The sequence below is a fragment of the Oryctolagus cuniculus genome, chromosome 6 (genome assembly GCF_964237555.1).
Source record: "Oryctolagus cuniculus chromosome 6, mOryCun1.1, whole genome shotgun sequence".
Taxonomy (NCBI): Eukaryota; Metazoa; Chordata; class Mammalia; order Lagomorpha; family Leporidae; genus Oryctolagus; species Oryctolagus cuniculus.
Genome location: NC_091437.1, coordinates 85,886,317 through 86,030,495, shown reverse-complemented (window position 1 = coordinate 86,030,495; position 144,179 = coordinate 85,886,317). Strand labels below are relative to the sequence as shown.

General features: G+C 41.9%; 1 protein-coding gene and 1 long non-coding RNA gene across 6 annotated transcripts; both read right to left on the bottom strand.

Annotated features, from left to right (window-relative positions):
• Positions 1–26,708: 26,708 nt before the first annotated feature.
• Positions 26,709–39,246, bottom strand: LOC138849915 (uncharacterized). The gene is made up of 3 exons (XR_011389107.1): positions 39,182–39,246; positions 27,204–27,267; positions 26,709–27,039 (listed from the first exon to the last, which is right to left on the bottom strand). It is a non-coding gene; the product is annotated as an uncharacterized lncRNA (long non-coding RNA).
• Positions 39,247–46,612: 7,366 nt separating this feature from the next.
• RAB2A (RAB2A, member RAS oncogene family) lies at positions 46,613–142,171 on the bottom strand. Of its 5 annotated transcripts, XM_051843285.2 has the most exons (9): positions 141,757–142,035; positions 124,430–124,540; positions 103,645–103,716; positions 87,624–87,691; positions 78,056–78,138; positions 77,569–77,661; positions 72,107–72,218; positions 49,910–49,978; positions 46,613–47,938 (listed from the first exon to the last, which is right to left on the bottom strand). In XM_051843285.2, the coding sequence occupies exons 2-9, from the start codon at positions 124,446–124,448 to the stop codon at positions 47,843–47,845; spliced, it is 612 nt and encodes a 203-aa protein (XP_051699245.1). In that variant the 5' UTR covers positions 124,449–124,540; positions 141,757–142,035; the 3' UTR covers positions 46,613–47,842.
• Between the last annotated feature and the right edge of the window lie 2,008 nt (positions 142,172–144,179).

The window sequence follows — 144,179 nt, the reverse complement described above, 5'->3', positions numbered from 1 at the left end:
AATGGGTTAAGCTGAGTATCCCATATGAGCCCCATTTCCAGTCCCAGTTTTGCTTCATTTCTGATGCAGCTCCCTGCTAATGTGCCAGGAAAAGTGGCAGAAGATAACCCAAGTACTTGGGCCCCTGCCACCCACATGGGAGATCTGGATGGAGTTCCAGGTTCCTGGCTTTGGCCTGGCCTAGTTCTGGCTGTTACAGCCATTTGGAGAATGAACTAGAGGATGGAAGATCTCTCTCTCTGCAACTCTGCTTTTCAAATACATAAAATAATTCTAAAACAACACCACCAAATTATAAGAAAAAAAAGGGAAAAGAGAATATAGAGATTCAGAGACTTCCAGAACCGCATCAACCAAGTGTGATTAATGGACCTTATTAAATCCTGATCTGTACAAACCAACTAAAAGAATTTGTGAGACAACTGAAGAAAGTTAATTTAGCCATGCATTTATTGGTATCAAGGATTTACTTTTCATTTTTAAGTATATGAATGTTTTTGTGACTAAGACTTTTGAAGTGAGTCCTAATATTTTTAAGATTTGCCAATTCAGTCATGTGACTTCTGGGCTTTGCTTCAAAATATCCTATTGCGTGGAGGAGGAGACTAGTGAGTGAAACAAGAGTGGCCATACACGGATTACTGTTGGGTTTGGGTGATGACCCTTGGAAAGGAGGGATCGTCACTATAGAATTCCTTCCACTTTTGTGTATTGTTTAAATTTCCAAAAAATATAAAAGTTTGAAAAAAGAAATAAAGGGGTTCATCCCCCACAGAAGTCAAACACATCCCTTTGAAAGTAAATGGAGCAGGTAGCCCAGAAGTGAGTCCTGGCGTGTCTAATTTAAAGTGAAATCAGGAAACAAAGAACAGCAGGTTTTCGGAACAGAAGCAGATTTTGTACTGGAAAACAAAAGCCACCGCTTTGGCATTCAGTGAGCCTGGGTTTTAGTCCAGCTTGAACTCTGGCTTCGTTATCTCAGACACATCACTTACCTCTGCAGGCCTCCAATATCAGTTTCCTGATCTGCAAAGTGGGAAGAATTGCATACACCTCAGAGAGTTGTTGGGAGGGTTAGAAGAAGCAATGCATGTAAAGCACCTTGTATTTCTCCCCCGACACAAAATAAGCAGCCATTAAGCACTAACTATTGGTATCGCTGTTTTGTGACTGAAAAAGAATGGTGACTAGGGGTAAGGAACGATCCCAGGTTTGTAGTGGGACAGACAGCAAGAAAAAAAATTTTGATGAAAGAGCAACGGTGTCATTTTATAATCAAAGGATCTAATGCCTTCATCAGATGAGGTAATGTGGAGGATTAGGTCATTTGGAGGTCACTGGTGACGTCATCACGCGAGTTTCATAAAGATGTGGTGAATGCTCCCAGATGACAGGGCATTAGGCTGGGAGCAGCGGTGAGGCAATGGCAGCGGAGGATACTGTAGATCTCCTTATTTGGTGATGAAGGGAGGGAAAGGGATAGGGCAGCAAAGACAAGGGAGCCCTTTTGCAAAGTCGGGGAGGTCCTGCAAGCCTGCAGGCAGAAAAGCAGCAGCCTATAGAGCCCTGGAAGACGCTGAGCTGGGGGCAGTGTATCCTCAGGAAGCCAGATGCTGGCTCTCGCAAGTGACACCCGGGATGTGGGTTTACCCTGGGTTCGTCCCGTGAATAAAAACTGGACCAGGCCACGAGAGGAACTGGGATTTCCGAGGACACTGCGGACGGGCGTGTGAAGGAAGGGGAACCGATCAGATGGGGCAGTGAGAAGCCCAGAGAGGAAGCATGGGAAGGAAAGGAAAGGAGAACAGGTGAGCTCAGGGCCTGGCAAGCCGGCCAGGGGCTGAGCAGGGCCAAGATGACAAGGCCGCATGTAATGAGCCAGAGCAGGTCCCACGGAGCCAGGCAGCGCTGCGGGGGCACAGTCAGGGAAGTGAGCAGGTGGCGGCCCGCGCCCGGTCAGGCCGTGGAGGTGGTTCTGTGGCCCGCGAGGACGCCTCCCCGCCGGTGATTGGCGAGGCGCGGCCAAAGACACCGGGTAATAAACCCACGTCCAGAGTGGCCCGCGGTGGGACAGAGCCCTCCAGCTGCCTGGAGTGGAACTGCAGGCTCTGGCAGGGCGCCGACGTGGGGCACAAACCCGGAGACAAACCCGACAAAGCAACGCCAGCCAGAGGGACTCAGAGGTCCTAACACCAAGTTTAAAATAGAAAATCTGTCCTTAGAAAGTGCCAGGTCCTTGCGTCTAGTGCTTCTCTTTCCCCACTTGCCCTCGTCTCTGAGCCTCATTCTAATGACAAGGTCATGGCGCTGGTCACCTAGATGAGGAAAAAACCTGAAAATGTAGTGACTTGCGTCGTGTGAAAACGTCTCGGACTAAATGCCGTGGCCTTCCAACAAAGGACAGTCAGAGTTGGGAAGAAACATTTGAAATCCAGATTCGTCTGGATTGGGACGTTGTCATATTTATATTTCTTTTGAAATGGAGTACGGAGGCATCCCATATGGGAGCCCTGCTTGAGTCCCAGCTGCTCTGCTTCCAATGGTGCTTCCTGTTAATGCACCTGGGAGAAGCAGCAGGTGATGGCTCAAGTGTTTGGGCCCCAGGTACCCATGTTGGAGACCCAGACTGAGTTCTGGGCTCCTAGTTTCTGCCTGGCCCCAGTCCCAGTGACCCCCCAGCAGATGGAAGATATTCTCTCTCTCTCTCTCTCTTTCTCTCCCCCCCACCCCGCCACTCTGCCTTTCAAATAAATAAATATGTCTATAAAATGTAGACATGGCCATCCCTTTGTTCCCCAATATTCTTTGTTTCTCTTCTTTTGCATTAATAGACTTTTTGCTGGGCACGTGTCTTTCCAAAACAAAGATGGAATATCTCATCCTCCCTCACAGTTAGGTGTGGTTAAGTTGGCCCAATAGAAAATAAGCAGACATAGTGGTTGCTGGCTTCTGGGAAACTTCCTACAAAGAGAACTGGTGAACACCCTCTGTTTCTTTTTTATTCCTTCCTCCATCCTACTGTCTGGAGCTTGGGTTGCACCTCCGTCTTGGGCCACAAACACAATGGTATGACCTTAGGATGGAAACCTGACCTGAGAGAATTGATCCTTAAAGTTGGAGTAGAGACACACATCAGACCAGCACTGTCTGTCCTTGAACTTGTCCAGGAGTGGGATAAAACATAATCAAGTTTGTTCATGCTCACGCTATTTGAGGATTTTCTTTTTTATTTTTTTATTTATTATTATTTTTTTTTTGACAGGCAGAGTAGACAGTGAGAGAGAGAGACAGAGAGAAAGGACTTCCTTTTGCCTTTGGTTCACCCTCCAATGGCTGCCATGGCCGGCACACTGAGGCCAGCGCACCACACTGATCTGACGGCAGGAGCCAGGTACTCATCCTGGTCTCCCATGGGGTGCAGGGCCCAAGCACTTGGGCCATCCTCCATTGCACTCCCTGGCCACAGCAGAGAGCTGGCCTGGAAGAGGGGCAACCGGGACAGAATCCGGCGCCCCAACCAGGACTAGAACCCGGTGTGCCGGTGCCACAAGGCAGAGGATTAGCCTAGTGAGCTGTGGCGCTGGTGAGGATTTTCTGTTACCAGCAGCCAAACCTAATTCTAGTTGATATGCTCAGTATTAAAATTAACTAATCATTGGGGAAACAATCCTATAAAATTTGGTAATGACTTGATATTTATAAAAACATAATAGAATGACAGAAGTAAAATACAAGCCAAATGATTGTCAGTTAGATCAAACCTATGACAACAGGGGTTAAGCCACTGCTTGTGACATGGGCATTCTATATCAGAGTGCTAGTTTCAGTCCTATCTTCTCCACTTCTGATCCCACTCCCTGCTAATGCTTCTGGGAAGGCAGCAGAAGATGGCCCACATACTTGGGCCCCTGCCACCCACGTTGGGGCTCTGGATGGAGTTCCTGGCTCCTGGCTTCAGCCTGGACCAACTCTGGCCCTTGCAGCCATTTGAACCAGCAGAGGGATGCCCCCTCCCCCCATCACTCTGCCTCTCAAATAAATATTTTTTAAAAAATAATATCCACTGACAACCAATTTGTATTGGCTCAAGCCCCATATCAGACTCTAGTGATGCCCTAATCCTCATGATTGTGTCTGGAGCAGGTGTAATACAATTATGAGAGTGAGAACAAGCAGAGGGGACTCAGACATACCTGTCTTCCTACAGCCAGAGATGGGGAGCATGGGATAGTTTCTCAGTGTTGAAGTCTGTGATGAGACGGGTGAAAAATGGGAGGCTGTGTGACAAAAACGAGAAAAACAGCCTTCCCTGGGCAGTTGGATTAATGAGCACAGGAACATGGAACAGACAGCACATAGCAGTTTTTGGTTCATGCAGAACCAGGCTAGTACACGGTGAAACAGTGCTCTCTTCTGCAGCCTATACAAAGGATGATTAAAGAGAGTGAAGTTTTAGGGTAGGAGAGGAAGTCTTCAATGGACTTGTAGAAAGGACTGATAAACTTCCCTTTAGGAAGCAGTATGCAGTGGGATCATGCAGGCAGTGACAATGTGATTCTCCAGCAAGGTTCCAGGGCTTTTGTAGAAGAAAAGACAAATGCAGGAGGGAGGAGCAAACACAGCTACACCAGGATGGATCAGGTACGGGAGAAGAAGCTGAGTGAATAGAAGCTCCGTGACAGTTGAGAGCAGGTGTAGTAAAATCACTGTTACATGGGGAGGGCTGGAAGCTGTGGCTACAGCTACATATAGACACTCTACAGAAACAGCGCAGTTTCAGGCGATGGCCCCAGTGAACATGGGGGAATGAGACTTGGGGTTGGAAGGACAGCTCCAGGATGGGGGCAGAGTTTTGTTTGAGGAGAGCTAGGGGAATGCAACTGCCATGCCAGGCCCAAGAGCGTGAGTTGGAGGAGAATGAATGAGGAGCATGCCCTGGAGAGGGCTGCAGAGCAGGTCCTGTCTTCCAGCAAGAGACTAAGGCTGGGTCAAAATTCAAACAGCTACGCAGACAAGTCAGGTGCAGAACATCAGACAGACTGCATAGAGCAGGTTTTCAGCCAGGGTTCCCAGTGTGGCCTTGTGGGTGAGTTTGTTTGGTACACAATCCCACACTTACCACTTCCACCATTTTTAAGCGTATCATTTAGTGGCATTAAGTACATTCATATTGTTGTTCAACTATTGCCACCTTCTCCAGAACTTCTTCATTCCAAACTGAAAACCTGTACTCATTGAACAATGACTCCCCATTTCTTCCTCCTAATAACCTTTGTTCTATTCCTGTCTCTATGGATTTCACCCATACTAAGTACCTCCTATAAGTGGAATCACGCAATATTTGTCCTTTTGTGTCTGATTTGTTGCACTTAACAGAATGTCCTCAAGGTTCATTCATGTTGTAGCATGTATTGGAATATCCTTCCTTTTTAAAGGCTGAATAATATTCCACTGTATGTAAATACCACATTTTGTTTATCCCCTCCTCCATCAATGGACATGTGAACCATTCTCATGTTCAAATGAATTGCTAGGTTTTAGACCCCCTGTGGAGACATTTAACTATCATGAAATGAGTGGATGGGAGTGATTAGAGGGAAAAGAGAGAAACCCAGAGCCGAAGAGGGAGATCATCTGTTCCCCTCCTCATACAATGTCATGGAAACTGAAGTCTATGCAAGGCATGAATGGCTCAACATTGCGAAGGACTCATCTTTGGATCTTTGGACTGCTTCTCCTTCTAGTAGCCACGTTTGCCATCAAGTAGCCTGAATTCAGCTGACAGGCAAAGAAACAGATCCCAGAAGCCTGAGAGCCCAGGCTGGACCCCCATGGCACCATGTCAGAGAGACACAAGGCAGAGCCAGAGACTATCCCCAGGCAAGATGGTCAAAGCGTCTCTGGGCTACCTCACTCACTCCTTGAGCCCTCCTGTATCCCTCCCTCTGCTGTTCACGTTCCCTTCTCCTACAAATCGAGCCAAGCAACAAATGAGACTAACGCTGAAAGGGCAGAGCGTGAGGGTGAGGTGCTCAGATGAGAGTCCCTCTCCTCTGCTTGCTGCTCAGGCTTCCTGGAAGGCTGCAAGGAGAAGCAACTGGGGGAACTCTCCACACAGCTCTCATTCCCTGCAAGGAGCAGAGACCCACTCACAAACGTTTCAGGACTAACGTTTTGCTTTCTTATTGGAATTCAATGTCAGCTCCCTTGAGAAAAACTGCATCTTCCACTTAGGTTTCCAATCATACAGGGTGCACTAGAACCTCTGCATACAGTATTCAGTGAAATCTGTTAGGACGGCTAACCTCTGGCCAAAGATTTCAAACTTGGATGAAGACATGTCCATGGGGAATATTTTGCATTCTTAACCTTTGACAGTGAGCATTGAACAAGATACACTTCATTAACTATTTACTTTTTGTTTATTTTTATTAGTTTCCTTCCCACATATAAATATCACGTTACTTATGTATAATGCTTTGAGCATAATAAAAACCTAGATAGCATTGGAATCCCCTTTAAATGTACTTTCATAATGATTTTTTAATATAGGATGCCCCACTCTAATATCAACTATTACCTATAAGCAAATGCAAGTGTATATGAATTCCCCTTAAGAGAATCAAATTTGGTGAAAAGGTAATTTATTTCCTTCTTAGATTTCTCTCTCACTTGTACTATCACGATAAATGTATGTGTATGTTATTTATGTAATTTCCATGAAAACTCAATTATCTCCAAATCTAAAGTAGAATATTATTAGAAACTGCCACTCACCCAAAGCTTTTAAGTTTATGTTATATTTGATTCTCATTTGGTGCTCACATCAGCACTGTTGGTGGTTGTAAGTGATCGCCCTATTCATAAATGTGGAAGTTAAGTACAGGACGTAACTTGGCATAGGAATAAACCTGGCTGACTTGGACCTGAGACTTCAGCTCATGTCCTACCCTGACCACTCTCCCTTGCTCTAGCCATCTCTGTCTACATATCTGCACCAGGTTGCTGGTTTATTTTCAATGCCCAATTAACTCTAAATCTCTGCTAAAATCAACAAATGTAACAAATGGCAATCTTAGATCTCATCTTAAACATGTGTTTCTTTCAAGTGGTCACTTAAACAGGTTTGGCAGGCTTCAATAAAGCTGAAAGGTATTTCCACTATATATGTAATCTTAGAATTAGCTATTAAAAAAAGTTTGATCTTAAACATTTTAAATAAGTCTTTTTGCCACTGTTAATTTGGAACTAACAATTTAAAAAATATTTTCCAAGTAAGCAAGTATATTTGTAGCATGGTTATTAAATCAGAGTCTCTAAAATGTTTTCTAAACTTAAAACCATTCAAGTCTACATACAAAAGAGAAATCACTTCTGTGCACTTATTTTTCTATCATTTGTTTATAACAGTCATTTGGCATGTGCTGTAAACAGATTAGATACATATTTGGAGAATATTTTTCTGTAGAAACAGGAATAATTATAATGCATATTTCCTCTGCTTTAAGTATTGTTTTCATTAAATAAATGGGATACTATTAACTCATATTAATTATAGCAAAAAGCATATGAACAATTTCTTTTTATCTTTTTCTATCAGTACATTATTACTTTACTTTCATAGCTTATTTATTTTTTGCTTATTTTATTAAAGAAACTCTCACCCCTTCTTCTTCTATTTTCCCCCCCACTAAATCCTACTCCCTCCCAGCAAAGTGTAACCAAGCCAGCAGAGGCTGGTTGTACAGTAATGAGAAAACCAACAAGGATCTCCTTCAGAGCAAGGCTGCAGGGAAACAATTTGCAGTAGTTAAGATTTATTCCCCTATCCTCCCCTCTAAATATTACATCGCTCAACAAAGAATTCTTGTTTAACTTTATTGGAAAGTGTGTAGCAGAGCTGTTTAGAAATACTACAGATCTAAAGGTACATATGTTAGCACTGCTGGCTGGGAGTGAGCACAGAAAAACGAGAATTTAAATTTGTTACAATGACATCTCATACAAACAAATGAAAAAATGTTAAAAATACTGGAATTTTTTCCTAAAAAAAGCTAGAATCAGAGTAATTTCTTAATCTATTGATAATTGCTGTCCTTAAAATTAATAATCACAAAGAACTAGAATTCATATCTTTATACCCTTTCTTTCCACTCCTTTCCTCAATCATTATTGGGGCATTAACTTCAGCTCAGTTTTAAAGTTTCGGTGTCTGATCTTGAACACTTCTGCCCATTTGCACTACACAGCGAATCACTGTTCTAGAATTTCATTTCACAACCCACGTATGCTATTTATTTAAAAAGAGGTTTGTAGCGGATTGTGACAAAAACTGTGTCATCTTTCAAAAAAGTTATTCTTACAGAGAAACTTGAAACTACGAAAGCTGAGAACATCAGCAACATAAAACGAATATACCACCTGATGCCTAAAGCACTGCTTATTTTCAGTTCTTGGCGCTTATCACTGTGTATTCTAAAAGGGTTCCTGGGCTCCGACCAGCTCCTGTCAGGGCCATCGTAGGCACTGGGACAACCAGAGTACGATGCAGCCGCTGCCACCGCCAGGCAGGATGGCAGGGGTCGCGGGGCTGGGGGTGCACGGGAGAGGCAGGCGTGTGGTGGGCGCCCCTCACCCTTGCTCTGGGGGAGGGGAGGAAGCCGCTTCCCAAGGCACGGAGCAGACAGGCAAGGGCTGCGGCGGCTGCAAGGGACTTGGCACGTCGGGAGAACCGAAAGCAACTCAGGTGGCCTGGAATCGAGGCCTGGAATCGGGAGGAGTGGCCCGAGGTGAACGGTCCAGCCCCGGACGAAAGCGGAAACAGGATACGCAGGGCCTTAGAGAGCGAAGGTAAGGAGACAGGGCTGAGGGCCACAGGGAGCCCTTCAAAGATCTGAAAAGACAGCAACACGATCGCACGTACACAAAGCACCTGCAGGCTGCACTGTCGAGGAGGGGGAGGGCAGAGCCGACGGTGCGTGACCGGCTAAGCGCGGTCGTCCAGGTGGGACACGCTGGTGGCGCACGGGGTCAGCCGCAGCGTGGTGGGGGCGGCAACCAGACGCCTAGAGGTCTGGGTGTAAGACGGTTCCCAGAGCGGCCGGGACCGGGGTGAGGGTCGGCGGGTGCTGAAGACCAGGCCGTGGGGCCGCTGTCGCCGAGACGGGCAACGCCGCAGGGTCGGCGGGAAGGTGAGCAGCCGTGGCGTATAGAACGCGTAGAATTCGGAGACTTCTGGGGCACCCGAGTTAGACGTGCCTGGGCTTCTGGACAGCGGTGGTGTGGGGGCGGGAGGACGCCCCGGGGGTGGAGGAGCCCGCGGGGCGCGCACACGGTGCAGACAGCTGGCGGGGAAGCCCGCCCGCGGCCCGGCCTGGGGTGGGGGGGTGCTCTGCTCCTCGGCGCTGCACACACGCGCGGAGCTCTGAGACAGGGAAAAGGAGAATTTGGGCTAGGGGCTCGTTCGTGGTCGTCAGGCAGCAGAGCGTGCAGAGTAACGCCCCAGTCAGAACACCCGCAGCGCTCCCCTATTAACTCCATGCACCCGACTGTTCAAACTCAGATGCGTTCCCAAAACTTTGGCTCACACGGACGGATCGTACTTTTCAAATGCTTTTTGTTCTTCCTTCTCCCAACCCCTCCTGATAAAATGTGAACAACGTTTAATTTTTAATAACCAGCATCAGCCATTAAATATATTATTTAAAAAAATAGAGCAGAGGAAAACGTCTTGGAACGTCTCTCTCCCCAGTGAGCGCACCACGTCTCTGAAGTTCTCTGTCCTGCATAAATAAACGCTGACAGCTCCTGGCTGCACGGGTATTAACTCAGCACATCCACGCCGGTGTTCCTATCCCCGGGACGTGCCCGCTCCCCCTGGGCCCTCCCTCGGCCCGCTCCCTGCCCTCCTCCGGCCGCACCACCTGCTCCGGGCACCTCCCCCTTCGCCCGCCCGCCCGCGCCGGTTCTCACGCGCGGCCCACACCCCTCCCCGCCGCTCCCGCCCCTTGCACTTCCGCAGGTCCTCCGAGTCAGCGCCCCCCGGCTCCGCGCCCGGCTCCCCAGCTCCGCCGGCCCGGCGGCGCTTCCCCACCCGCCTCCGGCCGCTGCGCCCCCCACGAAGTTCTCCCGGCAGCTCGGACTTCGAGGGCGGGCCTGGCCTCCGAACTCTGATTGGCTGCCTCTGCGTCGCCCCGCCCCCCGAGCACGCGCAGGAGGTGGGGCGGGGCCCAGGCGGGCGCGCGCTGCGCGGCCCCGCGGGCGGAGCGTCCGTGACCCGCGTGCCGGCCCCGGGGGCCCTGCCCGGGACTCTCTGAGGCTGTGGCGGCGGCGGGGAAGCCCCAGGCTAGGCGGTTGTGTTCCCCGAAGGTACCCCCGTCTTGCCCGGCGGCGTTCCTCAGCCGCAGCGAGGCGGGCGTCCCCCGGCGGGACTGGGAACTGCCCGAGGGGCCGTCGCTGTTGCCAACTCGGTAGCCCGGATGTCGCTGCCCCCCGCGGCGGGGCCGCCGACGCGCGTCTGGGCCCCGGGAGGAGGATCGTCTTAAAGGGACAGCGCCGTGTTCGAAGCGGAGAGGGCTACGCGTCCTGCCCTCTGTGCACGACCCCTACCCCTAGGGGACGCCGCAACGCCCGTCGCCCCTAGCCCTTCCTCCGGGCCCCGCGCAGTTGGAGGACGGCGCGCCCTGCCCCGGAATGGCTGCGGACGGCCTCGCCGAGAGCAAGCTCGTCTCCGGCCGGAGCCCTAGCCGGTGGCGCCGGCGGGGCCGGAAGGCGCCGGCCTGTGATTGGCCGAGGCCGCCGTGAATGCAGGACATTGTCTGGTGGCGGCCGTCTCTGTCCTTCCCCCGCCGCCCTCCTCCGATCAAAATGGGTGCGGAGCGAGGGTCCCTCACGGCGCCGAGCCCACCGACCCAGGGCTCCTTGCGGTGTTGGGAACGCCGCGGTGGGAAAATGCTAACTTTTCTGATACCACCGGTTCCGAGTGTGGCGTTGAAGGTGATGTTTCAAAATGCAAAATCGTCCTCTGCAAGGAAATAAAACCATTGTTTGACATGAAGGGTTCGTTGCTCAAATAAGTGAAAAGGGGCAACTGTCACAAACAGCTTGCCTCGGTCTTCAGGCTTCCTTTAATCGTGACCCTTGTGTAAATTTAAGCAAAATTACGTATTTCCTTGTCCTAGACAGTACAGCCTTTCCAGATGTTAGTTTCCATATATATGAAGGGAGGGCGCTACTCTGCATAGCTTTCAAAGTTTGCGCCCGTTTTTAAAATAATTGACTCTAGGCTATCTTGATAAAGCCTGTGTATTGGATTACATCTCCAGGCTTTGGAACCCATGAGAGCTTGATATCATAGGTTTCCTCATGTGGGACAGTTACTTACGTGGGGCTTCAGTCTTCCAGAGTGTGATCGAAGGAAAATTAGTGGAGAAATGTGTGGAGATCCATCAGTTGTTTGTGTGAAGAGGAGGCTTATGGTTCATCCTATGGAAGTTTTCTAGGTAATGGAACATGATAATAAAGAAGAGCCATCGTCCTATTTGGTTCCCATTATCAAAGGGGTAGAAAGATGGCGAGGTATAGGAGACTTTAGGTAACAGCAGCAGAAATGGAAAATGTTCACAGAATTCTAAAGAAAAGAAACTTGCTATTTGTTTTTTCAAAAAGCTGGATAGGAAAAAATTATTGTTAAGACATATGCTGATAGAGATGTTTTTAGCTTCACTTCTGTGCCTTCTTCAAAAATTAAATTGAGTAATCAAGAATTAAAGACTTGGAAATGACAAACAAATGAAGGAAGGAACGCTTCCAGAAAGAGATAAATTTAATGACATGATTCATTGCAAGACACATGACCTCATTTCTTACTAGAGGGATTTCCACTAAATCAGATTTGGTGTTAAATAAATTTACAGACTGTCCTTAAAATTTATACTAATGTGATATGTCTTTTTTTCCCTTAAGTGTAGAAAACAGAAGAGCTGCAAGGAAAATCTAAAACATTGTTGCAGCTCCCTCAAATGCCACTTCTGAACTCCACCCTCACTAGTTATCATACAGGAATTTTCAAAAAAGCAGAAATAATCATCATAATGATTCTAGCATTCCCTTGAAGTCAGAAATAAGCAGCTGTGTGAGGGTAACAAATTTGTTTTTATTTACACTTCTAGCATTTATTATTATGAGTAAACATTTGTTATTGAATGCATCATTACATTTAGAGATTAAGCTGAGTAAAAATTGTTTTTAATAGACACAGCAGGTAAGTCTTCGAATAGTACATTGGGCATACATATTATAAAAAATTATGTGTGGATTTCAAAATTCTTTTGAACCTAAAATATTTTTTAAAGATTGATTTATTTATTTGAAAGGCGGAGTTACAGAGAGGCATAGGCAGAGGCGGAGAGAGAGCTTCCTTCTGGTGGTTCACTCCCCAAATGACTGCATGGCTGGAGCAGGGCTGATCTGAAGCCAGGAGTCAGGAGCTTCTCCCAGGTCTCTTAGGTAGGTGCAGGGGCCCAAAGCACTTGAGGCATTTTTTTTTTTTTTTTAAACAGGCAGAGTGGACAATGAGCGAGAGAGCCAGAGAGAAAGGTCTTCCTTTTCTGTTGGTTCACCCTCTAATGGCCGCTGCGGCCGGCGCATTGCACTGATCTGAAGCCAGGAGCCAGGTGCTTCTCCTGGTCTCCCATGGGGTGCAGGGCCCCAACACTTGGGCCATCCTCCACTGCACTCCCAGGCCACAGCAGAGAGCTGGACTGGAAGAGGAGCAACTGGGACAGAATATGGCGCCCCGACCGGGACTAGAACCCAGTGTGCCAGTGCCACAGGCAGAGGATTAGCCTATTGAGCCGTGGTGCTGGCCTTGAGGCATCTTCTACTGCTTTCCTAGACCATAGCAGAGTCTGGATCGGAGGTGGAGCAGCCAGGTCTTGAACTGGTGGCCATATGGGATGCTAGTACTGCAGGAGGTGGCTTTACCCTCCACACCATTGCGCTGGCCCTGAACCTAAAAAAAGTTAAATTTCATTCCCCACAAACTTTTAGGAAAACCCTCAGATAACATCAATTATAATTTATAAAATGCCAGGGCCAGCGCTGTGGCGTAGCAGGCTAATGCCCTGGCCTGAAGTGCTGGCCTCCCATATGGGCGCCGGTTCTGGTCCCGGCTGCTCCTCTTCCAATCTAGCTCTCTGCTATGGCCTGGGAACGCAGTAGAAGATGGCCCAATCCTTGGGCCCCTGCATGCATGTGGGAGACCCGGAAGAAGCTCCTGGCTCCTGGCTTTGGATCAGCACAGCTATGGCCATTGCAGCCAATTGGGGAGTGAACCAGCAGATGGAAGACCTCTCTCTCTCTCTGCCTCTCCTCTCTCTGTGTAACTCTGACGACTTTCAAATAAATAAATCTTTAAGAAAAAAAAAGATACAAAATGCCTCACAAAATCAATTTGACACTTTTCCAGCAACTCTTTTACTTAGGATTTTTGTTTTGGTATTTGATATGACCATAATCTATATACAGTGATAATATTTATGGAATGCTTGGCATATGGTAAACACTCTTCTTCTTCTTCTTCTTCTTCTTCTTCTTCTTCTTCTTCTTCTTCTTCTTCTTCTCCTTCTCCTCCTCCTCCTCCTCCTCCTCCTCCTCCTCCTCCTTCTCCTCCTTCTCCTCCTTCTCCTCCTTCTCCTCCTTCTCCTCCTTCTCCTCCTTCTCCTCCTTCTCCTTCTTCTTCTTCTCAGGCAGAGTTAGACAGTGAGAGAGAGACAGTGAGAAGTGAGAGAGACAGAGAGGTCTTCTTTCCATTGGTTCACCCACCAAATGGCCGCTACAGCTGGCACGCTGTGCAAGGAGCCAGGTGCTTCCTCCTGGTCTTCCATGTGGGTGCAGGGCCCAAGGACCTGGACCATCTCCACTGCACTCCTGGGCCACAGCAGAGAGCTGGACTGGAAGAGGAGCAACCGGGACAGAATCCAGCCCCCCAACCGGGACCAGAACCCGGGGTGTCAGCAACGCAGGCAGAGGATTAGCCCAGTGAGCCGTGGCACAAGCCCAAACACTGTTCTTCTTAATCTTCACACAATTATAGAGAGCAGGTATAATTATTATCACCATTTTCTTTTTTTAAGATTTATTTATTTGAAGGGCGAGGGGGTGGGGGGGGAGAGAGAGACAGACAGACAGACAGACAGACAGAGAGATCTTCCATCCTCTTGTTTTCCCAAATGGCTGCAAAGGTTGGGCAAAGCCAAGAGCCGGGAGCCAGGAACTCCGTGCTGGTCTCTCATGTGGGTGGCAGAGCCTTAAGCACTTGGGCCGTCTTCTGCCCAGGAGCGGGATCAGAAGCAGAGCAGCTGGGACTCAACCCGTGTTCCAACATGGGACTGCAGCACAATGCTTGTCCTTATTGTTTCCAATTTAAAGAAGTGGAAACTGAAGCTCTAGCTGGTAGGTAGCTTGTTTAAGGTGAGACAGTTGGGTATAGAGCTGAGATTCCAGCCTAACACCCTGCGTTACTGCTCAAAGCCCTGTGCTGATGCATTTTCCACTGCTTGTTAAGCACACGCATTTCTATAGATATTAGGATTTCTTATTTGAACTTATTAATCTGTAATCAGAATTTTTGGACAGTTTAATCATTTAAACACTTTCCATTAGCCTTTTTTTTTTTTCTCCAGAAACCTTTTATTCAAGGAATACAAACTTCATACATTTCCTAATTAGAACTTTAGGAACATGGTGATCCTTCCCACTGTACCCATCTGGCCACCCACACTCCCATCCCCCTTCCTCCTCCCTCTCCTATTCTCATCCTTATTTTTTTAAACTAAGCTCTATTTTCAATAACTTTATACACATATGATTAGCTGTATGTTAAGTAAAGAGTTTAGCCTTCCATTTATTTCTATTTCAGACCATATGAATATAAGGCTCCTGTCTTGTATTTATTTTGCTACAGAAATTCAAGCATCCCTGTAATACTTAAGAGAAACTCTCTCTGATCTGCCTCTTCTGAGAGCTTTGAAGCAGACATTTGGTGTGGGTAAGTCTTCCCACCCTCTGTTCTCTCTTCCTTTCTCTCCCCACCCACACCTCTTATCCTTCTTTCTAGACACATGGCATTGGAAAACCCTATTGGCTGTGTTGGTGGCATTAATGTGTCAGTCCCCGAAGGGGTACTGGTGTTTTCAGTCATTCAGCTGTTGGCTAAATGCTTAGAGTCGCCCAGGTCTTCAGAAGATGGCCAAGGGAAGAGGAACCAAGAACACAAGACAGGGATTTGAGGTTTGACAAGAGACTGTGTCTTAAAGATTTTTTTACCTTCCTTCTTTTTTCCACTCTGCACCTTTGGCTGAGAAGTGGCACATCCCTAATGACAACCAAGGCTAGTGGGCTGCCAGCCCTCACATTCACCTTGGTCTATTTAGGCACCAGCTCTCTATACTGTGGCCATTATAGTGCTCATCTGTAGCTCTGCCAAAGAAAGGAAGAAAAAGAGGGTAGGCAGTCTCAAATTATTCCCATTTCTATTTACTTGCAAAGCTATAAAAGGAGGGTTAAGAAATTAGAAATAAAATTATCCTTGAGGAGATCATTTGCGACTCATTAATCCATGTGATTTCTGATGCTCATTAGCGCTGAAAATTGAGTTGGCTAAGTCTGTTTAAGTATTGTGATTAAGGATCAGTGTTAGGATTTGATGTTCTGGGTGCTGTGGGAGACAAAAGGATTGTCCCCACCCATCCTCCCACTCCCACCTGCACCCGGAGCTAGCACTGATTCTTGGGCAACAAGGCGTTTGTCATCTCTTGTGAAATGCTGGCAGGGAAGCCCCTGGGGCAGCATGGAGGAAGGTCAGTCGCCGGCCAGCCTGACCCACTGAGTCTCCCTGCTGTTAGTGGGTGACCAACATGGCTGTTCTCAGGGTCTTAACACCTAAGGTGCCCCAAGTGGCAGCAGAGACACCCCTGCAGGCCCACTAAAGAGAACCACCTGGCCTCTAGTGCTTGTGTCTTTTTCTGTTCTGTTTTTAACCCATTTCCATCAGTAAGCTTTTAACATCTGGTCTTTCTTAAATTCAGATATAAATGCTTCTCCATTTAGGACGGGGGTATATCCTGATAAACCTTTCTAAGATAAAACAGAGCATGCGATACACCTAACCTACTTTGACATGGTGACAGCCCAACTTAACCTTCAGTGTGCTCGGCACACTTACATCAGCCTACAGTTGGGCAACAGCATCTGACACAAAGCCTATTTTATAGTAAAGCATTGGCTACCTCCCGTCATTTACTGAATACTACACTGAAAGTGGAAGACAGCATGGGTGCAGGGCATTACTTTTGCATTATCCTAAAGCTGAAAAATCTAAAGTAGGCCTGCTATTCGGGGTAGCAGTAAAGACACCACTTGCAACACCTGCTTTCCATATCACAGTACCTGGTTTTGAGTCCTGGCTGTACTCCCAATTCCAGTTTCCTGCTAATCAAACCCTGGGAGGCAACAGGTTATGGCTCCCCTTGTACTTGGGCCCCTGCCACCAGTGCGGGAGATCTGGATTGAGCTTTGTCTTGGTCTAGCCCCAGCTGTTGTGGCATTTGGGAGGTGAACCAGTACAGATGTGAACCCTCTCCCTGTTTCTCTCTCTCTCTCTCTCTTTCCTTCCCTTTCAAGTACACAAAAGTAAATTCTAAAAATTATTAAAAAGAGGGGCCAGCGCTGTGGCACAGTGGGTTAAAGTTCTGGCCTGAAGCGCTGGCATCCCATATGGGCACTGGTTCTAGTCCTGGCTGCTCCTTTTCCGATCCAGCTCTCTGTTATAGCCTGGGAAAGCAGTAGAAAATGGCCCAAGTCCTTGGGCCCCTGCACCTACGTGGGAGACCTGGAAGAAGCTCCTGGCTCCTGGCTTTGAATCAGCTCAGCTCCAGCCATTGCGGCCATCTGGGGAGTGAACCAGCGGATGGAAGACCTCTCTCTCTGATTCTACCTCTCTCTGTAACTCTGTCTTTCAAATAAATAAAAATAAATCTTTAAAAAATTATTAAAAAGAAAAATCATAGGTTAAACCATAAGTCTGTATTAAAACATCTTATAAATATAATAAAATTGTTTTAAATCTAGTAACAAGCACTTAGTCTTATTTGCCTTTGTTTTGGTATTTCTAGTGCTCAACAGTAGGCTACTCTCCTGTGGGTCTAGCACACAACCAGGTTCTGTAATACCACCTTCTCTTTAACCCCTCAGGCTCGGGTGGGGTGATCTCTACTGTTGCAGGTCCTAGGAGTTCCTCACCTTGTGGATTCCTGTAACTGCCTACACTTCTTAAAACTCTTCTAAAAATCCCAAATGAATGTGCTTTATGTTTCTTCTCTGCTGGTGCCTAACTTGGATGTCCCTTATCATCTGGGCCCTGCCTATCCCTCCAGTGTGGTCTGTGGCCCTTCCGTTCTGCACCCTTGTTCTCTAACACATCACACTATCCCCTAGCTTCCTGCCCCCACACATTTTCAACCGTGCATATGCTGTTCTTCCTAAGAAGAACACTCTATGCTAAGTCATCTTTGGCCTAGTGGTTAACTCATTCACATCCCACGCTGGAGTACCTGGGCTCAGTTTCTGGCTCCAGCTCCAGATACCAGCTTCATGCTAATGCCAATCTTGAAAGGTAACAGTGATGGCTTAAATAATTGGGTTCCTCCACCTACATGGGAGACTTGGATTGAGTTCCCAGCTCCCATCTTTGTCTTGGCCCAGCCTCAGGCTTTGTGGGTAACTGGGGAGTAACCCAGTGATGAGAGTTCAGATGGGAGTGTGCGCTTGCTCTCTCGCTCGCTCGCTCTCTTAATCTCACTCTCAAATAATAATTAATTTTAAAAAGAATGCTCTGTGAATATTTTCCTGAGCTCCTTCCACGTGGGCTGCCTCTACGATTGCGTTCACCGAATTGCATTTTAATTGCTGCTTTGCTTTTACAGAACTGAAAATTACCCGACTCCCTGGCATGCTTTTGCGCTTTAGAGCATGGTGTCTCATGTGTGGTAGATGACCATAAAGGTTTAACTGAATGGTTACTGAAAGCAAGTTTTGTTTCCATTGTTAATTCATTTTCTAGATCAACTTTCTAGTTTTGAAAATTTGATCAATTCAACATTGGCATTTCCTTTATTTCAATCATATCATTATCAAAGTACATAGAATTATGGTGTTTTTTTTTTTTAAAGATTTTATTTATTTATTTGAGAGTCAGAGTTACAGACAGAGAGGAAGAGACAGAGAGAAAGGTCTTCCATCTGTTCGTTCACCAAATATCTGCAATGGCCAGAGCTGGGTTGATCCACAGCCAGAAGCCAGGAGCTTCTTCCAGGTCTCTCAGGTGGGTACAGGGGCCCAAGCACTTGGACCATTTTCTACTGCTTTCCCAGACCATAGCAGAGAGCTGGATGGCAAGAAGAGCAGCTGGGACTAGAACTGTGCCCATTTGGGATGCCAGCACTGCAGGCAGAGACCTAGCCTGTTATGCCACAATGCTGGCCCCTAAAATTATGTTTTTAATCAATAGTTACATAATAGGCAATACACTTCTGAAAGTTTAATAAATTAGTATTTATAACTCACATACTTTAAAATTTAATATAATTTGATTTCTTTACTCATGGTGAAGTGTTTTTAATTTTAGTATAGCAAATAGTAATTTTCTAAGTGCTTAATTTTGGAAATAGTACATTTTCCTGTATCTGAATTACTTTTTTTTTTTTTTTTTTACGATTTTATTTACTGGGGCCAGTGCTATGGCATAGTGGGTAAAGCTGCTACCTGCAGTGCCGGCATTCCATATGGATGCTGGTTCGAGTCTCAGCTGCTCCACTTCTGATCCAGCTTTCTGATATTGCCAGGGAAAGCAGTTGGAGATGGTACAAATGCTTGGGCCCCTGCACTTTTTTTTTTTTTTTTTTTTTTTTGACAGGCAGAGTTAGACAGTGAGAGAAAGAGAGACAGAAAGGTCTTCCTTCCGTTGGTTCACCCCCCAAATGGCCGCTACGGCCAGCGTGCTGCAGCCGGCGTACTGCGCCGATCCGAAGCCAGGAGCCAGGTGCTTCCTCCTGGTCTCCCATGCGGGTGCAGGGCCCAAGGACTTGGGCCAACCTCCACTGTCCTCCCAGGCCACAGCAGAGAGTTGGACTGGAAGAGGAGCAACCGGGACAGAATCCGGCGCCCCAACTGGGACTAGAACCCCAGGTGCCGGCGCCTCAGGCGGAGGATTAGCCAAGTGAGCCGCGGCACTGGCCTGGGCCCCTGCACTTGTATGAGAGACCTGGAAGAAGCTCCTGGTTCCTGGTTCAGATTGGCGCAGCTTATTTGTTTGAAAGGCAGGGTTACAGAGAGGAAGAGGCAGAGAGAGGTCTTCCATCCACAGGTTCACTCCCCAGATGGCTGCAATGGCCGGAGCTGCACTGATCTGAAGCCAGGAGCTGGGAGCTTCTTCCAGGCCTCTCATGTGGGAGCAGGGACCCAAGGACTTAGGGAATCTTCTACTGCTTTCCCAGATCATAGTAGAGAGCTGAATTGGAAGTGGAGCAGCCAAGACTAGAACCAGCACCCATATGGCATGCCAGCACTGCAGGTGGTGGCTTTTACCTGCTACGCCACAGTACCTATCCCCAGATTTGCTTTAATAAAAGTAGTGGTTAAGCATAGTGGGTTGAGTCCACATCTGCAGTGCCACCATCCCACTCCACTTCTGATCCAGCTGCCTGCTAATGTACCTGGGGAGGCAGTGGAAGATGGCCCAATGGGGAGGTAGTGGAGGATGACCCAAGTGCTTGGGCCCCTGCCACCCAAGTGGGAGGGCCAGAGGAAGCTCCTGGCTTCAGCCTGGCCTGGCCCTGGCTGTTGCAGCCATTTGGAGAGTGAACCAGCAGATGGAAGACCTCTCTTTGTCTCCCCTCTCTCTGTAACTCTGCCTTTCATATATATAGTTAGGTCAAGTCCCACATCGAAGTATCTTGAGTTTGATGCTTGGTTCTAGTTCTTGACTCCAGCTTTTTGCTAATGTAGTCCTGGGAGGCAGCATTGATAGTTTAAGTAGTTGGGTTCCTTCTACCCGAGGGGGAAACCTGGACTGAGTTTCTGGCTCCCAGCTTTAGCCCTGTCCTAAGCCACTGGGAAAACTCGAGGAGCAAACCAGCAGATGAGCATTCTCTATTTCTCTCAAAAAAAATTTCTATGTTGTATTCCAGTACACTGTAAGTAGACTACACTGAGAAGGATCATTTTACTGCCTTTTGTCTGTAAATAGAAAAATAGAGTGATGAACAGTCATATTTTTCTGCTGGGATCCCCCCTTCTGTTTTTCAGCAGTGGGAGCAGGAGAGGGCAAACTGCTCAGTCTCTCCCTCCTGTTATTCTAGCCCTAGCAGAGACGTTTGCTGTAATTGGTTTTCCACATTTGCCAAGAGTCTGTTTCCTCTTAGCATTCAACATGTTTAACAGAAGTCTTGTAATAGTTCCAAAAATAATAAAACTGGTCCCCAGAATAAAAATGATACATACACAACACATTGGATTTTCTGTCATGGCTTTGGTTTTGTTCTTTTAAATAGTTTTTAGTGTCAAATCATGTGGTAGAAATAAAAAGGTTTTCTTCACAGTAATAAAACCCATAAAACCCACAAAATAAATGCAATAAATGACTTGTGTATGTGCGTGTGTGTTGGGGGAGGTGTTGTCTGTACTCACGGGACCATGTTAGAGAAACTCCCAGGACCGTGTGGCCAACTCCGTGTCTAGCCCTTCTCTTCAGTGGTATGAGTGGAAGCTTATGTGACATTTCCTGCTGTATCCTACAGTGCAGAACAGCTTATGCTTCAGATGTCGCGTGACAGCTACTCTTCATCTGATGAATTTTTTTTTCTTTAAGATTTGTCTTATTTCTTTGAAAGGCAGAGTGAGAGAGAGGAAGGGAGGGACACTCTCCAAGGGGCCACAGCAGCCAGAGGTTGGCCAGGCTGAAACCAGGAGCCTGAAATTCCGGCTGGGTCTTCCACTTGGATGGCAGGGACCCAAGGACTTGGGCCATCTTTTGCTGCCTTCCCAGGTATATTGGCAAGGAGCTGGATCACAAGTGGAACAGCTAGGACTCGAACAAGTGTTTACACTGTAACCTGAAATCCACTTTTTTTTTAAAAAAAGATTTTATTTATTTATTTGAAAGATAGTTACAGAGAGAGACAGAGAGAGAGAGAGAGATCTTCCATCCGCTGGCTTACTCCCCAGATGGCCACAACAGCCGGAACTGCGCCGATTCAAAGCCAGGAGCCAGGAGCTTCTTCCTGGTCTCCCACATGGGTGCAGGGGCCCAAGAGCTTGGGCCATCTTCTACTGCTTTTCCAGGCCATAGCAGAGAGCTGGATCAGAAGAGGAGCAGCCGGGATTGGAAACCTCACGCATACGGGATGCAGGCACCGCTGGCAGAGGCCTAGCCTGCTACGCCACAGAACCAGGCCCAAAATTCATTCTTACATTGTCAAATATTAACAGAAAAAAGCAATCTTCAGTTATGTCTTATCTGACTGCTCACTGTTCCTTATGAGGTGATTTAAGTGTCCCAACAACAAATTTCCCCACTTGAATAATTAAATGTTTGACAAGTAAAAAATAATAGACTTCCTTGGGGCAAGTGTTGTGGCACAGTGGGTTAAGCCACCACTTGGGATGTCCGCATATATCACAGAGGCTGGTTTGAGTCCGAGCCACTCTGCATTTCAGAGTGAGATCCCAGTGGAAAGAACGGGTCATCAAAGAAGGAGGTACCTTTCTCTGAAGGGAGGAGAGAACTTCCACTTTGACCATGGCCTTGTCTAAAAATTATCAGTCAGTGAACTCAGGGGGCTTCTATAGCCTTGGCAGCTCATGACAAGAGCCTAGGTTGATTACTGAGGCCATAAACAAGAGTGTCAATTTGTTAAGTCAACAACAGGAGTCACTGTGCACTGATTCCTCATGTAGGATTTTTGTCCTTAGTGTGCTATACATTGAGATTTAATGCTATAACTAGTACTCAAACAGTATTTTTCACTTTATGTTTCTGTGTGGGAGCAAACTGTTGAAATCTTTACTTAATGTATGCTAAACTGATCTTCTGTATATAAAGAGAAATGAAAATGAATCTTGATGTGAATGGAAGGGGAGAGGGAGTGGGAAAGGGGAGGGTTGCGGGTGGGAGGGATGTTATGGGGGGGAAGCCATTGTAATCCATAAGCTGTACTTTGGAAATTTATATTCATTAAATAAAAGTTAAAAAAAAAGCTAATGAAAATTTAAATGCAGGCTAATTATTTGTTTTTCTCAAACCCCAGTTTAGCCTTTGTCGTCTGCACCCACCTCATGCTATAATGGGGATTCAAGGAGAGAAGCACCTGGCCTCTGGTCCCCAGAAAGTCCAGGTCAGGGATAGAGGGTGCAGGAGCGGAGAGAGCTGCAGCAACTGTCGAGGGTCTCCCAGAGTGTCTTTACATCCAGACTGGGGTGGCCTCACTCCCATCTGGATTCTGTGGCCTTGGAACCTGTGTCATAATAAGTCTCGAGCAGCTCTTACACAGGGAGGCACACCTCACTTGCACCCTGCCAGCTGGGCATCAGGATGCCGGTGAGGTCTCCCACACCCACACCTGCCCAGAGCAATCTCAGGTGTGTGTGTAGACAAGTAGTTGATGTGAGGCTGGATCAGAGTTGGAGAACCCCGGTTGCAGGGAGAGCAATGAGGAGTTTGTTGTTAGAGGACAGTGACAGGAGACAAAGGCCTTTAACAGCCCCGTGGCTGCCAGGCTTGCAAACTCTGGGTGGTTCCTTCACTTACCAAATATTTGAGTGCTGGGTTGGCATTCAGCAAAGTGGTTAAGACCTGGGACACATCCATTCCGTATCAGAGTGCCTGGATTGAGTCCCAGTGATGCCCCTGATTCCAGTTTCATGCTAACATACATCTCAAGAAGCAATAGATGATGGTTCTAGTAGTTAGGTCCCTGTCATCCATGTGGGAGACATGGACTGAGTTCCAGCCTCCTGGCTTCAGCCTGTTCCAGCCTCTATACTGTCTGGCCCAGTGTTCTCTCCGTCCCCTTTCACCCTTGTGGGCATTTGGGAAGTGAACTAGCAGATGGAAGTTCTATCTTTGTCTCCAAGTGTCTCTGCCTCTCTGCCTTTCAAATAAACATTTTTAAAAAATTGAATACTGCATAGGTACAAGGCACTGTTTTCAGTGCTTTGGAACTTGGAAATTTTGCTGTTAAAAAAGCCCTTGCAGTGCCAGCACTCCATATGGAGGCTGGTTTGAGTCCCGGCTGCTCCACTTCCCATCCAGTTCCCTGCTAATGTGCCTGGGAAAGCAATAGAGAATGGACAAAGTCCTTGGGCCCCTGCACACATGTGGGCTACCTGGAAGAAGCTTCTGGCTCTTGGCTTCAGCCTGGCCCAAGCCTGGCCATTTCAACCATTTGGGCAGTGGACCAACAGATGGAAGGCCTCTCTCTCTGTCTCTCTTGCTCTCTCCATGGTTCTACCTTTCAAGTAAATAAAATAAATCTTTTTAAAAAATCCCCACAAATTAAACAAATTTATAAAACTAATATAGGATCACAAACTTCTAATTTTTATTTTGTCAATTATTGACATTTAATAATGGCTATCATAAATAAAATAATTGAATATTTTATTTTCAATTTGTATTTATTCCTTTTTGAATAGGTAAAATCCAGAGGCACATAGGATGAGAGAGGAAAGTAAATGTCCCTCCCACAGAGGCAAACACTGTTTCTAGAGTAAAGCCACTAAAATATCATTTATTTTCAACTTATTTGTGTTTTTTTTTTTGTTGTTTTTTTTTATTTTTTTATTTTTTTTTTATTTTTGACAGGCAGAGTGGACAGTGAGAGAGAGAGACAGAGAGAGAAAGGTCTTCCTTTGCCGTTGGTTCACCCTCCAATGGCCGCCGCTGCAGCCGGCGCAACGCGCTGATCCGATGGCAGGAGCCAGGATCCAGGTGCTTTTCCTGGTCTCCCATGGGGTGCAGGGCCCAAGCACCTGGGCCATCCTCCACTGCACTCCCTGGCCATAGCAGAGAGCTGGCCTGGAAGAGGGGCAACCGGGACAGAATCCGGCGCCCCGACCGGGACTAGAACCCGGTGTGCTGGCGCCGCAAGGTGGAGGATTAGCCTATTGAGCCACGGCGCCGGCCCTATTTTCAACTTATTTGAAAGGCATAGAGACAGAGACAGAGAAAGACAGAGGGATAGAGAGAGAGAGAGACAGAGAGAGAGAGAGAGAGAGAGAGAACCTTCCATACACTGGTTCTCTCCCCAAATGCCCACAGCAGCTCACAGGGGCTGGGCCAGGCCAAAATGGGGAATCAGGAACTCAGTTCAGGTCTCACAAGTGGGTGGCAGGAACCCGGGTACTTGAATCATCCCCTGCTGCTGCCTTCTATGCTGTGCGTCAGCAAGAAGCTGGATTTGGGACCATGCAGTCATTCCAATGGTGATGCAGGAGTTACAAGTAGCATCTGCTCCCTCCCCCCACAGAAACCTTTTACTTAAGGACTACAAACTTCATGCATTTCATAAACACAGCTGTGGGAACATAGTGATTCTTTCCACCCTTCCCACTCTCCCACCTGCACTCCCACTTTTCTTCCTCCTCCTTCTCCTATTCTCATTCTTATTTTTTATTAAGATCTATTTTCTTTTTTAAATATTTTCTTATTTATTTATTTGAAAAGCAGAGTTACAAAGAGGCAGAGGCAGAGAGAGAGAGAGAGAGAGAGAGAGAGAGAGAGAAGTCTTCTATCCACTGATGCACTTCCCAAATAGTCACAATGGTCGGAGGTGGGCGAATCGAAATCCAAGGAGCCGGGAGCTTCTTCTGGGTCACCCATGCGGGTGCAGGGGCCCAACGACTTAGGCCATCTTCCACTGCTTTCCCAGGCCATAGCAGAGAATTGGATTGCTGCACTTTGGGCAGAGGTGGCTTTACCTGCTATGCCACAGTGCTGGTCCCACTAAGATCTATTTTCAATTAACTTTATACACATAAGATTAACTCTATACTAAGTAAAGAGTTCAACAAATAGTGTATAAAAAATGTTCCTGAACAGTCAAGACAAGGGCTGTTCAAAGTCATTGTCTCTTGAAGTGTTAATTTCATTTCCATAGATTACTTTTTAGGTGCTCTATTAGTTATTATAGATCAGGGAGAACATATGATATTTGTCCTTTTGGGAATGGCTCATTTCACTAAATATGATGTTTTCCAGTTTCATCCATTTTGTTGCGAATGACAGGATTTCATTTTTTACTGCTGTGTAGTATTCCATGGTGTATGTATCTCATAATATCTTTATCCAGTCTTCAGTTGATAGGCATTTGAGTTGATTCTGTATCTTAGCTATTGTGAATTGAGCTGCAATAAACATGGGGGTACAGGTAACTCTTTCATATGTTCATTTCATTTCCCTTCGGCAAATTCCCAGGAGTGGGATGACTGGATCATATGGTAGGTCTATATTCAGATTTTTGAGGTATCCTCATACTGTCTTCCACAGTGGCTGTGTTCATGTTCCCACCAACAATGGATTAGGGTATGTTTTTCCCACATCTTCACCAGCATTTGTTGTTTGTTGATTTCTGTGTGAGAGCCATTCTAATGGGGGTGAGGTAAAAGCTCATTATGGTTTTGATTTGCATTTCCCTGACAGCTAGTGACTCTGAGCATTTTTTCATGTGTTTGTTGGCCATTTGGGTTTCCTCTTTAGTAAAATGCGTGTTTAATACCTTTGCCCATTTCTTAAATGGGCTGTTTGTTTCTTTGTTCTTGAGTTTCTTGAGTTCTTTACATATATTATGGTTATTAATCCTTTATCAGTTGCATAATTTGCAAATAATTTCTCCCATTCTGTTGGTTGCCTCTTCACTTTGCTGAGTGTTTCTTTTGCAGTGCAGAAGCTTCTCAACTTGATATAATCCCATTTGTCAGTTTTGGCTTTGATTGCCTGTGCCTCTAGGATCTTTTCCAAGAACTCTTTGCCTGTGCCAATGTCTGCAAGTAGTATCTTAATTGCTGCACCAAATGCCCCTCACCCTCCAAAATGTTTGTTCCCTCCAAAAGAACAACTTGGAACAATTTGTGTATTTTTTCCTTTCTGCCAAGTATTTTGACACTCCTCTGAATGAGGCATTGTCTCAGGTGCAGGAATTAGGGGCTGGCTGCATCAGTGACAATCCCTTAGGCTGCCATCTCAGAGTTTAAATATTATGGGAACTGTATCGGAACTGGGCCACTTCATAGAGATCTAAGTGAATGAATTAGGAACCCCAACAGGGGCTGAAGGAAGAGGACCCCAGTGGGCCAAGGGTTATACAGGTTTACACCAGGCATGCAGAGTACAAAAATGAGCACGAGTTTAGAAGCAGAGCACCTGCCCTGTCCAGGACTGGTCACAGAATCGGCTAGTAGGTGAAGGTCTTCTTGCATAGGTCTGAACAGGATGGAGAAACAGATTGACAATAGGGCTTGGTCCACATATGAGTAAAAATGCAAGGGAGTCTGGGTGCAGGGAATATCAAAGAGCTGAGAGACCGCTTTCTTGATGGGGTTTCTGTTTATGCAAAGACACCAGCTAAATCTGTCTACATGCTTCCTTCTTCATCTTTTTTTTTTTTAAAGATTTATTTATTTACTTGAAAGTCAGAGTTACACACAGAGAAAAGGAGAGGCAGAGAGAGAGAGAAAGAGAGAGAGAGAGAGAGAGAGAGAGAGAGAGAGAGAGAGAGGTCTTCCATCCGCTGGTTCACTTCCCAATTGGCCGCAACAGCTGGAGTTGTGCCAATCCGAAGCCAGGAGCCAGGAGCCAGGAGCCAGGAGCCAGGAGCCAGGAGCCAGGAGCCAGGAGCCAGGAGCCTCCTCTGGGTTTCCCATGTGGGTGCAGGGGCCCAAGGACTTGGGTCATCTTCTACTGCTTTCCCAGGCCATAACAGAGAGCTGGATCAGAAGTGGAGTAGCTGGGACACGAACTGGCACCCATCTGGGATGCTGGCACTGGCAGGCTGCAGCTTTACCTACTACACCAGAGTGCCAGCCCCTCCTGCTTCATCTTTCAAACATCTGGGTGCATCTCTGAACCAAACCGAGCTGTCATAACTCACCAGGGCTCTGCCCATGCTCTCCAGTCAGGAGATCTATTGTAAAGGATGAACTTCAAGCTTTGCACTGTAAGAAATTAACAGATTGACTCGTTATTTTTCTAACAGGCTTTATCAGTTTTTCATCAAGTTTAGGTTTATAGAGAAATTTCCTCTCTCCTCCTCATTACTTCCTGTTACTCTGCCTAGTAGCATCTTGCATCAGTGTGGTAGTCTGTTAGGACTGATGAATACATATTATCCATTATTACCAACTACACTGGGTGGTTGCCTTTACAGCCCAGTCTTGGTGCTGTACATTCTATGGGTTTGGACAAATGCATGACATGCAGATGGGGCTCCAGACTTCTGGCTTCAGTCTGGCCCAGGCATGGCTATTGTGGCCATCTGGGGAATGAACCAACAGATGGAAGATTTCTCTCTCTCTCTCTCTAATTCTGCATTACAAATAAATAAATAAATCCCCCCCAAAGAAAACATTTATCTTTTCTGCCAATTTGGCAAAAATTGTTATTTCATGGTTCCAGTTTACATTTTATAGATCTTGAGCATATTTTTAAATGTTGGGAGCCATTTGAATTTCTTATGTCAGGGATTTTCTGTTCATTTCCTTGGCTTATTTTTCTTCCATAATAATTTTTCACTTATACAAGTAATATATTATGTAATGTTATCATAAAAAGTCAAACAGTATAGAAGTACATGGAATTAAAAATTCTATCTCCTGAAATTCATTACTATAGCACCAACAGTTTAGGGCATAGTCTTCCATATAGTTTTCTCTGTGTACATACATGTGTGTGTATATATATATATATATGTACACACACATATGTGCATGTATATAACCATATATATTATTCCAAATCACACACACACACATCTATGACATGTTAAGTTTAAAGTATATCTGTACATATATATGGTTTAAGTTCAAGATATGTATTTTTTTAAAGACAGAGTTACAGAGAGGCAGAGACAGAGAGAGAGAGAGAGAAGTCTTCCATCTGTTGGTTCACTCCCCAGATGGCTGCAATGGCTGGAGCTGCACCAACCTGAAGCCAGGAGCCAGCAGCTTCTTCTGGGTCTCCCATGAGGGTGCAGGGGCCCAAGTGCTTGGACCATCTTCTGTTGTTTTCCCAGGCCATAGCAGAAAGCTGGATTGGAAATAGAGCATCCAGGACTTGAACTGGTCCCATATAGGATGCCAGAACCGCAGGCGGTGGCTTTGCTCACTACGCCACAACGCTGGCCCCAAAAATATGTATTTTTTTTACATAATAGTATATCTTACATGTATAGAACTCTGATTCCCCCCCCACTTTTTAGTATTCCATGTATTATGGAGTACATGTTTGTGTCTCCCTCCCCCCCCAGACTCATGTGTTGAGACTCCAAACCCAAAGGGATAGTACTAGGAAATGGGGCTGTTGGGATAATTAGATTTGGATGGAGTCCTGGCGACAGACCCATGATGGGACTAGTGTCCTTCTTTTTTTTTTTTTTTGACAGGCAGAGTGGATAGTGAGAGAGAGAGACAGAGAGAAAGTGTCGCTCCCCGTCTTCATGGAGGAACGACACAGGACCCTGCGTTGTTCTTTCGTCTGCTCGGCCCTCCCCGGGTTTGCTGCTGGTTCTTCCCGGGTTGGCTACCGTCCCTTCCACCTCCGTGGAAGGGCGGTTCCCCCTAGCCACATTCCCCACTTCTGCGGGGGAGCGGCACACCGCCGGCCGGCTCTCTCGGGGGCTGCACAGGTGTTCCCTCAGATGTTCCCCTTAGATGTTCCTGGTGCATGTTGTCTCTCTCCTCCTTTATAGTCCTCTTCCGCCAATCCCAACTCTGCTACCCACATGCCGAGTACGCTGCTCTCCTCCAATCAGGAGCAAGTCCTACAGTTTATTGGTTGAACTGGAGGCAGCTGTGTAGAAGCTGTTTCCTCCTCTCCCAGCGCCATATTGTGGGAGAGCAGATGCATAGAATAAGTCTTAATTCCAGTAACTCAGTCCAGTCCGGGTTGCTCCCCACAAGAAAGGTCTTCTTTTGCCGTTGGTTCACCCTCCAATGGCCGCCATGGCCGGCATGCTGCGGCCAGCGCACCGTGCTGATCTGAAGCCAGGAGTCAGGTGCTTCTCCTGGTCTCCCATGGGGTGCAGGGCCCAAGCACTTGGGCCATCCTCCACTGCACTCCTGGGCCACAGCAGAGAGCTGGCCTGGAAGAGGAGCAACCAGGACAGAATCCGGCGCCCCGACTGGGACTAGAACCTGGTGTGCTGGTGCCGCAGGCAGAGGATTAGCCTATTGAGCTGCGGTGCCGGCTGGGACTAGAGTCCTTCTAAGAGAAAGAGCTCTGTGTGAGGGCACAATGAGCAGGTGACTGTCTCCAGACACCAGATCTGCTGCCACCTTGATGTTGGGCTTCTCAGCCTTTAGAACTGTGAGAAATAGGTGTTTGTTGTTTAAGACGTATTTGTGTTACAGCAGCCCAAAGTGACCAAGACATCATGAGACCCACCCCCTGTCCCATTGCCACTGAACCAACACATCCATACTGCTCACTGTGAACCAGGTGCTGTCCTAACACTCTACAAATGTTGGCTCATTTCATCCTCACAGTCACCCCACGGAATAGGTATTATTGGTGCCCCCATTTTTACTAAGGAAACTGAGGCATAAAAAGATTAACTTGGGGCCACAGCTGTGATGTAATAGGTTAAGCCTAAGCTTGGGGTGCCAATATCCCATATGGGTACCAGTTCAAGTCCTGGCTGCTCCTCTTCCTATTCAGCTCTCTGCTAATGGCCTGGGAAAGCAATGGAAGATGGCCAAAGTCCTTGGACCCCTGCACTCACATGGTTAGACCTAGAAGAAGCAGCTCCTGGTTCCTGGCTTCGGATTGGCCCAGCTTCAGCTGCTGTGGCCATCTGGAGAGTGAACCAGATGGAAAACCTCTCTCTCTGTCCATAACTCTGCCTCTCAAATACATCTTTTTTTTTTTTTTTAAAGAAAGCTTTTATTTAATGAATACAAATTCATAGGTACAGCTTTAGGAATATTGTGGTTCTTTCCCCCATACTCAGACCCCCCACTCCCATCCCATCTCCTACTCCCTCTCCCATCTCATTCTTCATTAAGATTCATTTTTAATTATCTTTATATACAGAAAATCAACTCTACACTAAGTAAAGATTTCAACAATTTGCACCCACACAGACACACAAAGTATAAAGTACTGTTTGGAGACAACTTTTACCATTAATCAAATACATCTTTAAAAAAAGATTAAGTTGCTCAAGATCACACTACTGGTCAAGTATAGAATAGATTAAAGCTTCATGTTAAAATTGTCTAATTGGTGTCGGCGCTGTGTCGCAGCAGGTTAACGCCCTGGCTTGAAGCGCCGGCATCCCATATGGGTGCCGGTTCTAGTCCCAGCTGCTCCACTTCCGATCCAGCTCTCTACTATGGCCTGGGAAAGCAGTAGAAGATGGCCCAAGTTCTTGAGCACCTGCACCCACGTGGGAGACCAGGAAGAAACTCCTGGCTTCTGGCTTCGGATCGGCGCAGTTACGGCCATTGCAGCCAATTGGGGAGTGAACCATCGGATGGAAGACCTCTCTCTCTCTCTCTGCCTCTCCTCTCTCTGTGTAACTCTGACTTTCAAATAAATAAATAAATATCTTTAAAAAAATTGCCTAATTGAGAAGTTGAACTTGTTTTTTTAAAAATAGTTTTTAAAAAAGATTTCATTTTTATTTATTTGAGAGGTAGAGTTATAGACAGTGAGAGGGAGAGACAGAGAGAAAGTTCTTCTACCCACTGGTTCACTCCCCAAATGGCTGCAATGGCCACAGCTGCACCAATCCAAAGCCAGGAGCCAGGACCCTCTTCCAGGTCTCCCACGTGGGTGCAGGGGTCCAAGTATTCTGGCCATCTTCTACTGCTTTCCCAGGCCATAGCAGGGAGTTGGATTGGAAGTGGAGCAGCCAGGACTTAGAACCAGTGCTCATATGGGATGCCGGCACTGCAGGCGGAGGATTTAACTGCGCCACAGCGTCGGCCCTGAACTTGTTTTTTAACTTTTGCTATTTCAAATGGTGGTACAATGAACATTCCATGGACACAAAAAGAAAACCAGAGGAGAAAATGGGGTAGAAAATCAGGTCCAGAGGGACTGAGACAATTGGAGGTACCAAAATTGGTGGAAGAGGAGCTGAAGGCGCTAATTGGTTGTGTAGGTGGCCTATAGAAAGAATGCATCTTGGGGTAGGTGTTGAGCTAGTGGTTAAGAGGCTGTCTGGGAATCCTGCAATCCATATCGGAGTGCCTGGGTTCAAGTCTCAGATGAGCTCTGGATTCCAGCTTCCTGTTCATGGACACCCTGCAGGGCAGCGGATAATAGCTGATGTAGTGGTGTCCTTGCCACCCTTGTGGGTTGAGTTCCCAGCTCCTGGCTTTGGCTTGGCCTAACCGTGGTTATTGCAGGCATTCAGGAAGTTAACTAGCAGATGGAAGATCTCTGTCTGTCCCTCCACCTTTCAAAAAAAGAAAATTAAAAAATAAAAAAGGGATGATCTTCACAGCATCCCTGAAGGGGAAGGAGCAGACCAAGGGACCAATCAAGTGCAATTTGTCTTGAGGACAAGGTTACAAGGAGTCAGCAAGAGCTAACCTGCTGGGAGGATTTCAGTGTGGAAAACTTGGCAACCAAGCTACAAGAGAGGACTCTGAGCATCATTATTTTTCAATGATCTGCATGCTGTATATGAAAGAATGACATATTGTATTATCTAATTGCACATTCCTATGATTTACTGTATTTGGCTAATATTAAATATTTGTTGAATTTTATTCATATTGTATTAAATGAAATGTATACTGAGTGAATATTTGATATTTACTTTCTAATAACTTTTTTTAAACATTCTATTTTTTTATTTGAGAGGTAGAGTTACAGACACAGAGAGAGAGAGAGAGAGGCAGAGAGAGATCTTCCATCCACTGGTTCACTCCCCAGATGGCTGCCATGGCCGGAGCTGAGCTGAACCAAATTTAGGAGCCAGCAGCCTCCTCAGGGTCTCCCATGCAGGTACAGGGTCTCAAGCACTTGGGCCATCTTCCACTGCTTTCCCAGGCCATAGCAGAGAGCTGGATCAGAAGAGGAGCAACCGGGACTTGAGCCAGCACCCATATGGGACTCTGGCACCACTATGCCACAGCACCAGCCCATCGAATGACATTTTATACTTAAAATAAGAGAAAGGCTATTATTTAAGGATAATTAACTAAGAGATGCATAGATGGAAGAAAAATCAAGCATTTGGAAAATAAAAATAACTGATGAAAATGCAAGTTAGTAGAAAGTGTAAAATGCCTTAGATTTGTTCAAACAAATGTGAAATAGGAAGAACTTTCCTCCTTACAATGCACTGAATTTGGAAATGTAGAAGCAAAATTCAATTCATATTTTGAAAACACAGCTCCTCAAAACAGAGGTGTTGCAGCTGAAAAAGGATTAATAACCAGAATATATAAAGAGATAAAGAAACTCCACAACAACAAAATAAACAACCCAGTTAAGAAATGGGCCAAGGACTTAACAGACATTTTCCAAAAGAGGAAATCCAAATGGCCAACCAACAAATGAAAACACGTTCAGGATCACTAGCCATTAGGGAAATGCAAATCAAAACCACAATGAAGTTTCACCTCACCCCAGTTAGAATGGCTTTCATACAGAAATCAACAATCAGCAAATGCTGGCAAGCATGTGGGGGAAAAGGTACCCTAATGTACCTTTTGGGTATGTAAACTGGTAAAACCACTGTGGGAATGTAAACTGGTAAAACCACTGTGGAAATCAGTTTGGAGATATCTCAGAAAACTGAACACAGACCTACCATACGATCCAGCCATCCTACTCCTGGGAATTTACCCAAAGGAAATATACTACCCTCCCCTCCCCCCAAAAAAGAGGTGTTTCTGGAATGATTGCCATTATCTCTAAATAGTTAATTAACTTATTAATTACTCTTTTAAAATCTATTTTACTTATTTGAAAGGCAGCTGAGGGCCGGCACCGTGGCTCACTAGGCTAATCCTGCGCCTGCGGCGCCGGCACACCAGGTTCTAGTGCCGGTCGGGGCGCCGGATTCTGTCCCGGTTGCCCCTCTTCCAGGCCAGCTCTCTGCTGTGGCCAGAGAGTGCAGTGGAGGATGGTTCAAGTGCTTGGGCCCTGCACCCCATGGGAGACCAGGAGGAAGCACCTGGCTCCTGCCTTCGGATCAGCGTGGTGCGTTGGCCGAAGCGCGCTGGCAGCAGCGGCCATTTGGAGAGTGAAACAATGGCAAAGGCAGACCTTTCTCTCTGTCTCTCTCTCTCACTGTCCACTCTGCCTGTTAAAAAAAGAAAGAAAGAAAGAAAGAAAGAAAGAAGGAAAGGAAAGGAAAGGAAAGGAAAGGAAAGGAAAGGAAAGGAAAGGAAAGGAAAGGAAAGGAAAGGAAAGGAAAGGAAAGGAAAGGAAGAAAGAAAGAAAAGAAAGAAAGAAAGAAAAGAAAGAAAAGAAAGGCAGCTGATAGTGCTCCTGGAATTTCAAGCAGCAACTTAACTCACTGCCCCACACCACAGGCCCTCTGCTTCAATTTTAAGTCTAATATCATGTCAGGAAGTTTCTATGGGTTTATGTGTGATTCTTCTGGAAATTGTTATGCGGTAGTCTCTGATGTTCTGAATAGCACCTTGGAGTCTAAATGATCATGAGGCTGGATGATATGAAAGCCATATTGGTAGAGAGGAACTCTGCTTCTCTCAGGATGAGCACAGCAGGTGCTACACAGTGAAGGTGCTATTAGCTTCCCATCAGCTAGCGGGGTCACATCTTCACTCACAGGGCCTAAAGGGGTGTCAGTTTCCTGGCGTTGCCATCACAGGTGCAACTGGTGGCTTCAAAGAACAGAAATGTATTGTTGCACTGCTCTGGAGCCAGAAGCCCAAAGTCAAGGTCTCCGCGAGCCAGGCTCCCTCTGAAGCCTGTCAGACGATCCTTCCTTGGCCTTTCCTCACTTCCATTCAGTTGCCAGCAATCTCCAACCTGCCTGGGCTTACAGCTGCCTGATTCTGGTCTCTGCCTTGGTTCACATATGGTGTTTTCTCTGTGTGTCTGCTGTACATGGCTGGCTCTGAAAAGGACGCTCATCATAGCTGAATAAGCAGTTCACCCTATTCCAGTTGATCTTATCTAAACAAATTAGAATGGTCCTAGTTCTAAACCTGGTCAGATTTTGAGACTAGGATTTCAACATATTTTGGGGGGTGGGGAGCACAACTCCTGCATAAGGTAAACTTCATGCATTTGCATGTAGAGGACAATACACAAGGCAGCATCATTGTGGAATGGAGATCAAATCTTACAGGAAAGAGCATAAAACACACATTTACAAAAATACAGGTGTAGTTCTAAAGCCATCACCTGCAATGCTGTCATCACGTATGGGTGCCTGTTCACATCCTGGCTGCTCCACTTCTGAGCCAGCACTCTGCTATTGTGCCCGAGATAGCAGTGGAAGATGGCCCAAGTGCTTGGGCCCCTGCATCCATGTGACAGACCTGGGTGAAGCTCCTGGCTCCTGGCTCCTGGCTTCTATCTGGCCCAGTCCCAGCTGTTGCAGGCAATTGGGAAGTGAACTGGTGGATGGAAGATCTCTCCCTGTCTCTCCTTCTCTCTCTATAACCCTGCCTTTCAAATAAATATTTTTCGTCAAGATTTATTTATTTATTTGAAGGGAAGAGTTATATACATACAGAGAGAGAGAGAGAGAGAGAGAGAGAGAGATCTTCCATCCTCTGGTTCACTCCCCAAATGGCTGCAATGGCTGGAGCTGTGCCGATCTGAAGCCAGGAGCCAGGAGCTTCTTCTGGGTCTCCCATGTGGGTGCAGGGGCCCAAGGACTTGGGCCATCTTCCTCTGCCTTCCCAGGAGATTACCAAGGCCATCCTGTGCTGCTTTCTCAGGACATTAGCGGGGAGCTGGATTGGAATTGGAGCAGTCAGGACTCTTAACTGGTGCCCATATGGGATGATGGTGCCACAGTTGGTGGCTTTATCTACTGTGCCATGGCACTGGCCTCAAATATATCTTTTTTTTAGAAGATTTATTTATTTATTTGAAAGTCAGAGTTACATAGAAAAAGGAAAGGTGGAGAGAGAGAGAGAGAGAGAGAGAGAGAGAGAGAGAGGTCTTCCATCCAATGGTTCACTCCCCAGATGGCTGCAATGGCCAGAGCTGCGCCGATCCGAAGCCAGGAGCCAGGTGCTTCCTCCAGGTCTCCCACACGCATGCAGGGGCCCAAGAACTTGGGCCATCTTCTACTGCTTTCCCAGGCCATAGCAGAGAGCTGGATCGGAAGCGGAGCAGCCGGGTCTTGAACCGACGCCCATATGGGATGCCGGTGCTTCAGGCCAGGGTGTTAACCTGCTACGCCACAGTGCCGCCGCCCCCCACCCCCCATATATATCTTTTTTAAAGCAAATATCCATGGAGCTCCCATTCAGGTCAAGAAACCAAACATGGTACCAGAGAAGCCCCTGTGTGTCTTCCTACACTGAAGGCCCTCTTGCCCTACTAGAAGTCACCAACAGCCTGACGTGTGAGATAATTTCCTTTAGAGTTATTGAAGTGATTCTGAATCTTTCTTATTTTTCTTTCCTTTTAAAATTTCTATTTTTATTTGAAAGGTAGACATATGGACAGAGATCTTCTATCTGCTGGTTTACTTCCCAAATGCCAGCAACAGTTAGGCCTGAGCCAGGCTGAAGCCAGGAGCCAGGAGCTCAATCTGGGTCTCCCACGTGGGTGGCAGGAACCCAGGCACAGGAGCCATCATCTGCTGCCTCAGGAGGCTTTAGGAAAGCTGGATCAGAAGCAGAGGAGCTGGGATTCAATCCAGCTGACATGAATGCAGGCGTCCCAGGCAGTGACTGAACTGCTTTGCTATATGCCTACCTCTCCATGTTTTTTCACAAGCAAAATTCTTTGTTGCTGAGTGGCTGTGGATCAACTCATTTCCATTGCTGTGAATATATGTATGATTTCTCCTTTCTACTGATGAATGTTGGGGTTGTATCCAGTTCGGGGCTATGACATACAACACCACACACATTGTGGTGCACACGTGATTGAGTTTCTCTAGGGCATTTCCCCAGAAAGAGAACTGCAAGGCTGTTTTCCAAAATGGTTGCACGGATTTATGTTCCTCTCAGTAGCATATGAGGATTGCCTTTGATTCTAACACTTGACATTGTCAGATTATTATTATTATTATTATTATTATTTTTGACAGGCAGAGTGGACAGTGAGAGAGAGAGACAGAGAGAAAGGTCTTCCTTTGCCATTGGTTCACCCTCCAATGGCCGCCGCAGCCAGCCCATGGCGCTGATCCGATGGCAGGAGCCAGGTGCTTCTCCTCGTCTCCCATGGGGTGCAGGGCCCAAGGACTTGGGCCATCCTCCACTGCACTCCCTGGCCACAGCAGAGAGCTGGCCTGGAAGAGGGGCAACCGGGACAGAATCCAGCGCCCTGACCGGGACTAGAACCCGGTGTGCCGGCACCGCAAGGTGGAGGATTAGCCTAGTGAGCCGCGGCGCCGGCCGATTATTATTATTTATTTATCTTTTTGCCAATTCATGGATTGTGACTGTCTCATTGTGAACTTTGTTTACTTCCCTGATTGCTACTGAAGTTGAACACCTCTTTTGTGTATTTATTGTCGATTTTGATTTCCCTTTTTGTGAAGTGTGTGAGTGTGTTGCTCATTTGTTAGAATTAAAAAAAGACACATATTTTAAATCCTACACCCATGTTAATTGCTTCAAATATTTTTCTGTGGCTCATGTTTTTATTTTTAAATCATATCTCTTATAGAATGGAGATTCTTTTTTTCTTATTTTATTTTATTTTATTTTTGACAGGCAGAGTGGACAGTGAGAGACAGAGAGAAAGGTCTTCCTTTGCCGTTGGTTCACCTTCCAGTGGCCGCTGTGGCCGGCGTACCGCGCTGATCCGAAGCCAGGAGCCAGGTGCTTCTCCTGGTCTTCCATGGGGTGCAGGACCCAAGGACTTGGGCCATCCTCCACTGCACTCCCTGGCCACAGCAGAGAGCTGGACTGGAAGAGGGGCAACTGGGACAGAATCCAGTGCCCCGACCGGGACTAGAACCCGGTGTGCCAGCGCTGCAAGGTGGAGGATTAGCCTAGTAAGCCGTGGCGCCGGCCGAGATTCTGACTTTTAATGTAGTTGAATTTATCGCCGATGACATTTACCGAGTCTCCTTGGCTGGCACTATTTGAGGTGTTTCTTCAGCATTGTCTCACTGGAGACCACTTTGGGGCTAACAAGGAGGAGATGAAGAATGTGAAGGTGTGGCTCCGCGTTTATGTGTTTTAAAATTGGGAGCCAGACAGGCTTCTAGGCGAGGAAAGTTCTACCTGGATCTTGCAAAGCGTGAAAGCCACTGCTGTGAAAGTTCTCAAGACTTCTGCAAGGCTTTTCTTTCTGGAAATTGACTGCAGTAGCAGCCTCAGGGTGGGGATGGAGGGCCGTGTGATGGGGTTGATTAAGCACTGCATGTCAGGGACAAGCATAATACAAGGTGGCCTGGAGATGAGAGCTCTGCCCTAGATTCCAAGAGGGGCAGGGGATGTTCTCAGAGGTCCTAAAATTTGGAACGCCAAGTCCATGGCCAAGTGGCTTCTAACAGACAGCTGGCACTTGGCTGTCTTACATTGTTCAGCTTTCTAATTAGTATTGCATTAGAGACAGAGGTATTTTAAAAGCTTATTTCTCAAGAAATAAAGTTTTTTATTTTTAAGATCTATTTATTTATTGGAAAGTCAGAGAAAGAGAGAGAGAGAGTGAGCGAGCAGCTGGGACTCGAACTGGTACCCATATGGGATGCTGGTACTACAGGAGGTAGCCTTACCTGCTACACCACAACACCAGACCCTAAAGTTTGGTTTTTATTTAGACAACTGTATTTTGCGAAGTAGCAAGTAGTCAGTCTAATCACTTATGATGATCTCTCAAATGCTTTCCATGGAGCAGGTGTTTAGCCTAGTGGCTAAGATGCCCGCATCCCACATTGGAAGTGCCTGGGTTCAATCCCTAGCTCTGGCTCTTGACTCCAGCTTCTTGCTAACGAAGACCCTAGAAGGTAGGGGTGATGGCTTAAGTAACTGGATTCCTGACATCCATGTGGGAGACCCTGGATTTTGTTCCTGCTTCCTGGCTTCAGGCTGGCCCAGTCCCGGCTGCTGCAGGCATTTGGGGGAGTGAATCAGTGGACAGCAGTGCTCACTCTCTCTCTTTCTCTCTCTCTCCTTGTACATAAAATTACAAGAATACATATTTTCTGTGCTCATCGTTCTTCAACCAAAACATAGGTTATTCACTTATTTTTGAGACATTTAATCAAATAGTGAAATATCTTTTTTTTTTCCTGAGAGGAATATTGGAATTGATGATTTTGTTGCTGTACTGGGCACCATAATATTTTCAGGAGCTTTTAAAATGCAAAAAATCATTTGTGAACTACTTTTGCCTCCAGCATTTCCCTACACACGCACACACACAGAGCTCACTCTCCTCCCTGTAGGCTTTTAATCTGTTCCTTCTTACCACTGTCAGAATACTGATGTTCATTCATGCTTTTGCTTGTTCTATTGCTGCCATCAATCTTGTAACTCTTCTTTCTCATCTCTCAGCCTCTCACCTTTCCCACTAACAGGACGTCCTTTTCTGTAACATCTGGGGCTGGGGCGTGGCTCAGCCAATAGCAGATGAACTCTATTTTGCATAAGGAACTGACCCACCCACATGGCCTTTGGGTTGCTCTGATTTTCCCCCATTTGCTGGTAAGTGTCTGGAGGCAGATTTACCAGATAGATTTTCAACTCCTTCTCAGAGTGATGTGATGTAAGAAGGACTCACCTGACCACTGGTGGTTTCAAGGTGGAGGGAGGAAGGGGGCTACAAGCCAAGGAATGCTGGCCACCCTGCAAAGCCAGAAAAGGCAAGAAAATAGATTTTTCTTAACACTTGCAGAAAGGACTACAATCTTGCCAAGAGCTTGCTTTTGTGACACTTCTGACATCCAGGACTGTCAGATGTTATTTTTCTTCTTAAAGTCACATTTCTGGAAATCTGTAACAGCAGCAATAGAAAAAACTTATACACTGGATTAATAAAAAATCTGTAGGGGCAGTCACTGTGGTATAGCAGGTTAAACTGCTGCTTGGGATTCTCACACCCCATATCAGAGTGCCTGGTTTGTGTCCTGGCTCCTCTACTTCCAATCCAGCTTCCTGCTGATGCAACCTGCCAGGCAGCAGGAGATTGCTAAATAGCTTGGGGCCCTGCCAGCCACCCATGTGGGAAACCAGATGCAGTCCTGGGCTCCTGCCATCAGCCTGGTCAAGCTTTGGCTACTGTGGGCATCTGGGGAGTGAACCAATGGATGGAAGATCTCTCTCTCCCCTCACCCGAAAAGACAAAAATAAATAAGCATTAGAAAAGGAGAGGTTGGAATCTCTGTTGAAAAAAAAAATCAGTAAGATTCTTACAATTAATACACTCAAAATAGGGTAACAATGCAATTCTTCTGAAAATCTCTGTTTTAATATCCATGAAAAATAAAATTTGGATTCCAAGTCCAATGAAGGGAGGTGCTTTTGTTCTAGTATATTTTATAAGAATTTGGGGGCCGGCGCTGTGGTGCACTGGGTTAACGCCCTGGCCTGAAGCGCTGGCATCCCATATGGGCGCTGGTTCGAGACTTGGCTGGTCCACTTCCTGTCCAGCTCTCTGCTGTGGCCCAGGAGGACAGTGGAGGATGACCCAAGTGCTTGGGCCCTGCACCCTCGTGGGAGACCCGGAGGAGGCTCCTGGCTCCTGGCTTCAGATTGGTGCAGCTTCGGCTGTTGTGGCCATTTGGGGAGTGAACCATCGGATGGAAGACCTCTCTCTCTCTCTCTCTCTCTCTGCCTCTCCTCTTTCTGTGTAACTCTGACTTTCAAATAAATAAATAAATCTTTCAAAAAATATTTTATAAGAATTTGGGAAAGAATATTTCCTTTGAAAAAGTCTTCTTTTAGCTAGTTATGAAGGAAGTAGTTGTACACAGAAACAATTTCATGAAGCAAGAAGTTAGCATTAGTAGAAGGAAAAACAAAGCCACTATCATTATATTTCCAACACTGAATTTTGTAGGCTTCATGATGTTTTAACTTATTTCAAAATAACTTTAGAGACAGCACTGTGGTACAGTAGGTTAAGCTGCAGCCTGCTGTGCCAGCATCCTTTATGGGCACCAGTTCCAGTCCCAGCTGCTCCACTTCCGATCCAGCTCCCTGCTAATGTGCCTGGGAAAGCATCAGAGGATGGCCCAAGCGCTTGGGTCCCTTCACCCACCTGGGAGACCTGGAAGAAGCTCCTGGCTCCTGGCTTTGACCTGGTCGAGCCCTGGCCATTGTAGCCAATTGGGTAGTGAACAAGTGGATACAAGATCTCTCCCTGTCTTTCCTCTAAATCTGCCCTTCAAATAAATAAATAAATCTTAAAAAATTTTAGACTTGGAGAAGTTTTAGAAACAGCAATTTCCATATATTGTCAATTATTTTCCCCCTAAGGTTAGACTTTTATGTAACCATAAGACAGTTGTCAAATCAAAAAATTAGCACTGATTAACAACCAAATATTAGGGGCCAACGCTAATACTAGGGGCGTAGTGGGTAAAGCTGCCACTTGCAGTGCCAGCATCACATATGGGTGCTGGTTTGAGTCTGGGAAAGCAGCGGAAGATAGCCCAAGTCCTTGGGCCCCTGTACCCACATGAGAGACAGGAGGAAGCTCCTGGCTCCTTGCTTCGGATTGGCCCAACTCTGGCTCTTCCATCCATTTGGGGAGTGAACCAGCAGATGGAAGATCTCTCTCTCTCTCTGCCTCTCTGTAACTCTGCCTTTAAAAATAAAACAAAACATCAAATACTATTGGTCTACAGACTTAATATTTCGCCAGTTTTCTCACTAATGGTCTTTCCTGGACCCAGCCAGCACTGCATTGCATTCAGTTGTCGTGTCTCCTTATCTCCTCCAACTTGTCTCCTCATTCTTCATCTTTCATGACTTTGACATGGGTGAAGAGCACTGGCCATTTACTTTGTTGAATGTTGCCCCACTTGGGTGTCTGATGTTTCCTTAGTAGGTTGAAGCTGTATCTCTTTGGCAATACCATGGGATTGTGTTCTCAGTGCACCCCCCTCAGAAAGCACATGCTGTCTTCATGTCTGATCATTTGATGAAGGTGATGTCTGCTAGGTTTTTTCCACCAAGTTACTATTTTTCCTTTTGTAGTAGCATCTTGTGGGGAGGTAACTTTTTCAACTTTTATTAATTTCTACAAGACAGCAAGAGTGAGAGAGAATAGCTTCCATCTGCTGGTCCATTCCTCCAATGCTTGCTATAGCTGGGACTGGGTCCGACCAAAGCCAGGAACCCAGTACTCAATCCAGGTCTCAACATGGTGGCACGGGCTCAAGTAGTTGAGCCATCACCTGCTGCCTTCCAGGGTGTACATTAACAGGAAGCTGGTATAGGTAACAGAGCTGGGACTCGAACACAGGTACTCTGGTGTGGGATGCTGACATCAAATGCTGGCCCCCACGGGGAGATACCTTAGACTATCCATGTTCTGTTTCTTGTCATACTTTGCCCACTAATTACACTCATTGATTTATCCTTTTAATATCAATTGTGCTGATTTCTTGTTTACATCATACCTTCTCTTCTTCTAATTGGTGTTCTAATGTAAGAGCTGCTCCCCCATTCACTTAGTCAATCATTTTTATCAATATAAACCCATGGACATTTATTCCATTCCATAGTTTACAAGCCATTACTAGTATTAGTTGTTTAAGTTGGTGATATGAAGCAGTATGCTGGCGTGTGTATCCACTGACATGCCTTTCCTCATCCCATGAGCACTTCCTTATTTTTCCTTGGCATCAAGATTTTCTTTAAAAAAATTTTTTAAAATTTTATTGGAAAGGCAGAGTTCGAGGGAGAGACAGAAACAAAGAGATCTTCCATCTGCTGGTTTACTTTGCAAATGGCTGCAATGGTCAGAGCTGGGCCAGACTGAAGCCAGGAGTCATGAGCTTCCTCCAGGTCTCCCATGTGGGTTTAGGGGCCCAAGTTCTTAGGCCATTCTCCGCTGCTTTCCCAGGCACATCAGCAGGGAGCTGGATCAGAAGTGGAGCAGCCAAGACTCAAACTGGTGCCCATATGGGAAGCCGGCACTGCAGGTGGTGGCTTTACCCACTCTGCCACAGTCCCAGCCCATCCAAGCTCATTTTCTAATTCTGCTGCCCCAGCCTAGGAATCACCCATTTCTTCAAAAGGCTCAATATCCACTGAGAATGACATTTAGAAACCAACTAGATGGCAATAACAGCAATAGGTGTGCTCGCTGCTACTGCAGCCTTTACTTCTGGGTCCTGTCTATGGACAAAGCTGGGAAATGAATGTATGTATATTCATAGACTCAGCTGTATTTCTAAAGCTGTGCATTTCTACAGAAAATAAAATCAACGAGTCCAGATCTGCAACACCACTTCAAGACTTTGTTATTTGCAACTCCTTTCTCAATGAGAACCTTTGGTCAGCCACAACACATTTTCTTATTTGCTGTCTTAAGTTTATGCAAAAGGCAGTTTTACAATGCTAACCCAAATCCTTTAATTATGAAGATACTTGTGCATAGTTCATTTTGTCTTTGGCCTTACAGTATAGAAATGCTATTATCATCCATGCAGGTTTCTTTCTTCTCACATCAGTATGGCAGTTACTCATTTGTAGTAATTAACTTCCTTCACTAGTTTGTACATCAAGTTCCTGCACATCACAGTTGATTTTAACTGTATCTGGGGTATGGGAAACATTACCATAGTTCTGAATCAGTTATACAAAAATGAATACTGAGAGAGAAATGTCACCTCTCCTCATCCCGACTACCCTTTTCTTAATCTTCTTAGTTTTCGGTTTACTCTTCTTGAGTTTCCTCGGCACAAATGAGCAGATGCACATATATTTTCTTATACTGTGTTCTTTGTATACAAAGGATGGTAAATCGCAGGTACTCTTGTGCTTTGCATTTCTCATTTACTGTATCTGGGAAATCAGAGTTCTTAGAGAACTTATATTTAAAAAAAGCTTTTTAAAAACTGCAAAGGACTCCACTGTGTGGCTGTACATTGCTTACTGGATCACTCTTCTATATATATATATATTTAGGTAACTTACATTCCTTTGCAACTACAACCAATGCTGCAGAGTAACCATGTGAATGTGAACTTTTGCATTGTTGGAGAGTATTACCAGGGAAGATTCCTAAGTGGGATTGTTGGGACAACACTAAATTTACTTGGAGTTTTATTGGATATTGCCAAATCCCAACCCCAAGAAAGGTAGCTGCAGTACGCAGTTCAACCAACTCAGAGGAATGTTTCACCAACAGAATGTGGTATCATCCTGCTCTTAAATTTTTCCATCTCATGGGAGAGAAATGGTATCTTGGCTTTAACTTGTTTGGATTTTTAAAAACAACTGCTTCTTAAAATGTACTTATTCTCATTTTTGAGAGAGCAAGGGGGAAATTTTTCCATTCACTGTTCACTCCCCAAATGCCCACAAAAGCCAGAACTGGGGCGTGTAGAAGTGTGTAAATCAATCCAGGCCTCCCAAATGGGTGGCAGAGGCCTAAGTACTTCAGTCATTATCTGCTGCCTCCCAGGGGTGTGCATTAGCAGGAAGCTGAAATTGGAAGTGGAGCCAGGAAAGTAACGCAGGCACTCTAATATGGAATGTGGGTGTCCCAACTGGCGTTTTCACTTCTGCACCAAATGCCTGCCCCACATTTGAACTTTTTCAAAAGTAAATTTTATTATGTATATTAAGGTATACAGTATATTATGAAATACATAGACAATAAAAAGGGTTACCACAGTGAAGCAAACTAACATCCATCATTTCATGTTTAAAGATTATTTATTTGAAAGGCAGTGTTACAGAGAGGGACATTTATAGAAAGAGATCTTCCATTCACTGGTTTACTCCCCAAATGGCTGCAACAGCAAGGGTTGGGCCAGGCCAAAGTCAAGAGCTCCATGGGGGTCTCCCACATGAGTGCAGGGGCCCAAGGACTTGGACCATCTTCCGCTGCTTTCCCAGGTGTATTAGCAGAGGGAGGGATCAGAAGTGGAGCAACCAGGACTTGAGCCAGTGCCCAATGGCTTGCCAGAGTTGTAGATGGCGGCTTATCCCACTGTGCAATGCCAGCCCCATCATGTATGAATTTTTAAAATATATTTTTGGGCTATATGAAAGTCTTCTTTAGTGAATTATCTGCTCATTTTTTCCATTATGGTTTTTCATCCTTTGTACTTCAATTTTCAAGAGTTGGCCTCATGATTTTGCAAAACTAATGAACACTAATACATACATGGGCAGTTTAAAAATAAAGTTCCCTATTATGACTTCAAGTAATACTGTAGTACACTGAAGATAGGGCTTTATTTTAATGTGAACACCAAAGTAATCTAAACTCTTTAAAACACAGGTAGATATACTGATCTAATTGTGTAGCAAATTCTTACTATGAAACAGTTTTTTTTTGGGGGGGGGCATTATTTTTAGCTCATACAGTTTAGCCCCACATTGCCAACCTTATGCAACTGAGATGGGGCTTCTTTACCTATGAAAAAATACTTAGTGTGTTCAAAAGATATAATTTTTTTATTACAAATATTTTGATACCATTTGCTTACTTATTACCCTTTTAATCATTAGCAGATAAATCAGAACTATTTTTCTGTTAATGGGTTATTTTAAAATATCCTTCAAAACAACTGTGAAGATCCAGTTCGGCTCCCTTAGATAGTTTGAACTAATGGTTTCATCTAATTATATGCAAGGACAAAATGGTAACAAAGTCTTTATGAAGATTACAATTTTGGAATATGTTGAAACATTAAATTTTTTTTTTTCAGTGCCTGATTTTCTGGCTATTAAAACATACTCACAGATGCCATAAAAACTCATCAAATATCAATTAAAAATGTAAATTTTAGGGGGCCAGCATTGTGGCATAGCAGGTTAAGCCACCACCTTCAACGCTGGCATCTCATATGGGCACCTGTTTGAGTCCTGACTGCCCCACTTCTGATCCAGCCCCCTGCTACTGTACCTGGGAAGGCAATGGAAAATGGCCCAACTGCTTGGACCCCTGCCACCCACATGGGACACCCAGAAGAAACCCGTGGCTCCTGGCTTTAGCTTGGCCCAGCCCTGGCTGTTGCGGCAATTTGGAGAGTGAACCACCAGAAGGAAAATTTCTCTAACTCTGCCTTTCAAATAAATAAATAAATCTTTTTTTTTTTTTTAATTTAAATTCTAGTATTAAAGATTCAATTGTAGAGATCTATTTCACATTATCTGTTCCAGGGATAGAGTGGAAATCACAGCGACACTGCTTTGGTCTGCAACATACATTTCTTGGTGGTAGATTAGATTTATAGAGAGCAGTTATGAGCTGCAGAGAAGTCTACCACCTGCTCTTGTCGCTCCAGACTGAGGCACCTTAAGGCTGCTGAAGTTGAGGGTTCCATCTTTTCTTACAGATTAAAAATACATGTGTTCATTTGTTGCTGTTTATTTACCATTAGCTTCTCTTTTTATACTCAATTTATAAAATGATTAGGAAAGGCAGTATGGAAAAGAAACAGATTAAGCTTCTGGAAAAGTTAACAATAGTTTAAAAATAATTCCCAAAGAATTGTTTCCTTCTTGATATAGAGTAGAATGTGCCATAGTTGTCTTAGCCTTTTCTTTTCATCAGTAAACAGAGTGATAAATAAGATCAGTCAATTCAGAAGGGGAAAAAAGTTAATAATAAAAATACTCTTAAAACTAGATTTCCTCTCACCTTTCCCTGTGCCCTCCAGGGGCCGGTTAAAACTATGATAGCATGTGGTGATTTCCCAGAAGAGTAATGTCAAAGACTTGACAGAGTACTATGGACTCTTCAGGAAAGACTCACAGACAGTTGAAGTCATTGAGTAAGTGGAAAGTAGTTAGTTTTGTACTTTTATGAAACTTCTGATAGGCATAAATGTTCTTTTGTGCTGAGGACAAAATACTTGCTTACAACATCAACATGAATAATTTCAATATAGTGAGATTTTAGCAAAATTTTTAAAATGGGCAAGTGTTAAACATTCTGATCTTTAAAAAATACTTAAATACATGTAAAAGTTTTAAATGGACTAAAAATACATTTAAAAATGTGGTATAATAAATAAAAGAACACTTTTATACATAGGATTTTATTTTGCACTGCTGTAACAATTTCATTATAGACCAAGGGGAAAAAAGGAAAAAAAGATAAAACCACCACACTGAGTAAATTACTAAACCTTTTCTACTTTTTAACAGGATTTTCCATCGGGTAGATTTATTGTCATATCCCTTTCAAAACAGACAAGATGCTTACCATATTTTAAAGATTATAGGTTGCCACTGAAAGAAAAATTTTACACAGTCACTGTACATCAAGGTTGAAAAACTGTCCTGCATGAAAAATATACTTGGAAATCATGTGAATAAAAGAAAAAGAAAACATTATTGTGTTAAGGAAAGATTAAAGTTCTCATAATGTGCCATCTAAATGTGGATACTCATTCTTCTTAAGAGTTGCGCATAGGTAGGGATTTCTTGCTTCTGCCCTTTTCACTCATTATACTGTGTTTTAACCCAACAGTACTCATTAAGGCAAACAAATCCTTTTCTGAAGAGGTCTTAAGGAAACTGTGGACAAATAGCAAACTTTTGGCATTAAAACAGGTTAACACGTACACAGCCTTTAGTAATATACATTAAGCATATTTTCCTTGGACTAGTGACAAGAAAAGATGAACATGCTTGTTAACAATGTCAAAAAGTTTAAAATTCAGTGTCCAAGCAATTCCTAACAATGCTTCTGTAGCTTTAAGCTCTAAACAGTATAGAATTTATGCAAATGCATTAAAGAATTCAAGCTTGGCAAATTACACCCAAGCAAGTTATTAAACTATATATACACAGAAAGTAAATGATAAATACAGAATTAAAAGAGTTCTGTTTTTCCTTACAGCCTTGAAAATTGACAAACTTTCTGAGGACAGTTCTATAATATTAAACATTAGGTAACCACAGGTATTGGGAAACCTAACTACATAAACCGATTTAAAATACTCAAGATGACTTTGTAGTGTTTAATACAATTCAGTTCGTAGTTAAGGGCACAAGACAACATTTAACAAAAATAATCACATCAATTGACCTAGAAATCAAATGCAAATAGATATGAATACAATCTCCAAAATCTGTCTTTTTAAGTGAACATGAACCATTTATTCAAAGTTATACAAGAATTTGAAGGATTAAAGTCTTCTGTGACATAAAGCCATTTCAAATAGTTTCATGTCTCAGCTGAGCAGGAGGAGAGGGTGAAAGAATAAGTGAGCGGGCCCCAGTGGGCAGCGAGACAGTAAAAACAGACTCAACAGCAGCCGCCCCCGGCCTGCTGTCCTCCCTGATTGCCGGCATGTGTTGCATTAGTAGCAGCATGCTGAGGGCCAATTTTAATGCCATTTGCCTGAAATCAAAGAGAACAGAATCATAAATACAACCAGACCCAACCAGCCTGTATAATTTAGTGGGTTTGTTTTTTAATATTCTAGCTAATTCCTAATGACACAATTTTACCAATTTAGAAAGACATATTAACTATCTTTTAGCAAGGAATAAAACAATAACTCTCAGGGAATGCTTCTTCTTTCTAAAACAACAAATGTTTCTGAAATCATTCTTTATCATACTAGATACAAGGTAAACAGAAACTGAAATGCTTGTTTCTCAGGGAATTCTCATAATGGAGAAACCATCTAAAACAATTGCTGAAAGCAATATTTAAATGATAAAATTATCCAAAGCCTGTGCCGTCTACCACAACATAAAATCTTTTCTCTGCACAGCATTTCTGTTCCATGTTGAATCAGCTGTACAGGCTAAGGGCACATGAGGGTTCTGTGTCATCAATAATTTCTATGATCCCCAAAGACATGGCAGCTTGCCAAGAACCCACACACAGAATAGTTCTTTCATTCATCAAACTCACACTTATGTCTTAACCCTCACTCCCTCAAGTGGATTTTACCTAAAAATACAACACATTGAGAAAAGTAATACAGTAGCTTCAGAAATTAAGCTCTTAAGGAAACTTTACGTCACAGTAAATCTCAGATTTATAGTGCTTGGCAGTTGTTCTGCAACAGTAGTAGCCTTGGGGTTTCTGGCACTAGCTCAGTATTGACAGCAGCTGATGTGGTTTCTTTTCGCTCTTTTGACTCCTCTTTAATAAAAAGCATGCCCTATGGCTCATTGGTTTTGCCCCCTCTGGGCTGGTAGCAACTTCTTGAGGAAGCAAGGAGTCAGACTTGGCATTAGGCCAAATAAATAGCACGGCCTGTTGGCTCCTGACAGCACATTACAATCAAAGCTGTATAAGGCACAGTAAAGCAGTCAGCTACTATATGAAACCAGACAGAAACAATGAACATGCCCTTTTAAACAGAGGCCCAATTACTGTTCAATTTATTTGGCATTAGTCTCTGAATGCTGTCACCTTTAAATTAACTGAAGAAGTACTGCTGTAAGTCTAGAAGAGGATTTAGAGCCTATACGAGTATTATTCCATGTTAAGGGTGAGGAAATTAAGTACTTTTTGGAAACCTTAGGTAAGCTGCTGTTTGTTTTAGCCAAGACCACTGAGGCACTAATAGGAGTCTCAGATCTGCAGTGGCTTCCCAACGTAATGCTTTTCTAAGTGCAACTGGGCAGGGACCAGGGATTTTCTCTCAGATGCCAGAAGTCTTACTATCAAACAGCAAAAATATTTATGTAAAAGTAAATAACATGCTATACCCACAATAAGTGTTTTGAAGTAAATATAGATAAATAAAGAGTGGGGATTTAGGTCAAAATGATGGCCTTCAGTGAACACTGAATTATATGCTTCAAAGCTTCACATTTTATCCTAGTTATGTCAACCAACCAGACTCAAAATAACTTTACAAAAAGCTAAGTGCCAACTGCCAATTCTGTACATTAATTTAGTCTTCTGAAACCATGCTATGCTATATTGGGAATATGCTCCAGATTGGGTATTTCCCTCTTTCATATGAGAAAACAGAGAGCATCTTGCATTAGTGACACAGTACATGCATTTACACACTAGAACATTATTCCCCAAAGCAGATGACACCATATGGACTTAGATGAAAGTGGATTTTCTTTGCTTTTGGGGGATTTATATTATTTTCCATTGCTTTTAAGAAATTGGTAGGGCCACTTACTTTAATTCATTTTCACAGATGAAGTTACATCTTATTAGCACATACACATTTAATTATTAAACTATGCATAGATTTCAGTTAGATGATCATAAGCCAATATGTTAAGTGATAATCATGGATGCATTTCAGCACTTAAAAATATCAAATCATGAATCTAAATATAGAGGGAAATTCTATATTAATATCAGCCAGTAATATTTTTATGTATATACCTCATTATTAATGTCAAAGACTCCTTCTTGGATTTTTTCATAAATCTCTTTTGCTGTATTAATAAATGCCTGAAATATAAGAGATTGGTTCATATTATTTAAAACCACAACAATAAAAGAGCATCATATGAAATCTCTGCAGAATATCCTAATGTTTAACATAGGAATATCAACTGATATAATGCATCAAATAAACAAATCATCTCAATAGACATAGAAAAAGCATATGGCAAAATTCAATACCCTCTCATGATAAAAACATTCAACAAGTCTGAAATAGAAACTTCTTCAATCCGATGAACATCATCTAAAAAAACCATACTTAATGGGGCTGGCGCTGTGGCATAGCTAGTAAAGCCACAGCCTGCAGTGCCAGCATCCCATATAGGTTCTGGTTCAACAGCCAGCTGTTCCTCTTCCAATCTAGCTCTTTGCTATGGCCTGGGAAAGCAGTAGAAGATGACCCACGTCCTTGGGCCTCTATACCCGCAGGGAGACATGGAAGAAGCTACTGGGTCCTGGCTTTGGATTAGTGCAGCTCCAGCCATTGCAGCCCTCTGGGGAGTGAACCAGCAGATGCAAGACCTCTCTCGCTGCTCTCTGTAACTCTGCCTTTCAAATAAATAAATAACCTTAAAAAACAAAAGCAAAAAATAACTACACTTAACATCATACTCAATGTTCACCTAAAGGCTGAAAGATTTCCTCCTAAGATCCAGAATAAAGCAAGGATGCATTAGCATTATTCAAAACAACCAAAAAGTGGAAACAATACAAATATTCATAAACTGACGAATACAACCCAAAATGTGGAATTATCAATATAATAGAATATTATTCAGTCACAAAAAGGAATGAAGTACTGATTCATGCAGCAAAGTGGATGATACTGAAAGTATCACACTAAATGAAGGAAGGCAGATACAAAAGGCCCCATATAGTACAACTCCATTTATACGAAATGTTCAGAATAGGCAAATCCATAGAGACAGAAAGCATATTATTTGTTGCCAAGGGCTGGGGGTAGGTGGAAATGCAGAGTGACTGCTAATGAGTAGGGGGTTTGTTTTTGGGGTGATGAAAATGTTCTGGAATTAGTGGTGATGGTTGCAAAATTTTGTGATTATACTAAAAACCATACATTAAAAGGGCAAATTTTATGGTATGTGTACTGTATCTTAAAAGAGAAAACTATAACCATAGGGAGAAAAGAGAATATCACAATGTGAGAACACCACACCTGAGAAAAACAGATGTGGACTACACAAATTACATGATCGCTACATTACAAGCTTACTTTTGGAGGACAGTTCTACATAGGGCCGCTTTTGCCATAATAATGTATGACAATATATGGTTAAAAAGAGAAAGAATCAAAGGATGTTTTTGACAAACGGCAGCTCAACTTCTACCTATACAATTTTTATCTCAACTTTTATCTATAAAATTTCACTCTAATACTACTAAGTTGACAAAAAAAGTGTTAGAATATTGCAGAGCAACTTAGTTCTATAAACACCATAATTTATCCACATCCTGTACTGGATGTATGATATGAAGTTAGTTTATAGAAATATTACCAATGCTTCAGAGATATACAAATTCTTATAGATCCTAAACTAAAGGTTTAGGAGATCATAAATAACTGTACTAACCAATATTATAAATAAAGTCATTTTCAATTAGTTTTCTATGAAAATTCATAAAAGAGAGCTATCTCCACTACCACTAATATACATCTAATTCAAATTTTAGAAAGTAAACAGGGTTCACGGAAGGAACAAATCATACCTTTTGTCTTTTCTACACTGGAAATATCTGACTGCTGAACTTGCCATCAGAGCTTTTGTTTCCTAATTAACAGGACTGATATGTTTTCACCTTTAAAGGCCTTACAGCTCCCCAGAGTAATCAATCTACTGCAGCTCAATTACTGCACCAAGCACACCCCAGTCAGTGAAGGAGACTTGAGCGACTGTGGCAGGAGCACAGAGATATGAATATGCATAAACTCTAAGTGGCTGATCGAATCATCACGGAGGGTCATGAGAATTTGCAGCAAAATAATGAGAAGAATTAATCACTGCAGAATCACAAGGCACTTAGGACGCGAGTGCGCTTTTCCTGTGTGTGCTACAGTGAAGTGAAGGAGAAACTGGCTTTCAGCCAAGTATGAATTGATTCATATTCTTCAAAATTAAAGTTATCCCCATAAATAAGGAAAAACTTAACTTTATTTCCAATAACATGTCAATTACTGTGATGGTATTTAGAATCCAGGCTAACTAAATATTGAAGTCAAGGATACATAAATTCACAGTGCTGGAATTCCTTCTAGGGACATCCAGATGTGCACACTTTACTAGAATGTTAGAACTTCAAGGCTCTATAAATTGAGTTATAAATTCATATAAACAAGCACTTCTACAATACAAAAGTCATTATTAAATGTGTTAATTTATGGAAATAAACTTTCCTTTTGCAATCTGTTGACAAATTACTTTAAAAACTGGCTAGAGAACTGTGCTATATAAAATTTCACAAATCACTGCTAAGTTTATTACCTAAATAATACCTAATAATTAAGCCCATTTACGCATAGCTGCATCAGATGGACTTAAGATGTCTTGTACATCTGAAAGACGTGATCAATTTCATTACAACTAAAATACAACAAATGATTATTCCTTTCATTATAATTTCCATCATCTCAATGACGTAGTCATTGCACAAAATGTTTACTGCCATTTCACTCTGAATATACATTACAGATACTAAAATATTTTCCATTCCCTGAGCGTATTACTGAGGATACAAGTCAATTATTTTTATATATCTCATGATAAAAATTAATACTTTATATGTATCACTAAGTGATTAATGAATAATTTTAAAGAGTTCTTGGAGTCTGAAACCCAATGTGAGTAATGCAGGCAACAGTATATCTTTTTATAAGTATGTGAATGGGGCCAGTGCTGTGACAATAGTGGGTATAGCTGCTGTCTGTGATGCTGATATCCCATATGGTGCCAGTTTGAATCCTGGCTGCTCCACTTCCGATCCAGCATCCCTGCTGATGTGCCTAGGAAAACTGTAGAGGACAGCCCAAGTGCTTGATGCCCTGTACCCATGCTGGAGACCCGGAGGAAGCTCCTGGCTCCAGAATGGCCCAGCTCTGGCCTTTGTAACCATTTGGGGAATGAATCAGCAGATGGAAGATCTCTCTCTCTCTCTCTCTCTGTGTCTTTTCTCTTTCTCTGTAACTCTGCCTTTCAAAAAATTAATTAATTAATATTTGAACAACAAAAAAAAAAGTATGTGACCATGGACTGAAATTATGGAGTTCCCGAATAGAATGAACACTGACCATGTTAGTAAGGCTGTTAAGAAATCTTCTAAAACAACAACCTAAATAAATCTTCTAAGGTAACAGCCTTTGGAGTGTCACAGATAAAATCTTCCCACTTAAGTTGCAAAATATTTAAACATAAGCTTATAATACATAATATGTAAAAGTTATTACATACACATACACACATATATAAAATGGTTGACTTAAAAAATTGATTATTTCATTCATTAAATATCAGTCTCTACATTCTTAAGGTACACGTTTCTAATCCATCTTTTAGAATTCTTTATGAACATATATCATATACAAAATACATTTTGAGTATTTCTTGGTACATATCTCAAGACAGGACTAATGTTCTTCACAGAATTAGTTTTCTTAAAAAAAGATGGGATGCTGGCATTGCAGGCAGTGGCTTAGCCTGCTACGTCAAATGCTGGCCTCATAGAATTATTTTAATTTAGGGCTGGTGCTGTGGTGTAGTGGGTAAAGCCACCACCTACAGTGCCAGCATCCCATATGGACGCCAGTTCAAGTCCTGGCTGCTCCATTTCTGATCCAGCTCTCTGCTACGGCCTGGGAAAGCAGTAGTAGATGGTCTAAGTCCTTGGGCCCCTGCACCCATGCGGGAGACCTGGAAGAAGCTCCTGGCTTCTGGCTTCGGATTGGCACAGCTCAGGTCACTGCAGCCAAATGGGCAGTGAACCAGCAGATGGAAGACCTCTCTCTCTCTCTCTGCCTCTCTTTCTCTCTGTAATTCTGACTTTCAAATAAATAAATAAATCTTTCAAAAAAAAAAAAAAGAATTAGTTTAATTTGAACAGCTGGCGGAGTTGTTCTCTAAAAACACTATCTGTGGATATTACTTCCATTATATTTTTGAATCTCCAGCACAATACCTAAAATAAAGCAGGTACTTAAAACTCTTTTATTAAACTCAAGTATCCATAGCAGGGAATACTGGGAGGGTACACAGGGCTTCCCTGAAACACTGGGTGTTTTCACTTCTGTGTACCATTTCTTAGTGGGCAAGTTCATTTACTGAAGACTTCACTGAGGGCCAATAGTGGGCAAACCAATTTAGAACTTGGAAAAATTTCTGCTAAGAAACTGATGTCAAATGACTTTATTATTAACACAATGAAGCAAACAATGTCTAGGCAGATTCACGATTAGGAAGTGAAAACAGCTCTTCCTGCAGCCAGTGGCACCTGGTGGTCCCCTTGCTTTCCCAGGTAGTGAGTGTTCCAATTCAGTATCAGAAGCTGAACTCCATTTTACTACTAGCCCTCCCCCTTAACCACACTTTGATAAACTGCCATGTTCAGGCCTTTACCTTCTTTTTCATCATTAGTCATTAATTATAATGCCTTCTACCCTAGGCACTAATCTTTCAACCCCTGGCAGCAGTGATCTGGTACTGATAGTAACTAAACTCTGGGCAAATTTTCAGGGATCTCTATAGTACAAATTGAAACAAACATACCCCACTCCCACCCTCATCCCCCACAACTATACATACGTTGTAATTCATATGACCATTCAACAAATGGACATGCTGATGGGTTTATTACATATCACTGACATCTGCCCAAGGGCACCTATTAATTGTGACCACATATTCAGAACTTAGAAGGAAATAGCTCCTATTACTGGTGAAGTGAAACCCGTTAGTTGGAGAATCTAATTACAAGGGCCAAAATCTCAGTTAAAGTTGGAGGAAAAAGACACTTTCTTCATTAACTGGTAGAGGGGGAACGTGAGGCAGGACAGAGAGGCAGGCTTCACTGCATCGCACACACAATATGCTAACAGGCCCTTCACAACTGGTGAGTGACAACAGAGGCAAGGTGGGGACAATGGAACACTTTTATTTTTATTATGGCTGAACAGTTTTTAAGGCAAAACACTGAAAATCAAGTCTGTCCTCCAAGAGTAACATTTAAAGTATTTCCTTATGTGACATGCTGCCACCTGGTGGCAAGATTAAAATTATTGCATGTTAGAGGTAAGACTTAAAAATAAATTGAATAACAAATCTTGGACAGTTTTATTTAATATTTTGAGTAGATACTAGATAGCAGGTGCCTTGTAAAATAAGCGGCTTTTTAGTTTTGCCTTAGAATTGGGAAACAAGAAGTAATTAGAATCCTGTTTAATTTTCTTCTCAATCTTTCTAAGTCAATTTTATGTAATTACAGGTGTCCATTTGCTCAAGCTAATAAGAACCAATGCTAAGAACTTATTACGAGTCAGTCATTATATTGAGTAATTTGCCCAAGTTTCCATAATTTCTAAAAGAAATTCAGAGCACATACAAAATCAGGAAATTTTTTGACTTATCTTCTAGATAGTGTATTTGTGGGATGAAGTCAAGCCTATAAAACTAGCAGAAAGGCTTATTAGGCTGTGGCTCTAGAACCAGGCTATCCAAGTTCACACTGCCATGCCTCCTGTTAGTGTTTCTCGAACCTACCTCTTATTCTCTGTAAAATAAAGACAATAATGGTATCTATTTCATAGAATTATTGGCAGAAATACTGGAAAACAGTCCTGGACATGTAGTAAGTACTCAAGATGTGTAAGCTTTCTTTTTTAAAAAAAAAAAAAAAAAAAAAAAGGCAGAGTTACAGGAGGAGGAGGATGAGGAGAGGGATCTTCTGTCCACTGGTTTACTCCTCAAATGGCTGCAATAGTTGGCTCCTAGGCCAAAGCCAGCAGCCAGGGGTCTCCCATGTGAATGCAGGTGCCCAAGCACTTGGGCCATCCTCAGCAGCTTTCCCAGGTGCATTAGCAGAGTGGACTCGAACTGGTGTCCTGCTATTCCACAACTCCGGCCCTGATGTGTAAGCTTTCACAACCATTTAGGTACCATGAGATAAGGTGAACAACAGAAGGAGAAGGGAGTTCAAGTGCTCAAATACACATGTGCATTATGAATACTACAGAGCAGACTAGAATTTGATATAAGGAAGTTTATTAAGAAACTTCTTCAAATTCTGTGACTTTAAAGTATTCTATTTGATTTAGCTTCAGAGGAGAAGACTTATATGAGGGGGAATCTTCAAAACTATTAATGGAAAATGTGTTTTAATGAGAAACTATGGATTTCAAAAACTTTTTTCTGCATCAAAATAAACATCTTTCAATTCTATTTTTCCATGAACTTTTGAAATGCTTGCATACATCATTCAACACAGCAGCTTTCAAATTTTATTTCAAGGCAATTCTGCAGGAGCCACTTCTTGGGCAAGAGACAGGCAATGGGGATATGCCAGGGAAGTGAGAAGATCTTCCTCCTTACACCTCTCTTCATAGCAAAGTATTGCTGCTCTGCCTTATTTTACAGTTTCCCTGTTTCTCATTGAAGAAAAAGGGTTGCTGCTAAGCCTACGGAACAGTAACTCCCTGTTAATGGATGACTGAGCTGCAAAAGGAGAAACGTCTTACCTGAGACCATATACAATTATAACAGAAGGAGGATTAGAATCTAATATTCTTCTCACCACATTTATCTTTTCTTTGCTAGGATTACTTACCTTTAATAAAAGTCAAAGGAATTTTCATGTACTTATGCTGCAGTTAAACTTGAACAGAAAAAGCACATACTTCTTATATCATTCAAAATCCTTCCAGCTAGAAGAAATTATTTTGGATTTCTAGAATTATCATTGGAACTATATGAAATTAGCGATTATTTATGTCCTCTGTCTCCTTCCTATCCTTCACAAAAATGAGTATCACCAATGAATGCTTATTAAGAAGGAAAGGAGGTGACCTAAACCAACCTTAATCAATTAGTTGAGAAATAAAGGGGGAAAGAGATTAGAACTACTGGAGATTACGGCAGTTATGGAATTCCTGTTCACTTTCTGTCAGATACAGCACAAAGATATGGTTAGTTCTTCAGTAATTTAATTCTTCATTTAGTAAGCACTTACCAAATGCTTGAATTGTACCAGACACTGAGGATACTCTGATAAATGCAACTGTATTAAACCTCAAGGATGTGGTAATACATGACACATGCAAAACCAAAATTAGAATATGGCATGAACACTTCTGGGAAGGAAAGCCCTGCAAGGAAAGGCCTAGAGGATAAGCAATCTCCCGCTCATTTTTTAGGAAAACCGAGGGGAACAAAGAGGGGCAGATTTTAAGCACATTTCTGTTGGTAGTTGGGGACAGGGACACACGTGAGATGAGGTCAGGGCGGTGGCCTTATAGGGATGAAGAAACCTTGAAAAGGTAAGAAGCAGGTGAGGGACAAACTCAGAGGATGAATTATGAGACATCAAGGTTGACAACAGGAGGACCAGTGAGGAGTCTACAAGAATAATAGTTAAGAAGCAAATTAAAGCAATTAAAATGGTGCAACAAGACAAAAAATCAAAGATCAAACATAGAAAACCTACTTTGAAGAAATTAACTGAGCTAGGTAAATGAAAGGGCAAAAATGGCAAGGTATTTAAGGATGACTCCACTTTAAGTGACTGAGACTGAAGGGTATACCACATAGGAGATAAACAGGAAGAAAATCAGGTTTTGAGGAAGGAACACATTTTTATTTTGGACACGTAGAATTCTTTGCTTATGTCATTTACACATGGGAAAATATTGGTAGGTGGAAAATTACATATGTGAGTATACATTATAGGTAAATATGAGTTTAAGGTGTATGACATGTACGTATCAGTGTGATTTTCTTAGGTCTAATGGTTACCTACCTGTTTTAGAGGTACAGAAAATGAACGTAACTATTAAAGTAAAAGTTTGCTTTGGATCATCTAAGAAGGTTCCTAGGGTGATAGCCAGATTAAAGTTAGAGAAATTGATGTTAGTCAGCCAAGTCTTCTAATATGTGGAGGAGAGTAGTAAATACTAACCTAAGCTATCCTCAAGAAGCCTGATAAGGCCAGGTCAGATTTCCAAGGAAAAATTGTTATGGATGCCTCAGCATTCATGGGCTTGTCTCTGAGAACAGGGTTAAGGGGACAACTTTTAGTTCACAACCACATTCCAGTTACAAAAAAATACATGCTTCACCACACAAAGTCCAAGAAAAGTAAGATGGCCTCTCAATGTCTGCAGATTTCCAAGTACAGAAGCACTAGCAAGTTTTGATCTTAGTCTTCTTCCTAGCCTTATTAAGTAGGGTGTTCTCCAAGGCACAGAAATCCATCTCTCCTGTCAGTTTAGGTGGCTCAGCAGGATACTGCAAACTGTCTGAGGCTAGCTGGCTAGATTATCAGCTATCATCTTGGCTATACCTTTAGCATTTTAGCAGCTAAGTCAGGAATTTCCAGCCCTGATGTGAGACATCTTAAACAACCAGATCTGCATAATGATGTTTAGCAAAGATATGGAAGGCTAGAGAGAAAGCACCTTTTCCCAAAGTCCTTATGAATTCTGCCTCAACATTTTTGATGTTTATATACTTTTCTCACTTCCCATGAAGTTACAATTCTTTAGGCAAAACTGATAAACACAGGGAAAATAAAACCCTACCAAATGGCTAACAACTGAGAACAGCTGACAAAGTTGACAACTGTTTGGCAAATGGTAACTTTAACCATTAATCTCACCTCAATCACCTTTACTAACCCTTCAGATGTCCTGGAGGGGATATAATACTTTAAGTTCTGGTAATAGATCTGAGAAAATAAGTTTTCAATGTAGAAGTAAAATACATAAAGACAAACAGGGAAGAAAGTATAGACATAAATACATTACTTCTAAGCTATTTTTAAGTCTTCAAATAGACAGCATAAGTCTTCTGGGAATGGGTACTTTTTCTAGCCTGCCACAATCTTGAACCCAGACACTGATATGTGTTGCAGGCATCCCCCAAAGCATTTAACCACTGCACAAAACACCTGCTCCTCTCATGTACATTTTTGTACTATATCCACTTCGCTGTTACTCCATAGGCTCCTTTAATCAGGGCAATGAGCCTGCCTCTCATTTTGTCTTTTTTAAGAAAGTTACAGAGGGGTAGGCATTTGGCCTGGTGGTGAGATACTGGCTAGGAGGCCTGCATCCCGAATTCACAGTTCTTGGGTTTGAGTCCTGATCTGCTTCTGATTCCAGCTTTCTGCCAATGTGGTCTATGGGATGCGGCAGGTGATCACTTAGGTAGTTGGGTCCTTGCCACACATGTGGAGACCTCGATTGGGTTCTCCATTCTTGACTCTCAGCTTTGAGTTGGCCTAATCCTGGTTGCGTGGGCATTTGGAGAATGAACCAGTGGATGGGTGTGTACTCTTTGACTCTCAAAAAATAAAGAGAGGAAGAGAGACAAAGCTAGTTATACAGATCAAATCATATAGTTTGCAATCTTTGGAAATGATTTTTACTCACTACCAAAGCTCTCTGCAGATTCAGCCCGGTTGCTGCATTTCAGTAATCTGTCCATTTTATTGTTCAGCACTATTCCATGGTGTGGATATACCATATTTTGCCCAATCATTCATCAACCCAGTTCTCTGGGTTATTTCTAGTTTTTGGCTATTAAGAATAAAACAGCTATGAACATTGGTGTATAGCTTTTTGTGTGAACATAAGTCTTCTTTTTCCTAAGATAATGCTCAGGGATCTAATTGCATGGCCACATGTTAGTTGTATTCTTAATGTTTAAATAAACTACAAACTGTTTCCCAGAGGGCTGATGTCATTTTTATATCACCACCAGCAATGTAGGAGTAATCAAGTTCCTCCACATGCTCATTAGCATTTGGTGTTTTCCTTTTTTTCCATTTTAGCCATTGTGATGGGTATGTAGTGCTATTTCACTGAGGTTTCAATTAGCAATTTCCTCAGTGGTTAGTAATGCTGAATATTTTTACAAGTGCTTAACTGCCATTTGTACATACATTTTGATGAACAATCTACTGTCCTTTAACCATTTTCTGATTTTTAAAAATTTACTAATGAGTTTTTATATTCTACATACTAGTCCTTTGTTTGGTATTTTTCCAAATATTTTCTCTCAATCTGTACATTTTTAAAATCTATTTAACATGCCCTTTCACAGTGAGTAAGTGTTCTTTAAATATTTACTTTCATCTACTTGAAAGGAAGAACAATACAGAAAGAGAGAAAGATATCATCTACCTGCTGGTTCCCTCCTCAAATGTCTCCAAGTGCCAGAGTTGGGCCGGGATAAAGACAGAAGCCCAAAGCTCTATATCAGTCTCTCCCATAAGTGGCACAGGCCCAAGCAAAGCTGAGCCATCATCTTCTGCAACCCAGGATGCATCAGCGGGAAACTGGACTGGGAATGGAGTAGCCAGGACTTGAAGTGGCACTCTGATGTCCAAGGTAGTTATCTCAAGTGGTGGCTCAACATGCTGTGCCACAATACCCACCCCATCATTAAATATTTTTGAAGGCTAATTTATCAGATTTTCCTATTAGTGTTATCGTTTGGTGATGAGTATGTCTAGGCCCATATGCTGAAGATTTTTAAATGTAAAAGATAACAGTTCGGGCCAGCGCCACGGCTCACTAGGCTAATCCTCCGCCTTGCGGCACCGGCACACCAGGTTCTAGTCCTGGTCGGGGCGCCGGATTCTGTCCTGGTTGCCCCTCTTCCAGGCCAGCTCTCTGCTGTGGCCAGGGAGTGCAGTGGAGGATGGCCCAAGTGCTTGGGTCCTGCACCCCATGGGAGACCAGGAGAAGTACCTGGCTCCTGCCATCGGATCAGCGCGGTGCGCCGGACGCAGCGCGCCAGCCACTGGAGGGTGAACCAATGGCAAAGGAAGACCTTTCTTTTTTTTTTTTTTTTAATCTTTTATTTAATGAATATAAATTTCCAAAGTACGACTCATGGGTTACAATGGCTTCCCCCCCCATACCGTCCCTCCCACCCACAACCCTCCCCTTTCCCACTCCCTCTCCCCTTCCATTCACATCAAGATTCATTTTCGATTATCTTAATATACAGAAGATCAGCTTAGTATACCTTAAGTAAGGATTTCAACAGTTTGCTCCCACACAGAAACATAAAGTGAAAAATAATAGATGATTTTTTTTTAAATCATGATGAAATCAGATCAGACCTATTGTCATGTTTAATCCCAGTGAGAGTCAAGTTGGGAATTGATAATTTCTTTTTTTCTTTTCTTTTTTTTTTTTTTACAGAAGATCAGTTTAGTGTACATTAAGTAAAGATTTCAATCGTTTGCACCCCCATAGAAACACAAAGTGAAATATACTGTTTGAGTACTCGTTATAGCATTAAGCCTCAGTGTACAGCACATTAAGGACAGAGATCCTACATGAGGAGTAAGTGCACAGTGACTCCTGTTGTTGACTTTACAAATTGACACTCCTGTTTATGGCATCAGTAATCTCCCTATGCTCCAGTCATGAGTTTCCAAGGCTATGGAAGCCTTTTGAGTTCTCCGACTCTTATCTTGTTTAGACACGGTCATAGTCAAAGTGGAGGTTCTCTCCTCCCTTCAGAGAAAGGCACCTCCCTCTTTGAAGACCTGTTCTTTCCACTGGGATCTCACTCACAGAGATCTTTTTGCCAGAGTGTCTTGGCTTTCCATGCCTGAAATACTCTCATGGGCTTTTCAGCCAGAAAAGGAAGACCTTTCTGTCTCTCTCTCTCTCACTGTCCACTCTGCCTGTCAAAAAAAAAAAAAAAAAAAAAAAAAAAAGATAACAGTTAAATGTTTTACATTTAATTCTGTAATTCATTTTGAGTTAGCTACTGTAAAAAGTGTGAGATAGGCTGAGGTTCATGCTTTTTTGTCTTACAGATTTGTAATTGCTACAGCACCATTTATTGAAAAGGTTACCTTCCTCCACTGAATTGCTTCATTACCTTTGTTAAAAATATGTGGTGATAACCCAAAAGTTGTACCTATGAAATTTATATTTATTAAAAAATGTTTTCTATTAAAAATATATTGTGTATATTTTTGTCAGTGTATTTCTGGATTATTTAGTTGGCCCCACTGACATATGTGTCTATTAGTTTACCAATATCACATAGTCATGATGACTGAAGCTATATAAAACTTGAAATACAGAGATTAATCCAATTTAATTCTTTTCTTTCTAAGTGTTTTAGCTACTCTAACCCCCTCGTGTTTTCATTTATGTTATCTATTTGTATAAACATATCATTAGAATTTGCTTCATAAGAATTGTATTAAACCTTGATATCAATTTGTGAAAAAGTAACATCTTTACAAGGGCAATGATTCTAATGAACAAAACATGTCTCTCTTCATGCACTTAATCTTTTACTTCTTTCACTATTGTTTTGTGGTTTTCAGCATATATGGCCTGCACATATTGTTTTAAAATTAATACCTAAGTATTTCATTATATCATTTGAGTTTTTGTGACAAAAATAGTACTAAGTCTAAATTTTGGTGTTCATGTTTTCATTATTATGATACAGAAATGATTTTTATGTTTATCTTGTATCTTTTTTTAAAGATTTATTTATTTATTTGAAAGGCAGAATTACAGAGAGGCAGAGGCAAGGATGGAGGGAGGGAGGAAGGGAGAGAGCGGGAAGAAGGGAGAGAGAAGGAGAGAGGGAGAGAGACAGACAGACAGACAGACAGATACAGCTCTTCCATCCTCTGGTTCACTCCCCAAACAGCTGCAATGGTCAGAGCTGGGCCAACCTAAAGTCAGGAGCCAGGAATTTCTTCCAGGTCTCCCAAGCAGGTGCAGGGGTCCAAAGACTTGGGTCATCTTCTATTGCTTTCCCAGGCCATAGCAGAGAACTAGATCAGAAGTGGAGTAGCTGGGATTTAAACCAGAACCCATCCCACTATGCCACAGTGCTGGTCCTATCTTGTATCTTGCAACCTTGCTTATTAACTCACTTATCAGTTACACAATTTTTTTTTTAAATTTATTTATTTGAAAGGCAGAGTTACAGAGGGGCAGAGGCAGAGAGACTGAGAGAGAGAGAGAGAGGTCTTTCATCCACTGGTTCACTCCCAAAATGGCTGCAATTGCCAGAGCTGAGCCAATCTGAAGCCAGGAGCTTCCTCTGGGTCTACCATGCAGGTGCAGGGGCCCAAGCACTTCTACTGCTTTCCCAGGCCATAGCAGAGAACTGGAACAGAAGTGGAGCAGCTGGGACTCAAACTGGCACCCATACGGGATGCTGGCACTGCAGGTGGCAGCTACCAGCTAAGCCACAGTGCCGGCCCCAAGACTTTTTTTTATCTTGTAAATTCCTTGAGATTATCAGCTGACATAATCATGTCATAAACAAATATAGTAAACTTTATTTCTTCCCTCCTGAGTTGTAAGCCTTTTATTTCCTTTTCTTGCTTTGTAGCATTACCTAGAATTTCCAGCAACAATGTTGAATAGTGGTGAGAACAGATATTCCTGCTTTGTTCCTTACCAAAGAGACAAAATATTTTGACTTCTGACATTAAGAATAATGTTAACTTTTTTTTTTCATTTTTTAAAAAAGATTTATTTACTAATTGAAAGGGAGGGAGGGAGGGAGAGAGGGATATCTTCCATCTGCTGGTTTACTCCCTAACATCTGGCACTGGGCAAAACCAAGCCTGGAACTCCAACTTGGTTTGCTAAGTGGGTGGCGGGGGCTCAAGCGTTTGGACCATCCTCTGCTGCTTTCCCAGGCACAATGGCAGGGAACTGGACTGGAAGTGAAGCAGCTGGGATTGAACAGTTGTTTATATGAGATTTTTGTACGGCAGGTGATGGTTTAACCTGCTGTACCACATCACTGGCACCTATAATGTTAATTATAGGGTAGCTTTTGTGCATGGTCCTTAACATGCTGAGGAAATTCTCAATTTCTATTTTTCTGGGAGTTTTAAAACATGTTGGTGTTGAATTTTGTCATGGTTTTCCTGCATCACTATGATCATGTGATTCTGCTTTACTCTGATAAAAAGGTAGATTATACTGACTGACTGGTTTCTGAATACTGAACAAGTCTTGTATCCTTGGAATAAATCCCATTTGGTGACGTAGTCTATATATGTACATGTACATGATTATATACATTGTTGAAATTGTGGCTACTAGCAGTTTGTTGAGGATTCTGCTTACATATCAATAAAGAATAATCAGTCTTATTTATTGTTTTGTGAGGTCTTTTAGCTTTGATATTAGTTTCATAAAATAAAGAGGGTAGTATTCTATTTCTTATATTGCCTTGAAAAGGTAGTATAGAATTAGTATTCATACCTTACTTAAATGTTTGGCAGAATTCTCCAGGGAAGCGGCCGGTGTTGTGGCATAGTAGGTTAAGCCTCTGCCTGCAGTGCTGGCATCCAAAATGGGCACCAATTCATGTCCTGGCTGCTCCACTTCCAATCCAGCCCCCTCCTAATATGCCTGGGAAAGCAGTAGAGGATGGCCCAAGCTCTTGGGCCCCCACACTCATGTGGGTGATCCCGAAGAAACCCCTGGTTCCTGGCTTTAGCCTGGTCCAATCTTGGCCATTGCAGCCATATGTGGAGTGAATGAGTGGATGGAAGACTTCTCTGTTTCTCCCTTTCTCTCTGTAACTGTGCCTTCCATATAAATAAATCTTAAAAACTCTTTATTTATTTTTATTTCTTGACAGGCATGTGACAGACTGACAGATTGAGAGAACAGTATTTTCTATTTGCTGATTCATTCCCCAAATGCCTGGCAACAGCTGGGGCTGTGCCAGGCCAAAGCCGGGAGCCTAGAACTCAATCTGGATCTCCCATATGGGTAGCAAGGACCTGAGTACTTGAATCATCACCTGCTGCCTCCCGGTGTGCGTGTCAGCAAGAAGCTGGATTGAAAGTGAGGTAGAACTTCATCCCAGGAACTCCAATATGGGATTTGTATGTCCCAGGCGGTGGCTTAATCTGCTGTGCCACAATGTCAACCCCCAAAATGAACTTTGTTTAATCGATTTTTATTTCCAATGTCATTATTTCTGCTCTTTACTATTTCCTTCCTCCAGGTTTATTTTTTCTTTTTGGGGGGTTTATTTTGCTTTGAGTTTGTGAGATATAAGTTAGGATTTTTCTCTTTATTACTGCATTTATTTCTATAAATCTGTAGCACTGCTTTTCCACACGTTGATATACTGTATTTTCATTCAGTAAATTCGATGTTGTACTTTCTCTAACTTCTTCTTTAACCTACAGATTAGAACTGAATTGTTCAGTAGACCTCCCCATTTACCCATCACTGATTCCTTGCTTAATTCCATTGTGACTGCAGAATACATTTTGCATAACTTCAATACTTTTAAGTCTACTGAGGTTTATTTTATATGCTCTGTGGGAACCTAACGGATGTAAAAACTAAGGATGCTTATCAGCTTTATCAGTTTTGTGCCTCACACAACTAAGACCCATTGTCTGATACATATACATTTAAGAGTGTTATGCCCTTCTGGTGAATTGACTTTTAAACATCATGTAATGTGCCACTCTGCCTTTTTTTTTTTTTTTTTAACCGAGCCTACTTTATTATGAATGTGGTCACTTCTGCATTGATTAGTTTGTATGATGTATTTTTTCATCATTTTCAACTTGGGAGTATCACTGTATTTGAAGTGAATTTGTTACAGATGTCATATTAGTTAAGCCATATTTTTAAATTCTGTCAATTGCTGGTATATCAAGACCATTTACATTACATGTAGTTACTAATGTGGGAGCATAAGCCTGCCATTTTTTTTCTCTTTCCTTCCTACTCATTAAAAACAGTTTTTTTTTTTTTTTTTAAAGAGTTCTAACATTATTGTTTTAGTGTACTTCCTTGTAAAATGTTGAGAATAAAATGCTCAGAAAGTCAAATTCTGGAGCACTTTGGAGTTCAGATTTTTAGATTAGGGATGCTCAACCAGTAAAATCAATGCAAATATTCAAAATCCAAAACAATCCCAAATCTGAAACATTTTGGTCTCAGCATTTTGGATAAGTGACAATCTGTATAACGTTTTTAGGAATAACTAGATATTTATCATGGTCTATTTGTGTTGTCATGTTATCAAATCAAGCGTAGAAACCTTACTTACATCCTTTTTTCCTCCATGGTTTGTAAGTATTTCCTATATGTACACTAATAACCACATCAGACTTGGAGTTTTTGCTTGTTCATTGTGCTTTCATCCATTACAGTATTCCAAGATTTATTCTTTTATCATTTCATTTCTACTAGATGACTTCCTTTAGCTGCTCTTTTATGGTGGATCTGTCATTGACAAAAATCCTAGTTTTCCTTCATCTGAAAATGTCTTCATTTCTCTTTCACTCCTAGAAGATAATTTTTTGCTGGGTATAGGATTCTGGGTTGGCAGTTTTCTTTCAATCCCTGAAAAATGTGCTATTTTCTTTGGGCCTCCACAGTTTCCGTTGAGAAAATTTGCTGTCTTTTGAATTGTTTTCCCCTATACATGTTATTTCTCATGGCTTTTAGGATTTTTCTGTCTTTCACTCTCAGAGATTTGACTATACAGAGGTTTGTCTTGGTGTGGGACTGTTTGAATTTATTCTCTTTCAGGTTACCTCAGCTTCTTGAATCTGTAAAACATATCTTTTGTCACTATTTAGGAAATTTTGGCCATTATTTTCTTAAGTACCTTCATTATTTTCTTAAGTACATTTTCAGAGCCATCTCCTTTCTCTTTTCCTTCTAGAATCAATGACATAGTATATAATAGCATTGGTAATAAGGCCATCTCACTAGTTCAAGTGATCAATTTCAGTTCACAATTGATCACACTGATAGGTCTAAGAGTCAAAGGGATCACACAAACAAGTCTAGTGTCTGCTAATACTAATTGATAGAATCAAAAAGGGAGAGAATGATCCAACATGGGAAGTGGGATACACAGCAGACCCATAGAATGGCAGATGTCCTAAACAGCACTCTGGCCTCAGAATCAGCCCTTAAGGCATTCGGATCTGGCTGAAGAGCCCATGAGAGTATTTTAGGCATGGAAAACCAAGACACTCTGGCAAAAAAACAAAAACAAAAAAAAAAAACACAAAAAAAACCACCTAAATGAAAGATCTCCGCAAGTGAAATCCCAGTAGAAAGAACGGGCCATCAAAGGAGGAGGTACCTTTCTCTGAAGGGAGGAGAGAACTTCCATTTTGACTATGACCTTGTCTAAATAAGATTGGAGTCGGCGAACACAAAAGGCTTCCATAGCCTTGGAAACTCATGACTAGAGCCTAGGGAGATTTCTGACGCCATAAACAAGAGTGTCAAATTGTTAAGCCAACAACAGGAGTCACTGTGTACTTACTCCTCATGTAGGATCTCTGTCTTTAATGTGTTGTCCAATGTGAATTAATGCTATAACTAGTATCAAACAGTATTTTACACTTTATGTTCTGTGTGGTGCAAACTGATGAAATCTTTACTTAATATATACTAAATCGATCTTCTGTATATAAAGATAACTGAAAATGAATCTTGATGTGAATGGAATGGGAGAGGCAGTGGGAGATGGGAGGGGTGTGGGTGGCAGGAAAGTCATGGGGGGGAAAAGCCATTGTAATCCATAAACTGTACTTTGGAAAATTGTATTTACTAAATAAAAGTGTTTATAATAAAAAAAAATAGCATTGGTAATAGCCTCTTGGGCCATTTGTTTGTTCTTTCCAGTCTATTTTCTCTCTGTAGTTTAACTGCATAGTCTTAATTATTTTATCACTGAGTTCACTACTTCCTTCCTCTGTCCTTCTCATTTTTTTGTTTAGCTCATCCACTGAGTTTATTTTAATTATTGTATTTTTCAGTTCTCAAATTTCTATTTGGTTCTTTTCATCTTATATTTCTTTTACTGACTCTTATCCGCCCCCCGAAAAGGACCCATTTATATATTTATTTAAAAGGGCAAGTGACAGAGACAGGAAGAAACAAGGAGAAATGTTCCATTCTCTGGTTCACCCCCAGAATGTCTGCAGCAGCATTTTGAAATCTTGGTTACAGATATGATGAGTAATTTTCTATTGAAATCTGGGTATTTTGGGTACTGTTTTATGAGATTTGACTCTTGTATTTTTACTTTAGTTGACTTCCTCTTATGCAGCTGCAACAGAGAAATGGTTGTGGTGGCAGAGTTGCCACTTAGTCACTCCAAGGTGAGCGTAGGAGAACCTCATTATGGCCTGGCAATGGTGGAAGTATTCCCTGTGGTATCTGCCTACAGAAGAATGGCTATCCAAGAATTCTTTTTCTCTTGTCAGCTGCTCCTTTCCTGGCCCTTTGGCTACACTTTATTTTTAAATGTTTATATTTTAAGATGTTTATTATTTTAAAAATGTTTATTATTTTGTTTTCATCTACTTGAAAGTTCAGCAAACAGTGAAAGGGCGAACAAGAGTGCATGTGTGCTCTTTCATTTGCTGGTTACTCTCTACATACCCAGAGCTGGGCCAGGTTGAAGCCCGGAGCCCAGAACTTCATCTGGGTGTCCCACAGGGGTGGCACATGACTACGCACTTGAGTCAGCATCTGCTGCTCCCAAGACACACTCACAGAAAGCTGGATGGGAACTGGAACAGCCAGGACTCAGACTGGCACTCTGATAGGGGTGCAGGTGTCCCACGCAGTGGCTTAACCAGTGTGCCACAATGCTCAACCTAGCACAGGCTTTCTTTTTCTCATGGTGCTCACTGGCCTTTTCAGGTTTTCAGTCTCTTCAGGATCCAGTGTGGAATACAAAATATAAAATAGAGCTCTGTCACTGCTCAAGTATCAAAGTATGTAGTTAGTCTGCTTTCTTCTCTCCACTTTCTTTTATTTGTTTTATATATATATATATATATATATATATATATATATATATATTTTTTTTTTTTTTTTTAACATAATATCCAGGGCTTCATTTTTACTCAGTAGGACAAGTAAAGGAACAGAAATCTATTCCATCTTTTCAGAGCAAAAGTCCCTTGGTTATTATTTTCATGTTCAATCAGTTGCTAAGTCATGCTAAGAGATTAAAGTTTAAATCTAGCCTTTTATTAGATCAAATAACCAACTTTCACTTTCTCAAAATACTTTGTCATGAAATAGTTTTAACTTTTAGGTAAAATCTCATGGAAGACTAGATATTATGTAATATTCATATGTGAATCCTTTAAAAATGAAATCATATCAGATTATTGCTTAAAATCCTTGCCATTTGGGAGACAAATTTTCTCTATTCTTTCACATGCATAGAAAATCTCTGCTAGATTAAATTTTACAAATTATTTTATTAACCAAAGTCACAAAAATTCATAAAATTCTGTGAAAACATTAACAAAATATATTTCATTCAAGTGTTCAGCCACATGACAACAGTAATTTGCTGTTTATAAAAAAATACTAATTGTTACATGTTAAGAAGATTAGCACAAAGGCATTAGAGATTTAGAAATCAAGAATAATTTCCCACTACTTGATGGTATATCCTCTGACTTCATAGTATGGATCTTTGTTAAAATGCAGAGAACGTGGGGCCGGTGCTGTGGCATAGCAGGTAAAGCTACCATCTGCAGTGCCAGCACCCCATATGGGTGCCGGTTTGAGTCCCAGCGGCTTCACTTCCCATCCAGCTCTCTGCTATGGCCTGGGAGGGCAGTAGGAGATGACCCAAGTCTTTGGGCCCCTGCACCCTTGTGGGAAGACCTGGAGGAAGCTCCTGGCTCCTGGCTTCAGATCGGCACAGCTCTGGCCGTTGTGGTCATCTGAGGAATGAACCAGCGGATGGCAGACCTCTCTCTCTCTCTGCCTCTCCTTCTCTCTGTGTAACTTTTTCAAATAAATAAATAAATAAATCTTTTAAAAAAAGAATGCAGACAACTGAATTGTGAATTTATGGTTCTTAAAAATCAAGAAGAAACAACATTGTGAATAATTATAAGGACATTTTTCCAATGTCTGGAATCTTATCCAGCATACTGGCCTTGTGGTTTAAAACACACATACACAAAACTATTAGAGATGACAGAGTTCTTAAGCTCTAAATAATGTTACAAAGCAATAACATAATACTTATTTAAGCAGAAGCAGATACAAACAGCACCTCTACTGAAAGGTAGTTTGATACACATATTTCAAGTTGGATAAAAGGATGGAATGGGTTTCTTTCTGGATGTGTTGTCTGAAATTGTTCCTGTTGTGTTATCAAGTTGAAATTACTGCAAGCAACAGGTCTAGCATTAGGTGGTGTCTGTAGGAAATGCATTAAGAATAATCACAGAACATCTCATCAAGACAGAAAGAATTTGTCAATGAAAATACCAGTGCTGTAGAATTAACTATAGTCAATTTGTGGGTTTAAGGGTAATTAGAAAAGCGTCAAGTATTATTCTTAATAAATATTTACTGACTTCTTACTATGTCAGTCACAATGCTAACTGCTGCCTGGGAATCTGTCATCTGCTATCCTTAGTACAATGAGATTCTTCAATTGTTTGTTTCAAGAACTCCTTTCTGCTATCACTCTTATGAGACGTTCTTATACAAAAGACAGGAACTAAGCATTACTTTGGGTAAATTATTTAATTTCTTAGCTTCATTTCTTTTTATAAAGTAAGAATGTATTACTACATTTACTTAGAAAGGAAAACCATCTAATCATTTATGTATGAAATATATATATGCCATATCCAAAAACATAGCTAAAAGAACACAAGCTCAGAAATTTTTCAATAGTTTGTATTAATCAACAGAAATAATTGGCTAATGCAAATTATTTCTATTAACAATGACAGAGTTCCCATGTTTTATATAATATTACATAGTAGTAATAGCATACTCACTTAGGCAGAAGTAGATAAAAAGAGCTACAATTGTTTGGCATCTTGAAACACTTCCAAATTTCATTAGTGTTCTCCCCCCGCCCCAATGCAAAATAAAATGGATTTCAGACAAAATGCATAAAAAGATGTGTTAAAACATTTATGTTTCAAGAGAAAGCTCTGGCCGGCGCCACGGCTCACTAGGCTAATCCTCCACCTTGCGGCGCCGGCACACAGGGTTCTAGTCCCGGTCGGGGCACCGGATTCTGTCCCAGTTGTCCCTCTTCCAGGCCAGCTCTCTGCTGTGGCCGGGGAGTGCAGTGGAGGATGGCCCAAGTCCCTGGGCCCTGCACCCCATGGGAGACCAGGATAAGTACCTGGCTCCTGCCATCAGATCAGCGCGGTGCGCTGGCCGCAGCGTGCCAGCCACACGGCCATTGGAGGGTGAACCAATGGCAAAGGAAGACCTTTCTCTCTGTCTGTCTCTCACACTATCCACTCTGCCTGTCAAAAACAAAAACAAAAACAAAAACAAAAAAAGAGAAAGCTCTGCATGTAACTTAGGAGGCTGATAAAGGATGACATGTTACATGGTATTTCAAAGGAAAGTGGTTTTCTTACTTTATGATGAACTTAAAATACTATCAAAGACTAAAGAGCTTATGGAAGAAATAACAATAAACAAATGTCAAGGTATATAAAATGTTTGTTAAGAAGATGGCAGCCATTTAAAAGAGCTTATTTAGGCCGGTGCCACGGCTCAATAGGCTAATCCTCCGCCTTACACCGGGTTCTAGTCCCGGTCAGGGCGCCGGATTCCGTCCCGGTTGCCCCCATTCCAGGCCAGCTCTCTGCTATGGCCTGGTAGTGTAGTGGAGGATGGCCCAAGCTCTTGGGCCCTGCACCCCATGGGAGACTAGGAGAAGCACCTGGCTCCTGCCTTCGGATCAGTGCGGTGCGCCGGCCGCAGCGCGCCGGCCGCGGCGGCCATTGGAGGGTGAACCAACGGCAAAGGAAGACCTTTCTCTCTGTCTCTCTCTCTCACTGTCCACTCTGCCTGTCAAAAAAAAAAAAAAAAAAAAAAAAGACCTTATTTACCTCTTCTACATTGGAAGCGGTCTTAGCAGAAGTTTCCATGAAGATAAGTCCATGTTCTCTTGCAAAGGCTTCACCTTCTTCCTTTTTTACTTCTCTTCTAGATTCTAAATCACTAAATAGGGGTAAGAAAGAGCAATGTTATTAATCAACATGGAACAAAGGAAGAGATCTGTAGAAAGTGTGCTATGGTATTCAAAGTTGATCACACTTTTGATTCATTTTTCCTCTGTTTTTAAGATATAATAATTAACTGCATTATTCTGGGTATTATTAGGATCAAGTGTTTAGAACCAATTGTCCAGCAGAAGAGGAATTCGGAGTTAAGAGTTCCAGAATGCTAGAATCAGCAGCAATCTGAAACGGAGATTCCAGTCCAGTACATACTGCCTTTGAGTACAGTGGTTGCCAAAGAAATTTATTTTGCTCAAAATAACAATTTGAATGGGCAGGACTTCAACTAGTCTCCTTAGCCCTCAAACCCTTCCACTGGCTCCCTACTGCTTAATGTATCTAACTCAAAAACTGCTTATTCCCTGTTTTGATGTCTATCCCAATTCACTTCATCCAATAATAATTATCTCATTTATTTCTCTCTGTTGTTTCCTATCCATTATATTCCTAATTATAAGGGTCACCCATCTGTAATCATTAGCAACACCTTTTATGAATGTATTATACTTTTTTTCCCATATATTTGAACTATATGCTTCTCCCGGACAACCACCGAATCTAAGCCACCAGTAAGGTGCCACTCATGTTTCAGACACAAAGAAAAAAACTGGCACGATAAAAGAAAATTTTCTTTATGCTCCAAATATTCTCTCATTTCACACTTTACTGGTAGAATGACTTCTACAGTAGAAAGAGTAAAAGCCTCCTCCAATAGTTTTAACCCTACAAAGGTTAATCAGATGATTTAAATGATGGCAAAAAAAAAAAAAAAAAAAATCCTTATTAAGTGAGCAGCAAGATACTAATACTTCTAGCCACAAAGAAGTAATCAATACTTACCTTTTTATAATGCATATGTATCTATAAATAAGAAACTTCAATTTCCATTAAAATAATAAATTCTAAAATCAAACCTACCCAGTATAATATTATTTTGCTATCTTATTGTCTTTTTTTTTTTACAGTTTTACTGGGGTATAACGACTTATAAAATTTGACAAAATACATACACACACATACACATACACACACACATATACCTGGAAGGCCTTCATTCTTGAAAAAAGTTTCTTCATATCCTATTTGTAATCCATTCCTCTTCCTCCCTATGCAATTTACAATCTGTCTTATGCCCCTATAGATTAGCCTGCAGCTTCTAAGATTTTATATAAATGTATTCACAGAATGTTTTTTTTAATCTGGGTATTTTTCACTTGGTGTAATTATTTTGAGTTTTATCCACTTTGTTGCATATATCAAAAGTCTATTCCTTTTTATTGCTGAGCTTTATTACACTGTAAGAGTATATCACAATTTATCAATTCACCTCTTAAGTGATACTTGGATTGTTTCCAGTTTTGGGTTAATATAAATAAAGGTTGTAGAAGTATTTGTGCATAATTCTTTGTGTTGATGTATGAAAACATACTTATGTTGGGTAAGTATCTAGCAGTAAAATGGCTAGGTCATATATTTAATTTCTAAAGTGGCTGTGTCTATTTACATTTCCTCTAACACTGTCTTCTTGAGTGAAGTCTTGTCTCAAATTTTTTGCTCATTCTTAAAAAAATGTGGGGGAAGGTGGTTAGCTTGCTGGTTAAAACTCCTGGGTCCCATATTGAAATATCTTGGTTCAATACCTGGTTCCAGCTTTTGATTCCAGCTTCCTGCTAATGCAGACCCGAGAGGAAGCAGTGATGTCTCAAGTAATTGAGTTACTGTCACCCATATAGGAGACCTGGAGAGTTCTGGCCTCCCAGCTTCGCTTAGCCCAGTCCCAGCCATGGCATGAATTTGGAGAGTGAACCAGTGGATGAGAGAACTCTCTTTCAGTTCCTCAAATTGACACAACACAAAACACCCGAGTACTTTCTTCCTAATGAACTCTAAGAATTCTCTACATATTCTAGATAAAAATACTTTGTCAGAGATGTTTTGGAAATAGTATCTCCCAGTCTGTATTTTGGATTTCAGTTCCATAACTGTCTTGGTCACCAACTTTTTAATTCTGTGGAAGTGCAACTTGATTTTTTTTCCTTTAAAAAAATGTTATATTTATAAGGAAGGTAGAATGACAGGGGAGAAGGGATAGATACCAATCTTCCGTCCATTGGTTCATTCCCCAGATGTCAGCAACAGCAGAGGCTGGAATAGGGAAGACATCAAGAACCAGAAATTCCATCCATGATTCTCATACAGGTGGTGGAAACTAAGTACTCTAGCCATCATCTGCTGCCTCCCAGGGTGTTAGAGGAAGTGGATTGGGAGAGGAGGTAGAACTTGAATCTGCACTAATACAGGACATGGGCATCCCATATGCACTGTGCTATGATTTTTTACTTTAATAGTTGTATTTTTGGTGGCTGGCGCCATGGCGTAGCAGGTGAAGCTGCCATCCGCCGTGCTGGCATCCCATATGGGTGCTGATTCATGTTCCAGCTGCCCCACTTCCAATCCAGCTTTCTGCTATGGCCTGGGAGGGCAGTAGAAGATGGCCCAAGTCCTTGGGCCCCTACACTCATGTGTGAGACCTGGAAGAAGCTCTTGGCTTTGGATCAGCTCAGCTCTGGCTGTTGCGGCCATTTGGGGAGTGAACCAGCGGATGGCAGACTTCTTTTTCTGCCTCTGCCTCTCTAACTCTTTCAAATAAATAAATCTTAAAAAAAATTTTTTAAAAGTTGGTGTTTTCCTGTTCCAACTGAGATGTTTGCCAAAGCTGTCACCAGATTTTATGTTTTCTTTTAGAATTTTTAAAAATAGTTTGAGCTCCTAAACTTTAGTCTATGATACAATTCCAGTTAATTTTTGCATATAAGTTTAAGAGTGAAGGGTCAGTTTTTCACATCTGGTTATTCTCCTATTTCCAGCATCCTTTGATGAAAAGATTACCCTTTCTTTCAGTAAGTTAGCACCTGTGTAGAAAAGTTGACTACAAATGTATGGATCTTCTCCTGGACTTTTTATTCTGTTCCACCAACCTCTGTATTTGCTAATACCAGACTAAAGTGATTATAGTAGCTTTAAAATAAATCATGAAATCAGTAATCCCTCCAGGTTTGTCTTTGTCAAAATTGTTTTAGCTATTCTATAGCCTTTGCACTTGGGTGTAAATTTTTTTTTTTTTTTTTTTTTTTGACAGGCAGAGTGGACAGTGAGAGAGACAAAGAGAAAGGTCTTGCTTTGCCGTTGGTTCACCCTCCAATGGCTGACGCGGCCGGCGCACTGCGGCCAGCGCACCGCGCTGATCCGATGGCAGGAGCCAGGTGCTTCTCCTGGTCTCCCATGGGGTGCAGGACCCAAGTACTTTGGCTATCCTCCACTGCACTTCCCTGGCCACAGCAGAGAGCTGGCCTGGAAGAGGGGCAACCGGGACAGAATCAGGCGCCCCGACCAGGACTAGAACCCGGTGTGCCGGCGCTGCAAGGCGGAGGATTAGCCTAGTGAGCCACAGCGCCGGCCTCGGTATAAATCTTAAAATCAGTTTATCTACTCTCCACCAAAGTCTGTGGTATTTTGATTGGGATTACATTGAACTTTTAGAGAAATTTGGGAAGAAATGACATCTTAATGATTTTAATTTTCTGATCTAGGAACATGGCATATGTCTCTATTTACTTAGTTCACAATACTCTCTTATCCTTTTCATACCTGAAGATTCTTTAGGTCACTTCTCATTTCTAATACTGGTCATGTGTGTCTTTTTTTTTTTTTTAATTTATTTATTTGAAAGCCCAAGATACACAGAGAGAGAAGGAGAGGCGGGGAGAGAGAGGTCTTCCATCCACTGGTTCCCTCCCCAGTTGGCCGCAACGGCTGGAAATGCGCCAATCCAAAGCCAGGAGCCAGGAGCCAGGAGCTTCTTCCCGGTCTCCCACATGGGTGCAGGGGGTCAAGGACTTGGGCCATCTTCTACTGCTTTCCCAGGCCATAGCAGAGAGCTAGATTGGAAGTGGAGTAGCTGAGACTTGAACCAGCACCCATATGGGATGCTGACACTGCAGGCGGCGGCTTTACCTGATACTCCACAGTGCTGGTTCCATGTGTGTCTTTTTTCTTCATGGGTATCTATTTTTCTTCTCAAGAACTAGTTTTTGTTTGTTTATTTTTTTAAAGATTTATTTTTCACTTGAGAGTCAAGAGTTACACAGAGAGAGGAGAGGCAGAAAGAGAGAGAGAGGTCTTCCATCTGATGGTTCACTCCCCAATTGGCCACAAAGGCTGGAACTGTGCCGATCCAAAGCCAGGAGCCAGGAGCTTCTTCTGGGTCTCCCTCGTGGGTGCAGGGGCCCAAGGACTTGGGACACCTTCTACTGCTATCCCAGGCCATAGCCAAGAGCTGGATCAGAAGTGGAGCAGCTGGGACTAGAACTGGAGCCCATATGGGATGCCGGCACTTCAGGCCAGGGCGTTAACCTGCTGCGCCACAGCGCTGGCACCAAGAACTAGTTTTTCAGTTTCACTGCTTTTTCTTTATTATGTCTTCTTTTTGCTTATGTTGGGTTTAATTTGCTGTTATCTTTCTTAAAGTAAAAGCTTAGGTTGTTGGTTTGAAAATTGAAGTATTTAGTATTCTAATGTCTCTCTAAGCACTACTTAACTATATCCCTAACACTTTCAAAGATGTAGAGATAGATTCTAACTTGTGGAAAACAGATAATAATGTAAATAATTCCTATCTAAGAAATGCGGACTGTGACTCACAGAATACAGTATGAATATACCCTATGAATATTGACCAGTCTTACATCCACCTCTAAATTAACTTCAGCATTTGCTATTTGATTATGAATGTGTGGCAGTTTGAGTTCTCTTTTGAACTAATTGTAGATAGTATATACTGGTTTTTCATTAATTAATGAGATAAACAAAAGTTCTGATATGCTCATCATTATATGAGTCATGATTTTATTTTTCTAAAACTTATCTTTAAATAGTATCTATTCTAGAAGTGAATGAATTCTCTGACTGACATTTAGGAAATACTAATTTCTGCAACCACTATAATTTTCTACTAAAGTTAGTGAAAAATTTTCGATAGTTTTGAAAGTTCACAGAAACTTTGGCCAAGCAATTATGTTTTCCATGGTACCTTCAAATAAAACTGTGACGAATAATAGTTTTCAACAAAGCTTATTATTTATATTATAAAAACCAAAAGAAATATCTAACATTTTTCAAAATTTTATAATTTAAGAATACATGTGGAGAAATGTACAAGAAAGGTAGTCACATAAATAGAAGCAATCAAGTCTTTATCATTAATACAACAAGGTCTAATTTAGCCTTTTTACCTTTTATTTCCAATAAGCATAATGACCATGTTGGAATTGGAATGCTGGCGGGCATCTTCTAACCATGTTGTCAAGTGGTTGAATGTATCTCTCCTAAACAAAAGATTAACAATTACTTTTTTGGAAATACTTCCAGTAGTACACAGTTAATAGGATACATTCCATTCAAGTAATCATTTTTTGCTTTATCCACTTATATAATGAAAAGCACATTTCAAGCACACTACCTGGGTTTAGAGTTCTACTGATTACATTCAGTTCAATGGAGCCATACTTTAAAAATTTCCAATCCATAAATGTTACCAAATTGATCAATATGGAGGTTGCTTATTGAAATCCAAAAAAAGAATTGCAGATTTCTATAGTAAATTTAAATTTGATTCAGGATACAGAGTTTTAAAAACAAGTAGCCAAGGCAATATAAAGACAGAGCTACACTTTTATTACTGGTAACCATATTTATTTAGAAAAATTTTCAAGCTCTCACCTTGTAATATCATACACTAGTAAAGCCCCTGCTGCACCTCTGTAATATGACCTTGTGATGGAACGAAAGGACTCTTGACCTGCCTGTGAAGAAAAAAAAAAAAAAAACAAAACAAAAAAACAAAAAAAACAAGTTGAGAGCTTCCTTTCACACACTGTCCTCTATATTTTCAGATTTTTCATCTATAGAATATGGGAGGTAGGGAAGGAGTCCATAAAGGGACAGGGGAAAACTTAAGTTCAGCAGTCACATAATACCACTATTGCTCAAGTCAACCAGAAGCACATGCTGCTGCTCACTCCTGCAACACTCCCCCACCCCACCCCTTGCCAACCAAGACCCCTAACCCTTTTTGGCAATCCCTGACAACCCAATTTACTGAATGGCTTCACAATACATGAATCATTATTAGAGCACAGAATGGACTCCTAGCAACTAAGCTCTGAAGACAAATTTGAAAGGAAGCAAATAACCCAGAGCCTTACATTTGAATTCAATAACCCACTCCCTGGGGCAGCTGTTGACACTAGAATAAATAAAGCCCATTGTAAATAAATGATGAATGACATCTTTACGCCCACCATCTGCTGGTGTAAAGGTTGTTGGAAGGCCAAGGATGCAGATTTTATCAGTTATATCATAAACTGCAGCAAGCTTTCAACAGTCATCAGATGGAATTCTTTGAGCAATCATTTTATTATGAAAAACAGAAAATGGTTCTGAATTTAATTTATATAATTTTTTTCCATACAATCAATTTTCTCTGTATTTGATATATAATGCTTGTCAAAAGGCCACAGAATGTGAAAGTCATCTTTATATCCACTTGTGACACAGACACCAGATATTACTGAAATTTGGTAATTTCTTTTACTTGTGGTACTAACATTCTTATTTTTAAGAAAGGCTAGTAAAGGATATGACTATTGCCTATGAGTTTAAAACTATTACAGTTCTTATGAGAAGTTCTTTTTCATTTTTAATCACTTCTTTTTCTACCTTTGAGAAAAACAGCCATCTAAATTAGTCGCTTTTATCAATTTCTGAATTAAAAGTCAATAGGTGGCCGGCACTGCGGCTCACTAGGCTAATCCTCCGCCTTGTGGTGCCGGCACACGGGGTTCTGTCGGGGCGCCCGATTCTGTCCCGGTTGTCCCTCTTCCAGGCCAGCTCTCTGCTGTGGCCAGGGAGTGCAGTGGAGGATGGCCCAAGTCCCTGGGCCCTGCACCCCATGGGAGACCAGGAGAAGTACCTGGCTCCTGCCATGGGATCAGCGCGGTGCACCGGCTGCAGCGCACCGGCCGCGGTGGCCATTGGAGGGTGAACCAACGGCAAAAGAAAGACCTTTCTCTCTGTCTCTCTCTCTCACTGTCCACTCTGCCTGTCAAAAAAAAAAAAAAAAAAAAAAAAAAAGTCAATAGGTTCAAATAATTTGAAAAACTTTCAGGTTTAACTATTTTGAGTTCTGATTTTCAAGTGTAAATATTAAACCTTTTCCACTCTCAGAAGGCACAATGACAAGCTGCCATCTTCTAACACAAACACTCTACAGTATCTTGCTTCAGTTGGTTCTCCCCTCCCACTAGACTCCCTCTCTCCCATGTCCCCCACCTCCAGTGCCTAGCACTGAGTCTGGGACAGAGCAGGCATTCACAACCTGTTGAGAGAAAGAACAAATCCTCACGTCTCAATTACGAGCACACAAATGGTCAGTACCCCACCCACCTGAATAACTGGATATCAGGAAATTCTAATATAAGAAGATTCAATGAAAAGAACTGCTTCCTGCTTCCATGTGGACACTAACAAATGCTCTCCTGGTAACCAATTCTGGCAGACTAACATCTTATACTAAATCAGAGACTGATAAAATCATTACATAAGAGGACTGTAAAAATAACCAACTCACTTAGCATAGTTTGAGGTTAAAAAACTAGAAAAAGGTTGGAAGCATGAAATTAATTACGAAGATGTATCTTTCAGAAGTTCTGTCAAATCCAAGTTCCAAATAGGAATACTAGGGTAATTCCTCTTTAATTGTTTAGCACAGGCTAACTAACGACTAAATCTTTAAGAGATTTATTTCACTGTGAATCAAATATACAAAAAAAGGATTTTGTGTTAAACAGTACAAAAAAAGATAAATATTTTATTAGTACAGAATACAAAATCTGGTTTAGAGCTCCGATGTTCCATAGCTAACCACGGAGAAAAGTCAAATTCCTTAAGACAATCTTGCTAGGACATTTTTGGGGAGAATTAAAATGAACACATTGCTAGAAAAGCACTATGATAGCATCTAAAACTACAATGTTTATAGCCCAGATAAGATACTTTACAAAAGTAAAAGGGTAAATAAATTTAGGAAAAGGAGAAAAGCAAAATTCTACGGAACATTCGCATTATTCTCAAAGTGTTTTGCAAAGAGCAAAAAATATGTTCAAATATGGAAATAACTTACACATACACAATGCATCACTTCATACTGGATCTGAATTTTGTCCATTAATGCAAAATCAAACAAAAACTGAAGCAAAAATCCCACATACATTCCAACTGAAGATTATGAATGTAGCCATGCATCTTAAAACTTACTATTATTTTATAATAAATGGAGATAAGTATTCAAAACAGTTTCCAAATTCTTGAGACCTGTTAAAGCCATCATACATTATATTCTTGGGCTGTTTGGGAATAGCACTGGTAGCTTTGAAATAAATCTTGCCAAATAAAGTAATTTAGCATGGCTTCTCAAACTACAAATAAATCATAATACAACAACTAACTATGTAAAGCTCGCCCTATGGTTAACTATCTTGGACATACTGAAGCAAAGTAATTTAGTTTTTAATAAGCAGGTGTTTGGTGAAGAATTAAACACTGCTTGGAACACCCACATCACATATTGGAGAGCCTGGGTTCAAGTCTGAGCTCTGCTCTTAACAATTTCAGCTTTGTGCTAATACACACCCTGGAGCCTACCACCCATATGGGAGATCTGGATTCAGTTCCATCCTCTTGGCTTTCTCCTGGCCCAGTCCCAGCCATTGCGGGCATCTGGGGGGTGTACCAGTGGATCTCTCTCTTTCTCTGCCTTTCAGATAAACAAATGATTGAAATAAAATAAGACATTAAAAGAAAAGTACTTTACTATTTACTTGTGCAAACTGAACTATGCTGTTTTTAGTGAAACAAAATGTTAATTTGGAAATAGAAATGTTGTGTTTGATCCTCTTCACCAGGAAGTGCTGGTTAAAAGGGATCTTAGAAGCTTCAAACAAAATGGAATATAGAATTCTTTGCAGTAAAGGATTCTTGATAGTTGTTTTTGGTATAGGGAAAATTGCATTTAATGAATCAGAAATGATGGACTCAGTGAATAGCACCAGGAAACAAATAAACCAGGGTTAGTTAGGTTTTGCCAGAGAAGACCATGACTTTTCATCAGCTTACAATATAGCTGATTTCTAAAAAAAAGAAAAAAACAATGACCAAGATCCCAGATATGCCAAAAAGCACAAAACAAGCATGTCTCAGGAAATAATAGGCATCTCATTTTTAGGCAACATTTATGTGAAAGAAATTTTATAGTTTTTCATTTTACATGTGAGGACTGCTAAGTCAAACTAGATCCTCTGTGGCAATATTTTAAAACTTACTACCACTTGCCAGATAAAAATTCCTTCAAATTGGCTTTTCCATGTGTCTGAGTCTTTCTGTTAACAGTAGTTTTTGTAACAACTAGGCTGGCAAGTGGTGGTACTTTTAATTCCTCTTTCTCTTAAACCCTCCATAAAATACAAAACTGCACACATTAAGCTACTACTTAAAGATCACTACACTAAGTTGAAGTCTTAAACTCTTGGGAATTACATCTCTACTTGTCTTTCAAGAATTTTTTTTCTGGGGCTGACATTGAGGCATAACAATTTAAGCCACTGCCTATAATGCTGGCATCCTATTTGGGCATGTGCCCCGACTGCTCCACTTCCTATTCAGCTCCCTGCTTAATCTGTCTGGGAAAGCAGTGGAAGATGGCCCAAGTATCTAGGCCCCTGCTATTCACATGGGAGACGCAGATGAAGCTCCTGGCTCCTGGCTTTGGCCTGGTTCAGCCCTGGTAGTTCTGACCATCTGGGGAGTGAGCCAGTGGATGGAAGAATTCGCTCTCTCTTTCAAATAAATACATCTTTAAAACAAATCACCAAATTTTGCCAGCTGTTAATTTTTCTCCACTAATGTCCCATCTGTAATCGGAATACTCCTGTTTTTATGCTTAAGTTTCTGCCTGAAAAATAATTTTTTCCTCCCTTCACCTATCCATTTTCTATTCCCTTAGAAGACTGGTTCATACCCCTAAATTTTTCACAAAGCAAGAAGGCTTGTTTACTATATCCTGTAGCTATCTTCTCACAAATCCAAAAACATTTTCATGTGGGTTCTTAATGATTAGGTAAAACCAACACACTTCTTAAATGCTTTTTTCCTTTTATTTCTCCTTTTAGGAGACCTAACTCAGAGTACTTAAGTATATTTCTAGTAGGCCTCAAATATGTTATCTTTATGGGCCCCAAAGAGCCAAAAAAGTTAGAAAATTAAATTTATGAGAATATTATAGCAATACTTCTCTTACTTTCACTGTTAGTCATTTATATAACAACTTCAGTTAAGTAGAACACAGTAAGAGCCAAAATCAACAACAACAACAAAAAAAGATTTTTACATTTACATTTAAACAAATTGTATACTTCCCAAGCATACATCTCAGGTACTTTATTATACAGACTCAACTTTAAAACACAGATCTGTGATTAACAAACTTCTATCATTGAGGAAAAAGATTCTAAAATCTACATGTATGACCAAGACTTCTGTTTGCAAAAGTTATTTTTAGGCCACCAAAGTGATCATGGCAAGTATTGCAAAAAAGTAATTTTGGACTATCAGATTTTGAAGTGCATTTTATGCCTCTTAAAGTGCATCCTCTGTAGAAACTAAAGTAGATCTGGAGAAGAGAAACAAGCATAGGATATATCTAGGAAGAACAGTAGATGCCAAACACTTTAGAAATGTGAGGATATTTACTTTGAAAAAAAGATATAAAAAGGATATGATCACTTTAGAGTTTTTTTATTGCTAAGGTATAAGGAGAAACTGGGAGCCCCAGGTGGAAGGCAATCAGAGTAGAATGAAATGTCTAAGATAATCTCCTGTTCCCTGTGGTTGTTCAAGGAAAGGTTGATAAACAGCTGCTGATGGAGTCAAAACAGCTGGGCCCCTAAGTCTTTCAACTTGTGGCAGATGGGGGCAGGGCAGGGGTGTGTGTGATGGAAGCAGACAGGACAGAAAGAAGCAAAGGCAAGCCTGTCTCAGTCCCTCAGTTCCAGAGGCCTTTACTCTGGCTCCACTGCATTCTGATAGTCCATCATTACTGATAAAAAGAAACAAAGTAATATTCAGGGTTTTGAAAAGAAGCTTAAGGCGGGCACCGCAGCTAACTAGGCTAATCCTCTGCCTGTGGTGCCGGCACCCCAGGTTCTGGTCCCGGTTGGGGCGACGGTCCTGTCCCAGTTGCTCCTCTTACAGTCCAGCTCACTGCTGTGGCCCGGGAAGGCAGTGGAGGATGGCCCTGCACCCGCATGGGAGACCAGGAGGAAGCACCTGGCTCTTGGCTTTGGATTGGCGCAGTGCACCGGCCATAGCTGCCATTGTGGGGTGAACCAACGGAAAAGGAAGACCTTTCTCTCTGTCTCTCTCACTGTCAAAAAAAAAAAAAAAAAAAAAGAAGAAGCTTAGCTGGCGCTGCAGCTCACTAGCGCACTAGGCTAATCCTCCGCCTAGCAGCGCCGGCACACCAGGCTCTAGTCCCGGTTGGGGCGCCGGATTGTGTCCCAGTTGCCCCTCTTCCAGGCCAGCTCTCTGCTGTGGCCAGGGAGTGCAGTGGAGGATGGACCAGGTGCTTGGGCCCTGCACCCCATGGGAGACCAGGAAAAGCACCTGGCTCCTGGCTCCTGCCATCGGATCAGCGGCGGCCATTGGAGGGTGAACCAATGGCAAAGGAAGACCTTTCTCTCTGTCTCTCTCTTACTGTCCACTCTGCCTGTCAAAAAAAAAAAAAAAAAAAAAAAAAAGAAGCTTAAAGTACCATTTGTCCTCCCTAAAGGACAATAAAGCCTGTAATGAACTGCTGAAAAGGAACTTTCAGCACATAAATTTTCACATAATTGTCAACAGTTTCACACTAACTCTTGATAGGAAAAATATTTATAAATCTAAAATTAAAAATATTTCTACAGAATTTTAGCAGATACATGGATTGAGGTAAAACATGCATAATATAAATCTGGGTAGAAGAGTTTATTTGTATATGCTGGAAAGCATGTGAAAGAGTGATAAAAGACAAAAGAGGAGTAAGAGTAGAACAGGGCATGGAAAGACTGGGTTGAGATTTGCAGGGAGAACTGACTGCCCCTGTCCTACCTGTCAGTGAACAGGAACTGCGTGTACTTATGTTTCTTTGACTTATCATGGTAGACATGTCTGGTGTTGGCTTTTGATAAAAAAAAAAAAATGTCAGTCATCCTAGGGCCAAGGGAAAGTGCTTTTAAAGGGAGGCATTTAGAGACTCTTATCACTGCTTCCAGCTGTGAAACTGATTGATGGCCTTAGGGTATCTACGGATTATCCAGTCAACTATTTGCAAAAGAGAGCAAGGATGGAGGATGTGAAAATTTTGCAGAGGGGAAAATACTCACTTTACTTAAAATTTTTTTAAATTATTAATTTTATTTATTTGAAAGGCAGAGTTATAGAGAGAGAGAGAGAGAGGGAGGGAGAGAGAGAACTTCTATCTACTGGTTTACTCTCCAAATGGCCGCAATGGTTGGGGCTGCACCAGGCCAAAGTCAGCACCCAGGAGTTTCATCCAGGTCTCCCACATGAGTAGCAGGGGCCCAAAGACTTGGGCCATCTTCTGCTGCTATCCCAGGCACATTAGCAGGGAGCTGGATTGGGAGTTGGAACAGCCAGGACAAGAATTGGTGCCACATGGGATGCTGGCATTGCAGGTAGCAGCTTAACCCATTACACCACAGTGCTGTTCCCTAAAAGTTTTTTAAGAATGACAAACATCCTGAGACTTGGTCATCAGGGGTCTAATTCATTTCTTTAAGACTCATGAAACAAATAACATTTGAGTGATAATTTTCCCCTGAAGTACTCTAGGCTGGTTTTGTAAATGTCCTGGGTCAGGAATAGACATGACCCTTGCTACCAAAAATGTAACAAGCTATCCAAATGTATACACACCATAAAATACAAATAGTGTGGGAAACCATATTTTACTCACTATGCTGACCAATCCTAATATGTATTAGTTTACATTTTTGAAAGACTTTTGGAAGTTAGGTACGAAAGTAAGAAGAAACTCAATGAAAATATTAGGAAAACCTATAAGACTCAAGAAACAATCTTCAAAAAATTAAGTTAAGGTTTTTGCAATTGTCCTTAAAATTTGAAATAGGCCATTCGTTCTGAGAGCTCTCTACTTAAGCACCCTTGGTAATTCTTAGGATTATGATGTCTTCAAAGGTGTCACAGTCTCTCTTTTAGATACAGAAGATGAGTCTTCCACTCTACTAGACACAGCACAAAAGGTTTTTCTTCCATCTCTCTCTCATACCGTCCAGCAGAAGAAATTACATTTCTTTTGAAAGATTTCTGCTGTGTAAGAAAATCAACTCATAAACTGAAAAAAGAGACTCCTTTCAAACGAGGGCATGATCAGTTTATCTATAAAAGAGACAGTGGGGTCTGTCTCAAGTTTTCAAAAAATAAAGAAAAAAGAAAATATTATTTAAGGAATACTTTAAGGATAGAACAATATAATAAACTAGAATAAATTACAATGAGGATGTTTATGCTTAAAATACCACATAATTATTATTATAGTAACCTTTCCCTTATAAAACCATGTACTTCAATAGAAGACCACAATGATTCTACAAGTTGCTTAGGCAATTTACTTAGTATTAATTACCTATTTATTCAGTAAAAATTTACCAAGCACTTTATTAGTCACTGAACTAAGAATATATGAGAAAGAAAGAGCTGGTCCCTTACCTAATAATGCTTATTCTGAGGAGGAAAGATATTTGTACAAAAACTATGATGACAATGGAATACAGACAATGACAACACAGAAAAATGTGCAAAATATTATGGGAAGCATTAGTTACTCCCATGGGAGTTCAGAAAGACTTCACACAAGAATTGACATCTCAGTTGGTCTTAGCAAAGAGGAGATAAAAGCATTTCAAATAAAGCAAGTATTAATACAAAGTACAAGTTTATGCAAAACATTTATCAAGGAATAGCAAGTATTCTGGTTCACATGACATTATACTTAAGGTCACATGTTACACAATGTTATTAGCTATGAAAGCCAATATAGTTTATGTAAATTGGTTCTGAAAAAGAGAAATTATTCTAATATAGAAGCAGAAAATACTTTCTTTTGGTTGAAGATTAATTTTAAGCCCGTAGGAAAGAAGGGACTTGGTGCACTTTATTTTTCTCTTTTCCATGCAGCATGCTTGAGATGCTGTAAGCTTGGGGGAAGCCCTAACAAATAGGCCAAAGCTAGAAGTCTAGAACTCAATTTGCTCAACTTGAGTCTCCATGTGGGTGGCAGGGACCCAAGTACTTGAGCCATCATGTGCTAACACCCAGAATGAGCATCAGCAGAAAGTTGGATCAGAAATGGAGAGGTTGGAACTTAAACCAGCACTTTGATATGGAATGGGAGAATGCTAAATGGTGTTTTAACTGCTGCATCAAACACCTGTCCATTTCTCAGTTTTAACTTCTAAAATGGTAAACACTGATAGCTGTGAGCCACGTGGCTAAAGCTCTTTGGAGTCCTCTTTCTTTTTTAAAAGTATTTATAAAGAGTTTCTGAAACTGAAGTTTGAAAATCATTGCCTTACGGCATCCATTGTATAAAATATTTTCGTTTTTATGTATCTAAGATGAGATACAGTCATTCAAATCACATTCTGTATTCTGGTTCAGATGACAAACCACTATTAAAAAACTAAATAGCACAGCATGAAATAGATATTCAATGAACACTAGTAAATGACAGAATTAGGATATTCTATTAACAGCAAGATGGCTTCAAGGCTAAATAAAAATATTGAAATAGGTTTTCAGGATGAGTTACCCTGTGACTTATATTCTTATTTTATTTCACATGATTGGACAGACAGGCTGATTGTTTTTCCTAAAAATAGTTTCTAAAGCATTTCTGTTTAGACCACATAGCATGAGTATTCACTCCAACATTCACTAACATCTAACATCTGAGCCACACTTGTTGAAATCATTCATATCACACTGCCTAAGAAAAACCCATCTTCTTAATACCACAATTCATCTCATGGCTATGGGTTATTTGTGTCTGGCAAATTGAATAGGCATAAAATAACATTAAAGCAAAAACAAACATAAAATGTACTTTTATAAATCAACTTTACTAAGATTATATATGCATTTTCGCTATACTTACTGTATCCCATATCTGTAGTTTTATCTGTTTCCCATCAATCGTTATCATTCGAGCACCAAACTCTACACCTGAATAGAGTAGAAAATTATTTGTCACATAAACTAGCAGAAATGTATTTCATATTCAAGGATTATAAAACAGAACATCTGTTTATAAATAGGAGATATTAAACCAATTTTAAATAAATGCAGTTTCTATCCTTAGAAAATATATAAGTGAAGGCAGAGGTGATAATCAGCTGTAAGAACATCCTTATAACACTAAGATATTAAAGTCTGACGTTCAATACCAAGAAATCAACAATGGTCTTCATGTTTTGCTCAGTAGTATAACACAACAACTGAAAAAGACATGTAAGAGCCATAATTATTAGCAGCATATATTATTAAAATTTCTTAAAAACTACATAATGTGGCAAAAAAGTCACTAAAAGGGATAGATGAACGTTTTATCAAAGTTTTGGTTCTCAAAATGGGTAATCAACTATCAAAGAAATGTCCAAATCTGCTTATTAGATACAACCACTATTTCATATGTACTAGAGGCACTGCTTAGTGAATAAACACGCATGCAGAAATTAGCACATAATTTTAAATAAGTAGGGACATAAAAATGTAATTGTGTAATCTGCCCTTCATTTAATATTTCATGGACTTTTTTCTGCATCACATCTTTGCAAATCAATAAGCATGCACTACACCATTATTTTTGATATCTCCATACTATTTTTTTATGTACAGAAAATTTACTAAATTGGAACTTCACTGCTACAAATTTAGGTTGTTTCCATATTTTCACTAAGTAATGAATGCTGAAATGAAACCAGATATCATCCTAGCAGAAAAACAGCTTCTAGTTTCCCAGGGAAGAGTATACTGCCAGTGCCAGAATTCCATTTCAGCATCTCATAATTTGCTGAACTGCATTTAGGAAGGTGAATGAGAAAGGCAATTTATCCTCCTCTACATTTTAGTACTTGTTCCATCCTAGGAGTATAGTCAAAACCAAGAAACTAACATGGATGTTCATATTTTTCAGGCTCAGAAATACAGGAAATCTGTGGGAAAAAACCCCAGCAGTCATGATGTCTAAAACAAGCACAACTGTAAAATTAATGCCCCATAAAAATCTTTATAACATTTACATATCTACCCTATGTATAAACACATACATATTTTTATAACATGCACATACACACACACTTGAGTATATATTCACATCTGTTTATGGGGTGGGGAAACACACGAATCCACCATCTATTAATGACATGAAAATCAAAGCAGGTAAGGGAAGAAACCAGTGGCGTAGTACAAATATTCTTTGAAATGTATAGTATTTAAAAGGAATGTACTAAGGTACAAAAGTCTGTATGTCAGCAAGATATTTGACATACTGGAACTCTTTTCATGAATCTATTGTACTTAAAAAATACATAGAGAAAATTTTTCTTTCTATTGTGATAGGTGGGATGGCTTACCAAAATGCAAAAACATCTGCGTTGCTTATTGGGATCCAAGAGTTTTTCAATGCAATGCATAATGTCAAATCGACAAAAAATAACTATGAGCAGAAACAGATCCAGGAATGCTCATGAGACCAAGGATGAGAAAACAATGCAAGCAAGGGTGATCAGACACTCCCTCTCTGGATCTGATTTCCGAGCAGAGGGATAAAGATACTGAAACCCCATCCTAGTAGCAGAAAGGCTAACAAGACCGCCTATGTGGCAGGATCACTGTTATAGTTCCTGCTTCTTGGTCTCTGTTTCCTCTGTCTTTGTCCATTCCCAAACCCAAGTCTCCACCCTCTTATAATTCTAAATTCAACTCCAATATTTCCTTTTGCTTCATTTACCCAGAATTAGGTTTGGCATGCTTATCTTTTTATTCAAAGTAAGCAGACAAGCTTAAAGTCTTTAAACAAAAATTTATGCCTCTAAAAATATATGTATTAAATTTTAAGTAAATCTGTTATATGAAAATCAAAATGTTTCTAAAGCTGGGAAATGTCATAATACAACTGATGGTTTAACTTATCAATAGGGTCAAGATGGAGAATAAAAAAAACAAGGCAAAGAGTCCAATTAAAAGGCTACTGTACAATTTAGCCATGAGATAAAGAATGGTGACAGGTAGAAAAATATGCATCTCAAAAGGAAAAATTCACAAAGTGCTGCTGATTACTCAAAACTATGACTTTTTTTTTCAGCTCCAGAAACATTAGTCTTTCTTATTTACCTTTGTATAACCATATCAATCTATGTTTTACCACTGTAATCTATGTTTTATCACTGTATTCTATGTGGCAAAAGAAAATACTGAGATCCAAAGTGTCCTCAAAGTCTTAGAAACAAACAAAAAACCAGTTTTTAGACAGTTAAGAACTTAAATCATTTTTCTTATGTATATATTTGTTTGAGAGTTCCTTAACTTTTTTTTTTCCTTTTCCTTTTTAAATGGGCTAAACTACCATCTCCTATGCCCTTGAGTTCTTTTCCCAGATATAAATTACATACAAAATAGAACAGTTGGGATGGGTGTTTGGCCTAATGATCGTTAAGACATCTGCATCCCACATCAGAGTATCTGCACTTTTTTTTTTTTTTTAAGATTTATTTATTTGAAAGTCAGAGTTACACAGAGAGAGGAGAGGCAGAGAGAGAGAGGTCTTCCGTCCAATGGTTCACTCCCCAGATGGCTGCAATGGCTGGAGCTGTGCCGATCCAAGGCCAGGAGCCAGGAGCCTCTTCTGGGTCTCCCACGTGGGTGCAGGGGTCCAAGTACTTGAGCCATCTTCTACTGCTATCCCAGGCCATAGCAGAGAGCTGGATTGGAAGAGGAGTAGCCGGGACTAGAACCGGCGCCCATATGGGATGCCAGTGCTTCAGGCCAGGGCATTAACCTGCTGTGCCACAGCACCAGCCCCCAGAGTATCCATACTTGATGCCTAGCTCCTCACTCCTGACTCCAGCAGCTTCCTGTTAATGAAGATCCTATGAGGCAGCAGTGATGGCTCACATGATTGGATTCCTGTCACACACATATGGGAACTCTAGATTGAGTTCCCAGGTTCCAGCTTCTGCCCTAGCCCTGTCCTGGCAGTTGCAGGCAATTGGAAGTGAACCAGATGATAGGAGCACTGGGTCTTTAACACAAAAACTGTTAAGAGAGACAAAGAGGGGCACTTTATAATGATTAAGGGTTCAATTCAGCAGGAAGATGTAACTATTATAAATGTATATGCACCTAATTACAGGGCACTGGTTTATTTAAAAGATTTGTTAAGGGACTTAAAGGGAGACTTAGATTCTAATACAATAGTACTGGGGGACTTCAATACCCCACTCTCAGAAATAGACAGATCAACCAGACAGAAGATCAACAAGGAAACAGCAGATTTAATCGATACTATTGCCCAAATGGATCTAACAGATATCTACAGATTTTTCAATCCTACATTTAAAGATTTTACATTCTTCTCAGCATTGCATGGAACCTTCTCTAGGATTGACCACATACTAGGCCATAAAGCAAATCTCAGCAAATTTAAAACAATTAGAATCATACCATGCAGCTTCTCAGACCATAAAGGAATGAAGCTGGAAATAAGCAACTCAGGAATCCCTAGAGAGTATGCAAACACATGGAGACTGAACAACATGCTCCTGAATGAACACTGGGTCATAAAAGAAATCAAAAGAGAAATCAAAAACTTTCTGGAAGTAAATGAGGATAACAACACAACATATCAAAACTTATGGGATATGGCAAAAACAGTAGGGAAGCTTATAGAAATAGGTGCCTACATCATGAAATTGGAAAGGCACCAAATAAATGAGCTTTCAACACATCTCAAGGATCTAGAAAAACTGCAGCAAACCAGACCCAAATCTAGTAGAAGAGAAATAATTAAAATCAGAGAAGAAATCAACAGGATTGAATCCAAAAAAACATTACAAAAAAATCAGCCAAGCGAAGAGCTGGTTTTTTGTAAAAATGAATAAAATTGACACACCATTGGCTCAACTACCTAAAAAAAGACAAGACCCAAATCAATAAAATCAGAGATGAAAAAGGAAATGTAACAGCAGACAGCACAGAAATAAAAAGAATCATCAGTAATTACTACAAAGAGTTGTATGCCAGCAAACAGGGAAATCTATCAGAAATGGATAGATTCCTGGACACATGCAATCTACCTAAATTGAATCATGGAGACATAGAAAACCTTAATAGACCCATAACTGAGACAGAAATTGAAACAGTAATAAAGGCGCTCCCAACAAAGAAAAGCCCAGGACCAGATGGATTCACTGCTGAATTCTACCAGACATTTAAAGAAGAACTAACTCCATTTCTCCTCAAACTATTCAGAACAATCAAAAAAGAGGGAATCCTCCCAAATTCTTTCTATGAAGCCAGCATCACCTTAATCCCTAAGCCAGAGAAAGATGCAGCATTGAAAGAAAATTACACCCATGAGAGTATTTCAGGCATGGAAAGCCAAGACACTCTGGCAAAAACAAAAACAAGAACAAAAACAAAAACAAAAAAGAAAAGACCTAAATGAAAGATCTCTGTGAGTGAGATCCCAGTGGAAAGAACAGGTCTTCAAAGAAGGAGGTACCTTTCTCTGAAGGGAGGAGAGAACCTCCACTTTGACTATGACCTTGTCTAAACAAGATAAGAGTCGGAGAACTCAAAAGGCTTCCATAGCCTTGGAAACTCATGACTGGAGCATAGGGAGATTACTGATGCCATAAACAGGAGTGTCAATTTGTAAAGTCAATAACAGGAGTCACTGTGCACTTACTCCTCATGTAGGATCTCTGTCCTTAATGTGCTGTACATTGAGATTTAATGCTATAACGAGTAGTCAAACAGTATATTTCACTTTGTGTTTCTATGTGGGTACAAACTGTTGAAATCTTTACTTAACGTATACTAAACTGATCTTCTGTAAAAAAAAAAAAAAAAAAAAAAAAAGAAATTATCAATTCCCAACTTGACTCTCGCTGGGATTAAACATGACCATAGGTCTGATCTGATTTCACCATCATTTAAAAAATCTATTATTTTTCACTTTATGTTTCTGTGTGGGAGCAAACTGTTGAAATCTTTACTTAATGTATGCTAAACTGATCTTCTGTATATAAAGAGAATCGAAAATGAATCTTGATGTGAATGGAAGGAGAGAGGGAGTGGGAAAGGGGAGAGTTGTGGGTGGGAGGGACGTTATGGGGGGAAGCCATTGTAATCCATAAGCCGTACTTTGGAAATTTATATTCATTAAATAAAAGTAAAAAAAAAAGATGCAATACAAACAAAATGACAAAATCAATAAAATTCAAAGTACTTAACATAAAAAAAAAACAAAAAACAAAAACAAAAACAAAAAAGGAAAGAAAATTACAGACCAATATCCTTGATGAACATAGATGCAAAAATCCTCAATAAAATTCTCGCCAATAGAATACAACAACACATCAGAAACACATCAGAGTATTTGAGGCATGGAAAGCCAAGACACTCTGGCAAAAACAAAAAAAACCAAAAAACCAAAAACAAAAAAAAACCTAAATGAAAGATCTCCGCAAGTGAGATCCCAGTGGAAAGAGCAGGTCATCAAAGAAGGAGGTACCTGTCTCTGAAGGGAGGAGAGAACTTCCACTTTGACTATGACCTTGTCTAAATATGATCAGAGTTGGTGAACTCAAAAGGCTTCCATAGCCTTGGAAACTCATGACAAGAGCCTAGGGTGATTACTGATGCCATAAACAAGAGTGTCAATTTGTTAAGTCAACAACAGGAGTTACTGTGCACTTACTCCTCATGTAGGACATCTGTCCTTAATGTGCTGTACATTGTGATTTATTGCTATAACTAGTACTCAAACAGTATTTTTCACTTTGTGTTTCTATGTGGGTGCAAACTGTTGAAATCTTTATTTAATATACACTAAACTGATCTTCTGTATATAAAGAGAATTGAAAATGAATCTTGATGTGAATGGAAGGGGAGAGGGAGCGGGAAAGGGGAGGGTTGCAGGTGGGAGGGAAGTTATCGGGGGGGGGAGCCATTGTAATCCATAAGCTGTACTTTGGAAATTTATATTCATTAAATAAAAGTTAAAAAAAAAAAGAAACATCAAAAAAAAGTGCATAACACACAGTAAGTATCCAATATGTCAGCTATTGTTATTAGTCCATGTTATGCAACAGATTTTCTTTGTGTGTGTGTGTGTGTGTGTTTTAAACTTTTATTTAATAAATATAAATTTTGAATGTACAACTTTTGGATTATAGCAGTATTTTCCCCCCATAACCTCCCTCCCACCCACAAACCATCCTATTTCCTACTCCCTCTCCCATCCCATTCTTCACTAAGATTCATTTTTAATTATCTTTATATACAGAAGATCAACTTAGTAAAGATTTCAACAGATTGCACCCACACAGACACACAAAGTATAAAGTACTGTTTGAATACTAGTTTTACTGTTAATTCTCATAGTACAACACATTAAGGACAGAGATCCTACATGGGGAGTAAGTGCACAGTGACTCCTATTGCTGATTTAACAATTGACACTCTTATTTATGACGTCAGTAATCACCCGAGGCTCTTGTCATGAGCTGCCAAGGCTATGGAAGCCTCTTGAGTTCACAAACGCTGACCTTAGTTAGACAAGGCCATAATCAAAGTGGAAGTTCTGTCCTCCTTTCAGGGAAAGGTACCTCCTTCTTTGATGGGGTATGCAACAGATTTTCTAAACCACCCACATGACTAATGATCCCACCAGCCCTTATGAGAAAGGGTCATGAGTCAGAATCAAGTGATTGAGGACATACAGGGATGTGCAGAAGTAGAAGAGTCTCTTTCCTCCAGGTAAGCTGGGGCATACCCATTTGGATCTCTTTGTAATGTCGAGGTCAGAGCATCCAGGTTGCTGGGCTGCTGAAGAGCCAAAGCAGAGTAGAGCAAGGTATCAGACAGTCTCAGCCTTCCTTAGACCAACACAGGACAACATAAACGTCTGCACCCTTTTCTGGTTGCTGGAGCCCAAATGTTGCTAAGATTCAAAATGGAAACTTGTGCAAAGCTGGCTTGATTTTACCTAATTCCAGAAAAAAGGAAAACTAGATACAAAAAGTAGTATCCTTTATTTTCTATGGAAAGTTGTGCGGAGAAATTGGAGACAGGAAATATAGGCAATTCTTTCTGAGGACTTTTGCTAAAATAAGATAAAAAGATTGAAAACTAGAAAAGAAAATACAATCATACCAAATGACCATGAAAAAAGGAAAAATTAATGTTTTAGTGGAAAAGATCGCTGAAGCATTGTCCTCTGAGCCAGTGTAATGGGGCTCAGAGCAGCCTGCTCTGGGGGACGCAGGTGAGGCCCTTGCTAACATCCAGCCCTCCGCAGAGATGAGTAGGGTCCCGCAGAGAGTCCCAGGCCGTGGTGTGCACCCAGTTTGCTCCCTCTGTGTGCAGGTGGAGGGCACCCTGGAGTTGGCATCCAGAATCCAGTCTGGCCCAGACCCTGGGAGTCCCGGGGTGGGGGGTGGGGGGCAGGAAGGCTGGGCTTGCCTGGAAGTGTCCATCCTCCCCCAGGGGGCAGCAGCATCCTTCTGTGTCCCCGTCCCCTCCCAGCCCCTAGGGTGCTCTGCTCACCATCCCTGCCCACTCAGCTTCCCTGACATGTGCTATGAACATCCCTGACCCAGGCTCTGCCCGCCCCTGCCTGCCCCAAGTGAGCTTCTCCCCTGCCTGCCCAGTGTCTTCAGAGCTCTTCCTGGAAGCTTCATGCCTCACTGACGACGCAGTCCTGCTCAGTCTGAGCTCATGACCTAATGCAGGGCTGCACCACAGCCTCTGGGCTCGGGGGCCCTCGTGGCTCCTGGCCAGGTTGTGGGGGGAGGGCCAGCACTAGAGCAGGGCTGTCTGGCCCTGGAGTTCAGAGGGAGGTTTGGGGGTAGAGGCTCAGTGCTTTTCTTAACTGACTTTGTTATTTTTTGATGAGCAGGTGTGCAGTTCTCTTTAAAATGGGGCGGGCCACAACCCCATCCCGTGCCTCAGTTTTCCCATCTGTAAACAGTAGATATGACTACTGACCTACCTCGCAGGGGGCTGTGGGGAGGCAAAAGTGGACGTTTGTAAAGCGCTTTGTAAATAAACTGCTGTCCGAATGCCAAAAAAAAAAAAAACAAAAAACAAAAAAAAAACACACACACACACAAGTTCCTTTGGCTAGGAACTTAAGAGTTCATTCACAGTTGCAAGAAGGCTGAGTTTATGGACACACTGTAGTATGTGGGTATGTTGGTGATGGAAATCTTTATTTGAAAGGCAGAGTTACAGAGAGAGAGGGAGAAGCAGAGTCAGAGAGGAATATCTTCCATCTGCTGGTTTACTCCCCAGATGGCCACAACAGCTGGAGCTGAGATAATGTGGAGCTAGGAGCTTCAGGGGCCCAAGGACTTGAGCCATCCTCCACTGCTTTCCCAGGCACATTAGCAGGGAGCTGGATTCGAAGTGCAGCCAGGACATGAACCAGCAGCCACAGAGATACTAGCACTGCAGGGGGCAGTTTAACCTGCTAAGCCACAGCAGCAGCCCATTGCTTCTATTTTCTGAGTGAAACAGAACCCAAGGTTATCAACTGTGTGAGAAGATAGGACAGGAGTTGCATGTGCAAAAAGCTATAGGAAAGAGGAGACTGAAAGGATGGAAATAAAATACAGCTGTCAGGCAGTTCTAAGATTCGCTTAAAGTTAGTGTTGGAGAACGTAAAATGAGGCTAGAGAACATGGCTCTCTTTTTCTCTAGCCATGTCTAGTTAACATACATGCAGGCACGGAGTAGACAGTTGAATTTAATGTATGATTTAGCCACGAGAGTATGATGAAACAAGACAGGGACAAAGGGATTAAGGGTGTATGCAGCAATGACTATAATGATATAGTGGTTAGAATTAAATCTGATTGAGGAGGGAGGTAATACGAAAAGAAGAGTGGTGAGAATAAGAAGATGGTAGGATCAAAGGATTATAGCTTTGATGTACTAAAAAAAAAAAATTTGAATTGCTAGCATTAGAAACTGTAGGGGGTAAGCAGGAAGCATAGCAGGAATAGTTTAAATAGCCATATGCACAAACTGCAATTGTGGAGTAGTTTCAGGTATTGGTAATGTGAAGGTACCAATTGTGACCAAAAGAGTGAATAGTTGAGGGAGGACAGAAGCAAGATCACTGGAGAAGAGAAAGTAAAGGAACTGAGAAACCAGGATATGTGCGGGTGTGCGCTTACATGTGTGCACAAGACAGACAATATACCACATATTTCCAGCTGGGTCATCAATACTTAAAAGTCATTGCTCCAGCCGGCGCCATGGCTCAATAGGCTAATCCTCCACCTAGCGGCGCCAGCACACCGGGTTCTAGTCCCGGCCGGGGCACCGGATTCTGTCCCGGTTGCCCCTCTTCCAGGCCAGCTCTCTGCTGTGGCCAGGGAGTGCAGTGGAGGATGGCCCAAGTCCTTGGGCCCTGCACCCCATGGGAGACCAGGATAAGTACCTGGCTCCTGCCATCAGATCAGTGCGGTGCGCCGGCCGTGGCAGCCATTGGAGGGTGAACCAACGGCAAAAGGAAGACCTTTCTCTCTGTCTCTCTCTCTCACTGTCCACTCTGCCTGTCAAAAAAAAAAAAAAAAAAAAAAAAAAGTAATTTCTCCAATGTTTCTCTCGCTCTCTCTTCTTAAAGATTTACTTGTTTATTTGAAAGACAGATTATGGGGAATGGAAAGAGGAGGGTTCACTCCCCAAATAGGAAGGGCTGGGGCTGGGCCAGGCTGAAGCTGTAAGTCTGGAACTCCCTCTGGTTTCCCACATGGGTGCAGGGGCCCAAGCACTCGGGCCATCTGCTGCTTTGCCAAGCACAGTAGCAAGGAGCTGATCAGAAGTGGAGCAGCTGGGACTCCAATCAGCACTCACACGAGATTGCTGGCTTTGCATGTGGTAGCTTAACCTGATGCAATGCACCTCAACCCAGCCTGCTCCAATGCTTCTCAAACTTAAATGCTCACAGAAATCACTTGGAGATTCTATTAAAATGCAAATTATGGGGGTGGATGTTACGGCTCAGCAGGTTGAACCAAGACTTGAGAAGCTCCTATCCCATATCAGAGAACTGTTCTCTAGCTACTCTGCTTCTGATATAGTTTCTTGGTTTGCCCAGAAATGCAGTGGGTGATGGCCCAAGTGCTTGAGTCCCTACCACCCATGTAGGTGACCTGAATGGAGTTCTAGGCTCCTGGCTTTGGCCTGGCTCAGCTCCAACTGTTGGAGGCATTTGGGGAGTGAACCAGTGGATGGAAGATCTTTGTCTCTCCCCTCCTCTTTCAGTCTGCCTTTCAAATAAATAATCTTTTTAAAAATACAAATTATCACTCAATTAAGTCTTTAATAGGTTCCCATGTGATACTGATGGTGCTGGTCCACTGCAGTAGCCCAGGAGCCATCCTTGAGTTGCAAGGCTCTAGTCTAAACCTTCAATGTGACTATCTATGAAACTACTTTGTAAATAGGCTTTATCTTACTTCTCAATGAGATAGACAGTCAAAGCGTAAAGAACATTTTAGACTCTTTCTTGACCTTCTATGGTCTTTTACTTTCTCTTTTGTAGCATCTAAAACTTTTTTTGATTATAAACCAGTATTAATTGTTTTATCATCTATTCATCACACAAATATGCAGCAGAGTCAACATATGATCTATGCCTATTTTAGCAAACATTCTAATGTTTCTTTTAAAAATATGTACTAAGCGGTTGGCGCTGTGGCGCAGTAGGTTAATCCTCCACCTGCAGCGCTGGCATCCCATATGGGTGCCAGTTCTAGTCCTGGCTGCCCCTCTTCCGATTCAGCTCTCTGCTATAGCCTGGGGAAGAAGCAGAAAATGGCCCAAGTCCTTGGGCCCCTGCATCGGTGTGGAAGACCAGAAAGAAGCACCTGGCTCCTGGTTTCAGATCGGCATGCTCCAGCCATTGAGGCCATCTGGGGAGTGGACCAACAGAAGGAAGACCTCTCTGTCTCTTCCTCTCACATAAATAAATAAATAAAATCTTTTAAAAAAATAAAAATATGTGCTAATAATCTGCTAACAGTATGTTTCAAAAATAAATTTCTGTGATAGGTGTCAAAAATGTTAAGTGGCCTTCTGCAGAAGCAGAAACAATAATTAACAATACATACTGCTTCTATTGCTCTGAATTTAGCTTGACTGACTGGCAGCATTCAATGTGTAACAACTATATTGCATGTAACTCTCTACAGGCAGGAAGGGGTGAGAAAAACAATTAGATCAGCCTTTACTTTCAAAATTGCCTTTCAGTGGGAAAGGCATTAATTTTCATCATCAATAATGAACATTAAGTACCTATTAGTGGTTTTTTTTTTTTTTTTGGACAGGCAGAGTGGATAGTGAAAGAGAGAGACAGAGAAAGGTCTTCCTTTTGCCGTTGGTTCACCCTCCAATGGCCACCACGACTGGCGCGCTGATCCGAAGGCAGGAGCCAGGTGCTTCTCCTGGTCTCCCATGGGGTGCAGGGCCATCCTCCACTGCCTTCCCGGGCCACAGCAGAGAGCTGGCCTGGAAGAGGGGCAACCAGGAAAGAATCCAGCGCCCCAACCAGGACTAGAACCTGGTGTGCCGGCGCCGCTAGCTGGAGGATTAGCCTATTGATCCGCGGCGCCGGCCCTATTAGTGTTTTGAGAACAGTTATATGATCTTAAATAGTTCAGTTTATTTCAGAGAAATTTATGGATTTTCTAAAGTATCATGAGACATACTAAATATTGAGACCCTTTGCACAGTGCCTGGGTTGAATACACACACATCCACTTCACAGGACCTACAATGAAATTCAAGTTTAAAAGATAAGTTCATGGTAGCTACCATCTTTACTCTGATAATGGTCAGACTATGATTTATCTACCTTGTGAAAGTCCACTGGATGTAGTTTACCTGAACACACAGCAAGTAACAGATTGAACCACCTTTAATTATCTTCCATAAGATTTACTTTGCCTTTTTAGGGGGAATGACTCTGATCACAAAGAAGTCCTAACACAGGACCTACTATGGACACCACCATTTATCACCCAAGTTGGTGCTCAGCATTATGTTGAAACTGAGTACCCAAATCAGAGGTGGGGAACCTTTTCTCTGCCAAGGCCATCTGGATATTTAAAACATCATTTGTGGGCCGTACAAAATTATCAACTTAAAAATTAGCCTGCTATTGATTTATTGCATTTTGAGTCCCACCTGTGATTGCCCTGGCAGGCCCAAATCAAATGATTTCAGAGAACTTATACAGCCTTTGGGTGGGGCATTCCTCAGCTCTGGCCTATACAGTTACTCTATCTTGGCTGTTTTTCAGCACGTTTTATAGTTCTTCTGTTCCAGTCAACAATGCTTCCCCACAGCATGGGCATACAAATCTCATTTCCTATAAGTAGGAATTATAGTCTGGGTAAGCACACTTAGTTGTTTACGCAAGAACTTCCGTGAGTGGAGCTATCAAATAATGGTACACTATGAGAAGAAAAGTTAGAGTGTAAAAAAGTACTGGAAAGAGCAGTAAGAACTTGATGGGATATGGTATTATTATGTGTTAGTAAAAACAGAAAGCAAAAGTGGGAGACAGAAAAATCAGAAATGTAGGAGTCAGTGATACAGCAGAGAAGTGATTATTACATTAGACTAAAGACAAGCACATAAGGACTAGTTAGGATGGCTATATGTGAGGGAATTATGGGGATGGCTATTTATGACTATTGATAAAACTGTACCCCCCTCCAATTTGTTACCATTGTTGTACAGAGTATGACTTTGGACCCATGGCCGAAGCTGAAAGAACAAAGGGTGAAGGGACCTGAAGCAAGTTAAGCCAATGAGCTAAGGAACCTGGAATTGAGTATAAGAGAATCTACTCTCTAGCAGGGGATACGAACTTTGGAGCTATTGATAGCAAGGGTTTCCCAGCATGGAGACAGAAAAAATACAATTACTGATCAATAAGAAAGAAATGGAACTGGCAAAGGGAAAAAAGAGAGGGACAAGAAAGGAAGGATGTGAAATGGAGACACAGAACTTCCTGTGCTCCCGCCATTAAGAGCTCTAAGCTCTTGTTCCAGGCTGATACGGCTGCCTCTCTGCCCTCAGGTTATGTGGGACACTCCTGAATAGTAAAAACAATAAATTCTACTTTTGCTTTAGCTGAGTTAGGATGTCTCTTTGGTCTGCTCCCTCATATTTCTACAAAGAATAACCTATGCCAATTTCTGACAATAGGCATAGGCCTATCTTCTCCAATGGGCATGCCAGTATGTATCAGAAATTTATAGTTAAGATTTTGTTTAGCATCCAATACTGTTTGGCTAGTTGTCTTAGTACTAATCTATTGAGCAAAGAGCAGATCCTAAACAAAAATGAGTTCCCAAAAGTTAAAAGTCCTGAGAACCAGGATGAAACAGCATTGCCCATTTTATCCATCATTATGATACAGTATGCATGGATTTCAATTTTTTTGAATTTACAATACCATCTTTCAAGAACTTTCTGAAGTACTCACATATATACTTGAAGGCACCAAAATTAGAGTATGAACAGTCTTACTGACAGCTACAAATGAAAGGTTTTAATATATCCATAAAATACAAGTGGTTTATTTAAATCTATTAATCTAATAATTTGACACTCTTCTATATTTGAATTTGCATTTTAAAAATACATAGGAGAGGGGGCCAGCACAGTGGCACAGCAGGTTAAGGCCCCTACCTGCAGTGCCCGCATCCCATATGGGTGCTGGTTTGAGTTCCTGCTGCTCCACTTCCAATCCAACTCTCTGCTATGGCCTGGGAAAGCAGAAGATGGCCCAAGTCCTTAGGCCCCTGCACCCATGTGGGAGATCCAGAAGAAGCTCCTGCTTCAGATTGGCGCAACTCCAGCCGCTGCAGCCAACTGGGGAGTGAACCAGCAGATGGAAGACCTCTCTCTCTCTCTGCCTCTCTGTAACTCTTCCAAATAAATAAATAAATCTTAAAAAAAAAAAAAAAAATAGGGAGGATATCACTGTGGAGTAGCAGGTAAAGTTGCTGCCTACAGTGCTGGCATCCCATATGAGCACTGGTTCAAGTCCCAGCTGCTCCTTTTTTTTTTTTTTTTTTTTTTTGGGACAGACAGTGAGAGAGAGAGAGAGAGAGAGAGAGAGAGAAAGGTCTTCCTTTTGCCATTGGTTCACCGCCCCCCCCCCCCTCAAGTGGCCGCTATGGCCGGCGCGCTGTGCCGATCCGAAGCCAGGAGCCAGGTGCTTCCTCCTGGTCTCCCATGTGGGTGCAGGGCCCAAGGACCTGGGCCATCCTCCACTGCACTCCCGGGCCACAGCAGAGAGCTGGACTGGAAGAGGAGCAACTGGGACAGAATCCAGCGCCCCAACTGGGACTAGAACCCGGGGTGCCAGTGCTGTAGGCGGAGGATTAGCCTAGTGAGCCGCGGCACCGGCCATGCTCCACTTCTAATCTAGCTCTCTGCTATGGCCTGAGAAAGCAGTGGAAGATGGCTCAAGTCTTTGGGCCCCTGCACCCATGCGGGAGACCCAGAAGTTCCAGGCTCCTGGCTTTGGATCGGCGCATTTCCAGCTGTTGTGGCCATTTGGGGAGTGAACTACCAGATGGAAGACCTCTCTCACTCTGCAACTCTGCCTTTCAGATAAGTAAATAAATAATATTTTAAAAAATACATAGGATATGAGAGCAATGCTATAAATAGCAAGTTAATAAAATCAATGGCAAATAGGTAGTCATTGGCTAAAGATTTATTAAACAATCAGTTGTAGGGGCCAGTGCCGTGGCTCACTTGGTTAATCCTTCCATATGGGTGCCGGGTTCTAGTTTCAGTTGCTCCTCTTCCAGTCCAGCTCTCTGCTGTGGCCCAGGAGGGCAGTGGAGGTTGGCTCAAGTGCTTGGGCCCCTGCACTGGCACAGGAGACCAGGAGGAGGCACCTAGCTCTTGACTTCAGATTGGCATAGTTCCAGCCATAGTGGCCATTTGGGGAGTGAACCAACGGAAGGAAGACCTTTCTCTCTGTCTCTGTCTCTCTCTCTCACTGTATAACTCTATTTGCCAAACAATAACAAAAAATAAATAATCAGTTGTAAACAGTAACTAGCTGTCAAATTACCTTTTTTCTGCATATTTTACTAAGTTCTAGCTCTTAAAATAGACTTAGAAGAATAACCCAACTTGATTCTTTGGCTTTCAGGATGTAATTTTTAAACAAACAAGAACCTCCAAACAGAATGACTATCTAAACTTTAGTGTTTTACTCCTTTACAACTTTGTATACTAATAAAAATTAGGTAATACCAGTATTTTACATAATAACAGCTAATATCTGTTGACTATTTGTTACCAGTAATTATCTTTACTATTCACAACTATAAAATGGTACTTTTCTTAGTAATTATAGGTAAGTCTACAACAGTACTAGGCACTGTTCCAATGTTTTACATTTATTTACTACTCGTTGGGGTTGGTACTACTATTATTCTCCTTGTATAGACAGAGAAACTTAGATAACAAATGGTGAAGTGGCTTGCCCAGCTGGTTAGTGGTAGCATCTTGATTCAACAATATTGAGCAAGCTGGTCCAGTTCTCCCACTTGTACCACAATGCTCCATTTGTCTTTCAATTGCTTGCCTCACCAAGAGATGTAACAGAAATTTTAATATAAATGTCTTTTTGCATTCTCTGCATTCTACCATTCCCAAGTTTGGTAAATGTTTTTACTACACATTAAAAAAAAAAAAAAAAAGAAAAAAAGAAAAGGAGACCAAACTCTCAAAGGCAACAAGTCTGATTTTACTGATTCTGGAATTATCACCACAAGAATGGACCCTCTAGCATCTTTAAACTATTCAAAAATTTTCATGCTTCTCATTTCTTTTGTAAAACTTACCAATAGTAAGGTCGTGCACTGGCTGAAACCTCTTGTCCGTAAACTGTAGCAATAAGCATGATTTACCAACACCTGAAAGTTAAAAACGTAAAAACAATTAAGAGACAAAACTCACACAAACTAAGAAACACTTTACAAAAGTGAAAGGACAAGTGGTAGCCAGGGATTCTGGTGCTCTGTGTGCAACCTACCACAACTTCTCTGTATTCTAATTTATTGAGAAATTCAATGACTGAAGATCTAGGTGGAAGTTGTTCACCCTTTCTTATTCACTCAATGTTTCCTGTGAAAGGACAATTAGTCAAGTACTCCAAGTAGCTGTCCCACAACACTCATGTAGTAAGTTTCATTCACTTATGCCTTTTGCATAATACTGAAAATATTTAAAGCATAATTTCTTCTTTTTGTGGTTCATTGTATCATATTCCCTAAACAATAGGTATTTGAGACCTATCTTACAAGTGAAATGCTTGCTGTTTTCTTGCTAATCTAATGAGCAACTATAATCTGAATTGTATTCCTTCATTCTACTAAAACTGACTTCATTCAGGTCTGGTATAATGTCCAGATTCTTAAATTCAAAGGAATTCCCTATATATCCCCTACATGCTATGGAGAACTGGGTATTGAAGACAACACCTCCTTTCTATTCATTTTCAGGTCCTCTAAAAAATACTCCTTATTCTTACACTGGAGTTAAGTCTGCTTAATTGACAGCATCCTGCACTTTTACAAAATACTAGATAGTCATCATTCACTGACTAATTCAAAGTCTTTGCTGAATGTTAAGCATTGACTGCACTAGAGATTTGAAGACAGAGTGGAAAACTAGTATGGTTCTTGTGTATGGAACTTAAAGTTTAGTGTAGGCAGAGAAACAAAATGAACACTCAAATGATATATATATATATATACACACATATACATAATGTAATTTTCAATATTAAAATAACTATGATTTGAAAGAAAAGACTGAAGTGCTATGATAAAGAGTAGCAAGACATTTAATTAGACTAAAGGAATAGAGATCTTTCTGAAAGAGTGACAAACTAGGCATTTCAAATGTCTTCTTGATTATTATCTCCAAGAGAAAAGAGATTATCACTATATTGTTACCTGTTATCTATCATATGGTACAGAGAAGGCACTACTGAATGGCTGGGTTCTAGTGACAAAATGCTAAAGAATGTATGGGGCCGGCGCCATGGCTCACTTGGTTAGGTGCTGGGTTCTAGTCCCGGTTGCTCCTCTTGGTCCAGTCCAGCTCTCTGCTGTGGCCCGGAGTGCAGTGGAGGATGGCCCAAGTGCTTGGGTCCTGCACCTGCATGGGAGACCAGGAAGAAGCACCTGGCTCCTGGCTTCGGATCGGCACAGCGCGCCAGCCGTAGCAGCCATTGAGGGGTGAACCAATGGAAGGAAGACCTTTCTCTGTCTCTCTCTATCTAATGGTGCCTGTCAAAAAAAAAAAAAAAACAAAAAAAAAACAAAAAAAAACCCCAAAAACAAAAAAAAAAAAAAAAAAGAAAAGCTAAAGAATGTAAAAATGTCCAGTAACAAATGAAAAAAAAAACTGTAAATACATGGTTTTGTTTTAGGAAATGCTTTATTTGTTCAAAATGTTATGAATGTTTAAGGTTCTAGTGAACTGAAAATCAACTGGAATTGCAAAGCATGTGATCTTAAGAAAGTTTTCTTCCCTGTTACATTACAAGAGGCTCAAAGTTAAACTCATTTTATCAGATTGTTGAATCTTTTCAATAGCCTGTCAGGTATAAGAAGATGAAAGGACAGTTTTTCTAAGGAGTCAGTTTCAAGGGCAAGCATTTGGCCTAAGTGGTTAAGATGCTTGTGTAGCACCTTGGAGTACATGGTCAACTCCCAGCTCTGGCTCCTGATTCTCCCTTCCTGCTAATGCAGATGGGAGCCAGCAGTGATGACTCAAGTAGTTGGGTTCCTGCAACCCATAAAGGGAAACCTGGATTGAGCTTTGGTCTGGCCCAGTCCTGGCCATTACAGGCAATGGGAGTCCTCTCTTCTCTCTCTCTCTCCTGCTTTCCCTCAAATACATCAATCTCTCTAATAAACCAAAAGGCAGTTATGAAGCATATGAAAAGAATCTGTTCTATGTACAAAGCTCAGGATAAAGTAAAATCCTTTTTGAAAAGGCATCAAAGGACAAAATAGGTGAACAATTAAGATCTGAATATTCTGTTCTTTAACAGCCAATAATTTTTCAGATTGTTTAGGAAAAAACTGTGTTTGGAAATCACAAGTTGGGGCTGGTGCTGTGGCATAGTGGGTTAAACCTCCATCTGCAGTGCTGGCATCCCATGTGGGTGCCGGTTCGCTTCTGACCTGGGAAAGCAGTGGAGGATAGCCAAGTGCTTGAGTCCCTGCACCTACATAGGAGACCCAGAGGAAGCTCCTGGCTTAGGATTGGCCAAGCTCCAGCTGTTATGACCATTTGGGGAGTGAACCAGTGGATGGAAGACCTCTCTCTTCCTCTCCACTGTCTCTAACTCTGCCTCTCAAATAAATAAATAAATCTTAAAAAAAAAAATCACAAGTTTTATCAGGGACCTCAAGAAGAGTGGTAATCACTTAAGTGATTAAATAGCCTGAAAAACTTTCCTTACCTAATAAAGAACATCTCTCTAGTAATACAAATATTATTCTGTCAAAGTGCTGGTTAAATGTAAAAAATGCTTGCTCTTCAGTTGCTTAAAGATTCCATATTCTTAGTTCAGGTAATCACTTAAATTATCACTTGATGTAGTGAATATTTAGGTGTCCAAGGTGTCCTTAACTACAAATCTAGTTGAGGTGGTTTTACTTACAGATAGCTTAGTTATCTGGTATTTGTTGACACTGACTATATACATATATTTAAAGATTTATTTATCTGAAAGGCAGAGTTAGAGAGAAGCAGAGGCAGAGAGAGGTCGAGGTCTTCCACCCGCTAGTTCACTCCCGAAATGGCTGCAATGGCTGGGGCTGGGCCTATCCGAAGCCAGGAGCCAGGAGCTTCCTCTGGGTCTCTCACACAGGTACAGGAGTCCAAACACTTGGGCCATCCTCTACTTTTCCAGGCCATAGCAGAGAGCAGGACTGGAAGTGGCGCAGCTGAGACTTGAACCGGTAACCATATGGGATGCCGGCACTGCAGGTGGCAATTTTACCTGCTACAACACAGCACCAGCCCTGACACTGACTATATTAACTCTCAGTAAACTTGTTTTGAAATAATCAAGTATCTGGTTCACACTCATCAATGCTTTTCCAAATTACCAAATGTTATAGCCAACTTGTTTTCAGTACTCATCTTATTTGACCTACTAATAAAATATACAATCTATTGCATTATTTTCCTTGAAAATGATCTTTCCTGGCTTTGTCAAGCTATACCTATATCCTTAATGTTTTCATTCCATGGTAACTGCTCCTCTTCCATGGTTTCCTGAAATATGGGAGGTTTCCAACTCTTCTGTTGCACCTTTTCTTTTTTACCTGAGTCCCATAACCACAATCTATTTTTAGAAACTAATTAGAGGTCGGCGCTGTGGCGTAGCGGGTAGGGCTGTCGCCTGCAGTGCTGGCATGCCATATGGGCACTGGTTCAAGTCCTGGCTGCTCCACTTCTAATCCAGCTCTTTGCTGTGGCCTGGGAAAACAACAGAAGATGGCCCAAGTCCTTAGGCCTCTGCACCTGCATGGGGGACCCAGAAGAAGCTCCTGGCTTCAGACCAGTGCAGCTCTGGCCATTGCGGCCAATTGGGGAGTGAACCAGTGCCTCGAAGACCTCTTTTTCTCTCTCTTTGCCTCTCCTTCACTCTCTGTGTAACTCTTTCAAACAAATAAAGCTTAAAAAAAAAAAAAGAAAGAAACTATTTAGTGCTGATCAAATCCACCTCTCTAGCCACCATTATAACTTCCTTCCAATTATTTCCAAACCCCTACTTAACATTTCCACTTTAATTCCTTAAGGTCTGAAACTCAAACTTGCATAGCCCAATTCATTCATTTTTCATTCTCCTACCATTACCCCAATCAACCCTCACTTCATCCCACTCACATATAACAAAGCAAAACAACTTCTCCAATATTTCCTAATCTTGCTATCCAATGGATCACATGAACAGTAAACTCAGAATCATCCTTAATTCTTCTTCTTCCCTCATCACCCACCTCTAACGGTACACAGATTTCATCAATTCTGTCTGGAATGTCTTCATGAATTCCATGCCCTCCCTTCCTCTTAATCCTTGGTGCTGTAGTTCTGGAGCATAAGACTCGTTCATTCTACCTTCAGTCCTTCTAACCTATATTATAAACCACTGTGAAAACTTTTGCTAAAATGCAGCTGTGATTAACTCTCATGTTTTACTGCACAAATTATAAAAATTCAAATTTTCCAAAACAGGGAACAAAGTCCATTGCATTTGAGGTGAGAATTATTATTCTAATAAGACCATATTATTGTAACAGAGTCTAAAGACCCTATTGTTAAGTACAACAAATTACCTTCCATCCTCTGAAATTATACCATATTCTCTCCCTGGTACTTCTTACCAAGGAGCTTTTCATTCTTTGGCAAATCTAAATTCATGCTCTAAGATCCAATTCAGGGACTCTTATACCTTCTAGAATTAGTCAGATTTTTCTGTTTCAAAGACTACACACAATTCCCAAGCAGAACTAATGGTCCAGCCTCTACAATCACACACACCAATAAATCAATTTCAGCCTGAGGTTTCATGTACACCTCAGAGCCTTCCTTAGAATCCTAGCTGTGTTGTTTACTAGCTGTAACATGGTGCAAAGCACTTGGCTTTTTAAGCCTCAGAAATCCATACACCTCAATGAGCTGCTGTAAGAAGCAAATGAAGCAAATAAATATAACAGGGACCCCATACAGTGCTGGTTACCTATATCCAATTTATAAAAATTCTTAAAGCTCTATACTTAGGGACCATGTATTTTCTGTATACATAATATACTTCAATGAAAGTGAAAATAACAGGGGGCTGGCACTGTGGCCTGGTGGGTTAAGGTGCCACCTTTTACTCCAGCACCACATATGGGCACCTGTTTGGGTCTCAGCTGCTGCACTTGTGTTCCAGTTCCCTGCTAAAGCTCCTGGGAAGATGGCCAAGTCCTTGGGCCCCTGCACCCAGGTGGGAGACCTGGAAGAAGCTCCTGGTTTCTGGTTTCAGCCCAGTCCAGCCCCAGCCATTGAAGCCATCTGGAGAGTGAACCAGGGGATGGAAGATCTCTTCCTGTACTCGGCCTTTCAAATAAATAAATAGTTTTCTTTTTTTTTTTAAAGAAAATGAAAAAAACAAAATGATGGTTTTTTTGATGCATCAACTTGGATAGACCTCTTTCCAACTACCCAATCCAAAAATAATCTAACTGTTATTGCGAGGCATTGTAGATATGATTAAAATCCATAATCAGGGGCCGGTGCTGTGGTGCAGAGGGTTAACGCCCTGGCCTGAAGCACCGACATCCTATATGGGCGCTGGTTCAAGACCCAGCTGCTCCACTTCTGTTCCAGCTCTCTGCTATGGCCTGGGAAAGCAGTGGAAGATGGCCCAAATCCTTGGACCCCCGTACCTGGGTGCAAGACCCAGAAGAGGCTCCTGGCTCCTGGCTTCGGATTGGCACAGCTCCGGCTATTGCGGCCAAATGGGGTGTGAACCTTCGGATGGAAGACTTTCTCTCTCTCTCTCTCTGCCTGTCCTCTCTCTGTGTAACTCTGACTTTCAAATAAATAAATAAATAAATAAATAAATCTTTATATAAAAATCTATAATCAGCTGACATTAAATGAAGAGAGATTTCTGGATAAGCTGGGTAGGCTAGACTCAACCATGGACAGCAAGTTTGGCTATGCCCATGGGTTACAGCCTATTTCATGGATTTCAGATTTGTCTGCCCAGTCCTTACAATCACATACACTAAACCAACTTCAACCTCATCCTCAATCTCTATCTAAACATACACAAACCTTTTTCATTTTGTTTCTCTAGTTGAATACTGATTCTTACAAACTAGTACCACCCATAAACCAGTGTGCTCAACAGGAAGGCCCTCAAAAAAAAAAGCTATTATTTTTATTTTTTTTTTAAGATTTACTTATTTATTTGAAAGTCAGAGTTACACAGAAAGAAGGGGGGGGGGGAGAGAGAGAGAGAGAGAGAGAGAGGTCTTCCATCTGCTGGTTCACTCCCCAATTGGCTGTAACGGCTGGAGCTGGGCCGATCCAAAGCCAGGAGCCAGGAGCTTCTTCCAGGTCTCCTACATGAGCGCAGGGGCACAAAGACTTGTGTCATCTTCTACTGCTTTCCCAGGCCATAGCAGAGAGCTGGATTAGAAATAGATCAGCCAGCAGCTCTCTGCTGTGGCCAGGGAGTGCAGTGGAGGATGGCCCAGGTGCTTGGGCCCTGCACCCCATGGGAGACCAGGATAAGCACCTGGCTCCTGGCTCCTGCCATCGGATCAGCGCGGTGTGCTGGCCGCAGTGCGCCGGCCGCGGCGGCCACTGGAGGGTGAACCAACGGCAAAGGAAGACCTTTCTCTCTGTCTCTCTCTCTCACTGTCCACTGTGCCTGTCAAAAAATTAAAAAAAAAAAAAAAAAAAGAAATAGATCAGCCAGGACTTGAACTGGTGCCCATATGGGATGCAAGCACTGCAGGTGGCAGCTTTACCCGCTATGCCACAGCGCTGGCCCCTAAAAGCTATTATTTTTAATTCACCATATCATTAGGCTTTATCAACTCTCCCACAACAGAATGTGACTCAACAGAATATGAACTATAGGGACTGTGCTACAGCACAGCAGGTAAAGCCACAGCCTGCAGTGCTGGCATCCCATATGGGTGCCAGTTCCAGCCCCAGCTGCTCCACTTCTGATCCAGCTCTCTGCTATGGCCTACGAAAGCAGAAGAAGATGGCCAAAGCCCTTGGGCTGCTGCACCTGCATGGGAGACCCAGAAGAAGCTCCAGGCTCCTGACTTCGAATCAGCCCATCTCCGGCCATTGCAGCCATTTGAAGAGTGAACCAGCAGATGAAGACCTCTCTCTCTGCCTCTGCCTCTCTGTTAACTCTGCCTTTCAAATAAATAAATAAATCTTAGAAAAAAAAAAAGAACATAAACTTGATAAAGAAATGACTTTTTTGTTTTTGACAGGCAGACTGGACAGTGAGAGAGAGAGACAGAGAGAAAGGTCTTCCTTTTGCCATTGGTTTACCCTCCAATGGCCGCCGCTGTTGGCGCCCTGCGGCCGGCGCACTGTGCTGATCCGAAGCCAGGAGCCAGGTGCCTCCTCGTGGTCTCCCATGCAGGTGCAGGGCCCAAGCACTTGGGCCATCCTCCACTGCACTCCTGGGCCATAGCAGAGAGCTGACCTGGAAGAGGGGCAACTGGGACAGAATCCGGCGCCCCGACCGGGACTAGAATCCGGTGTGCCGGTGCTGCAGGTGGAGGATTAGCCTAGTGAGCCGCAGCGCCGGCCAAAGAAATGACATTTAATGCTATATTCCCAGCAAACAGTAGATACTAAAAAGCAAGGGTATGAAGGTTGCCTTCATATCCTTCTTATTAGAAAATTTGTGTAAGTTGCTGATTGATTTAAAAAAGAAGAAAATCTGTGATATAGACATTTCTGAATCTTTCTCACCTGGGTGGGGTTTAACCAACTGTGTAACTTTGCACAAATCATGTCATCTTTTTGTACACAGTTCTGCCAAGTATACAGGGAATCAGAATCAAATCACATTATCATTAACTTTCTTTCTTAATCAACTAGTTAGCAGTTACAATTTATTATTTAGACCTTTTTAAAACTTTATAATGTTTTCATGGATTGGATTTAAAGCTAAATATTTGAATATCTGCTTATATCTAAATGGAAAACAATGAATTCATCACTCCACAAAGAGCATAAATGTGATAAACACAAAATAGAGAACACATCCTCCTCCAATGTATAAGTCAGATTTTTATGTTGGGACATAGCAAACACTGTGTCACCAAGCATGAGCATAATGGCCAACAGACCTGTACTTTGTGAAAGAAGGGACAGTCAATTTATGATCAAGCATGCTAATTTGAAATCTGAAGAAAAATTTTACTGCATTTTAAAAACAAAAAGCACTCTTGTTCAACCAGATGATGGCACTGACCTCCTGCTTAATTGCTCTCTGTACAATGACCTCTACAAAATTAAGCAAGCCACATCTCTGCAGACTTAAGTCAAATACAAGTCTTAATTCAACAGCTTTTAGACATATCAATGTTCAGATAAAGCAGCTAATCCACAAGGCTGCTGTATAGATTCTTTGAGAACTTCTATCTAACCAGTACAACTGATCAAATGCGCAGAAAGAACACCTTTTCATCAAAATACCAAGCTTTTGTATTTGAAAAACACTCTAAATTGAGGATTAATTTTAAAATGAGTCTTTGGAATGAATGATTATGTGACTATTTTGTACAGGCAAAATAGTAACTTTACCATAAGAAATGTATAAATATCTCTTCAGATCTGATACTTTCTTTAAATAATTTACTCTTATTCTCTGGGTGGTTAAAAAAAAGCCTCTAAAATGAAATTACTAAAATAGGAACCAAAAATCTCATTGTAAACAGTAATCAGAAACCTTTGATTGAACTTCGTCTTAAAAATCTAAATAATACTAAAATAAAATTTACCCATAATTAAAAAATATATTTATTTATTTACTTGAGAGGCAGAGTTACAAGAAAGAGAGGTTTTCCATCTGCTGGTTCACTCTCCAAATGGCTATAATGGCTGGAGCTGGGCTATTCTGAAGCCAGGAGCTTCCTCTGGGTCTTCCACATAAGTATAGAGGTCCAAGGACTTGGGTCAACTTCCACAGCTTTCCCAGGCCATCAGCAGAGAGTTGGATCAGAAGTGGAGCAGCTGGGACTTGAACCGGTACCCATCTGGGATACCAGCACCATAGACAGAGACTTAACCTACACCACCACAGCATGGGCTCTGCACATAACGTTTTAACTTACAATTACAACTGTATCTTGAACAGAGTATACTCATGCCAGAGGGCTTTGATTCTGTGCATTACTTTTCTCAAAGTGTGTCTGTTTTGCAGCATAATAAATAATTAAAATAATATTGGCAAAAATTCTCCAAGTTTTTTTTCTTTGTTTTTGTGTTTTTTGTTGTTGTTGTTGTTAAATTTATTTGAAAAGCAGAGAGGGAGAGACAGAGATCTTCCATCTGCTGGTTCACTCCCCAAATGGCTGCAATGGGCCAGAACTGGTCAGGCCGAAGCCAGGATTTCTGAGTTTCATCTGGGTCTCTCACATGGGTGCAGGAGCCCAAACACTTGGGCCATTTTCCACTGCTTTCCCCAGTGCATTAGCATGGAGCTGGATTGGAACTGGAGCAGCTGGGACTTGAACCAGTATCCATATGGGATGCTGCTGTTGCAGTTGGCAGCTTTACCCATTACACTGTAATACCCACATCTCCAATTTTGTTTATCCAATTTTCCCAAGAACCTTTCTAATTCTTGGTATTTCAAATTCTCTGAAAGCAAGCATCACATCTTTCTTATTCTTAGCTGTTTACTAATCTGAAGGCCAGGCCCCATTAGTCAGCAATGGCATTATATGGAATCCAAACATCATTCTAACATTTTCATGGTTTTTTGAAATTCTATATATTTTGTGAGATTTGTACTATTCCATCATTTATTTTCATAGCAAATAATAGTCAAATATGTTGATTTGTCTGGAGGGAAACACTTAGAAAGATAACTGAATTAAGAATAGTTTAAGCACCAATGAATATTTTTATGTTGTGACTTTATTCTTAGGAACTTTTTTTAAATTTATTTTTTTGAAAGGCAGAGTTACAGAGAGTGGGACAGACACACACACACACACACATATATATATGAGAGAGAGAGAGAGATCTTACATGCACTGGTTCATTCTTCAATTGGCTGCAACAGCCAGGGCTGGGCCAGGCTGAAAACAAGAAACAGGATATTCATCGGAGTCTCCCACATGGGTGTAGAGGCCCAAGTACTTGGACCATCCATCTATTCCCAGGCATATTAGAAGGGAGCTGGGTCAGAAGTGGAACAGACAAGACTATAAAGGGTGACCATAGGGATGCTGGCACTGCAGGCAGCTGTGGGGAGCAGCCCGGACTGGACTGAGTTACTGGAATTAAGACTTATTCTATGCATCTGCTCTCCCACAATATGGCGCTGGGAGAGAAGTAAACAGCTTCTGCACAGCTGCCTCCAGTTCAGCTAATAAACTGTAGGACTTGCTCCTGATTGGAGGAGAGCAGCGTACTCGGCGTGTGGGCAGCTGAGTTGGGATTGGCAGAGGAGGACTATAAAGGAGGAGAGAGACGGCATGCACGAAGGAACATCTAAGGGGAACATCTAGCTGAAGGAACACCTGTGCAGCCCCCGAGAAGAGCCGGCCGGCGGTGTGCCGCTCCCCTGCGGAAGTGGGGAAAGCGGCCAGGGGGAACCGCCCTTCCACGGAGGTGGAAGGGATAGTAGCCAACCCGGGAAGAACCAGCAGCAAACCCGGGGAGGGCCGAGCAGACGAAAGAACAGCGCAGGGTCCTGTGTCGTTCCTCCACGAAGAGGGGGAGCGACATAATGGTGCCGTGACTCGGATATGAAGCCTAGGCAGGGTTTAGTGTCGTTCCTCCATGAAGAGGGGGAGCGACATAATGGTGCCGTGACTCGGATAGGAAACCTAGGAGGGAAAGAATGGGAAGAACTGGGAAAATACCGGAGAGAGAGACTAGCAAACAGCCTAGGGAAAAGCCGGACGAAAAGGGTGCCGGAAGAAGCTATTGAAAGCCTAGGCATAGACTCAGATACGGACTACGGGGGGAAGCTGGGAGAAATCTCTAAGGTCGAAAGCGAAAGTGAAAGCTAGAACAAACAGACTCGGACGCGGACTGTGGGGAGAGGCCAGGAGAAATGAGGGAGGAGTATTGTTGGAGGAAATCTTGGGGAAACATACCGGGTAGAGAAAAGTGTTAGGGAAATTGAAGCCGCGGGGGGCAGGCCGAGGCTGAAATGAAAGCCACTTTGGGGTTCTCAAGTTAGCCCGGGAATAGGGGGCGAAAAGTTGAAACCAGAAGCTGAAACGTAAGCCAGATTGGGATCCGTCTGATTAGCCCGGGGAGCAAAGGACGGGAAGCCAAATCGCGGGGCGGAGACGTATGCTGGGTTGAATTCGCCAGGCTAGCCCGGGGAACTTAGATTGAATGCTAGTGGCGGACACGTAAGCTACGCTGTGTGACTCGCGGAGGCTGCCGCGCGCAGACAGAGCGTGCAGGGCTCAAGTACATAGGGAACGCGGGGCTGGCGCGAGGCCGTGGTTCAGACACGAAAGGGTTAAGTGCGAGACCGCGGAGTGTGCGCGCAAAGCCGAGCAGCGCAGATGAGAGAGACGCGGGCTGAAGCGGCTCAGCCGGAAAGCCACCGAGAAATAGCCTCGGGGCGGAGCCTGCCGGCAGGGCGAGGCGCCGGGAAGCTGCAGGGATAAGAGAAATAGAAGTTTAGAAGTAAAGTGAGAGAAATAGGAATGCTGGAAGATAGACGTGGAATGGGAGAAATAGGAATGCCCGGAGATAGAAAAATAGAGAAGTAAGGCCTCCCCACAGCATGGCAATGAGAGAGCTTGGATTCGGTCTGCCTGATTAAGGCGGTAAGCACCAGCAAGCAACTCGACCAGAGTATGAGCTGCAGGTCACCGAAGATAGGCACGAACCAACACTAATAAGTCTCCCCCACAATACGGCAATGAGAAAGCTTGGATTCGGTCTGCCTGATTAAGGCGGTAAGCGCCAGCAGGTGGCTCGACCAGAGTATGAGCCGCAGGTCACCGAACACAGGCACGCATCAGCGCCTAAAAACCTCCTCACAACATGGCGAAGAGAGGACCCGGATTCGGTTTGCCTGATTGATAGGACTTGTAAGAACCTGTGGCAACTCTAGCAAGTAGAGCAGAGTGTGTGCCGCGGGACACCGAAGACAGGCGCGTATCAACGCCAAAAATAAAAAGAAAGGGGGATCTGTGGGGAGCAGCCCGGACTGGACTGAGTTACTGGAATTAAGACTTATTCTATGCATCTGCTCTCCCACAATATGGCGCTGGGAGAGAAGTAAACAGCTTCTGCACAGCTGCCTCCAGTTCAACCAATAAACTGTAGGACTTGCTCCTGATTGGAGGAGAGCAGCGTACTCGGCGTGTGGGCAGCCGAGTTGGGATTGGCAGAGGAGGACTATAAAGGAGGAGAGAGACGGCATGCACGAAGGAACATCTAAGGGGAACATCTAGCTGAAGGAACACCTGTGCAGCCCCCGAGAAGAGCCGGCCGGCGGTGTGCCGCTCCCCTGCGGAAGTGGGGAAAGCGGCCAGGGGGAACCGCCCTTCCACGGAGGTGGAAGGGATAGTAGCCAACCCGGGAAGAACCAGCAGCAAACCCGGGGAGGGCCGAGCAGACGAAAGAACAGCGCAGGGTCCTGTGTCGTTCCTCCACGAAGAGGGGGAGCGACATAATGGTGCCGTGACTCGGATATGAAGCCTAGGCAGGGTTTAGTGTCGTTCCTCCACGAAGAGGGGGAGCGACAGGCAGCAACTCAAACCCTTATGCCATAACACTGGCCCCTATGAACTTTGAAACACTAAAAATTAATAATCCCCAATAACAATGCATAAATTATACAGAGCTGATCTGTGCTCTTGTGCTGATCTTCACTGTTCTAAGCATTTTACATTATACAAATACACTTTTTAGTTGTGGTTAAGATTTCTGACCCTGAAGCCATGGTGAAGTCAATCATAGCTCTGCAAATCACTATTAACAGAACCTCAAGTTATCTTCTCAATGCCTTAGTTTCCTATCTGTAAGAAGTAGAGAAACAGTACCTATTTCATATACTTATTGAAAGTATCAAATGAGTTAATGCTTCACATGTGCTTAAAAGTGTCTGCCACATGGTGAAAACTTCAATAAAGAATCCAACAAATGTTTACTATTACTATAAATACTACCATCACTTCTTTTTCTAAGATTTTATTCATTTATCTGAAAGGCAGTTACAGAGACAGAAGGAGACACAGAGAAAGAGATCTTTCATTTGTTGGTTTACTCCCCAAATGGTGGCAATGGCCAGGGCTGGACCAGGCCAAAGCTGAGCCTGGAACTGCAACCCAGTTTCTCAAATAACTGGCAGGGCCCAAGCAGTTGGGCCATCTTCCCAGGTACATTAGCAGAGAGCTGGACTGGAAGTGCAGCAGCTGGGACTCCAATTAGCATCCATGTAGGATCCTAGAGTAAAAAGCAGTGGCTTAACCCTATATGCTAGGGTGCTGGCCCCTTCCACTTCTTACTACTGTAAATTTATACTGTAAGCTTCCAAAGGCAAGAATCATGCTTTATTTCACACATATACTCTTATCTCCAAGGCAAAGACAAAGGTTCCTGTGCTTATGAACTGAGGAGAAAGAGACAAGAAACTTAAAAAAATAGTTGCATATGCAGGGGCTGTCACCATGGTGCAGCAGGTAAAGCCACCGCCTGCAGCGCCAACATCCCACATGGGTGCCACTTCCAATCCTTCTCTCTGCTACAGCCTGGGAAAGCAGTGGAAAATGGCTCAAGTCCTTGGGCTCCTGCACCTGCATGGAAGATCAGAGGAAGCTCTTGGTTCCTGGCTTTGGATTGGGTCACTGTGGCTGTTTGGGAAGTGAATCAGCAGATGGAAGACTCCTCTCTCTCTCTCAAATAAAATAAATAGATCTTAAAAAAAAAAAAAAAAGAATAGGGACCAGGAATACTACTAACTTTAATATTACTAGCTACTACTAACTTTACTATTTTATTACCAGTTACTTAGATGCCCGTTTTAATCTCATTTATAAACAAAGTTCCTTGAGGGCAAGTTCTGACTCTCATTTATCTTTTCAACCTCCAAAGCACCTAGAATGATCCCTTCAGGTAAGATTCATTAAATATTTGTTTATTTTTTTTCTTAAAGATTTATTTATTTTTTACTTGAGAGTCAGAGCTACACACAGAGAGGAGAGGCAGAAAGAGAGAGAGGGGTCTTCCATCCGATGTTTCGCTCCCCAACTGGCTACAACGGCCAGAACTGCGCCAATCTGAAGCCAGGAGCCAGCAACTTCTTTTGGGTCTCCCACGTGGGTGCAGGAGCCCAAGGACTTGGGCCATCTTCTACTGCTTTCCCAGGCCATAGCAGAGAGCTGGATCAGAAGTGGAGCAGCTGGGACTAGAACTGGCACCCATATGGGATGTCGGTGCTTCAGGCCAGGGCGTTAACCCACTGTGCCACAGTGCCGGCCCCTAAATATTTGTTTAATGAATAAAAAGCAGATATAAAATACTGCATTTTAAGGCCTTGTGTAGGTATTTGGGGCATACAAAGAACAGCACCACTGTGTAATAAGGCTGCTGTTGGAATTCCCACATGAAGTCACCTTATCTTCTTCCTTTACACGCGGCCCAACTCACTGTACCCTGGTGGGACACAGTGTTGTGAAAACTTGGTACCTAAGTACCAAGTCAATGCCTAACAATCACAAGCAATGCAGATTCCCAAGTCCCAACCCGAAGATTTAGTAGGTCTTTGAAAGGGCCTGGCCACAGCCCAAGAATCTAACAAAGTCCCTCCAGTGATTTTTCAAGTAAAGAGTCTGTTTCATTGGAAACGCTGGAGTAAGTGCTAAGTACTCTACAGACATTTATTCTCCTTGTCCTAAACTGACTTCCATCAGTTTCAAAATTCTTAAAAATTGGTGGTGGGTCTATTTTTAATATCACAAGCCAAACAGCTTTAATTTAAAATATTAGTGGGTTATTTTGTAAACATAGAAAATGTTTCTATTCTTTATGTTAAATTTCCAAATTGAAAAAATATGAAACATGAAAAGCTAGTGAAGTCTGCCCTTTAAAAATAGAAAATTAATAAACTCAGCATGGTAGGTTAGAAAGATTATAGCTTTTTACAGTTGGAACATCAGTGTTTAAATCCATCTGGACTATTTTACAGCTTGTGATCTCAGGCAAAGTAGTTGTAGAAACCGAGCTTCATTCTCACATCTATAAAATGGGAAAAAGAAAACATAACATTCCTACTTCAAAAAAACCTGATTAGATTCCAATTACAGAATGCAATAAAGTATTTTATAAGTTTTAATACAAATGTTGAGTTGACGATTCTTCATGAGAAATAACAGGGCAAAAATCTACAACCAAATTTATCTGATCCAGAATTTTTTGGGAAGATTTATTTACTTATGCGAAAGGTAGAGTTAGAGAGAAAGAGAGAGAGACAGAGAGAGCGAGAAAGAGAGAGAGATCTTATTCTCCTGGTTTACTCCCTAAATGGCCACAACAGGAGGAGATGGACCGATTCAAAACCAGGAGCCAGGAGCTTCCTCGGGGTCTCTCATGTGCGAACAGGGGCCCAAGCACTTGGGCCATCCTCTGCTGCCTTCCAAGGTACATTAGCAGGGGGTTGGACTGGAAGTGCAGCAGCTGGGACCTGAAGTGGCACCCATATGGGATGATGGCTCCGCAAGAGGCGGCTTTACCTGCTACACCACAGTGCCAGTTTTGATCTAGAATTAAAAAAAACTGAATAGCTACAATCTGCCAGTTTCCTCTTAAATAGAATGATTTCACAATTATTTTCCTTCTGTTGGTGGGCCATGTCAACCTCTCATTTCTACAAGACCAATCTCCATTACTTTGGTTACATACTGCTCTGGTGGTTTAACACAGTAAGTTGAACTGACATAGCCTCCAAAAAAGACATGTCAAGGTCCTGATGCCAGCACCTGTAAATATGACTTTACTTGGAAAAAAGGATCTCTGCAGATGTAATTCAGGATCCCAAGATGAGTTCTTACTGGATTCAGGGTGAGGCTTAAATTCAGTAAAAGGTGTCCTTGTAATAGCAAGGCAGAGAGTAAGGGGAGAGGGATGCACGCACATTTGGCTTAGCAGTTAAGGTTGTTTGAAACACTCTTATCATAAATTTGAGTGCCTAGGTTTGAGTCCTGGCTAGCTCCTGATTCTAGCTTTCTGCTAATGCACATCCTAGGAGGCAGCAGGTAACAGCTCAAGTACTTGGGTTACTACCACCTACATGGTAACTTGGACTGGGTTGTTGGCTCCCATTTTTAGTTTGGCCCAGCTCTGGCTATTGTGGGCATTTGGAGAGTGAACCAACAGCAGATGGGAATTCTCTCTCAAGCAAAACCAAAAACAAAAAGGACACAGGGCAAAGCCATGTTAAAGTAGATTAGAGTTATGCTTGACTGGCCGGCGCTGCAGCTCAATAGGCTAATCCTCCACCTTGCGGCGCCGGCACACTGGGTTCTAGTCACGGTTGGGGCGCCGGATTCTGTCCCGGTTGCCCCTCTTCCAGGCCAGCTCTCTGTTGTGGCCTGGGAGTGCAGTGGAGGATGGCCCAAGTGCTTGGGCCCTGCACCCCATGGGAGACCAGGAGAAGCACCTGTCTCCTGGCTTCGGATCAGCGCGGTGCACCAGCCGCAGCGCGCTGGCTGCGGCGGCCACTGGAGGGTGAACCAATGGCAAAAAGGAAGACCTTTCTCTCTGTCTCTCTCTCTCACTATCCACTCTGCCTGTCAAAAAAAAAAAAAAAAAAAAAAAAAGTTATGCTTGAAGCCATGAGAAGTTGGAAGAGGCAAGAAAGGATTCTCTCTGGAGCCTTCAAAAGATGCACAGCCTTGATAACACCTAATTTCAGACTTTTGGTTTCCAGAATGGTGAGAAAACAAATTTCTATAGTTTTAGTCCACCAGTCTGTGGTAATTTGCTACTATAGCCCTAGGAAATAATACACTAATTGAGTCATCTTTCAATACTCTTTCTCTTTAGACTTTCATATAGTTAATCTCCCATTCTTGTTGACTCCCTCTACAATAATTCCCAATGTAATCAGTAAAGTGATGCAAACACAAGATATATTGAGTGGTAAGAGAAAAGGAAATAGGAAATATAAAGCATTTATTTAAGAAGCTTGTCAATGAAAACTAGGAGGAAAAGGAAGAGAAAAGGAAGAGATAGTAATTTAAAAATTCCTGACTGAACGCATCCCTACTATGTTCCAGGCTGGTGTTTGGTACAGCAGTTAAGATGTCCCTTGATATGTGCATTTCAGATCAGACTGCCTGGGTCTGAGTCCCAGCACCATTTCTGATTGTAGTTTCCGGCTAGCGTGCACTCTGGAAGGCAACAAATGACAGCTCAAGGATGTGGGTCCTGGCCACCCATGTGGAAGACCTAGATTTAATTCCTACCTCCTGGCTTCAGCCTGGCCCAGTCCAGGCTATTGTGGGTATCTGGAGAGTGAACCAGTGAATGAGAAGATTTCAGAGTCTCTCTGCCCTCTGACTTTCAAATAAATAAAACTTTTAAAAAGTATTCTTTTTAAAAAATAAATTGAAGAAAATTCTCAAGCGAATGTATGTTTAAGAGTATAAATCTTTTCCCTAGAAATTGGAAAGTAATAAACAAGCATGCTGACATGGCTAAGGGAGCTAGCTGCTAAAGAATCAATTTTTTAAAAAAGGAAGTAAGATGATGTGGAAAACTGACTGCTCCCTCTTGATGCAAATCATCCACTACAGTTTCTGTGTCTTTCTTAAACAATACAAACGTACGCTTATTACTAAAACACTTTTGAGATGAGATCAAAGTCATGAAAATGAGTAAAGCAAAAAACAGCTGAAAGTCTATGTTCTCTTTTGGCAGTATCTCTAATACAGTGGGCCTTTGCACATATTTACTTGGTATTCTTTCTCCAATATTCAGTGACTTTTTGTCTACTTATCTGACGGATACTCATCTTTTAAGTCTTAACTTGAATGCCATATCCTCTAGGAAGCTTTCCATAACACAGAGTCTCTTCACAAACTGATTTTTAAGGAAGGAAATTGTCTGGCTATGGGTATATAACACAGTTGATTTGTCTTTTTTCAGGGAGGAAAACACAATATCCACTGCTGTCATTGCTAGGGAGGGGGACGGGAAGGAACACCAACAGGTTTTTGTGATTATCTTGCTCACCCGGAGTGTGGCATGAAATTCAAGAAACGAAATCCAAATCTGGGCTCTGACCAAAAGATAAATAAGCCAATGAAGTATAAAATTGACCTTAAAATAAGCCTATAAAAATCTCTAAGCACGTTATATATTCAGCAACTATTTGCTGGGCACCTACAATAAACCAATAAAGGTGAGTGGAGAAGAATTAGCTGGCCAGTTTATTCTTCACCCTATACTCTTTATAAAACCTCTATGAATTTAACTCCTTAAGTTCTGATTTTTTTTTTTCTGTCTCAAGATCCTATTTAGGATACTATATTATATCTGGTTGACATGTCTCCTTAGGCATCACTGGGCTGTTGACAGTTTCTCAGACTTCCCTCAATTTTCATGACCTTGACAGTTTTGAGTACACTGGTCAGGTATTTTGTTACATGTCCCTGTGTTGGAATTTGTCTTATTTATTTATTTGGCTGGGGTTATGGGTGTTTGTGAGGAAGACCAAAGACACAGACTGTTGTTTTCATTGTATCATATCAAGGATACATATCATCAAGATGATTGATCATTGTTAAATTTAACTTTCATGATTGGATCTTGGTGGCTTTATAAAAAGAGATTACACACACATAGACACACAGACACACACACACACCCCTTCTGCTATGATGCGAGGAAGGGGAGGACTCTCATCACAGACTATGTCATGCTGTTTGGACCTTACATCTCCAGAACCATAAGCCAAAATAAATTTCTCTTCGATATAAAGTTAGCATAACTCAGATATTTTGTTACAGTAATGAATAACTGACTAAAACACTTTCCTAACTAAAAAGAATGTCATCTCACTTTCCAGGTATTAGCAGCAATACTAAGGGAAAGAAATGAATATTCTAAGTGATATTCTAAATTTATGACAGGCCAGAAGCTTAATGAAGGATGGTATAAAACAATATATGCCATTTCCACAATGCCCACTTTATCCCAAATAATAACATTCCAGTAGGGTCACATAGATAAATCAAGTACCTTAACACATTTCAATCTAACCATTTTCCTAGACCTTTCATAAGATTCCAAATAAGAAATGCAACATCTCAGAAATATATTTCGTTGAAATAGCTTAAAGGGGATATCTTTTCATTATTCTATAGAAGGAAGAAGGTGTTTGGATATCAGTGTACAATATAAATTATTAAACAATAAATTGATTATATATTATCTCTACTATAGAAGTCTGTATCAAAGTTAAAGGCTTATAAGCAAAAAGATCTGATGTAATTGCCAGATTAAATCCAAAGAAGCCAAAAACATAATGTATTAAGAGTAACAAAAACTAGGCTGGCGCCGCGGCTCACTAGGCTAATCCTCCGCCTAGCGGCGCCGGCACACCGGGTTCTAGTCCCGGTTGGGGCGCTGGATTCTGTCCTGGTTGCCCCTCTTCCAGGCCAGCTCTCTGCTGCGGCCAGGGAGTGCAGTGGAGGATGGCCCAGGTGCTTGGGCCCTGCACCCCATGGGAGACCAGGAAAAGCACCTGGCTCCTGCCATCGGATCAGCGCGGTGCGCCGGCCGCAGCGCGCCGGCCGCGGCGGCCATTGGAGGGTGAACCAACGGCAAAAGGAAGACCTTTCTCTCTGTCTCTCTCTCACTGTCCACTCTGCCTGTCAAAAAAAAAAAAAAAAAAAAAAGAGTAACAAAAACTGCCATATTCTCATAGACTAGGCATCAGTTGATATAGACAACTAATGTTGAGTTCAGCTTGTTACAGTCAAGTACATGAATTATACATCAAGCTAAAAATAAAATATTCTAAGGCCACAGTTTTAATGGAAGGCAATTTGTTAATACCTATCAAAATGCATATACCAGCTGACCCAGAAATTTAAATTCTTAGACAAATGTACAAAAATGTCAACAGCAGTGTAACAGTATTCCTCAACAGATGTACACTGATAATGTCTAGCAATAGAGCTTCAGAATACCTTTCTCTGAGCTCTCTGGTAGCCAGGGCAGAGACACATGACCAAGGCTGAACCAAGCAGACATTCCTCTCAAGAATTTGGAATCTTGAGAGACCATCAAAAGGTAATCCATTGTGGCTACAAAGGAGATGGAAGTTCAGCAGAATCCAGTGGTATATTCCCAGCATTTTCTTAATCAGGGTGTAATAGACATCAGGAATTTGGCTTGGCCTTGCCTACTTTCAAACCTGATTCTACTGCCTTCCTATCAGCTCTGTGAACCAGCCAATCTTTGCAATAAAATCTTCTGCTCAGCATAAATGTTTCTGTTTTTTGCTACCACAGACCCAGACTAACAGAATCAGGAACTGATTAAATTAATTATGTTCATCTATGGGGGGGGGGGTTAAAAATTAGATTTATATGCAGTAAAATAGAAAAGACATCAAAGATTTACCCATAAGTGAAAAATATGAAGGTGTAGCACAGCACTAGATATATAATACTAACAGGATTGGGACACACACACACACAAATGCACACATTTACAGATACACAGAAAATTTGTAGCAGGATACATAAATCATCCTTTACCAAACTTACATAGGTAAAACTTAAAGAACATAAAAATATGTAAGTTTTAAAAAGAATCTACTTTAATATCAATAATATATAGGCAATACTTACTAACCTTGTCCAACTACCTCCATAGGGAAGTAGCATTTAAAAAACCAGCAATACTTCCAATGTTTTAAAAAACAGCTACATTAAATTTTCATCTGCTAAGCAATTACAAGGAGGTCTGCAAATAAAACAATACATTGTGAAACAGAAGATTTTGACTTCCTTCTCTCTCCCCCCACCAAACCTCTCTGAGTAATACTACTAAGTAGTTACTTTTTAGTAAGACCTAATCATGGGTAAGGCTGCAAATGCACACATTCACATTTACTCATCCTTGAATCCAACATGATTTTCGGCTGCCTAAATTCTCTAAGAAATCTTTACAAGAATGAGAAAAAGAGACAAAAAAGGCGGAAAGAGCTCATTTAATTACTATTAAAAATCTAAGTTAAGGGTAGAAAATTTATCCCATTTAGAAAGTGGGAATGTGGCTCCCACCCTGAAGCTCACCAGAGGATAAAAAACCAATCTCTTAAACTATGTCACAAAATACTCTTCGCAGTATGGTCCCAATATTTCTTCAGTCTTTTTTTTTTTTTTTTTAAGGATTTACTTGAAAGGCGGAGTCAGAGAGAGGGAGAGACACAGACACACACACACACACACAGAGAGAGGGAGAGAGAGAAAGAGAGAGAGAGAGAACTTTCCATCCACTGGTTCACTCCCCAAAGGGCCAGAATGGCCAAGTGAGCCAGGCTGAAGCTAGGAGCCTGGAACACCTTCTAGGTCTCCCATGTGGGTGACAAAGGCCCAAGCACTGAAGCCATCATCTGCTGCTTTCCCAGATGCATTAGCAGGGAGCTGAATCAGAAGTAGAGCAGCCAGGACTTGAACTGGCACTTGTACATAATGCCAGAGTCACAGGAAGCTTAACCTGCTATGCCACAATGCAGGCCCCTATTCCTTTAGTCTTTACCCCCACTCACCACAAATCCTGTCAAAAACTGTTTACTGCCACACTTTGTATAACATTCCTAGTATGAAAGTCATTAAAACTTCTTTGCAAAAAAAAGTGTGAACTCAGCTCTGTTGCCTCCTCACATAACTAATATAAGTCAGAGAAATATATATATTATATATATAAAATATATACCCAAAGAGATATATTATCCAAATATAAAAATATATTATATTGTATATTAATATATAATGCATACTTATATATAATTACATAATATATGATAAATATGTATTTATATAATATATAAAATATATTATCCAAAGAGATAAAATATATATAATATTAAGAGAAGAGCATAAATTCCATAGGATTGTTAGGTGGGGGATCATTCAGACAAATTAGACCATGCCCAAACATTTCATTTCCAAAATGGGGTTAATAGTAACCTAAGATTACTTCAAGAATATGTATGAATGCTACTCCGTGCTATTCAGCATCCAGAAGGTGCTTAACACACGTGTACTGAAAATCTAAATCTGTTGAGTCATTCAGTACAGTCAAAATCTTCTTCTTGCCCTTCATGTACTTTGTACACATCTATTATATTTTCTTGTTAATTATTGTGGCAAACTGTCCTTCCCTTTAGGGGACAACAGTTCTGTTCGCTTTTCTAACTCCAGCACATAGACTGCTCACAACAGTATTTTACATTTCTTTAAAAATGAAAAAAAAAATCACTCCAGTCGTCTACCCTTTGCATAAATTTCATCTCCTAACTCCTAATCCGTGTCCATCAAACCCATGCTTGAATGCCTCCAGTACAAACCAACTCCTCACTTAACAAGTTCTTTCCATTTCCAAGGGAGTCCAAACCTATCTCTTCTATTCATGGTCTTTGTTCTGCCCACAAAAAAGCCATGAAGAGTAAGTCTAAGACAGCTTTTACATGACAGTCATTTAATTATCTGAAAGTAGTTTCTATATTATCCATTCCAATGTTTCAGTTATTCAACCATTCCCAAAATGTCCACTGACATGTCCTTTGTAATGATCCATATTGATATACTGACTCCAGTTTGTACTCATATATGTCCTTCTGAAATGAAGGTTTCTGCCACCAAATTGTAATGAGGCCCAACAGGGTAGAACTATTCCTTACCTTTTCTGTACATTATACTTTTACTGACCCAGGATCATGTTACTCTTTTGCTGGCTTTAGTACTTAATCTGACTCATATGAATCAAGTTATGTAAAACTTTGAAACATTTTGAAACATGTGCTGCTATTTAACCAGTCAGCCTCTACCTTGCATTTCTATAGCAGTTATTTTTAAAGTAAACATCAGGCTTTAACTTCATTTTTATTTAATTCCATTTCCTAAATTTAGGCTATAATTTTGCCTATCAAGTTCATTTTGAATTGTTATTATCCACATTATATATTAGTTCTTCCATCCAAATTGGACTTTACCCAAGATTACTCATATGAAATGCAAAAAATCCAGAACTGCATGTAGCAGCCTATACCCTACAGCTTGCTTATAGTCTTTATGGACACAGTTGTTCAACTTGTTGAAAATCCATTTAGCTGTGAAAACTGGTAGAATTTCTTCACCTTGTACCCAAGATTTTCCTGAAAAAGTGTAACAAATATCATTAGAGGACTGGCAAAAATCAATATACTAGGCACACAATTATTATTGGTTTAATTTATAACTGATAGCTCTTTTATTCTTTTTGCCATAATTTTGTATCAAGTTGAGTAAAAGTTTGAACATTAGTGATTTTGGACATATGTACTCTCATGGTACTGTTTGAAATGGTTAAAATTGAACTACTAATACTTTATCCAAAGAGATAAGATAAACATTTATCAACAGATTCATTTATACGGAGGTCTTTCTGTATATCTACAAAACTATCTCTTTTCAAAAGGGTTCAGATTGAGATAAATTATTCAACTGGTATTACATGATACCAATAGTGGGTGTAGATGGAATCAAGGCAGAAGATGACTACTGACCTTAGCACTTTTTTCCTGAAAATTAGTGAAAAGCAGTACCCCCATTCTTAAAATTCTCAATCTCAAGTGGTTCACGAGGACAACTGGGACAGAAAAGGACCTTTTCTTATACTGAATCTAGGATTAAAAAGTTTGCCAGTTTTTGGTTAATATATGATCTTGTTTCCTTCAACTCAAGCAATTAGTTTGAAGTTAGCATAGTGAATAGCTTTTTGTATTGGCAAGACCTATCCCATTACCTAAATTTTAGATTGCTTAAAAGATTAGAAAAAATTTCTAAGATATTACTATTAATAAAGCCTTTGGCAGTTTACAAAGCAACTGCATATATTGTTTACTTCAAGCTCACAAAGATCCTAGTAGATAAACCAAGCACTATTACGGATTTCTTCTAGATGAGAAAATGAAGATGTCTGAACTTCACAAAGGTCACAGGAAGCAGTGGAGCCATCACACTACTCAGGATATTCTAATTACAAATACAAGACTTGTAGGGGCCGGTGCCATGGCTCACTTGGTTAATTCTCCACCTGCGGCGCCAGCATCTCATATGGGCACTGGGTTATAGTCCCAGTTGCTCCTCTTCCAGTCCAGCTCTCTGCTGTGGCCCAGGAGTGCAGTGGAGGATGGCCCAAGTGCTTGGGCCTCTGCACCGGCATGGGAGACCAGGAGGAGGCACCTGGCTCCTGGCTTCAGATCGGCGCAGTGCCGGCCATAGCAGCCAACAGAAGGAAGACCTTTCTCTCTGTCTCTCTCTCTATCTATAACTTTACCTGTCAATTAAAAAAAAAAAAATACAAGACTTGTGGAAAATTTTCAAGAATGCTCTCTAAGCTAAAATAATCAGAGAGCACTTAGAATAATATATTATTTACCTCCTAGATACATAGCAATTATTGCTAAGAATGGACAAACACAAAAGGGAGAGTTATCCATCAATTTTAATAAAGCTGGGGTCAGCAGGGTAAGCACGAATATACCACTTACAGTAGCATATCAGCTGTATAGAAGGGAAACAAAAGACTGACATTTGAATTCCAAAAATAGCTGTAAAGTTAAGGGGAAAAACAACCACCCCAAACACCCTTGGGCTTTGGGGAACAACCCTATGGGTTGTCATAGGCAGATATCACACATGTTTCTCATATATCAGGGATCTGAATTGTTAATGTGCACAATTAAGTTGGTGGAGATATTCTCTTTACACTCAATGTCCTCCAAGGGAAAAGCACCTCTTCAAATGCTTAGGGAACCCAACTACCACATTACTTCCTGTTTGGGACATATCTCTGTCTCCACCCAAGAGTCTATGGTGAGTGGGCATGCCTGTGACACATGTCTTGATCCCTGTCCATGTGACTGTTCTAGGATAGTACCTGATAACAGAAATAAATCCAAATTCATCAGTGATTACAATACATACAAAACCATTACAGTTTCTTAAAATACACACTTTCAGGGAAGATATTTAGTCTGGGAGTTAAAATACTGATTAAGACATTTGTACCCTACAATGGAGCATCTGGATTTGAGTCCCCATTTGGACTCTTGATTCCGGATTCCTGCTAATGCAGACCCTCAGAGGCAGCAGGGTTGACTTAAGTAGTTAGGTTCCTGGCACTGAATTGAGAGATCTCAATTATGTTCTTGGTTAGGTGTTGTGGTTATTTGGGGAATCAATCAAAGCAAATAAGCAAAAAGTTGAAAGAAATACTGACTGAATTTTTACAAAAATATAGCGTTGGGATATATAAAAAAATATACAGGCCCTTAAAAAAAAAGTGACACTGGGGTAGGTGCTGTGGCCTATGGCCTATATGGCCTAGTGGGTAAAGCCGCCACCTGTAGGACTGGCATCCCATATGGGCACTGGTTCGAGTCCCAGCTGTTCCACTTCTGATCCAGCTCTCGGCTATGGCTTGGGAAAGCTGTGGAAGATGATCCAAGTGCTTGGGCCCCTGCACCCACGTGGGAGACCTGGAAGAAGCTCCTGGTTCTTGGCTTTGGAACAGCCCAGCTCCGGCTGTTGCGGCCGTTTGGGGAGTGGGCCAGCTGATGGAAGACCTACCTCTTTCTCTCTCTCTCTCTCTCTCTCTCTCTCTCTCTCTCTCTCTCTCTCGGCTGTTGCGGCCATTTGGGGAGTGGGCCAGCTGATGGAAGACCTCTCTCTCTCTCTCTCTGCTTCTGCCTCTGCAACTCTGCCTTTCAAATAGATAAATATTTTTTCAAAAAAAAGTATCAGAGCTAGAATTAGTAACTACTTTGGACAAGTGATTTAGATTAGCTGGAAATCTCTTACACAGACACACACCCTCAGTCCATAATTCCACTATGGAGTATACTTCCAGAGCTGTAACAACAGTTCAGGGAGGGAAGCACAAGAACAACCCATGTGGTATTGTCTTTTGTTAACAAAACAACAAATAACACTAAAATTTCTATCAGTGAAAGAATGGGAAAAATTGTGGCATATAAAACATCAGAACAATTAAAATTAAACCAATCAAATGGGATGGGCATGTGGTCTGGCAGTTAAGACTGCTAGTTAGCACCTGTGCCCTGTACTGCTTGTCTGGATTCAATACTGGCTCTGGCTCTTGACATCAGCTTTCTGCTAATGTGGATCCTGGGAGGCAGTACTGATGGCTCAAGTAACTGGGTCACTGCCACCCAGACGGGAGACCCTGACTGAGTACCCAGCTCCCAGCTTTGTCCCCAGCCTGGCCCAGAGCCATTGAGGGCATCTGGGGAGCGAACATATGAGGAATTTGTTCATGTGCTTTATCACTAATCCCCACACTATATCCTTGTCTTGCAAATAAATAAAAAAACCAAGCAATTAATATAAATGAAATAGAACAAAATGTATTAGTAGCAATAAATCTATCAAAATAAGTTTCAGAGAAAGTACAGTAACAATCTACTAAGAGAAGTTTGAAAAAAATATACTGTGTACTCTTACACAGACATACATACTTATGTATAATTATATGGAAACTTTCACAGGAATAATAATCACTCAATTCACATAAGTGATTCCCTCTAAGGAAGAAGGGAGATGAAGGGTATATATACAAGGAGCTTCAATGTAGCTGTAACATTTATATCCTACAAAGCACAATGAATTCACAGAAAAAAAAAGAAAAAGTACATACTAGGCAAATAGAAAAACCTAAGATTTAAAATTAGCGTCAAAATCTTGAATACCAAAAACTATACTAAGTAACATGTGGAGGAAAACTTAATGAAAGAAGTAACTTCCCAGCCAGATGTAGGGCTTGAGTCCACATGCATCTTACAAATTAGCCTCCAAATTTATAGGTAACAAAATCTAAGCTATAAGAAAAATTGTCGTAAGATTTTAACATCTCTGCCCTAAACTCAAAAAACGAAGTAGACAAATGCTTTACAGAAGTTATGATCTAAACAAATCATGTCTAATCTAATAGACATGTGTGGAAATTTGTCTCTAGGACATACACTATACTTTTCAAGCACACATGGGACTTGTACAACAGTTGATCAAGTATTAGCTACAAAATTAGTCTCAAAAACTGAACAAACAACACATATGGCCTACATTCTCTCAGTAAAGTCAGAAATCACTAATGAAAAGATTGTTGGGGAAAGAAAAAGGAAACATGCTTAAAAATCCAAACTCCTTTCTAAATACTTGAAGGATCAAATGAGAAGCCATAAGAGGAGAACAAAGACTTTGGGAGTAACCAGTTGATCACGATTTGCTTACACAGTTTTTCTTGGATTCCTATGGGCCTCCTTAAAACTCTTATCATTAATTTCTTTTCTTGATCTAGTTGGAGTGTGCTGGATCTTTCCTAGAACAAAACCTTAAGTGTCTTAAAATAATTCGTGGACTTGGATAATCAAATATACTAAATTAAGCAAAGCTTAATACAGATACCTGGAATAAAATGAATAATCTTTATAATGTTAAGGAACTTTCCATAAAGCATTGGGGAAGTACAAGAAAACACCAACAAGCTAGGAAAGAAACAGGATTCAAGATGGCCTTAAGGTATCAGCTGGTTACAAACAAACAAGCTAAGGAGGGATGTGAAAAAAAATACTGGGACACACAGAGGGCCAAATAAATTATTTCCATGATGGTCAGCATTATTCAGATACTATAATGCACTTATCAAATTTGGGTCCGTTTTTCAACTACGTATGGAGAAATTGCACACAACAGTCAAGAAAGTGTGATTAAAAGGAAGAAATATTAATCATTTTTTATTCAAGTCATTGTTACATATATGATCTCATTTTTTCATTCCACTTTATAGATGAACACACTAATATTCAGGAAGGTTGCCCACAGGCATATAACTAGATAAGAAGAAGAAAAAAAAGGACTTTTCCCTAGTTTTCTGTAGAACAATCATGCTTTGTTTTGCTCAAGTAGAGGTCCTACCTGTTCAGGTAAAGGAAACTGAAAGCTCAGGTACTCCCACATATCAGCTCATGGGATCAAGCAGTTAGTAAGCCAATAGAAGAGATGTAATTCAGAATTTATAGGAATCAAGACACAGAGGAGAGAGCATGGAGTCTGGAGTCAAGAAGACCTGGCTTCAAAATTTAGTGTGGTCAGTTTCTAGCTGTGTGGTGTGACAATCAGCTTCTCTTTGCTTACCTATAAAATGGAGTCTTCCTCACAGAAACTACTGATCAGCGAAAATACCTTATAAAATCAGTTGCATACTTATATTCTTTCCCTACCTTATTCTATATTTGCTTTTAGAAGGAAATAAGAAAAATTTTTTTCATGACTCAGTGTCAGAAGTTGTTAAGTATATACATATGCATATTTTTAAAAAACAAATTCTATAATTAGGGCAAAAGAGCAGGGCTGTTTGCACTGCTTAATGCTAAATACAGTGCCCATTTTGAAGGCTTGAAGGGTTATATACAACTTCATAACATACACTTTTTGATTATTAACGTCCCTTCTGATTTCATTTTATTGACCCTACTATTTGTTCCTGAGCCCTTTATGGCAGGCAAAATAATGTGCTCCAAAAGATGGCCATACCCTAACACCTAAAACCTGTGAATATGCTACTCTATATGGCACAGTAGGTTAAGCTACTGCCTGTGATGCTGACATCCCATATGGGTACTGGTTCCAGTCCCAGCTGCTCCATTTCTGATCCAGCTCCCGGCTAATGTGCCTGGGAAAGCAGCAGAAGGTGGCCCAAGTGTTTGGGCCTCTGTCACCCACATGGGAGATCCAGATGAAGTTCCTGGCTCCTGGCTTCAGCCTGGCCCAGCCTCAGCTGTTGTAGCCATGTGGGGAGTAAACCAGCAAATGGATGATCTTTCTCTTTCTTGGTATCTCCCTCACTCTGTAACTCTGCCTTTCAAACAAATAAATAAATCTTAAAAAAGAAAAAAAGAGTAGACCTGTAGATGGGGACATTATCCATATAAACCTAATCACATCACATAAATTATCTCTAAATTGTTATTTATTTATTTTAGAGACAGATGGAAAGAAGAGCTTCCACCTACTGGTTTACTTCTCAAACGACCTGCAATGGCTGAGGCTGTGCCAGGCTGAAGCTGAAAGCCAGGAAATCAACTTGAGCCATCACCTGCTGCCCTACAGGATGCTCACTGGCAGGAAGCTGGAATAGGGAATAGAGCCAGGACTTGAATCCAGGCATTCTGATACGGGGAGCAGGCATCCCAACTGTCAGTTTAACTATTATGTCAATAGCTGCCCTAATCACAGAAATTCTTAAAAGTAAAGAAACTTTCCTAGATTAGAGTGAGAGACAGAATGACCCAAGAAGAATCAGAAAGATAGGGCAAGAGAAGGATTTAACCTATGTTGCTGGCTTTGAAGATGGATAAAGGAGACTGTAAGCCAGGGAGTATTGGTATCTGGGTAAAGTCCTAAAGCTTCCAAGAACCCTCAAACGACAACCAGCAAGGAAATGGAGATCTCAGCCTACAGCTGCAAGGAACTACATTCTTGAATAAGCAAGAATGCTCCAGAAGGGAATGCAGCCCTATTGAAATGTTGATTTTAGCCTCATTTTTCACATTAGACTTCTGAACTATAGAACATTAAGATACATTTCTGTTGTTTGAGCTACTAAGTTTTGGGTAGTTTGTCATGTTAGAAAGAGAAAACTAATATACTCTCATTTACATTAAAAAACCTGTGACAATGTTTATAAAACTACGCTTAAATCCTTTCCTAAACAAGGAAGAATGAAATGGTCAATGCATGCAGCCTATGCAGCAGAACATTCACTCACTCGTCATTTTCTGAAGCATTAACTATGCCAGGCATCATTTTGCCTTCAAGGAGTTGGCTGCAGTATGTGGTCATCAATATTTTTTTTCCCTTCTCCCTCAGATTTGACCAAAATTGAGTAAATGTCAGCTATACCAGAACAATGGGAGTATTCTTGCCGAGAGAACTGGGAGAAATCTAAAGTTATGTGATGGCCATGAAAAGTAAAAACTAGAAGATAGGAGAAAGCAGGCAAAAGGAGAATGAAGTCAGATCACCCTATGATCAAGGGCATGGACCTTGGGAATCAGCAAGCCTTAGGTCTTCGCTCTACCACTTAATAAAACAATTTGCTCCAAATGACATTGTTTCTTCATCTGTAAAATGGTAACCTAACATATGCATTGAAGGGTTAAAAGATAACAAGTCTTTGATATTTTGTAGAAGTACAAAAACATGTGGAGGACTCCTCCTGGGAACCTACCACCTACACATAGAGTCAAAAGCTAATGTGATGAAGAAGCCCATATAAAGTCAGTCTGGATCTACCTTTAGAGGTCATTTAAATAAAATTCCCAAAAGCACAAAATATGACAGCAGAAAAAGAAGAATCAATTTAGAAAAACAGGCAAAAATGGTCCACAACTGAGCAGTGGAGGAATAAACAATACTACCACTACAAACAATACTTAAAAAAACAAAGCAAAACAGATGTCCAGGGCTTACTGGTACAGCTTCAGAAATAGCATCTCTAAGGATCAGACCCAAGAGGTTTGAATTGAGATGCACTGCAGGAATTAACAGGCAGTGACCACCCGAGTATGTCAGCAGAGTGAATCTAGTATCCTTTTGCTAAGCATCCTTTATTTACAAGTGAAATATAATATAGCTAAAATGAAGAATATTTTATAACTTACAAATAAGCAAAGTTGAGCAATCAAATAGGAAAATGAAAATTTAGGAAGGAGACAAGGGAGGATTGCACGTGACTACATCTTTTTGTAGTAAAGGACACAGTCTCACAGCCTCACAGACTGACAATGAACAGAGAATAACAAAATGCAGTAAGCACAGCTGGACCAGAAGGAGAGGGGAAACCAGCTGAGCTGGCAATATTAGGGTCTGCAAACAGCAAAATCATTGGCTACTGCAGGAGGAGGAGAACTGGAGAGAGAAAATGGAGAAGAATTGTCAGGAGATAAAAGAGAAGGTAATTTCATGCTGGAGTGGGACAAAAAGAACAAGAGCACCGAGAAGAAAAAGGGACGGAGGGGCCAGCACCATGGCACAGTAGGTTAATCTTCCACCTGCGGTGCCAGCATCCCATCTGGGTGCCAGTTCTAGTCCGGGCTGCTCCTCTTCCAATCCAGCTCTCTGCTATGACCTGGGAAAGCAGTGGAAGATGGCCCAAATCCTTGGGCCCCTGAACACGTGTGGGAGACCTGGAAGAAGCACCTGGCTCCTGGCTTCAGATGGGTGCAGCTCCGGCCATTGCGGCCATTTGGGGAGTGAACCAATGGAAGGAAGATCTTTCTCTCTGTCTCTTTCTCTGTCTGTAACTCTACCTCTCAAATAAAATTAACAAAAAAAAAAGAAAGAAAAAGGGACATTATCTGAGATGGTGAGGTTTAACCATGGAAGGTTACAAAGGGAAAAACAAAATAGACCAGGACAAACAGTCTCAATGGTTCAAAATAAAGTCTCAGATGCAATATAAATATTAGATGGAGAAAGTAGCAAATAAACTGGGTTAGGAAGGGCTGAAAAGGAAAGAGCTAGCCAAAAACCTTGAAAGACCAACTAAAAATAACATGAAAAAAAACAGAAATTTAGGTACAAAAGAAGCAGAACATGTATTCTAGATGATACTAAAAGATATGTTTCTGATATATTTCAGCTCTCATTTGATGAATGAAGCAGCTAATAACATCTAAGAACAGGCAAGACTAAACAAGGTGGGTTAGGGATGAATAAGTGAAGAAAAGCAATGAAAGGATTAATATAAAATTCAGGCTGATGGTTGAAGACTGGTTGAAAGGGAGAGGTATGTAATGAGGATGCGTATTTCTTTGGCATGGTGTTTATTTTTATTCTTTAAAACTATTAAATTATATATATTATATATACTCTTTCATATGCATGATTATAAATAAAAACTTGAATGAACTAACTCTAAACTTGTTTTTCCACTGTTTCCTAAATATACTCTAACAAACCTATTCCTATAATAAAATAAAATGAATAGTGTTTTTGGCTCTATCTCAAGTTTAGTGAATCAAAATCTCTGGTAGGAGTTAGACAACTGAATCTTTTAAAAAACAAATACTTCAGATGATTCACAAGAATGTAAAGAAACTCAAAGTTGAGTGTCCCCCAGGGAGGAGTCTTTTTTTTTTTTTTTTTTTTTGGTTCCTGTTAAAATTCGAAAGCTCTAGAGAATCTAATCTGATTACTTCTCCAGGTCCTCTGGGATTTTGCTCCTTTTTCTCTTTCTTAGCTTTCAACAGCAGGTCTCTCCTAACTTAAAATATATTCATGTGTGGATACACACCAGCCAACCTGTTTTTGCAACAAAGTCTAAAGTTCTTACTCCTTCCCTCTCATACTCAGTTTTTAACAGAATAGCCCACTCATTGGCTCTATTTTAAACTTTCCAAGATCTTTACTAAAGAAAAAAAAAAAAAGCACCAATACGACATGTGATTTTTCTTTAAATTAAAAAAAAGTGAGATGGGGACCAGCATTATGGCACAGCTTAACCTGACTGCAATGTCAGTATCCCATATGGACACTGAGTCCTGGCTGCTCCACTTCCATCCAATCCAACTCCCTGCTAATGGCCTAGGTAAAACAGCAGAAGATGGCCTAAGTGCTTAGGCCCCTGAAACCCACGTGCGAGACCCGGATGAAGTTTCTGGCTCCCAGATGGGCCAGGCCAATCCAGCCATCTGGGGAGCGAACTGGTGGACGGAAAACCTCCCTCTCTATCTCTTCCTCTCTCGCTAATTCTAAAAAGTATGATGAACCATTTGTTTTAAACTTTCTAATATCCCTCTTTTTAAAAGTACCAACACTTTTTGTATTATTCCTTAAAATTAAAACCAAAAAAATAGTAGGATGTGTCGCTCCCCCTCTTCATGGAGGAATGACACAGGACCCTGCGTTGTTCTTTTGTCTGCTCGGCCCTTCCCGGGTTTGCTGCTGGTCCTTCCCGGGTTGGCTACCGTCCCTTCCACCTCCGTGGAAGGGTGGTTCCCCCTGCCACTTTCCCCACTTCCGCGGGGGAGCGGCACACTGCCGGCCGGCTCTCTGGGGGGCTGCACAGGTGTTCCTTCAGACAGGTGTTCCTGGTGCATGTTGTCTCTCTCCTCCTTTATAGTCCTCTTCCACCAATCCCAACTCTGCTACCCACACGCCGAGTATGCTGCTCTCCTCCAATCAGGAGCAGGTCCTACAGTTTATTGGTTGAACTGGAGGCAGCTGTGTAGAAGCTGTTTCCTCCTCTCCCAGCGCCATATTGTGGGAGAGCAGATGCATAGAATAAGTCTTAATTCCAGTAACAGTCTAGTCTGAGTTGCTCCCCACAGGATGAACCATAAAATACAGAAAGTCCCATTTCACAAATACCAGTACAAACAGAATTTTACTTTTCCTCTCCAGAAGTAACTGCTAAGTGTGTAGTCTTTGAGACTTTTCCCATATTTTCACATGCTACATCTAAAAATCCAGTTGCTTTAAAACATACATACACACACACCCCACTTTTGTTAACTGTTTTTTCTCCCTCACTCAATACTCAATCCAACACTGTGGCAAAGCACTAACACCTTCCCATCATTTTAACCAGCAGTCCCTGACTTCTGCTGCATCTGACACTGATGACCACTTTCTCTCTGGGAACTACAGGCAGATGACTGTTGATGTATACTGCCCAAGTCTCTATTTTTGAGTCTTCTTTGTCTCTTATGCTGGTAATCTTCTCCACCATCACATCCAAACTTTCTCTATTAGTGAATGATGACCACCCACTTCATTCTGGGAGGGCAACTCTGCTGCACTGCCATTTGTCAATGACATTGCATGTGAATTAATGCTACAAGATAATTTTCATCAAATAAGTAAGACCTTGCATTTTAATGTGAGATTGAATTTTTTGAGCATCTATTTCACTTTGCAACTAATTTGAACTATATTTTGATAGTCCCGAAGCAGAAGGACGGGAATAAATGGCGAAGACAGCTTGGGAAAGTATTAAGTAGTAACTTATATAGTTTAATGTTATGAAAATTTTTGCTTTACTAAAAGACTCCTAATGTCAAAATAATGAAACTGTAAGATAATGAAGATTTCATTACATATAATTAGCTCTCAAATCTCTAACCCAGGACACTCAACCCTGAGCTGCAGACATTCCTCTTTGCACATATAGCAAATCTGTTCTTATCACTTTAATTTCTGTTCAAACATCACCTCCTAAGATTTACAGCACCTCCCCTAAGGGCGCATAACTTAACTATTAAAAATCTCTGACTGAATGGCCTACCTTTACATCTAAGACAGTATCACACACCTTTCTGACAAAAAAGATTATTCAAAATGCAACTGAGAGTGGGCACGAAGTGGCGGGGACCAGTATAAAACAATAGGGAATAGTAGGGTTTGTAACTATCTTAAAAGACTGGATGCATAGGAGTTGGTCAGGTGTTTTGATAGAACTTCTCTTTCTTTAGGTGGGGTTGCTTGGAGGAGATATGATAGAAGGATACAATCATGTCTATCCCTTTCAGTACCTGGCTGAACGCCAGGAAGGGTTAGTAATGAGGCAAAATGGCAGAGTTTTAGGAGCAACAATCATAGGTTTATCAGAATTTTTATTTCCCTCTATTCTTGATAATTATCTGCTTATGAGATCAGGCTTGTTAAAAATCATTTTCCAGGGACCAGCACTGCGGCATTGGTTACGACTCTACCTGCGGTGCCAGCATCCCTTACAGACATCGATTCAAGCCCCAGCTGCTCCACTTCTGATCTAGCTGCTCCACTTCTGATCCAGCTCCCTGATGATGGTCTGGGAAAGCAATGGAAGATGGCCCAAGTGTTTTGGCCCCTGCATCTGCATGGGAGACCTGGAAGAAGCTCCTGGCTCCTGGCTTTGGATGGGTCCAGCTCTGACCGTTGCAGCCATTTGGGGAGTGAACCAGCAGATGGAAGACCCCTCTCTTTGTCTCTTCTGTCTGTAACTCTGTCTCTCTAAATAAATAAATAAATCTTTAAAAAGTAATTATCCATCTGGATTTAATTGACACATTATCCTACATAATTTTTCAGAAACAAGACAGTACTAATGAAAAGCTTAAAGCTACATTTCAACTGGATTTGGTCTCACAGCAGGAAAACAGATCAACAGTATTATCATGGTCATGCAAAAGTTTTTAAAACCTCTTCTATGAATGGGAAAAGAAAACAAAAAAATGTTCATGGTTCCTTTCTCTTGGGAAATCAAAGTATTTTCACTATTTTATTTTATATCACTATTGAAAGAAAAAAAAGGCTAAGAATGACTATTTTACAGGCTACAGAAAGAAACAGGAATGTAGATGAGTCCCTTCATTCTAACATGTATGTTTCTCACACTACTTTTTAAAAAACTCAAGGATCTCACAGAACAGATTCAATATATTTTTTTAGGTGGAGGGTCACATAGAGTGTATCTTACAACTATGGATATAGTCTGAATTGAAGAAATATGATAATGGATTTTGGCTATAGTCAATAAAAAGTGACAGAATTGGGCTAAAAAGTTTCTATCAAGTTACTAATATATAATAAGGAATATACTGGTTTGGGTCCTCATTCATTAATTTCATAGGGCCGCCTTCTCTTTAGTAGGCAATTCCTGAAACAGTCATACAAAGCATCTTTTCTCAAGCAGCACATAATCAAATTTAGATGCCCACATCAAGTACCTATAAAACAACTCATTCGGGGCAAAGTGAGAAGCACAAATTCAGAAAGGGAATAGTGCCTTCCAGTCAGGATGTACGGACAATCTTGGCACATAATAAAATCTTTATATATTTACTCTTCAGGCATTATGGAAGACCCCGTTAGCCTTCAAAAGACAGAAAGAATTCCCAGAGGGAGAGATTGTAGCAAAAGACACTCCACACAGAGAGAAGCAGGTGCCAGCTAAAGCCACAGAAATCAGCCACTGGATCTCACTGGCAGAAGCAACGTGGGGAAATAGCAAGAGAGATGCCAGGAAAAACAGATAAAAGCTAAAATGTGCAGTTCATTGAGGGTCAAACTAAAAAATGTGAGCGAGTAGCGGAATAGCCTCCGGACACCACATTTCAGGAAGATTAAGCTGACAGCAAACTATACTGGCTGAACTGGAGTGGGGAGAAAATGGTGCTTTATACAGTCTAATGTCAAGTATTCAGTGCTTGAACTAGATTGGAACAGTAATAATTGCCAGAAAAGAGTGTCTTCCCTTTCAACTGCCTAGGGACTGTTTTTGGATGAGAGCAAATTCTAAGAGCAGAGAGCACCCAACTTGTTAATATCTGTAACCCCACTCCTCCCTGCACAATACTTTATTTCCTCAATTAAAAAGCTAAAAAAAAAAAAAAAAGGTTTAAAAAGGCAACCTGCAAAGTCTAATTTTGAATCTTCACTACTGCTGAGATAGCCAATGGCCACAGTCATGCCTCTCTAATTCTCAAATCTGGTGTCTCTCTCTCTCTGACTCTGCCTCTCTCTGACTCTGCCTTTCAAATAATAAAATAAATAAATCTTTACAAAAAATAGTTAATGTGACATCTTTCTCAGCCTGAATCTTGTTTTGACAGCCTAAATCAAATTTTGCCAGAAGGCTTTAGACTTTCCCTTTCTCCTTAAAAATACATGACATTCATTAAAGGTTTATAAATGTACAATTAACTATTTGCAAAACATTGCTATACGTGGGATCTTTCTTACATAGAAAACCATTCAGTTTCCATAAATACACACACCAAAAATCCTTGCCAAAAATCCATATTTATAACACAAAGTTTTACTTCAAGGCAGCAATCAACGGGCTTCCCTGGTTACTTACAGAATATGCTACATCATTAGTGCAACCACAAGCTGCTGTTGCTCACATTTCCAAAATTGTGCAAAGGGTCCAAAGTTGTGCAAGAGTCCCCACTGAAATCAGACCCGCGTATATTAATAGTTGTAACACCTGAACAAGCTTTGGGTTTATTCTTAGGTTCCAAGTAACGCCAAAATCACAGGTATTAAACACTATGTTATGATGAGTTTGCTTAACTGTGAAACACGCCAGGATGTTATTTAGAGTAAGAATAATCGAATTTCCTTGCATTTCACATGGACATGAGGTCACCTGAAAACTAGCAGCTGGGACCCCCAGGCCCATCTAAAACCTCAGCGTCCCCCTCCCCCCGTAGACACACATTTGCACACACCCCAGCCCTGCAACACTGCAATCAAGCCGTTCACACGTGGTAGAAGTCGACAGAACTTTAATGACCCTGAAAGGGATTCCCTAGCTGTCAAATAACGAGATGGGATTTATGCTGACTCGGGACTTGAAAGTGTTAAGTAACAATTTTTTTTAAAGGCTTTCTTCTCTCCTTCTCAGTTGTCTGTCCCACATCAGGGAGCGCCTAGCACAGGCCTAGGCGTGCTGGCTGGAGGAGGTGGGGCTGGTAAGGAAAACCAAGACCCCGGTCCCTTCCCCTTCGGCTCTCCCCCCTCCCTTTTCCCGGGGAGACCACGAAGGGACGCAAGAACGAACGGGCCTGGGGCCGGGGCGCAATCGTCTGCGTCGGGCCCTGACGGCGCTGGGCTGGCTCGCCCCTGCTGTCACACACTTTTCCAGACTAGGCAGCAAACGGCTGCCGCGGCCCTCGGCTGCAGGGCTGGCCAGGGCGGGGGCCGCGGACCGGGCCGGGCCTGGCCAGGCCGCGGCCGCTCGCAGTGCCCACGTCACCAGCTCCAGCACTGCGGAAATGGAGCTGCGCGGCCGGGAGGGAGGCGCCGGGTGGAGTCGGCGCCCGCACCGCCGCCAGACGCCGTTTTTGCCCCCTCAGCCCGGGCACACAGGCTGCCGACACTGCCCGACCGCGCGCAGGGCCTCACCTGTGTCGCCGATGATGATGTACTTGAAGAGATAGGCGTACGCCATGGCCGCGGCCGCTCGGTGCCAGGGCACACGGCTCCTCCTCCTGCTACTGCTCCTCCTCCGCGCCCCTCACCCCGGCGCCGCTCAGCCCCGAAACGCCAGGCTCCGCCCGCTGCCGCCGTCAGCCGCCGGGAATGAAGGGCCGAGAGGAAGCCGGACAAACTGACACCACCGAGCCGAAGGAGACAGCGCCCGGCCGAGCCCAGCCGAACAATAACAGCCGCCGCGGCGCCTCCGCCCCGCCTCCGCGCCGACCCGGAAGTGCTGCGGCCGCCGGCGCCGCGGGAGGAAAGGGGAGGAGCCCCGCACCTCGGCCGCGCCCCGCCGGCCGGAGCCCCGCCCAGTCCCGCCAGAGCCCCGCCCCACGCCGAGCCGGCCGCGGCCTGGCTTCCCCCTCCGCCCCGCGCCTGCAAGGCCGGACGCCGATTGTTCCGGCTCGTTTGAGCTGGCGACCCCGGCGGCCTTGAGACGCGGGGGGAGGGGCGGGAGCGTTCGGTTCCGTCGCCGCCTCACGCGCCGCGTTCGTGGCGGGAAGGCGCAGGTGGCGTTCGGTGCAGGGAGCCCCTCTGGGTTTTGAGGGGGCGTTTGAAGATGTGGGAGCTGCTCGGGCCTGGGGTGGGGCGATGGCGTTTTTTGTTTGGGACGGGGTCTTAATGGAAGTGTCAGGGATTGGGAAGTAAATGATGGTGTTCTCTACGGTGGAATACTACACTACTCGTGATTGAAGAAAGAAGCCTGACTTGCGTTAGGGAGAAACAAAACAGCTTATGTGTCTAAAGAGATATTTAAGTTATATATTATATATGGTTATATGTCATATACTTGTATGTATATATGTTTATATAGTAATTATTTCATATTGTAAATGTTTGCTATGTGTAAAAAATCACAGAATATTCTTAAATATGCATGTGCATAATCAATCTGAGAGGAAACAATGGATATTGAAGGGATGGAATTGGGCAGGGATCTACTTTTCACTGAATTTTTTTGTGTGGTTCAAAAATGTTTGCAGTGTTTGTGAATTACCTATTAAAAAGACTGTTAAAGGGAAAAAAAAAGGTGGATTTTATATTCATTCAACAAATACTGAATACAACTACATGCTAATGTTTTCCACAACACTAGGCAAAGCAGCTGGAGTAGGCCATTTGAAAGGAGCACAGGTTTTGGAAGAGGAACAGCTAATTTAATTTTAGGAAAGATGTGGGGAAGACGATGCCTGAACCAGAAATCTGAGCATGCAAGGGGTTGTCAAAAGGACAAACATACAGGAGAAGGAGTCAAAGTTTATGCGCAAGGAACAGAATGTGCGAAGTTGATGGCTCTGTTTGGAGAATTTAAAGTTGCATAAGGAAGCTAATTGACTAACTGGTACCCTCTAATGTTGGCAGTGGAAGAATTATTGCTGGGAAGAAGTGACAGGGATTCAGTGGCCCTGGTTCTTGTTGCCTAATGTTCTCTCCCTTGTGGGATTCCTGATTGTGTAATTACTCTTGACACTAGCATGCCGGACTGGCTGGGGTTGGTTGCAACATGTTTTGGATGGCTTTGCCCAGTATGAACTCACGAGTTTTTCTGGAATACTTAAAGGAGATTTTACTCAAGCTTCAGGGAATAGCACGCAAAAATTTGACATGAAAATTCACTTGGAATTACATAATCTACTTCACTTATCTTTTGCTTGGAGAAGGGGAGGTCTTTGGCCAAGACCTCCGGATTCCAGTACCCATTTGTTCCTCTCATTGGAGTGCCTTCACGCAGTCTCTCCTGAGTGATAGGAGAGAAGCTCAAGTGTTCACCTTCAGGGATAAGACCTTTACTAACACAGCCTCAACAGGACAACTCTGTCAGGATGCTTGTTACGGAAACATCTAGACCCTTAGGAGTCAGGAGCATTCCCATACTGATTTTTGGTCTTGGCCCTACCACTAATGATTGACTAATTGTGACAAATCAGATGACTTCTTGGAGCTCCAGCATATGCATCTATAAAGTGAGGCAGTAAAATGTTACTTAAATAGGCTTGTCCAAGTCAGAAGTCTTTTATTTGTTTTTTTTAAATTAGGCAGAGAGACAGAAAAATTTAAATTAAAATTGCTGAACTACCTCAGCCTTTGCTTCCCCATGAGATAAGGTGTGAAAAGTGTCCAGCACAATGTCAAACACACAGGAGAGGTTAAATACACACTGAAGTTATTTCCCCTCTCCTTCATTCCCTCTCTGAATCTCCACCTCCAGCCTGTCAATTAGAGCTATGGAGTTCAATGAGTCCAATGAGGACCCTGCCTTGATGGAGGTTAGAGTCTCCGTGTGCTTTGACCTGATGAAGAATACAGGAGGACTGCCCTGGCATTCACATTACTTGAAGAGTCAAAAG

Bases quoted from the DNA above. Each gene is read 5' to 3' on its own strand.
- RAB2A (XM_051843284.2), bottom strand. From the start codon at position 123,871: ATGGATTACCTTTTGATGGTCTCTCAAGATTCCAAATTCTTGAGAGGA. The intron at 77,662-78,055 runs GTGAGAGCTTGA...TCTTTTGTTTAG, and splicing joins CTAGTGTATGATATTACAAG to GAGAGATACATTCAACCACT. The intron at 47,939-49,909 runs GTATATACATAA...CTTTGATTTCAG, and splicing joins TCTTTGACATTAATAATGAG to GCAAATGGCATTAAAATTGG.